Source organism: Cervus canadensis, chromosome 6, assembly GCF_019320065.1.
Source record: "Cervus canadensis isolate Bull #8, Minnesota chromosome 6, ASM1932006v1, whole genome shotgun sequence".
Lineage (NCBI taxonomy): Eukaryota > Metazoa > Chordata > Mammalia > Artiodactyla > Cervidae > Cervus > Cervus canadensis.
Genome location: NC_057391.1, coordinates 23,939,195 through 24,078,654, shown reverse-complemented (window position 1 = coordinate 24,078,654; position 139,460 = coordinate 23,939,195). Strand labels below are relative to the sequence as shown.

At 44.5% G+C, this 139,460-nt stretch overlaps 7 protein-coding genes, 1 long non-coding RNA gene and 1 other non-coding gene across 23 annotated transcripts in view; 4 read left to right on the top strand and 5 right to left on the bottom strand.

Moving 5' to 3' along the window:
- The window catches only part of PARP2 (poly(ADP-ribose) polymerase 2), a 14,281-nt gene extending 435 nt beyond the window's left edge, over positions 1–13,846 (top strand). The window contains exons 2-16 of the mRNA XM_043471359.1: positions 588–722; positions 1,054–1,124; positions 1,693–1,743; positions 8,351–8,447; positions 8,863–8,938; positions 9,737–9,839; positions 10,389–10,551; positions 10,819–10,957; positions 11,762–11,825; positions 11,907–12,041; positions 12,293–12,420; positions 12,582–12,681; positions 12,998–13,096; positions 13,327–13,451; positions 13,570–13,846. Of these exons, the coding sequence (XP_043327294.1) occupies positions 588–722; positions 1,054–1,124; positions 1,693–1,743; positions 8,351–8,447; positions 8,863–8,938; positions 9,737–9,839; positions 10,389–10,551; positions 10,819–10,957; positions 11,762–11,825; positions 11,907–12,041; positions 12,293–12,420; positions 12,582–12,681; positions 12,998–13,096; positions 13,327–13,451; positions 13,570–13,729 (1,646 nt within the window). The 3' untranslated portion in view covers positions 13,730–13,846. The remainder of the gene's footprint in view (positions 1–587; positions 723–1,053; positions 1,125–1,692; positions 1,744–8,350; positions 8,448–8,862; positions 8,939–9,736; positions 9,840–10,388; positions 10,552–10,818; positions 10,958–11,761; positions 11,826–11,906; positions 12,042–12,292; positions 12,421–12,581; positions 12,682–12,997; positions 13,097–13,326; positions 13,452–13,569) is intronic.
- Positions 13,847–18,950: 5,104 nt separating this feature from the next.
- TEP1 (telomerase associated protein 1) lies at positions 18,951–63,158 on the bottom strand. 7 transcript variants are annotated; one of them, XM_043471352.1, is made up of 55 exons: positions 62,961–63,158; positions 51,411–52,001; positions 50,101–50,283; positions 49,674–49,808; positions 48,576–48,737; positions 48,032–48,193; positions 47,643–47,717; positions 45,911–46,035; positions 45,573–45,730; positions 43,009–43,118; positions 42,568–42,658; positions 42,155–42,341; positions 40,218–40,386; positions 39,602–39,760; positions 39,353–39,430; positions 37,968–38,095; positions 37,578–37,637; positions 36,515–36,673; positions 35,374–35,550; positions 35,080–35,200; positions 34,410–34,534; positions 34,048–34,161; positions 33,834–33,951; positions 33,496–33,684; positions 33,191–33,366; positions 32,950–33,106; positions 32,661–32,840; positions 32,167–32,259; positions 31,766–31,898; positions 31,475–31,625; positions 31,091–31,224; positions 30,817–30,905; positions 30,447–30,561; positions 29,436–29,676; positions 29,134–29,257; positions 28,085–28,209; positions 27,869–27,968; positions 27,507–27,662; positions 27,150–27,362; positions 26,764–26,917; positions 26,434–26,646; positions 25,557–25,717; positions 25,178–25,291; positions 24,106–24,213; positions 23,592–23,724; positions 23,433–23,509; positions 23,196–23,328; positions 22,915–23,051; positions 22,376–22,500; positions 21,291–21,434; positions 21,045–21,141; positions 19,983–20,088; positions 19,671–19,876; positions 19,436–19,540; positions 18,951–19,183 (listed from the first exon to the last, which is right to left on the bottom strand). In XM_043471352.1, the coding sequence occupies exons 2-55, from the start codon at positions 51,975–51,977 to the stop codon at positions 19,061–19,063; spliced, it is 7,875 nt and encodes a 2,624-aa protein (XP_043327287.1). In that variant the 5' UTR covers positions 51,978–52,001; positions 62,961–63,158; the 3' UTR covers positions 18,951–19,060. The 7 variants fall into 7 exon arrangements, 4 of the variants coding, with proteins under 4 accessions (XP_043327287.1, XP_043327289.1, XP_043327288.1 ...); XM_043471354.1 differs by having other exon boundaries at positions 24,127–24,213; XM_043471353.1 differs by having other exon boundaries at positions 51,411–51,991.
- Positions 47,131–47,203, bottom strand: TRNAR-CCU. The gene has a single exon. It is a non-coding gene; the product is annotated as a tRNA-Arg (tRNA).
- A 5,811-nt stretch (positions 63,159–68,969) lies between the features above and the next one.
- Positions 68,970–77,769, bottom strand: KLHL33 (kelch like family member 33). Of its 2 annotated transcripts, none has more exons than XM_043471356.1 (5): positions 77,655–77,769; positions 76,603–77,379; positions 71,861–72,785; positions 71,575–71,742; positions 68,970–71,480 (listed from the first exon to the last, which is right to left on the bottom strand). In XM_043471356.1, the coding sequence occupies exons 1-5, from the start codon at positions 77,737–77,739 to the stop codon at positions 70,928–70,930; spliced, it is 2,508 nt and encodes an 835-aa protein (XP_043327291.1). In that variant the 5' UTR covers positions 77,740–77,769; the 3' UTR covers positions 68,970–70,927. The 2 variants fall into 2 exon arrangements, with proteins under 2 accessions (XP_043327291.1, XP_043327293.1); XM_043471358.1 differs by having other exon boundaries at positions 77,619–77,669.
- Positions 77,770–77,787: 18 nt separating this feature from the next.
- Positions 77,788–79,612, top strand: LOC122443321. 2 transcript variants are annotated; one of them, XR_006269978.1, is made up of 4 exons: positions 77,788–77,991; positions 78,727–78,827; positions 78,976–79,047; positions 79,336–79,612. It is a non-coding gene; the product is annotated as an uncharacterized LOC122443321 (long non-coding RNA). The 2 variants fall into 2 exon arrangements; XR_006269977.1 differs by having other exon boundaries at positions 78,727–79,047.
- Positions 79,613–90,607: 10,995 nt separating this feature from the next.
- LOC122443313 (O-sialoglycoprotein endopeptidase) lies at positions 90,608–97,147 on the bottom strand. Of its 2 annotated transcripts, none has more exons than XM_043471341.1 (11): positions 96,649–97,147; positions 95,387–95,506; positions 95,031–95,206; positions 92,687–92,782; positions 92,504–92,553; positions 92,280–92,358; positions 91,648–91,713; positions 91,445–91,535; positions 91,145–91,220; positions 90,951–91,049; positions 90,608–90,804 (listed from the first exon to the last, which is right to left on the bottom strand). In XM_043471341.1, exons 1-11 carry the CDS (start codon positions 96,761–96,763, stop codon positions 90,765–90,767), a joined length of 1,008 nt encoding a protein of 335 aa, XP_043327276.1. In that variant the 5' UTR covers positions 96,764–97,147; the 3' UTR covers positions 90,608–90,764. The 2 variants fall into 2 exon arrangements, with proteins under 2 accessions (XP_043327276.1, XP_043327277.1); XM_043471342.1 differs by having other exon boundaries at positions 95,031–95,107.
- A 115-nt stretch (positions 97,148–97,262) lies between these two features.
- Positions 97,263–99,847, top strand: APEX1 (apurinic/apyrimidinic endodeoxyribonuclease 1). 4 transcript variants are annotated; one of them, XM_043471345.1, is made up of 5 exons: positions 97,263–97,368; positions 97,669–97,794; positions 98,027–98,214; positions 98,710–98,902; positions 99,047–99,847. In XM_043471345.1, exons 2-5 carry the CDS (start codon positions 97,737–97,739, stop codon positions 99,562–99,564), a joined length of 957 nt encoding a protein of 318 aa, XP_043327280.1. In that variant the 5' UTR covers positions 97,263–97,368; positions 97,669–97,736; the 3' UTR covers positions 99,565–99,847. The 4 variants fall into 4 exon arrangements, with proteins under 4 accessions (XP_043327280.1, XP_043327278.1, XP_043327279.1 ...); XM_043471343.1 differs by having other exon boundaries at positions 97,279–97,380; XM_043471344.1 differs by having other exon boundaries at positions 97,354–97,492.
- An 87-nt stretch (positions 99,848–99,934) lies between these two features.
- Positions 99,935–103,788, bottom strand: PIP4P1 (phosphatidylinositol-4,5-bisphosphate 4-phosphatase 1). Of its 2 annotated transcripts, none has more exons than XM_043471351.1 (7): positions 103,382–103,788; positions 102,852–103,042; positions 102,380–102,486; positions 101,703–101,808; positions 101,444–101,496; positions 101,256–101,346; positions 99,935–100,778 (listed from the first exon to the last, which is right to left on the bottom strand). In XM_043471351.1, the coding sequence occupies exons 1-7, from the start codon at positions 103,521–103,523 to the stop codon at positions 100,635–100,637; spliced, it is 834 nt and encodes a 277-aa protein (XP_043327286.1). In that variant the 5' UTR covers positions 103,524–103,788; the 3' UTR covers positions 99,935–100,634. The 2 variants fall into 2 exon arrangements, with proteins under 2 accessions (XP_043327286.1, XP_043327285.1); XM_043471350.1 differs by having other exon boundaries at positions 103,361–103,666.
- Positions 103,789–103,948: 160 nt separating this feature from the next.
- LOC122443316 (purine nucleoside phosphorylase) lies at positions 103,949–127,462 on the top strand. Of its 2 annotated transcripts, none has more exons than XM_043471348.1 (6): positions 103,949–104,311; positions 122,890–123,059; positions 125,332–125,435; positions 125,639–125,814; positions 125,906–126,096; positions 126,827–127,462. In XM_043471348.1, the coding sequence occupies exons 1-6, from the start codon at positions 104,286–104,288 to the stop codon at positions 127,042–127,044; spliced, it is 885 nt and encodes a 294-aa protein (XP_043327283.1). In that variant the 5' UTR covers positions 103,949–104,285; the 3' UTR covers positions 127,045–127,462. The 2 variants fall into 2 exon arrangements, with proteins under 2 accessions (XP_043327283.1, XP_043327282.1); XM_043471347.1 differs by lacking the exon at positions 103,949–104,311 and adding an exon at positions 120,827–121,002.
- Positions 127,463–139,460: the final 11,998 nt, after the last annotated feature.

Sequence of the window (139,460 nt, the reverse complement as noted above, 5' to 3'; positions counted from 1 at the left end):
AACGCTTCCAGTTAAAACGTGATTCGCAGCTTATAAATCATCCCTTGTAAAATGCATCCCAGTTTCAGAGATTATAAAATGCAGCTCTTAAAATTGGCTTATGACATATCATACTCTGTGTATTGTGTTCTTAAATGTGTTGTCTTCCTCTGGATTTTTCAGTTAGGGCAACTGAAGTACAAAGAGATGAAATAACTTCTACACTGATTGTCCAGTTAGCAGAGACAGGGCACAGACTCCAGAGCACTCTATTAACTATTTCATACCACCTTTAGTAGTTTGAGGATAGGTATTTGGAGGGTATCGGGGCACAAGTAAGCAGAAAAGATAAGCAGTTTAAGACTGATGCCTGAGGCCATGAACTCACATGATCTGTGAGTTGTTTTGTTTTGTTTGGCTAGAATAGCAGTTCAGGAACTCAGACTGTTTCCTGAGTGGTATGGCAGTTATTATTCCTTTGTAAATTTACAAAACCATCTTAATCTATATTTTTAAAAATATGTTTTTGCATAGTAGCATCATATTCAGTCTGTACTCATTCTTTCTTTTGCTTCTTTGCCCGTTCTTCTTGCCTATTCTGAATGAAGCTGAAAGAGTTAATAATGGCAAAACAGTTGCAGAAGACCCTCCTCCTGCAAAGAAAATTCGAAAATGTCACAGGGTGAAAAAGGAGCCTGTGGCTGAAGGAAAGGCAGATAATGACCGGACTGAAGACAAGCAAGGTCAGCCCCCGACATACACCAAGGAGGAGGTGGACCAGCAGGAGGGTCCCTGGGAGGGCTGAGGGTGGGAGAGTTCTTTGTTTTTGTTCTTTCAACTCATTTCTTCTTTCCTTGAAGATATAATTAACTTTCTATCTTTTGGACATACCATAGGACTAACCTAGTTTCTCAAAAGCTTTAGTTTCACATATTTTATTATAATAAACTGAGACTTGAGCAGATCAAGTTTGCTTGGGAAGGGCAGCTTCCCAATGACAGGTTTCTATCTAACCATGACAGCTGTTTTTGCTTCCCATACAAGTAGATATAGTACTTATCTGTCTTCCCTCAGAGTCTGTGAAGACCTTGCTATTAAAGGGCAAAGCTCCCGTGGACCCAGAGTGCACAGCCAAGGTGGGGAAGGTAAGAGACTCCCACTAATTTCTCAAAGAATCATTGTTCTCATTGGGATTCTTGTCTGGAACATTGCTATTATGTATTTTAGGAATCCTCTCCCAAATTTTTCCAAGGCTAAGGGATGAACAGCATGGGGTTTGGGAGTACTAATCATGGTGTTTTCTAGCATAGTTAACTTAGGGAGTTGTCATCAGCTTTCCACACCTCTTTCTCAATTAGAAAATTGTATCATTATCAGTGTTCTAATGAGAAACTGTGCACTGGTATGTATGGCATGAGTTACTGATGAATGGGAAAAGGATTTGAAGAATACAGAAGAAAGGCTCCCTCTGGAACAGGTTGCCTTTACTGAGTTAGACTATTTGTGTTTCTGTAATTACATAAAGGCAACATGTTTTCATTATAGGATTGACAGGTTATGTTTAGAGAAACATACTTTTGCATTTCTTTCCTTGGAAGATGCATTTTGGTAATGTGGGAGAGTGATAGTTTGGGGCATAAAAAATTTAGAACCTCACTTATGATCTCATCAGGGCTGGGAATGTACAAATGTCAGTTTTTTCTTTCTCCCTAGGCCCATGTGTACTGTGAAGGAAATGATGTCTATGATGTCATGCTAAATCAGGTAAAGGAAGAAACTATAAGAATTTCTTCTTAATAATTATTGATGACAGTGTCTCAAAGCCCAGATCTTTAATTCTGAAGTCCCTTATATTAGCCCCATAATCCCAAATACTCAACTCGACTGCACTCTGCCTAATAGTGGAGTCTCTATAAGAAGCAGATCCCTTAGCAGATTTTATGTCTTTATTGAACCTATGAACCCACTGTTCATATGATTTTGCACATTTCCTGATAAGTTGTTGGTCTTTTTTCTTATGGGCTTTGAGGAACTTTAGGATAGTCCTTCATCTATCATTTAAATTGCTTATATATTTTCAAAATTTTTCATTTTCCTTTTGATTTTCTTTATAGTATACTTTTTACCCATATTGAAGTTTTAAATTTTTATGTAGTTAAATTTATTTTTTTCTTTTTTAAATTTATTTTTATTGAGGTAACATTGGTTTATTATATAAGTTTCACATGTACAACATTAGATTTCTACTGTGTAGAAATACCTACTACAGCATGCTCACCACCAAAACTTTAGTTCCCATCCATCATCATACAGTTCTCCATGCTCATCAGAGATTTGGGCCTCTAATTTCCTTTTTTTGTGTTCTCCTTGTCTGGTTGTGGTATCAGGATAATGTGGGCCTTGTAAAATGAGTTAGGAAGTATTCACTCCTCTTCAATTTTTTGGAAGACTTTGAGGAGAAGTATTGAATCCTCTTTGAATGCTTAATAGAATTCACCTGGGAAGCTGTCTTGCCCTGGGCTTTTGTTGGGGGGAGGTTTTTTATTACTGTTTCAATCTCTTTACTAGAGTTTGGTCTATTGACATTTTCTATTTCTTCATGATTTAGTCTTGGAACATTGATTCTAAGATTTGTCCATTTCTTCTAGGTTGTCCAGTTGTTAGAATATAGCTAATTATAATATTCTTTCATAATTCTTTGTATTTCTGTGGTACTCATTCTTATTTCTCCTCTTTCATCTCTGCCTTTATCAAAGTCTTACCTCTTTTTTTCTGAGGCTAGCTAAAAGTTTGTCAATTTTGTTTATCTTTTCAAACAGTCAGCTCTTAGTTTCATTGATCTTTACTATTATCTTTATAGTCTATTCCTACTCTGATCTTTGTTGTTTCCTACCTTTTACTGACTTTAGGCTGCATTTATTCTTTCCTGGTTCCTTTAGGTGTGAAGTTGGATTATTTATTTGAGATTTTTCTTGCTTCTTGAGGTAGGCCTGTATTGCTTTAAACTTCCCTCTTTGTGCCTCTTTTGCTGCATCCCATAGATTTTGGCATGTCATATTTTCATCTTCAGTATTCTTAATTTCTCCTTCAATTTCTTTGTTGACCTCCTAGTTATTCAGTCACGTATTGTTTAGTAGCACATTGTTCAGTTTCCACATATTTGTGATTTTTCCAGCTTTCTTCTTGTTGATTTCTACATCGTTGTAGAAGTTTCATGCCATGTTATCAGAAAAGACTTTTGATAAGATTTCAGTCTTCTTAAGTGTATTGAAAAGACCCTGATGCTGGGAAAGATTGAGGGCAGGAGGAGAAGGGGACAACAGAGGATGAGATGGTTGGATAGCATCACCAACTCGATGGACATGGGTTTGGGTAGACTCCAGGAGTTGGTGATGGACAGGGAGGTTTGGCATGCTGCAGTTCATGGGGTCACAAAGAGTTGGACACGACTGAGCAACTGAACTGAAGTGTATTGAGACTTGTTTTGTATCTCAACATATTTTTTAAGAAAGTTCCATATGCACTTGAGAAGAATGTTTATTCTGCCATACTTGGATGAGATGTTCTGTACAAATCTATGAAACATATAATCTAATGTTTCATTTAAGGCTGCTGTTTCCTTGCTGAGTTTCTATCCGAATGATCTATCCATTGATGTAATTTGGGTGTTAAAAGTCCCCAACTATTATTGTGTTGCTGTCAGTTTCATCCTTTATGTCTGGTAATAATTGTTTTATATATTTTGGTGCTCCAAAGTTGCATGTGCATATATTGAAAAATGTCTTCTTAATGAATTGTTCCTTTTATCATTATATAATGTCCATCTTTGTCTCTTGTTACCTTTGTTTTTCTTTTTTTTTTTTAAATTTATGTATTTGGCTGCACCAGGTCTTAGTTGCAGCACTTCCGTCTTCATTGCAGCACGTGGGCTCTTTAGTTGTGACATGCAGGATCTAGTTCCCTGACAAGGGATCAAACCCAAGCCTCCTGCATTGAGATCTCGGAGTCTTAGCCACTGGACCACCAGAAAAGTCGCACTGTTACCTTTTTTTCCTATCTGTATTTTGTCTGATAGATAAAACAGGCCTTTTAGGGCTTCCCTGATAGCTCAGTTGGTAAAGAATCCACCTGTAATTCAGGAGACCATGGTTCAATTCCTGGGTCAGGAAGATCCACTGGAGAAAGGATAAGCTACCCATTCCAGTATTCTTGGGCTTCCTTTGTGGCTCAGCTGTTAAAGAATCTGCCCGCAATGCGGGAGACCTGGCTTCAATCCCTGGGTTGGGAAGATCCCCTGAAGAAGGAAAAGGCTACCCACTCCAATATTCTGGCCTGGCAAATTCCATGGACCATGTAGTCTATGGAGTCGCAAAGAGTCGGACACAGCTGAGCGCCTTTCGCTTCACTTTGTCTGATAGGAGTGTTGATTACACTCACTTTCTGTTGGTAGCCATTTGCTTGGAGTGTCATCTTTCACCCTTCACTCTGAGCCTATGTTTTTCTTTAAAGCTGAGTAAGTCTCCTGGAGGCGGCATATAGTTAGATCTTATTTTTAATCCATCCAGCCACCAGTCTTTTGATTGGTGAACCAGTCTTTTGATTGGTGAACCATTTACATTTAGAATGATTATTGATAGATGAAGTCTTACTGTTGCCATTTCATCTTTTGTTTTCTGGTTGTTTGATATCGCCATTGTTTCTTTTTCCTTGTGTTTCTGTTTGCCAGTTTAGTTTGGTGGTTTTCTGTGATATTTTTCTGAGTTTCCTTTTTTTTTTTTTTTTTACTCTTTGGTATCTCTGCTCTAGATTTATGTTTTGTGGTTACCATGAGGTTTGTATAAACACCTCTTAGATAAAATAGTCCTTTTTCTGCTGATACCATCTTACCTTTATTTGACTCTACAGGTTCCATCCTCTTCCCCTTTTATGTTTTTGTTGTCTCAAATTACTCCTTTTTATGTTGTGTTTCCTTTTTTATAATTAATTTATTTTTTAAGTGAAGGATAATTGCTTTACAGAATTTTGTTTGTTTCTGCCAGACATCTTTATGTTGTGAGTTTCTTAGCAAATTGAAGTAGTTATAGTTGTTTTTTCTATTTTTTTCCCCCTTTAACCTTTATGCTGTAATACATTGTTCAAAATCTATTCCGATAGGGTTGCAGTTTTCTGATTCTGTTTATCACCTTACTCAAAGATTTGTGTACTTTTGCTTTTCTGTTACAGATAGAAGAGCTCCTTTCAACATTTCTTGTAAGGCAGGTGTAGTGGTGATGAACTCTCAACTTTTGTCTGGGAAAGCTTTTTTTCTCCTTCATCTCTGAATGATGGCCTTGGTGGATATAGTATTCTTGGCCGATAACTTTTATCTTTCAGTATTTTGAGTGTCATTCCAGTTGTTCTTGACCTGTAGAGTTTCTTCTGAGAAATCTGCATATAGCCTAATGAGGATTTCTTTGTAGGTGAGCATCCTTTTTTTCCCTGGCAGTCTTTTTTTTCTCCCCCCTGGCAATCTTTAAAATTCCTATTTTATCATTGACTTTTGACAGTTTTGATATAATGTGTCCTGGAGAAGATCTTTTTGTATTGAGGCAATTAGGTGTTCTCTTAGCTTCATAGAGTGGTACACCAATTTTCTTCTCTAGTTTTGGGAATTTCTCAGCTATTATTTCTTTATATAAACTCTCTGCCCCCTTCTCCCTCTCTTCTTCTTCTGAAATACCATTACCTAATGTTGCCCTTCCTAAAAGAGTCAGATAGTTCTTATAGAATTTCCTCCTTCTTTCCTTACATCTTAATTCTCTTTCCTAATCTACCTGTGTCTTTTCTAGATTTCTGTATTTGGGCTCACTTATTCTGTCTTTCATATGGTCTTCCCTAATTCCAATGTTTTCTGACACTTTATCTTGTTTATTGAGTTCTTCAGCTCCAACATTTCTGCTTGGTTTTTTATAGAGTTTTAATCTCTTCAGTAAAGTATTCCTTCTGGTCATTAATTTTATTCCTGAACTCACTAAACTGCCTTTCTGAGTTTTCTTGTAGCTCATTGAGTTTCTTCATGACAGCTATTTTGTATTCTCTATCAGTTAGATCACAATATTCCGTGACTTTGTTTCGTTTCTGGAAATTGTCATTTTATTTTCGCAATACATTGGTTATTCCTAATGTTTGATGAAGTGTTCTTCTGCCAGCACATTTGAAGTAGTGAACACCTTTCTTCTTTAGGTGAAGCTTTTTTTAAAATCCTGATTTTTAAGGATTCAATAGGTTAGAAATTAGAGGGCTTTCCTTTGCTTTCCAGTAGGTGGCGCTCTAGCACAAGTTGTGGTTGCTCTTATCTGATCTGCCCCTGGTTATATTTGAGCGCACTTTCCACCCTCTGCCACCTCTGTCAGAGGGCTCAGCTGGTGCCGCCCTATCACTGTTGTGCCTCCAAGGCTGTTGGGGTTTTGCTGCTGCTACTGCGACTGGCATCACCGCCTGGAGCACCAGGGTAGTAGGAGCTTCCATGCGTCTGGAATCTCCTAAGTCATAGGCTCCACCTCAGGAGGAAGGGGAGCGAGAAGCCAGGTCGCCTCAGCAGTGCCTCTGAGATCTCTGGTATTGTTGCTTTCAGCCAGGAGCTGCCGGTGAGGGTGAAGGAGCAGGAGCCAGTCATGGGCCCCCGTGGCTCCCGCCATTGCTGCCCCTGCAGCCACGAGGCCAGAGTCACGTGCACCGCAGCACCTTCCGCTGCCGGGTTCTCCGGCAGGACGGGACTGCGGGCAGCTCCTCCACCCCTCCCCTGGTTCCACTTCCTCTGTTCCAGGCCACCCACCTTTAGATGTACAGACGTGTGGAATTTTCTGGCATGCTGGTGTGTGGGCACCTTTGCTGAGCTTCGGATTTTTTACTTTCATAGACTGAAGGGGAGAGATGAAGGGAGCATTTTTTTCTCCATCATGCCACTGACCTCCAGTTTTTTTCTTTTCTAACTTTTCCTCTTTGCTTATTTTTGTCGTTTTGGATAGATACTGCTCATGCTTGGTATTTCCTGAATATGTCTTCATATTTGAATTTATTGATCTATCATATATACTTCTAACAGCTATGTAGAATTCCTCTGTTAACCAGTTTTTTCCTTGAAATATCATAAGCAGATATAAAAGGTCTTAAGGCCCCTTTTTGTTCTACCACTCAGCGAATTTATAATGTGAGCAGGCAAGAGGTAGAACAGGTAACATGCTTAGCAAAGAAGAGTGATGGCTAACCAGGGCTCGGCTTGCCAGCACAAGCCGCTGTTCCCTATCAGGAACTGCTCCCTCTCTCCACTGGAGTAGGTTACTCACAGGATACCTTGTTAGATACTGCTCACATTTTCTCTGAATGTCTCCTGGTCATGTTAGGTATGGGGTAGGTGTGGCAGTGGTTTCTGCCTATCCTTTTTCCCCTTCTAACATTGTCCTACTCTCAACTCATGGTCAAATTGTTGCAGATGAGAAGCCAAAATTGTAAATAGTACTGTTAAAGAATAAGTTGTCTAAACGAAGAAGCATAATGGTTACAGATCTTAGGGGCATCAAAATTGTTTTCATTTGGAAAATAATGACTGCAAATGGATTGGGAGCTGGAAAACACATGGCCTCGGTAATATCTATGGAGAGAGATGAGGCAGGAAGAAACAGAAGGAGCCAGTCAATATAGGATATTTGAGGTTGGGCAGAGGTTTTAAGAAGCTTCCAGCCTTTAATTCCTAGGAATTCAAAGTATAATATAGAAACCCTTTTCTTCCTTTATTATATCCTTACTCTTTTTTTTTTTTTTTTTTGAGTTTTAAAATGAATTTATTAAGGAATGGTCCTAGGAAGGCAACAATGTTTGATTTGTCATAAAAAAAAAAAAGTTCTGTTTTTTCATGCTGTATACTAAAGAGGGTACAGAGTTATCAGCTTCTTTCTATTGGAATTCTCTATAGCACAGAGTAGTCATTTCTGCAATGCTAGAATAAATTTTTTAAAAAAGTCTCTTCTATGCTTCTCTTCAAACAAGCGATGAACATTAACAGGATGGCATTTAAAAAGCCATTTATTTTTTCTATTCATTCTGTAGTACTGGAGCCAGTATTTTTACCATCACAGGCTACAATTTTCACTTTATCCACTTTGAATTCAACGTCATTCAATACAAAAGTCCACACGTTATCGCAGAATCTGTATGTATTTAGAGAGCCCCTGAAGTTGACTATATCCTTACTCTTAACTGAACCTGATTTTCTTGTTCCTTGCTGTCCTTTCCTCATGGCAATTATGGTAACCTTTGACCAAGAGTCACTGGTTTATGTGGCTTCCATTTGCAAACCTCTGTCCTTTTTATGTTCATATTTCTCTAATCATAGACCAATCTCCAGTTCAACAACAACAAGTATTATCTGATTCAGCTGTTAGAAGATGATGCCCAGAGAAACTTCAGTGTTTGGATGAGATGGGGCCGAGGTAATTGCTTTTATTGTGGATTTTGTGAGTTGTTATTTAGAAAGTGAGAAGCAGTTTAGTGAGTAGCCGAAGGATTCTCTGGGTTTCGGTTGGTGTAGTGGAGTTTCTGTAACCTGAGAGAGGCTTAGGAATCAAATTGTGCTGCTTGAAATTGGAGCATGGCAGGCATCCTCATTAGTACTGGAAAAACTAAGAGCAGCCTGTTAAGGCTGAGAACTCTACTGCGATTGGGCTGCAAGTGCTGCTCAGAGACAACACTAAGCCCTAAGCCCTTTCATCTTTTCCTTCTTTCCTTCCTGCCTGTTTGTCAGATGCTAAGTGGAGAGACCTTAGAGATCTGGCTTGTTACCATCAAAGAACTCTTCTTGGGTTGAGGGGGCAGGGAACCATCTTACATGTGGCATTTACTTTGCAGTTGGGAAGACAGGGCAGCACAGCTTGGTGGCTTGTTCCGGGGACCTCAACAAGGCCAAGGAAGTCTTTCAAAAGAAGTGAGTGCTAAGAAATGAGTACAAAATAATATCTTTCATCTTCTTGGATATATCTTCTTTAGGAATTTCATCATAGGTGTGAGCTGGCTTAAATGATAATGTCTTTCCACTGTGACACATGTGACTGGAACACCACTGGAACAACACTATCTTTAGATAGTGATTAGATCACTTGGAACCAGAAATTGACTAAAATCAGAAGAAGCTAACATATTCAGCACATGACCAACAAATTAGGAAATTTGGGGAGAATGAGATGAGACTGTTCAGCTATAGTTTAGAAAAGTATGGGCCTTCCTTGGTGGTCCAGTGGCTATGACTCCAAGCTCCCAGTGCAGGGGGCCCTTGTTTGATCCCTGGTCAGGGAACTAGATCCCACATGCCACAACTAAGAGTCCGCATGCCATAACTAAGGGTCCCACATGCAGCAACCCGGCACAGTCAAATAAATAAATAAACTTTTTTTAATTGTTTTACTATGATATGAAAAACTTTCTGGAGTCCCTGGGAATGTTTCTTTCAGAGAAAAGGATTGGATAGTAATCTTTTGTCTTAAATCTCAGTGACTTTAGTGATGTTTGAAGCCTTTGGGAAAACTTCAGTGACCTTTTTTACCATTTTTTGTTCCCTTTTTCTCTAGAGCTTTTCTGTCCATTCAGGGTCCTAATTTAGAATCCAGATTTATGGAATATCGATGGTGTAAGAAATAAAAAGTTTTAGAGATATTCTTAGGAAAAAGCACATCCCTAGTAGTAGACCCTTATTTGTAAGATTTTCTCATCAACTTGAACTCTACAGATTCCTTGACAAAACAAAAAATAATTGGGAGGATCGTGAGAAGTTTGAGAAGGTGCCTGGAAAATATGATATGCTACAAATGGACTATGCCAGTAATACACAGGTAAACTCTGACTGTATGTTTAGGGAAAAACTATTTCCTCTTAACCAGAGTGAAGTCTATAGAGTGACTTGGATGAGGTCTTAGTCTCTATTATTTATTAAAGTCCTTATAAAATCTTAGGTTCTTAAAAAAAAAAAAGTTTTGTTTAGTTTAATTTTGAATGCTGAGGTACAACCAAGATGCTTTCCTGAAAGGATCTTTCCTGAAAACTGTCACAAATTTTTCATATTTGAAAAATGGAAAAACCAGTCTTTTTAAGGTGAGAAGATCTGAGATACAATAGCTGTCTTTACAAACTTAATGACATCATATTAGGAGGGCCTTGTAGAACTTATTCTGAGTGTTTAACTGTGGGAGGCAGAAGTAAGACTAGAAGGTGGAAGTCACACTGAGTAATCTAACTAGGTTTATAATGGGATGGGCCTACTTTCAAGCAAAAGCTGGTATTCATCTGCCAGTGATATTGTACAGCCAGTCCTTGCAAGGAACATACAATAAATCTTTTCAGATTCCATTATTTTCCTTTTTTTTTTTTTTTTTGAGCTATAGAAGGAAGAGGAAACAAAGAAAAAGAAATCTCTTAAATCCACCTTGAAACTAGAGTCACAGCTAGATCTTCGTGTACAGGAGCTGATAAAGTTGATCTGTAATGTCCAGGCCATGGAAGAGATGATGGTAGAAATGAAATATGATACCAAGAAAGCTCCACTTGGTAGGACTTCAGATTCTATCCTACATGCTCACTTAATATTCTTAGTTCATTTAACAGGATGTTTTATCACCATCATGATTTAAAGCTTGCTGATATTACTGAGTAAAGGAAGAGAGAATTGGGGTGAGAAGTTGTATGGGGGTGGGGGGGCAGAGGAAGAGCAATTTTGAAAGTTGAAAGGTGAGAGTCTTTGTTGGGCAGGGTCATAAATACAGTTTCCAGGGTGGGCCTGTAGTTGTGGAGTCTGATCTCTGTCTGGGTCTGCAGGGAAGCTGACAGTGGCACAAATCAAGGCAGGTTACCAGTCTCTTAAGAAGATTGAGGATTGCATTCGGGCTGGCCAGCATGGACGAGCTCTCGTGGAAGCATGCAATGAATTCTACACCAGAATCCCACATGACTTTGGGTATGGCCTGTGCTGTTACTTCACTTTGGTATTCTGCCCAACAATATCCTCTACATCACTCAGCAGAAATTATCATCTTTTTAATTTTTCATTTCCAAGGAAATGACCATCTTGAGTAGATACACAGCCAACATGATTTATAAATAACCTATTTAATCAATTTACCAGTATGGGATACAATCTCCTGCCTTGATTTACAACCATGTTCTCTGACCAAGCGGAAGTTACCAGCTCTAGGCAGAGTGGGTCTAGCCATCCAGCCAGCATCTAAAACACCTTCAGGCATATCACCCAATTCTATAAGGTGACTAACACACCAACACTATTTCTGTGAACTCAAATGATGTTAGGTTTATAAAATATATTTTATTTTCATTGATTCTGCATTCTGTTGCTTACTTTATTTTTATTCCTCTATTGCTTTATAGAGGCCTGTGACCTAGAGATAACCCTGAGTGGTCAACAGGTGTATTTCTACCTGTGTATTTCCAGATAGGACTTCATCCAAACTATTCCTTATTGATGTCTGTACATCTTATTCTTTAAAAACTCTCATAAAAAAGAATTTTAACTCTATAGTCTCACAGGTCAAAGTCTATGTATTTTGTTTTATCCTACTCAGAATATATACATAATATCTCTCTGTATTTAAAAGTTAAAAATCTCATACAGATCTCTTTCAAATGGAAAACCACTGTTGTTATACCTATTTTCTAAAGGACCTATCTTTAGTCTGTGTTTTTGGTCATATGCCTTTTGACCACACATCAGAGAATTAATTATTGGCTATATCTCTGCCCTTAGACTCCGTACCCCTCCATTAATCCGGACAGAGAAAGAACTGTCAGATAAAGTACAACTACTGGAGGTGAGATACGTGTGGATTGGAAAGTATTAAATCCCTTGTCCCAGGTTTCTCCCACATTGATTATCTGTCTCATCTTGTCAGGCTTTGGGAGACATTGAAATTGCAATTAAACTGGTGAAGACAGAACTGCAAAACCCGGAACACCCATTGGACCAACATTACAGAAAACTACAGTGTGCCTTGCACCCTTTAGACCATGAGAGTTATGAGTTCAAAGTAAGAAAAATGATCATTTATTTTCACCATTAAGATCCACCTTCCCCATGCCACTGTTCTCTGACTGCATCTGGTTAAGAGAAAACTTTAGGGCAGAATTTCTATTTACTAAGAATTGGGAAGGTAAGGCTCTTTCTGGCTGCCCTTGTGAGACCACTTAGGCCAATTTATACAAGAAGCCCAAGGTTCTTCAGTTCAGCCTGGTCTCTTATCGAGTCCATGTCAGCTTTGTCTTTCATTCTTTTTCACAGGTGATTTCCCAGTACCTACAGTCTACCCATGCTCCCACACACAGTGACTATACCATGACCTTGCTGGATGTCTTTGAAGTTGAAAAGGAGGGTGAAAAAGAAGCCTTCAGAGAGGACCTTCATAACAGGTCTCCATTTAACTTTTGGTTTGGGAAGACAGTCCCTTGCCTGAAGTGCAGTTAGGGAACTCATAATGAAGGATACCTAGACAACTGTTGGCTTTTTGATGCTTATGGCCTGTGTTTGTAGGAGAGCAAGAGAGAGAACAAAAATACTGGCTTTTCCTTAGGATGCTACTCTGGCATGGCTCCCGGCTGAGTAACTGGGTGGGAATCCTGAGCCACGGGCTTCGAATCGCCCCGCCTGAGGCTCCCATCACAGGTTACATGGTGAGTGGAAATTGGAACCCTTTTTTTTTTCTAAATTAGGATTAAGTGGTGACATCCCTAAGAATTAAACCAGCTCACTCATAACCCTGGCATTTACTGTGACCCTCCTTTCTTAAATTCCTAAACATATCTTCACCTTTCCCCCCAGAAAGCAGAGATTCATCGATGCTTCTGCCTCCTCTTGGAACAGAATTGTGAGAGGAAATGGAAAAGGGTCTATATTGTGTTTAAGATAGTAGAACACAGGGTAGTGCTATGAGCCTTTCTTGTAACACACTGGGTTAGGCAGTTGACCTTGTTTATTTATATATTTCAGTTCGGAAAAGGAATCTACTTTGCTGACATGTCTTCCAAGAGTGCCAATTACTGCTTTGCCACTCGCCTAAAGGATACGGGGCTGCTGCTCTTATCAGAGGTAAGGCAGGAACACATCTATGATCTCTAGTTTATTATTAGTTCCTAATTTTCCAAAGAGAAAAGACTGGCCACAGAACCAAGAGGTTCACCTGGGAGAACTTGAGAGGGAAGCCGGACACATTTTCCATTGCATTCCGTTCTTCTGCTGGAATAGGAGAAGAAAATACTGATAGGGTTTTCTGTTTGGCTTTAGAGGATGTGGTCATTTAAAGATGTTTCACTTTGCAGGTAGCTCTGGGTCAGTGTAATGAGCTACTCGGGGCCAACCCAGAGGCAGAAGGATTACTTCAAGGCAAACACAGCACCAAGGGGCTGGGCAAGATGGCTCCCAGTCCTGCGTGCGCCATCACCTTGTAAGTACTCCCAGGCCGGAGGGCCAGACAACTCCTTTGGGCCAGATAAGACTCCACTTTCTCTATTCCAGCTTTTGAACCAGAGGCAAATGTTGACTCACTGCCTTCCATTTGGCAGGAATGGGAGCACAGTGCCATTAGGACCAGCAAGTGACACAGGAATTCTGAACCCGGAGGGCTATACCCTCAACTACAACGAATTTATCGTCTATAACCCCAACCAGGTCCGTATGCGATACCTTCTAAAGGTTCAATTTAATTTCCTGCAGCTGTGGTGACTGTTGACATTAAAGATATGATAAACCAGAGAAGATATGGCCTTCAAGCAAGAAAACAGGCAATGTTGTACTTTTGATTTTTCTCATATTTTCTGTAATAAAGATAGTACAAATCTATCACTGGCTTCTTGGGTATTTACTTCTGCAAACACATGTTTCTTCTGATGTTAGTAGACAGAAAGTAAAGCTTCTCTACATATCCCACAGCTAGCTGCAGGTTACTCAGGATTCTGTTCTTTCATAGAATAGCCTCCTCTGTGCAATGAGGGAGACTAATGGAGATTAAAGCTTTTCCTCATTTAACACAGTTTTTCTGCAAACTAGAGTTTGTTGGGTAATATTATAGGAAGGGTAGAGGCAGCAAATGAAATTGTTTCCCATGTAAATCTTCTCACTTGCCTTTTTCCCCTGTTTACCATCTACACACCCGGTCTCCCACCACTTAGCATCCTAGATCTCAGCAGATGTCCAACATTTGGGGAAGCACCTGGGGGACTGTCACTAAGCCTAAATAGATCTTAGGGAGCAAGAGTGAGAAGTAGAATGATTTTGATGTACCCCCCCCCCCCATCTAAGAAGTACCAAAGTCAAATCCAGAGGCTTCTTGACTCTTTGTAAACACATGCAACACAGATAAACACATATAACATACTTCTAGTACCAGTAAAGGTCATTTAAATGAAAACAGTAGCTTATAACTTTTTAGAGACCACATTACCAATATCTATCAAAAATTTTAAATATACATACCCTTTGACCTAAATTAGGATATACATGTTTACATAGATGATGTTACTGCAGAACTGTTATATACAAAAGCCATAAAAAAGGAACTGGTTAAATGTATTCTCTCTTTAAGAAAACACAGGTGGAAATCTTGTGACCTTGGATTAGGCAATAGTTTCTGAAGATTGGACATCAACAGCACACTTAACCAAAGAAAATAATAGTCTTCACCAAAATTTGAAACTTTTTCTCAAATAACAAGTATCATTTCTAGGAATATATGTCTCTTCTATGATTTATATTCTCATAGTTCCCTTGATTCTGACATACTTTTTCCCCCAAAAGTTGAAGCTTTTGTTAAACAAAGGACAGTGTCAAGAAAGTGAAACGACAATCTAAAATAGGAGAAAATATTGTCAAGTCATAATCCGATGAGGATCTAGTATCCAGAATATATAAAAAACTTAAAATTCAGCAATAAAAAGATAAATAACTCAGTTAAAAATCAGAATTTGAAGAGAAATTTCTCCAAAGAAGAAACAACAAATGCCCAATAAGAAACACATGAAAAGATGCTCAACATTATTAAACATTAAGGAAACAAAACCATGAGCTACCACTTGACAAACACTAGAAGGGCTACAATTAAAATGACCAACAATAACAAGTAGTGGTGAAGATGTGAACGAATTAGAGCCCTCACATGTTACTGGTGAGAATGTAAAATAGCACAGCTTCTTTGGAGAATAGTTTGGCAGTTCCTCAAATAGTTAAACATATAGTTACTATGTGATCTTCCAATTCTACCAATTATACCTGAGTATATAACTAAGAGAATTAAAAAGAAACGTTTATACAGAAACTTGCACATGACTGTTGATAGCAACATTGTAATAGCCAAAAAATGGAAATAACCAGAATGTCTATCCATTGATGAGTGGATGAACACCGTATGGTTTATCTATACAATGGAATATTATTGTGTTATTTGTTCTATTTTACTATTGTATTATTATAAAATGGAATAAAGTATTGATATATGCCACAAAATGGGTGAACCTTGAAAACATGCTAAGTGAAAGAAGCCACATAGAAGGCCACTGTATGATTCCATTTATATGAAATGTCTTGAATAGACAAATCCATAAAGATAAAAAGTAGATGAGCAATTGCCACTAGCTGAAAGAACCAGTGAAAGGGGAGTGATTGCTAATGGGTACAATGTTTCTTTTGGGGGGGGGGGGTGATGAAAATGTTCTGGAATTAGTGGTGATAGTTGCAGTGTTGGAATATACTAGAAAACATTGAATTGCACACTTTAAAGGGGTAAAAATGAATTATCTCAAAAATGCTGTGCTGAATTTCTGTGATATATATTTTTCTTTTATAAATAGTGGCCAGAAAAAGTTGCACTGATATATACATACTATGATGTTTGAGTAATAAAATACAGCAGGCTCCCCTAGATATTCAGGAGTCCATACTGATATGTGAATGACTCAACCAACATATAAATAAGTGGGGAAGAAGGGATAAATATTTCTTTCAGAAGAATTTCAATTAATATAGAAGGGGGAAATAGAAAATCATCACTAGAAAATCACAGTAATAATTGCTCATGGATGAATATTAAAAAATCAATGAAACAGCATATTTGCATAGTCTAAAAAAAACTTACCTCAAAATGTATTGATTTTGTGGCAATTATCAGATTCTCTGATATATCTCCCCCTTAGTGGTTTAGTCCCCTTCCCCTTGAGTGTGAGCTAAACTTAATGACTTGCTTCTAACAAACAGATGAAAATGGTACCGTAAGAGAAATATCTGGCAAATATCACCTCAGCTTTAAAAATGATCAAGGTTAACATCACTAGTAATAAGTCATGTTGATATGATTGCTTTTGATATGATATAACAAGAAGGGCACATCATCTCTTGTATTCTTCCCTTAAATTCATAATTTTAATCTATTCATGAGAAAAAAACAGCAAAGCCAAACAGAGATTCTACAAAACCCCTGACCAGAACTCTCCAAAAATGTGAAGACTGGGAAGTCTGAGAAAGTGGCACAGCTGCAGGATTAGACTAAGCAGCCATGATGACTAAATGCAATGTGGTATTCTGGATTGGACCCCGGAACAAAATAATGACATTAGTGGAAAAATCCAAATCCGTATCCAAATTAATAATATTATATCAACATTAATTTCTTGGTTATGTAAGATGTTAACAGAGGAAGCCGAGTGAAGAAGGGTATGTGAGAAGATTCTCTGTAAATCTTAAATGATCTTTTTTTTTAAGGACTAAAAGTCATTCTACTGGAAAAAGCATCAACACAGGTTCTTTGGGGGATGACTGTGTCTGGTTCCCAGTTCTCCACCCAGGTACATGGTAGGATGATACTTCCCTCCCCTTTGACACTCGTAGAACTATGTGACTTGCTTTGCTCACATATATAAAATATGAGTGGAAGCCATGTTTCATTTCCAGGTAGAAGATTTAGCAGCGACAAGTGGTTTTTTCCTTTTTTAATAAAATGCTATCAGTTCCTCATATTTATTATTTTTAACTGAAGAACAGAGTCCAGGTTTCATCTGACATTAAATATATTCCAATAATCTTGCCTGGGAAATCCCATGGACAGAGGAGCCTGGCAGGCTACAGTCCATGGGGTCAGACATGACTGAATTGACTTAGCACACGTGCAGGAGAAGAGACTGTTCCAGTGTGCGACGATCCTACAATCCAGTGACTGTCATTGTGGAACTCATCACAATCCTGAAATTCTCTTCTCTAGGAACTCAGAAAATATTTAAGGCAGGGACTTCCCTGGTGGTCCAGTGGTTAAGGCTCTGGCCTTTCACTGCAGGGAGCCCATGTTCAATCCCTGGTCCGGAAACTAAGGTCCCACAAGGCCAAAAAATAAAATATAATAATAATTTTTAATGTCCTCTTTATTTAAAATAATACTTTAAAAATATTCAGTGTAAAACCCAAGCTGATTGTCCTTTCAACTCCCTTGGGTGCATATTTACTGTTACCTAGAGTCTGTTCTTGTCTTCACTAACAGCAATTATACTTTGGCCTCACTGTATATCTTCAAGAAAGAACACGCCCTTCATGTGGACCTGGCCAATAAGACCGAGTCTTAACTGAGCAAGTAGACTTTACTTTCTCCAGCCCCATACCTCCAGATTCAGCTGGGGAACTTTGATAGAATTTTTAGAACTTGGAAGACAGACATCTAGGGCTTCCTCCTGTCCTTGGCCCATGCTTTCAGGGGAACAAAAGGCAAAGATTGAAACCATCGACTTTCTGGATGATGCTGTGTCATGGTTCTCTGTAGCATTTCTGGGTAGTATTATGAATCATAGGTTTCAAATTACCTTAACTTGGACTTCCAGTCACAAGGTACAGTGGAACAGGTGGTCTAGAAGGCATATTTAGAGCCCTTGCATGAGGCACATGAGAAATGATAGAAGCATGACCTATAATTAAGACATCAGCTGTTGGCACTCCTCATGTCTTTATCCTTAGGATGAGGAAGAATATGAGGCTTTGGTAAAAATAAGATAAAATTCTTCAGGTGATTTCAGAGCAAAGTAAGAACAAAACTGGGTACCCCTCGACTCCCTAAATCCTGAAAACTCTACATCAGAGTGCAGTGGTATTTCTCTGAAAGAACCCTACAAACCCAGGATAAAATCCTGTAATAGCACTAGCTTATCATATACAAGTCCTCAAATTCTTGGACAGAAGATCCTAAACCCTTCCATAACCCTTAGAAAGAAAGGGACTCAGGTAACTTCCTCTCCCATAAAACAGATGATAAGAATACAAGGTTGGAGAACTTTTACCTAAGAGGGTCACAGTTCACAGCTAGTCTGTGTGTATGCACTGTTTCACCTTTCAACTCATTTTAATCTTTGTGACCTGCAATTTGAAAGATGACCATTTTGTGATCTCTTCCAAGAAGGCAAATTACTATACTGACTAATGCTTGCAAGTCAAGTGGCTGCCGCGGGTCCATTAGTGTCTATGAAAGCCAGGAGACTCACTCTGCTCTCGGTATCCTGGCTTCTCACCTTCCACCTGGGCTGTTGGCTCTGAGTAGACGGGCTGTTTCTGTGAGAGGAAACTAGTGGTGTCCTGGTTCAATCCTAGTTCTTTCCCAGTGCCCTAGACAGGAGACAGCTGACTCATTCTTCCTTCTCTTCCTCTTTGAACAAGTGAGAGGTCTTCAGATATCTGTTCAGCCTAAGTGCTCGTCAACATCACTTTCATACCTCCTCCTGGGAGGAGTCATCCCTTAGGGTCCTGGGGCCAGCAAATGACACAAGAATTCTAAAGCCTAATTTCAAAGAATATCTATCAAAGATCTGCTTCACTTTCTTACAGTTCTAGTAAGGATTAATGTAAATTCAGAAAAGATACATAAGAACATCCATATTCTTCCCTCTTGGTCCAAATCCACATGAGAACACAGGCAGGACTCTGAGATTTTCTGTCCCTTTATTTATATAATTGTATCAAGAAAGTAGCCACTGGGGTCTTCAGGCTTTGCCTCTCTAGCACAAGCAGCCTCCGCACCCTGAGTAGTGATCTTCATTCCCAGGAGAGAAAGTAGACATTGCCCTGTGTGTCTCCCACTGCGAGTTGCAGGGTAGAGTCAGGACCCAGCCAAGGTTCCAGGCAGCTCACTGCCCCTTCACATCGGAACAGGCCCAGCTACAATGGAACAAAAACGGGAGATGAGGGCTACAAGCCTAGGGCCTTCTTACTGACTTATTTGTCTCCCACAACAATGACTTTTGTTTAGAAACAAGTTAGTTACACAATATTGCAAGAAGGAGAGAAGAAAACAATTTTGATCTTCTGTCTTTCCTTACCCCAGGTTTGCTCTCTGACATCCCTTTTGTCCTCCATACACACACAAACACACACACACACACACACACACACACACACACACACACTTACCAGCTGCATACTGGGTCTCTCCCACAGTTTAACATCTCTGTCCTTTGAAGCTGTTACCAGCAACTCAGGCAGCACATGGAGAGCTGTGACAGGGCCTGAGTGGATCTTAGAGAGGAAGAGGAAGAGGTGTGGTGAGTTCTAGAAGGACCCTTCTCAGTCAAGGGAGCAGAGAAATTTGCTGGGTCAGACCTACAGCCTCCTCCCCAATATCTTGTGACCTTTCCCTCAAACCCACCTTTCTACGTTGCTGTGTCTTTAGCTCTGTGACTGTTGACCAGCTATAGGTGTCAGTAGATATACATGACTCTGTCTCTGAAGTTTGAGTTGCAGGCATTTCTGCTTTTTTCTGCCAGATATTACCTGTGATCCATTCTCCTTCATTGGTGCATCTGGCTAGGTTCCACAGCATCCCATCAGAGCTGGCACACAAAAATGAGGACTCTGCCATTTCAAGGGCAGAATTTGAGTCAGGTCTTAGACTTTGAAGAATCCACTATCCTCCCTAAGGCCATCTCTGGATTCCTTGGGCCCTCCGAACACCACTCACCAGATCCAGGTTTGGCCTGAGTTACTGATATGAGGGTATTACTGGGATTCTCTAAATTCAGATCAAATTCCAGGCACTCTTCAAACTCTCCTAATTCCTTTTGCCCCTGTGAAAGGACAGAGCATTTTGTTTAGACTACTTGTATCATTTACTGCTTCCCAGACAAAGTAACTCTTTTCTGCTCTGGGCTGGTCAAGAATTTTCAAAATTGTATCCATGATACAGTAAAGTATACAAATCTTAAATGGACATCTTGATAAAATTTTACACATGTATCCATCCATGTAATTACTGCCCAAATCAAGCCATAGTACATTCCACCACCCTGGAAAGTTGCCTCCATGTCCCTTACCCTATCACCACCCCCAGAGTCAACAATATTCTGACTTCTGTCACTATAAATGAGTTTTGCTTGTTCTTGAACTTCATTTAAGTGAAATTATATATGTACTCTTTTGTGTCTGGCTTCTTTCACCTGGTATAATGTCTATGAGATATGTCTGTATTGTTCCAGACTACTACACATAGTGACAAGACAAGAGACATGAAGATAATGCAATTAAGAAAATGCCTAGGTTGATCACTTCTCAGCCTTTCGGCTAAGATGAAGGGTAGTATAGGGACTTCACAGGTGGCAGAATGGTAAAGAATCCACCTGCCAATGCAGGTTTCATCCCTGGGTCAGGAAGATCCTCTGGAGGAAGAAATAGCAACCAGCTCCAGTATTCTTGCCAGAAAAATTCCATGGACAGAGGAGCTTGGTGGACTACAGTCCATGGAGTCTCAAAAGAGTCAGAATGGCTAAGCTACTGAGCACCCACCTAGGTTTATGGTTTCCCACAATTCTTTTAAATACTAGAATCTTCTTTTGTATCAGTGAAATCTTACAAGGAAACCCAATATAAAACACTCTTCAGTACAGTTCCAGTTGAAGGAAGAGAAGGAGATTTGAAACCAACTGCTTTTCCCTTCCTTCCTCTTTTACTCAGTCATGCCCTCAAGACTTTAAAATAGTAGTCCCGAACAAATGGTTCTTTTAACACACGCCCAAACAGAACTTACTGAAAAAGGAAGAACTTGAAGTTTCCTTGACTGCAGGACAAACACCCCATAGTCCTGGTGGGTGGACAACATCATAGGATCTTCCGAATAACTTTCCCTGGTTCATAAGAAAGGAAGAGGCTAAGTCCGGGAACACCCCTGCATAAGACCCCAATGTTTGTTTTAGTTAGACCCAACCTCAGGGTCACCACTAACCCACTTTTCCTTTTTCTCCAGCCTAAGAGAAAACAGCACTTAGGGTCTTACCAGATTACAGAGGGCTCATCACCTGGCTTCATGTGCAACACCCGCAAATCCGCTTTGGCCAAGATGAGGGAGTGACCATCAGGGGCCAGGCCTACACTTGTCAGGAAACCTAAGTCCTCCTGAAGAACTCGGTTCAGGCGAAGACTGAAGTTCAAACAGGGCACATGGACAAGAAAGAGTCTACTTTAGTTCACGTCTCTCGGGCTCCTCAGTTCCCCATGAATTCCTCAGGAGTATAGTACAAAACAAAATGTATCACCATCCCTACAAATTGCCTTCTTTCTGTTTCTCTCATATTAGTATTTATCATACTATCACCTTAATCGCTCAAACTAGGAATCTCTAACATTTTTGTCCTTTCCTTCCCTCCTGACCTGCAACTAATCGATAAGCACTGCAGAGTCAACTTTCAACGCATGCCTCAATCTTTCCCTCTCCGTCTCATCCCCATTGCCCAGATTAGGGCCTATGTTATGTCTTCCTGGAACTATAGCATCACCTGTAAATGTGGTCCCCCTACCTTTAGTATCTCCCTACTACTATCCATCCTCCACATGGCCACTAGAGTTCTCTTTCTAAAATTCAGATAATTATTCTGCTCAAAATTCTGAGCTATACTCAGAATACACCATGCACTCTCACACCCCTGTGCCTTTTATTAATGCTATCTCCTCTTCCTAAAACACCATTCCCTGCCCTTACTTTGAGCCCAATCTCAAACAGCCACTCTTGTAAACAGTAAATTTCTTAAACTCTGCAGCCCCAGGAATTTTACATAATTTATTACAGCAGTGATCATTCCACATGTTGTCAGCAGTTTACTTATATTCATACTCTACTACTGTGAGCTCCCTTAAATAAAAATTCATTTCAATCTGGTTCATGCTGCCTGGCCCAGAACTTAGCATACAGTAAAAACTTGATAATTATTATTTTAATTGACTTAATGAGGAACAGAAAACAATTTCCCAGGGACCTTTCCCCTGCTTACTAATATTCTGTTGACCGAGTTCAGAAAGAGAGGGGAGAGATTTAAGAAAATCCCAGGTTTTACCATATCCATTAACCCAGCTGCCTCATTTCACCTGACATTTCTGGGTGTTGAACCCATCTGCAGTTCCACTTGCCACTCGCTGACTTTTTCATTAGCACTGACAACAATCAAGGTGTGTGCTGAGTACCAAAGCAGAGCACTGATGCAGCCCGGAGCCTAGTGAACACAGTTCAGTTCCGTTCAGTTCAGTTGCTCTTTGCGACCCCATGAATCGCAGCACGCCAGGCCTCCCTGTCCATCACCAACTCCCGGAGTTTATTCAAACCCATGTCCATCAAGTCGGTGATGCCATCCAACCATCTCATCCTGTTGTCCCCTTCTCCTCCCGCCCTCAATCTTTCCCAGCATCAGGGTCTTTTCAAATGAGTCAACTCTTCGCATCAGGTGACCAAAGTATTGGAGTTTCAGCTTCAACATCAGTCCTTCCAATGAACACCCTTCTGAGGAACCAGGATTAACCTGTCCACACCCACCACCCCCAGGCTTCTACACAACCTCTGACCCTAGCACATGCCACCAGATACACAGCCAGGGCAGAATTCACATAAAACTGAAGTTCACTCCACTCACCTGTACTGTGACCACAGCCTTAGCTTCCTGCCACAAGGTCAGTTCCCCAGCTTGATTCCCAGACACTGCTGCAGAACCGTCTGGGGCCCAGGCCACAGCAGTGATCGCTGCAGGACTCCTAGGTCTATATGTGTCATCTGGAGAAGAAAGGAAGTGATTCATTAGGAGCTGGACCACTGTTGGGGTACAAGAGGAGAGAGCAGGCTACCCTTGATGTTCTTGGTCCCATTTACACACACCACCCCCCTTTCACACCTTGCCTCTCTCCACACCTCACTCACCTGCCTCCTCGGGCACCTGCCAGAGCCGTAGGGAGCCATCCTCTGAGGCGGTCAGCAGGAGGCCTGAGGTCTCTGAAACAGCAGCTGCGCTGACTGGGCCACTGTGACCCAGGAGAGTGTGTGTTTGAAACACCTGGAAGGGAAGGATGGAGACAGAAGAGTGAAGAGCTGACACAACAGGGGCTGTCCCACTACCCCCTCCCACGGCCCCCAGCCCGGTCCTTTCAGGGAACTCACCAAGAGTGGATGCCACAACCGTGTGGCCCCATCCAATCCAACAGTCACCACCAGAAGCTCTGACCCCAGCTGACCGGCTGGTAAGATGCAGAGGCTGAGTCAGAAGAAGGGGAGGAGGGAAGAGGCAGCGGGGACCCAAAAAGGCTGATACCCCGTTACCTGCGTGGGGCTCCAGAGCAGCCACACAGTGGCTGATGGGTCCTGAGTGAGCGGGGATGCTGGTCATCTCCACACCCTGATGGTCCCATACTCTCAAGGTCCCATCTCGGCCCACGGATACCACGTGCTCCTCCTGCCCCAGGAAACAGGATCAGAGAAGAGTCACGCTGAGCAGGACATGGGAATTATGGTTCCCATCACAAAGGGGCGGGCTGAGCATTAAGGGCCGAGAAGCTGTTGTCAAAAAAAGAGGACACCCCGGCAGTGGGACCAGGGGGCTCAGGGCTGCCGTCCTGCCACAAGGTCATGACACTAGGATACTGTGTCTTCATGCTGTCCCTCCCCTCACACCAAGCCTCAGCCTCAACACCCCAACCCTGGTCTAATTCGGGCCCAAGCATCTCACTCTTGGTACTTCTTCTGACCTTAGGATTAGAGACCCAGTGCATCCAGCCTCCCAAAGTCCCCTTAACCTTCCCAGGGACCCCCAGTGAGCTCTCCACCGCCTTCTCACCACGGCCACCACGGCGCTCACAGCATGCTGATGACCCAGGAAGTGACCAAGCTGCTGTCTCGACTCTGGGTCCCACAGGGCCACAGAACCATCGCTGGAGCAGGAGATCTGCAGAGCCAGAGGGCAGAGGAGTAGACTTAACCATCACCCCTCCAGCATCTCTCTGGGCTTATAACGTAGGATGCAGGGCAGTAAGCCTTGTGATTAAGAGCAATGGTCGTCCTGCGGTCTAATCCTAGTTCCACCATTCATTACTTGGTACCATTTCATCTCTCTGGGCCTCAGATTTCTCATCTATTCAACCAGGATAAGGACAGGGTACCTACTGATATGGGGCTGAAGCATCTATATATAGGACTTAATACACTGCCTGGTACATAGTGAGCACTGAATAAATAGTAGCTACTGTCCTTGTTATTAACGTAATGTCAGTCAACAACTCTGTCTCACCCTGACAAAGGTGAGAAGTCTGCATCACCCAGGAGAGATCTATGCCTAGAAGGCAAGACAGACTATGGCAAATCTATTCAATTGTTACTCATTTCTCTTTGAGAACAACAGTGATTCTACGTTGGGAAACTAGGCTTTACCAACCCTGAGTGCATAACTTGAGACTGATTTTTCACTTAAGACCAAAGAAATCATAGCAATACACGTCTCCTGCAGGAACAGGGCATCCTAAGTCCTTAGAGAGACAGCTCTGTGTTCCTGTAAGAGCATGGGTTTTCTTATCATAAAGTTTACCGGCTCAGCTTCTTCATTTACATGAGCTTGGAAATGGTCTTTAATCTATCTGAGCTCAATATCCTTGTCTATGAAATAGAAAGAATAGCAGTAACTTCTTTACAGTGTGTTGTAAAGACTATATGAGGCGATACATGCTAAGGGCTTAGTCAAATGTCTGGCACATACTAAGTGCTCAATAAGTGCTCTATTATATTGGGTGTTAGAAAACTATATTAATACTATATTATTATAAATGAGTGTTAGGAATAGGACGAGGTAGAGAGTGTTGACTTCCCTCTCCCAGGAACCCTGCTGAGGCCTGTACCATCCCAACACCTTCACTCACCAGGAGGCTGTCTTTGGTCCAGGCACAGCCAGTGACCCAGTCTCGGTGACAGGCAGAGAAGGAGCAAATCAGAACAGGGGCTTTGGGTGTCCTCACATCCCAGCAGAGCAGGCTCTGGATACAGGTACCAAGAGAGGGGGTCGTCAGGATAGTAGGAAAGAGGTAGGAATAGCAGGGCCATCTCAGGTAAGAAGTTTCAAGGAAAGAGGGCATAACAAAGGAGGGCAGGTGGGCAGATCCATACCAGGAGATTTAGGAAGCAAAAAGCCAGAGGAAGCAGTGGGAAGTGAGCTGCTAGGGAATCCAGGGGCTGTGGGCCTCCAAGGGGCTGGAGATCCAGGGGGAGGAGGGCCCAGGGGTGCATCCTCCTGAGACTCACCCGATCCCTGCCCGCGGTGGCCAGCCTGCATCCATCAGTGCTGAAGCTGCAGCAGCTTACAGGGCCCTCATGTCCCCGGAGCTCAGTGCTACGAGGAAAGTCTTCTGTCTTTTGTGGCAGCATCAGCAACTGCCTTGGCCACAGGCGCACTGTGAAGTCCTCTGCATTGGAAATGGGGAGAGAGGAAGATTTCTTGAAAAGAGGAAGTGAGACAGGCCTGGAAAGACAAAGACAAAGGCAATCCTGGGGGCTGAGGATGATGTCTGAAGGCACAGCTCCAAGGGAGGGACTCCGTGAGTCACACTGAGGCCTGGGACACAGGTCTGTCCCATGCGAGATCACAGGACAGGAATGTCAGGACACCCAGCTCCGGCCCTGCAGTTCTCTCTCTCTAACTGCACCTCCACACCCACCTCTGCTAAAGTGCTCAGTGTCACTCTGACCAAGTCTCCTACCTATAAAGGACTAAGGCCATCCTGCATTTTCACCTCGACATCTCCCTCTCTTCTCCTATGGGAAACCCGTCCCTTCACACAGCAAAATCCCCACAGGGCAGAAACTCACAGGGTTATAGGGATTACAAAGGCATCCCAGAATCAGCGTTAGGGAACAAGAAGAAAACAGTCTAGGCTGATTATGCAAGCTAAATGCATTTTAAAACACTCTGAATACAGTCGAATATGGTTGAAATGGTATGTTTTATGTGATTTTTACCATATTAAAAATAAAGTTTAAAAACAGTAAATAAAACCACTTTGAAAGTTGTAAAGAAACAAAAAGTTATACAGGTGTATTTTCACACACATATACACATGAACTGAAGAAATGTGTTCATATATTTAAAAGGAACAGTGACTTACAAGCCTGCCCACTGTACCTGAGGCAACGGCCAAGAGTTCCTGGGAGGTGGCCAGTCCCAGCACAGGCTTCCGGTGTCTGGACAAGAGCCAGAGGGACTGAAGGGAGCCCCCCTGGAGCAGCCAGCCCTGCAGGGCCCCGTCTTCGGCACCACTCACCAACACCTTAGAGCTGAGCCAGGTCAGAGCGGACACTGCCACATCGAGCGCTTGACCCTGCGCCCCCTGGGAAGCTAGAGAATAAGACACAAGAGAGTAAGCCGCTTGCACAGGGGGCCAGAGGAGGGCAGGGACAGAGGTGGGGGGGTTCTTTCCAGGCTCAAAGACTCCAGCCCTCCTCCCTTCGGTACCTGAAGAAATTCTGTAGATCCGAATGCCATCCGCTCGGTACCCAACAGCTACCTGATCGCCATCTGGGCTGAGAGCCACAGAGAGAGCAGGAGAGAGGTGGGGGCAACCAAGGCACCCACGGGGCCGACCCAGAGACCCGGACCACACCTGAACCTGCGGGCCGAGAAAGGGGCTTAAAGATAACCCACCCTCTTCTCCGCCCCATAAGTCCTCCCTCCAGAAATTCGTCTGGAGAGCTTCTGTGCACACAGCCACAGCTCTCTCCCTGTAGCTCTCCAGCCAAGCCCCTCTAGACTCCTTGACAAAGGCCCCACCCTCACACAAATATTTCCAGGCCTTTGCCGCCCCCGCCTCATAGCCCACCACCAGCTCTGGGTAACCTGACCTTGCCATCCTCTCCGGCCGTCAGTAACTGGCACCCAGCTCGCAGGAAGAGGGTGGCAGCAACGAAGCCTTGGTGGGCAGGGAAGGCAGCCAGCCGTGCCCCCTCCTGCCAGGCCCACAGCTCCACCATCCTGTCCAGACGGCCCACGGCCACAACCCGCCCGGAGACGCCGAAGGCCAAGGTACGGACAGAGGCTCCCGGGGCCCCCAGTTCCTACACGAAGAGGTAGAGACTGGAACGGCAGGGCCTGCTCTCAACGCAAACCCAGGGTGAGCCAGGATGCAAGTGCCTGCCATTCCCCACCTTCCACTCCACTCTCCCGTGCTTCCCGCCACAGGGCCACCCAGCTCCTCTCACCTTGGTGACTCTGAGCCCATCCATGTGGAAAATGCTGAAACTGCCAGCCCAGCTGCCAACGGCTATCATCTGTCCTTCTGGGTGGAAAGCAATGCAGTTCAGGGGCTTGGGACAGGTGTGCTGGGAGGCCAGCTGCCCTCGGACTGTGTCCCACAGCTGGAGGAGAGAGAAGGGGAAGAGGGCACGAGATGCTGAATAGATGCCTGAGCTGCTGGGTCCCAGAGCTCCAGGGGCCACCTCGTCCACTCCCCAGCCCCCAGCAGGCCAAGCAGTCAGAGCCTCTGCCCCACTGAGAGAGCCACCTCATGGGGCTGATGCCACATTTAGGGCCCTTTTCACCACCACAGGCCCCTGGTTGTTACCTTCAGGCCTCCGCCCAGGCACACGGTGGCCAGCAGCCGACGGTCTGGGCTCAGGCAGCAGCCGGTGATCTGGTACTGGTGAGCTTGGATCTGGAGCACCCTACCCCAGGGAGATAAGGTCAGGGTCCCCTGGCCACAGCCTCCCTTCTCATTCCCCTCCCCCTGGGCTTCAAACAAACAGGGAGGGCCCTCACGCCAAGCATGGGGGCCCCTTACCGACAACCATGTTGAAGGTCCCAGAGCTCCAGGAGCCCATCAAAGGCAGTTAGAAAGAGGGTGTTGTCCGAGAGGAATGAACAAGAGGAAACCCCATCACCGCCACTCACCATCGACCTCTCCTCCTGTGACAGCAAGCGGAGAAGTCACTCAGGGCACTCCCTTGACCACCCCATGTCCAGCTCCCCCAAGCCCCAACCAGGAATGAGGTGATGGCTAGAAGGGCTGAAGCTCTTGGCTCTCTACAGTCCCTGCTAAGTCTCAAATTACGGCCCTCTGGCCCCACAGCAGGGATACTTGTGAAAAGTGCAAAGTTCTGGGCCCCTCTCCAGACCCAGGCCAAGCTTGAACAGGTTCAAGTGGGACCTCATGATCCAAGTGAGGTCACATCGTCTCCCCCATTTCAAACCCCATAAGCATCCCCAAGTAACAGAAGATTCTGATTGGTTTGAGTTGGGAACGACGCTATACACATACATATATATGGGGGAGGGGGGTTGACATGGGTGGAAGAGGAGAGAGTGACTGTGGCTGGGGGGCCCACCTCTCCAGCCTCATCTCCTAGGACCCTCCCTTACCTACACGCCACTACAATCATTGCCAGCAGCTTAAGGAAATGTTCCCCCCGATGTTTGTGCCCAGGCTCCACACTCAACCCGGAACACCTGCCCTTCTCATCCTATGTCCTCTAGAACCTGCACAGTTCACTTAGTTCTTATCTATGTCACATGGCCACATTCTGGTTCCCTTTTTAACCTTCTGTGCCTTAAATTTCAACAAAACTAACCACCTGGTAGGCAAAGACACACTCAGGACAATGTCCTAAGTCCTGTGTTTCTTGCAGTGCTTAGCACACTGCCGTCAAAGGAAAGTACAGAGTAAGCATTTGCTGCAGGATTGATTTTTTGACCAAGCCCTTGGGATCTGATGTGAAAGTAAAGTTGCTGAATCTAACAGGGTGATAACAGGTAGATTTGGCTTGTCTTGGGCTTCGGGGCAGGCTGGGAGGTATTCTGAAGATAAACTCTGCCCCTCCTTGAGTGTCATACCTGCCAGGTTCTCAGGTCCAAAAGGTAAACCGTCCCATTGGCAGTGCCCACGGCTGCTCTTTGCCCATTAGGGGAGAAGGCCACAGCTGTGGGGGAGGAGGAAACTGCCAGGGACAGGCTGGAGCTACAGAAAAAATAGCAAGAAAAGGTGGAAATGAGGGATCAGGGGAAGGATGTGCACTTCTGTGCCTGAAGTCCCCTCTCACTGGTGACTCCAGTCTGTTCTTTATTCTCTAGTTTCAGAGAGGGCTGCAGCTCGCTCTCTGGCAGGGCCTGTCAGCATCTGGGGTCAAGGGTTTTACCTTTGCTGGTGCCCCAGGGTCTGAGGTTTATTAAGCCAACGCAGCATGCGCCGGAGGTGCTGTCGCTGGGAGAGCCGGGGGGCCTGGCGGCAAAGAGGCGAGTCCAGAGGCTGGTTGGCTACCTGCTGGTGCAGGAGCAGTGGATACCGGCTGAGGATGGGAGCCTGCTGCCTCAGGAAGGTGTGAAATGCAGCAACATCAGCCTCAGGAAGCTTCTGTTCCCCATCAGGGACTGAAGAAGCTAGAAAAGAGATGCAGAGTATCACTGTGGAGACAGCCTTGACCCCCATGAACCCCGGCACCAAGTCAATCATATGATGTGTCCAAAATGCTAAGTCTCGAAGTGTGGCCCTCTGGTCCCAGATCAGGCACATCTGTTAAAACTACAAAGCTGGGCTTCCCGGGTGGCTCAGTAGTAAAGAATCCACCCGCCAATGCAGGAGACACGGGTTCGATCCCTGATCTGGGAAGATCCCACATGCCACAGAGCAACCAAGCCCGTGTGCCCCAACTACTGAGCCTGTGCTTTAGAGCCTAGGAGCCACAACTACTGAAGCCTACGTGCCCTAGAGCCTGTGCTCTGCAACAAAAGAAGCCACCGCAGTGAAAAGCCCACGCACAGCAACTAGAGAGTAGCCCCCACTCACTGCAACTAGAGAAAAGCCCACACAGCAATGAAGACCCAGCACAGTCAAAAATAAATAAATAAATAAAATTATTTTTTTTTAAAAAGTACAAAGCTTTCGGTCCCACTCTAGACCTAGGAAGCCAAATCTGAGGACCCAGGCATCAGCGATTTGAACAAGTTTCCAAAGTAATTTTACGCCCGCTAAAATTTAAGAGAGCTGAGTAAAAGGTCTCCTAAGAATCATTTGCTTACCCTGGTGGCATTTTTCACCTAGGAATAGAAATCAACTGCTCCTTCCATTACACCTCCCTCTGAGCAGGACCCCATGAACACACCCAGGACCCCACAGCTTGGAGAAGACTCCACCCCGTAACTCATCTCACCGTAGAGGGCGTGGGCCTCCAGGAGCTGAGAGGTCAGACCCAGTTCCACGTGTGCGGCCACCACGTGGAGACTGGTGAGGAACTTGGCAAGAAGGCCACGGTTCCCGCTCTGGAGCTGGAAAGTCAGATGGGATTCATTAGGGATGTGACAAGGCTGGTGAGGAGGGATAGTCTAGTCTTGGACCCTGCCTGTGCAGCTGACACTTAAGACTTAGGAGCTGGGACAGAGGATCTGAAGGAGGAGGGCTGGAAAACTGAAAGAAGAAACGTACAGAGTGTGGGGACGATGGTGGCAGTTGGGGGAAGTGGGGGCTCAGAACGGCCAAAGCAGCTCCTTGGGAGAAGGTGCCGATGGGATCTGGGGACTAACCAGGTGGTAAGGCAGGTCTGCCAGGGCTTCTGGAGGGCACCTTCGGAAGGTACCTGAGGCATCAGGGTCACACGTCTTCCAGAGCTGAGCTGCAAGTGTGGGTCACAGGAAGAGACACTGAGATGAGCTCGGCCCTGAAGCATCTCCAAAGATCACATTCCTCAGGCTACAGCGAGAACCATCCCCTCACTGGGGCGGCAGGTGAGGAGGCCAGACGATGGGGAGCGCCAGGCCCCACGCTCAATGCCCCGGGGGTTAACCGGGCCGCAGTCACCTGCAGTGAGGAGGTGTGCTGTCTTCTCCAGCTCCGGTCTCTTCCCGTAACGACACCTGGCGGCCGTTCTCAGGGGCCCATCCTGGAGGCAGAGCCGGGTGCCGGGACGCTCCAGGGGTCCCTCCCCTAGCAAACTGACCCCGTGTGAGGGAGAGAAGGCAAGAGAAGAGGGAGAAGGCCTGTCAGTGAGCAGCCTGGCACAGAGGTGGGCTCCCAGTCCCACCTCAAACAGTGGTAGCTTGAGTGACGGCCATCCAGGGTCTGGAGACCAGTGTCAGGGGCTACACCAAGCGAGGAAGAGGATGAAGAGAGAGGGTCACATGGGGCCCTGCCTCAAAGATGGGGAGGCACAGGTCAGTGGGAGCTCAGTGGGGGCACTTGTACCTGCGCAGACTCTGGACGAGGTAGGCAAATGGGCCCATGGGGTAGGGGTCCCCGCTGTTACCAGCAGCCACTGCTTCTTCCCAGGTCTTGCTCCCCCTGGGAAGGATCCGCCAGGCACTCAACACTCCATGCAACTGGTCCACGGTCAGACCTGAAAACCCAAGCTCGCTGAGGCCCTAAACCGGGCAGCATACCCATCCCCACCTAATCCCTCATCACTCCCTGCATGGCTTGCTGAGATCCCAACAGAACCAAGGTCATCCAACCCCTGAGCCCACTCCAAGCGCTGACCACTGCGTGTGGCCTCAAGAGTGGCCAAGGCTTGGGGAAGGACGTCGGGGCCATGCTCCTGCTCCAGAGTGCCCAGGATGTGCTGCAGCAGCAGAGGGACGGTGGCCGGCAGCGTCCGGAGCCTCTCGGAAACCTGGGGGAGAAGCGCGAGGGGCCTCCGTCGGTGCAGGGAAGGGGAGAGGCAGCAGGTTGTGGGTAGGAGATGGGGCAGCAGGGAAAAGCGTGGGAAGGGATAAAAGGAAACACTGGTGGGAGGGAAGCAGGCTGGGGGCGTGGGTGAGGACTGGCGAAGGAGGAGGGTGGGAAGGGGTGAGGGATGGGGATGAAGAGCTTGAATGGAGAATGGGAAATGGGGTTAGGATACAGAAGATGAGGAGGGAGGGTTCACATCCTCCACCGACCTGCTCGTAGAGCGTGAAGAGCCTCAGGTGATCGGTGACCAAGCGCAAGTAGAGCGGCAGGACTGAGCCCCGCTTCACCAGCAGCAGCCGCATCTGATGAGACTCAGAGGACTCAGCACTGGACCAGAGAGCCGGCCCGCGCCACCCCCCAAGCCCCATGCGGGGCAGCTTCTCCTCTGAGAGCCCCCACAGGGGAGAGACCCACGGTGTCACTCAGGACACAGCTATCTCTGCCCTGCACTGCTCTGCCCAGCTCACCCCACTCTCCCCGCCGCACCCGCTGGTTCAGCCCACCCAGATAGATAACCACAGCCATTCAGCAGGGGAAAGGGACCAGGTAATATTATCAGCAATCACAGTCCTCTTCCCCCGCACAGACTTCCTGAGAAAATGAAGGAGCTGGTCTGTGCGGGGCCGCTGGTAGCTTCAGCACTCAGATCCTCCCAGCTCCCAGATTCACCCCTCACATCTACCAGCGCCGGCCTAGACCCAACCTGGTTGTTAAACGGTGACTCCTCCAGCCGCTTCCCGTACAGGGCCAGTTCTTCTCGCACCAGCCGGGCCCGGGCAGGCGGCTCCAGAGGCCCCAGGACCACCACGTGGGCACCTTGACTCTGCTGAAGGGTCTCCCCCAGGCCAGAATCACTGGACACGCTCAGCACCAGGTGCACCCACTGTGGGATTTGGGCAAAAGGGAAGCGATGGAGAAGGAAAGCGGGGAGAATATTGTTGGAGAAGCCCCTCCCCCTGCCTCATCCCACCTCGCCTCCTTCTCACACTCACCCGGGGAAGGGTCTTTGGGATCCAGTCCGAGATCAGCTGCCCATGCTGGTCCACCAACCTGTCAGCCCCATCGACGATCAGCACCAGAGGCCGGCCAGTTTTCAGGGACTGAGCAGACTTGGGCAGCAGCCTCTGCTGCAGCTCCCACACCAGGCCCCTGTGTACAGACCGGAGGACCAGCGTCAGCGGGGGTGGTGTCAGGGGCTGTCAACAGGCCGGTCTAGGCGGGGGAGAAACACACCGGTAGGTGCTGGGGAGGGCACTTGGCTCCTCCAGTCGGCTATGCAGATAGGCACAGAGGCGTCTGATCAGGGTGAGGGCAAGACTGTGGTCAGGGCGGGCCCCTGAAAAGTGGAAGAAGACTAAGGGGGCCGCCGCGGCCCCATCCGGAGCCTGCAGGGCTGACACGAGGGATGCCTGAGGGGAAAGAGAACAGAAAACACGGTCACATTTCACACACACCAGCTTCCTGTGCCCCACCTCCTTAGCCCTCCTGAGCACACACAGCCCTCCCTCCCTCCCGCCCAGGCCTCTGGGACCCCGTACCAGGAAGGCGGTCTTGCCCTGTCCCGACTGCCCGGTCACCAGGCTCAGCCTCCCCTGGTGCTGTGTGAGCTGCCGCGCTGTGTCCTGAAGAAGGCGTGGTCGGGCAGGACTCGGCGGCTTCTTTAGCTGCTGAAAGTTGGCCTGGACCAAGTCGTCATCTGGCACTGGCTCCTCCGGCTGGGCCCCGGGCTGAGGGCACATGGAGCAGTGACTGTGTATGTTTCCACGCTCCTCAGGACCCCAGGCCTAAAACTTACAGCCCCCACCAAGTCACTTCCCACCCAGGACCACCCTCCCCTCCCCGCTCCACTCCCCTGGCCACCATCCCGTCTGCTGACCTGGAGGTAAAGCTTCTGGATCATACTCCACACATCCTGCAGAACCAGCTGCCCAAACTCCTCCAGGCCCCCGACATAGGGCCGGCCAGCCGCCACACCGCCCCACTCACAGCGGTATCTGTGGGCACAGCGAGCACCAGCAGGGTCAGAGCAGGCCTGGCCCACTCCTCATCGCACCTCTCCAGGCAGGTGCCCCCTACCTCTCCCAGCTCACCTGCGACAGGTGATCCCTTCCTGTCTGCTCAGGTAGCTCTTCAGTTCTGAGATCCGATGGGCAGCCTCTTCAGACTCAGAAATAAAGTCCGATTTCCAGGCATCTGGCACAGAGCTGACCACCAAGACACCCCAAGAGTGGGACTGGATTCAGACCAAAGCATCTCTCCACCCCCAGCCACCAGACCTGGCTGTGGTTCCCTGAAACTCCTCAAGAAACTGCTCCAGTGGAGATCTCCTGCCTTCAGCTGCAAGGCAAGCTCTCTGATTCCTGCTTCTCCATCCTAGGCCCCCCTCTTGTACTCTGAACGTTAGGGAGAGAAGACACGCCCACTGAGCCTATTTGGCCTTCTGTGGTGGTACCTGAGAAAGCTTGAATCCCGGAAGTAGAGGAGAGGCTGGGCAGAAGGCTGCAGGCGGAGACCCCGATTCAGGAACTGCATCACCTCCATCTCTGTCACAGAGCGACCTGCAGGGTACTGCTGGGCCTGCAGGGAGCAGGTGGGTTCCGTCCTGGTCACACTATACCCTCCCGTGAGACCTGCCATGACCCCGGGGCCCTTCACCTCGGTAATATTCCCCTCTCTCTCCAGACACTAGCCAGTAAAAATAGAGCTAATAGCTAACATTTATTGAATGCCTCTCACAGGTTGAACATTTTTTGAGCATTCTTGATTTCTGACTCTCATAATAACCTTTCAATGTAGACGTCACTGTTTCTCTTTAATACAGGAAGAAGTTGAGGCTAGATTAGTATAAACCATTTTCCATTAAGCCTCACAATGACAGAAGAGAGATCAGAACCCAGCTCTGTCGGATGGCAAAGCCTCATCAGACCTACCGCCTACCTCTCACATCCTGTGGCCAACCCAGAGGTATTTCCCAAAGGAATTCCCTCATCTAGGACTTGGTCACTCACAGAACCTTCTGCCTGTGTTTCACTTCAAGTCTCAAGGATCTGCCTGTGCAGAGTCCCGGGGTTCGAGACACACCGTGGCTTCTCCCACCCCTGCCCCAAGCGTGTCTGTCTTACCCAGCGGAAGTGAGGATGGTCAGGGAGGCTGTAGTTGGGGGGAACATAGCCATAGCGGGAGCCCAGGATCCCCACAAACAGCTGCGAGTTCTCCACCTCCCCAAGGCACACTTCCAGCTGTCTGCAGGAAGGTTATGGGAGCACTGTGTCAGGGAGAGGGGGCCCGGCTCACATCCCATAGCATCCAAAAAGAACCTCTGGCCCACAGTCCTCAGCCACCCTTGCAGCCCCAGCCCTGCTGCCACTCAAGCCCCTCATCTCCAACCCAGCCCCTCTGCTCAGCGGCCGCCACACCTGTTCCGACGGGTCTCCTCCTCTGTGATGCCCCAGCGCAGGTCGATGGCATGAAGGCTGATGCGGTAGGGGGCCGCTCTGGCCTGCAGTGCCGGCAGCAGGGACCTCAGCAGCAGGTCCCGCTCCCCATGCATGTCCCGGAAAGTGGAGGAAATGAAAAGCCGGATGCTTCGCCATCTGCCGGTAAACCAGGGGTCAGCCTCACAAGCCCATAGACAGGGCTGTGACCACCCCTCACTCTGCTGAGCCAAGTACAACAGATGGCAGGGGGTATCCAACCGGCCTCCAGTGAATAACAGGCTTGTAACCTCAAATGCAGAGCCTGGAAATTAAATCCCACTGGCTATTCCTCATGTACCTCTCCTGTGTCAGCAATGATTATTATGCATCTACTATCCTGCCCATGAAATGGACCCAAGTTGCACTGAGGGGTAAACACAATCATTCTCTCCATTTTACTGATCAAGAAACTACAGCTTGAACTTCCCTGGTGCCCTGGTGGTTAAAAATCTGCCTGCAGGGGACACAGGTTCAATCTCTGGTCCGGGATGATTCCACATGTCATGGGGCAACTAAGCTTGTGAGGCGCAACTACTGAGCCCATGCTCCAGAGCCCATAAGCCGCAGCTACCGAGCCCACACACCACAACTACTAAAGCATGTGGGCCTCGAGTCCATGCTCCACAACAAGAGAAGCCACCACAATGAGAAGCCTGTATACAGCCACTAGAGAATGACCCCACCAGCTGCAACTAGAGAAAGCCCACACCCAGCAAGGAAAAAACCCAGTGCAACCAAAAAGAAATAAATGAAAGAAACTACAGCTTAAGACATCAAGCAACTAGCCCAAACTTCAGCTACTATTTGGCAAAGCTAGGATGAGAAAGCCATGGCCCGGGCCTCTAAGCCCTCTGTCTGAGCCCTGGTGCCTGCTTCCCGCCTCACCTTCTAACCCCCATTCCCTAGTGCAGTAAGGGGCATGCTCACCATCTGTGTTAGACAAACCCCTGCCTGGGAAGAGGAAATGTTCCTCAGCAAAAAGAACAAGCAGCATCTCAACAGCCAGAATTTGTCACTTGAGTTTATCTAGGTTTCAACTAAAGCCCCTCCCAGTTCACAAAGGCATAAAAAACAGACTGACCCAAGCTGGGAAACAGGGGCCAAGGGGCTTGGAGTATTCTCTTCCAGTGGCCGGAGAGACTGGACCCCTGTCTTCCCTGGGGGTGGTGGAATCTTGAATATTTTGTCCATTTGGCCTACATGTTCTAGAAGCCGGGAGGCCCCACGTTCTGCAATGAACCTTAAATAAAGGGTGACAAAATAAATGAGAACAAAATAGCAGAGTGAGAGGGAATCAGGAAGGTCTTCCAAGGGGGCAAGGGACAAAGATATGGCTAAATTAGGTCAACCAGTTAAACAGAGTATTTTAGGAAGATTACCATAAAAAGTAAACATAGATTTAAAATAAGGAAGGAAGCAGAACCAGAGGAATAAGGGAACAGAGAAGAAACCAGATATAGTCCCTTCTGTGTGCATGGTTAACACGGGCTTTCTGGTGGACCAGAGGCAACTGGGTTGAATGAAGGTGTAACGATTAAAGCTGATCAGCTCTGGGCTTGATTAGCTCTGTACCAGCCATGAAAGCTCCCTGGGGAGGGAGGAGCATGAGGCTTCCTAACATGCGGCAATGGGTGGCATCCAAAGGAATTGGCAGAGGAGAAAACAAATAAATGGGAAGCCTAATAGTGCAGAGAAAAACAAAGAACAAAGATTTCTGTAGATCAGGCATAAATAAATAAAGTTAACATGGTATTTCCTCTGAAATGGAATGGAACGAGGCTTCAGAGAATGAATGGAAATGATAGGATCAACTCCTGAGTGGTACCCTTAAAAGCAAACAGTATAATCTCATATATTCCCTTTTCTCCTTTCCTATTCGATTAACACAAAAATGATGGTTGGAGCTGTAGCAGCCATCTTGAACTATGAAACAGAAGAAGAGTATTTTAAAATGGTAGAGCAACAGATAGAAGATGACCAGGTACCTGTAACATTCTGTTGCTGCCATGCCTCGGCAGCTGTAAAAGCAGAATAATCTTTTATCTTGCTTAAAAATAGAAGTGGTTAGAGCAGAAGCCACAGATAATCTCTAAAAGATATTCTAACAAAGCCCCCAACCTCTCCAATGTCCATGCTATACTTACTTCAGTATCCCATCAGTACAGCCTGAGAGTGTCACATCATTGGGATTCAAATCAGTACTTCTGGCAAAGAAAGAAGTCACTAGCAGTCAGAAACAGTGCCAAGAACCCAGAGTCACTGCCCTCTAACACCCTAGGACGGGCCACCACCCCCACCTCTGCACCTTTAATAGGGTTCTGTGCTAGGCTAGAACTGGGGCGGACCATCACAAAGAGGTGCAGAGCCAGGCTGAAGACTTCAGAGAAGGTTCTAGCACTAGGTGTGCAACAGAGTTAAGAGGCAGAAATGGGGAGGGACCAGGCGAGTGGGAGTATCCCAAGCTTTAGTAGGGACAGACAGGAAATATGGATCACTATCTGCTGGCACTGAGCAAGGAACACGAGCGCCCTTACAGGTAACTTGCCCTTAGGAGAACACCAACAAAGAGGCACTTGGGATTCACATGTTGCCAGAAAAGCTGTTTGGCTGCATTTATCAGTTTCTCATTTGTAGTTCGGCCAAAGACAATGACCCTGTCCACCTGTAAGATGAAAGGGGAAGGGCTGAGACCAGGGAGGTGCCAAACAGCTCAGGATATCAACAGACAAGATCTCTGAGGGCAGAGGAACTAGGAGAACTCTGAGGTGGGTGTAAATGGCCTTTCTGGAGAGTACTTAGTGTGGGAAAAGTCATTTCACCCTGACTTGAAGAGCATCAAAGTGGAGTTAGGGGTTGCCAAGATATGAAAGCAACCTAAGTGTCCATCAACAGATGAATGGATAAAGAAGATGTGATACACACACACACACACACACACACACAGAGGAATACTACTCAGCCATAAAAAAGAAGGAAAACTGGCCATTTGCAGCAACATGGGTAGAGTTGGAGGGCATTGTGCTAAATGAAATAAGTCAGACAGAACAAAGACAAATACTATATGGTATCACTTATGTGTGGAATCTGAAAAATACAACAAATCTGAGAATAAAACAAAAAAGAAGCAAACTCACACATATGAAGAACAAACTAGTGGTTACCAGTGCTGGGCAATATGGGGGTGGGGGGTGGGAGATAGAAAGTACTGGGTGTAAGGAAGGCTCAAGGATGTATTGTACAACATGGGGACTATAGTCAATATTTTATAACAACTGTACTTGGATTGTAACCTTTAAAAATTACATTAAATTTTTAACAAAAATAAAGTGGAGTTTGGGATAAGGGCAGTGTGTAGCTGGCACATTTAGGCTCACAAGAGCTGACTGTCAAACTTATAGGAATTCTGTGAGCCAGCTGTTAAATATGGCCACCATCAAATATTAAATTGTATAAGCTCACAATCAAATAAATTACATTAAAAACAAAGTAATAAATACTAAAACATCATCACTTCCTAATTATTTTACCACATTTTATCATTAAATACTCTTGACCTTATTTACATCCATGCTATATATATTACAGAATTACTAAATAAAGGTATATGCTACTGAGCAACTCTTTCTAACTCTGTGGTCAATGAAAAATGTTGGTAGTTTGAAATCAGTCGTGGAAGGAGTATTTACACCATGGAAATTAGCAAAAGCTATTAACCAAGACTGATTTTTTTCTAGATTGCTATTGGAGGCAAATATCTACCAGCATAAAAAAAATATTTACCAGCATACCACTGAGTAGCGGGTTGCAGTCAGCAGTGTATTGTGCATAGGTTGCAAAGAAGCTTTGAAAAACGAGATACATCCGTGTGGAGGAAAACGTGGAGGAAGGGAGGGTTTCTCAGGGAAGGGGCAGTACTCACAGGGACGCTTTGGGTAGCCAGAGACAGCAAGTGCTTCCCCAAAGTAGTCAGGGACTGTTCACAGTTTTCATCTGACTTCTGAAGGAAGAAACTCATGTCATGAAGTTGCACGGGAGATGGTCAGTAAACAACAAGTACTGTAGTCTGCTAATCTTCAGAACTGAGTAGATCCGAGCCTTTCCTGAAGTTAGCTGCTCCCAGGCCTCTGTCTGGTTATGCAGTTTTGCAAGGTGGGGGTGAGTGTCTGACCTGGACTTGAGCTTGGAGTTCAGTGGCAGTTTTCAGGATGCCTTCCTCTGCCTTAATCACAGCAGTCTTCACAATGCCCCCTCCACACAGCAAAAGCTCCACCTGCTCCGTCCGTGCCATCATCATCGCAATCAACAGCAGCACATAGTTCAGAGGGGGCTGATTGGACAAGCATCAGGGTGAAATAGGCTCCCTTATTTTAGAATCCACTTTGCCCACGCAAATCTGGAGGCCGAATGTCTCCACTGGTTAGGGAAAAGTGGACAAAGTCCCCCAACTGAGATAGTTTCAAGAACTTCTCTGGTGGTCCAGTGGCGGACTCCACCCTCCCAATTCAGGGGATCCGGGTTTGATCCCTGGTCAGGGAATCAGATCCCACATACCGCAACTAAAGATCCTGCATGCCACAACCAAGGCCTGGCACAGCCACATAAGTAAACAGGGGATCTTCCCAACTCAGGGATCAAGCCGGGGTCTCCCGCATTCCAGGAAGATGCTTTAACCTCTGAGCCACCAGGGAAGCCCACAAATATATGAATACTCCCCCCATAAAAATAGAAGGGCTTTGCAGGTGACTCGGGGTAAAGAATCCACCTACCAAGCAGGAGTGTCTTACCCCTTGTGGGTTACTCTTGGGAAGGATTCTGTCTGCACTGGCATCTGTCAGATAGACCAGGAGGGTGCGGCCTGGCAGCGGGGGCAGGCTGTGTTTGACGGAGAGGTTCACAGCTGTCTCCAGGGCCTGTCGATACCGAGCCAGCATCTCTCGGTCACATTTCCACTGTCTGCAGGCAGGAAAGAAACAGACGGAGGGGTCAGGGGTTTCTCTATTTGCCACTTGGAGGCAGACGGGAAGATGAGAACTTGCCACTCAAGTGTAAGTCTCCACCTGTCCACAGCCTGTCTCCAGTGTCAGTAGAAAAAAAAAGGGGACAGAACTTCTCTCAGCCCCATTCTACAGGACTCTGCTAATCCATCCCATGGAGTAGACCCACTCTCGGACACTGCTTGCCATGCTTACCACATCAATCCATATTTGCTTCATGAGGCAAGATTTAACCACAACTTTTTTGAGGGGTGGGGCTGTGCAGGGCAGCTTTGGATACATGAGTTGCCTAACCAGGGATAAAACTGGCCCCAGTAGTCAGAGTACCAGGGAATTTCCAACGGCTGCTTATTTTTAAATTGCAATTTGAAGAACAAACACTAGCTTCTTACTCTGAAAAATGGCAATTAAAGGAAAAAGAGACATTCATCCCACCTTTCCAAGACAACCTCTATTTCAAAGTAACTAAATAGCTTTAGTTCATGAGGGTGGTTCTTTTTAGAGCTCCAGCTAGTAAATATGGGAAATGATAGAAAATGTAGCATATTATTTGGTATTTGTTTTTTAAAACATCTTCAAAAAAAAGAAGAGAGGGATCATGAAATGAAGGCTGGTAAAATCTTGATTTTTCACTGAACGGGAGTCCATTATGTTATTCTCATTACTTGTGTACAGGTTTAAATTTTTTCATCATTTTTTTAACCTAGAGAAGCCAGCAATCTCTACCACTGCCTATCCAGTAGAAATAAATTACAATTAATGAAATGAAATTGAAATTATACATGTAAGGTTTTCTAGTAGCCACATTTTAAAAAGTAAAAAGAAACAGGAAAGATTAATATCACATTTAATTTAGTCTAATGTATATATATACATATATTATGTATTTTTCACTTCAACATGTTAATACAAAAATTAAAAATGAGATATTTTGCACCCTTCTTCACACTGCCCTCAAAATCCAGCACATCTCAGTTCCCACTAGTCACATTTCAAGTGCTCAAGAGCCACACATGGCTGGTGGCTACCAAACTGACCAGCAAAGACATACTGTTAGAACTGCACCCTCAGCTTAATTCTTTAATGGCCCTGTGTTCAGCCACTGATCCACTGATTCAGGTGAGTCCTGGCCACTGAGTCCTATTAGAAGGTTAGATGAGCCCAGCATTTGTCTTGAATGAAAATGAATGAAGAAGTATCTAAAAGGACAAAATACTGGGAATTCATCAAGCTTACAGAACCGATTTTATACCTATCTTTGAGTCTGCTTGAGGATAACAATCTTTATATGTATCAAAAGAGAAAGGAAAGTGAATGGGTCAGAAAATACACAGAGGAAAGAAAAAAAAAGAAAAAGAAACAGATAAGACAGAGAAGAAAAAGAAAAGGATGAACCAGAGCATAGGTAGAGAGGCACTATTGTGGACAAAGAGGAAGGGAAAGCTACATAGGCTGACAGAGTTCACAGAAACCAATAAGGCAACAACAGACAATACAGTGGAGGCCAAACACTGATTTTGTTTCACAATCTCTCTACAGAACAAAGTTAAAGACAAGGTTTTCTATGCCAAAGACGATTGGAAACAGTCAAGTCACAGCCACTGGGATGACTGACAAACATGTTTCCACAGAATAAAAGTTGGGGTTTCCAGATGACTTCCAAGCCCTTTTAGGATGCCTCTGATGCCCACCCTTTGCTCCCAGATAGCACATACTCAGGCACACACCTGGCCTTGTGTATTTCCAGCTTCTTCCGCTTGAGCTGCTCATATATCACAGGGATCATCATTGCTGTACGAAGTTCCCGACGGCTTGGTTGGCGAAACTGCCAGGAATAGGCATGCTTCTTGCCATATTTTGTGTTTTTAATTATTATCTGCTTTATCAGTTGTGTGTTGGAAGGAAATGGCAACTCTGGGTGGCAACAGGTAAGTATCTCAGTTAGGCAGCTTCTATTCCCTCCTCTTATCTTCCCATCAATGCTGTTTCAAGTCCTGACCCCTGGGGCTGGCCAGTGGCTGACTTCTGCCCACCCCACACACTGAGAGTGGAAAGTAAGAGGCTGAAAATACCAGTGCTGCTAGCTCATCTGTTCTCAGACATGAGAGAGAAACAGGAGTTGGGAGGAGAGAGATATTACCTTTCTTTTCAAGTTGAGCCTCAAGGTCATTGATGGAATCATGAGCATTAAGGAATCTGAATGGAAACTGCCGACTGTGAATCACCGTCTTCTGCAAAGCAAGAGAAGGGTCATGAGCAGAGGACCAAGAGGGATGGGGAGCATCAGAGGCTTCAGGGGCCAGGAAGATGAGATAACCCCTCTATTAGATCTGTAGGAAGGTGGGAAAAGACAAAATAGATATTAAACAAAGGTAGAAAAGAGTAGATGTCCTGAGAGACTGTGAGGAAAGAAAAGAGAGGAAGTAACAGAAGGTTCCCTGTTTCTCTTATATCAGACTCCCTCCAAAGTGAGTTAAATCACAGAAATGATCTCAGAAAATAAAAAGGGAAGTTCTCAAACAGCAGAGTGGCTATGACCTTCCCTAGCCACTCAGAGAAGCCTGGCTCCCCTCACACGTACAGCATGCTGGAGTCTCTGGAGCACAAGCTCATGGTGACGGGCGCTGATTCCAGCCCGCAGCAGGTTGCACAGGTTCCGAAGCATGGCCATGAAGGGAAGTTTCCCACTGTCTGCCGAAGGTGAGCCATAGGGTGACAAAAGCAAACAGAGGATGAATAAGAAGGTCAGAGACCAGAGCAAGATGATCAGAGGCCAGGTAGAATATTCACGTTAGAGGAAATGAGGTACTAATACGTGATCTATTGTCCACAAAAAGTTTTAAAGGCCTGGAAAGATAAAAATTGGGTTGCCGGATCTTGGAGCAAAATCTGTACGTTTATGGAATTAGCTATTTCAACAAACAACTTAGGTCATCACTTTGTTGGCTCCAGTCCTAAGACTGGGCTCAACTGGCAAAATACATTCTCTACAATAATGATTTCCAAACTTTTTAGATGGCTAAAAGAGAAATTTTGAAGTGTAATCTTATAAATTATATACATGGAGTACTATCAACCATGTAACATGGACTAAGTGATTACAGAGGTTCAATCTGTATAGTAAATATTGGAAACACTCTTTAGATAAAGGTAGACATAAACAGGAGGTATGATATTTTCCCTGGGGACCCCCCCAAAACACACTCAGACCACATTACAGCCTTGGCCTATGAGGCCCCAACCCACATCCCAGTCACTAGCCCTACCATCAACAGCTTTCATTAGGAAAGTGGTGGTAACTTTTTAAAGGTTATCTAAGTCTCATTTGAATTATAGCTAGAAAGCTTTCAGCCTTCTGGAAGTCCTGGGGTTCTCCAGTCATAAGTCTTCTTCTGAGTTAGATTGTGTAAAACAATTAAGTTGTATACACAGTATAAATGATATGTGACAAGTCAGGAACTATTGCATCCTTTGTCAACTCATAAGTTTTGCTCAAATGTTGCTATATATGAAAGATATACTAGATCAATTTGATAAGAAATTAAATTCAATATCATATTCTTTGATACACTAGAAAATAAAATGAATACTCATTCTACAGATGAAGTAGTTCACTGATTTCATTCTAAAAAATTCGTTAATGAGTTACTAATGAGCCTCTGAGGGCCAAAGAGGGATCTGTATATCTAATTATATTTTATCTTATATTTTATACTTTATTTCTTACATTTATCTTCATATCTATATTTATATAATTATAAATTATGTAGTTCCTAAAGTATACAATTTATTGGTACATGTATAAAATTTAAAAAAATACATGTACATATATTCTGGTGTATCCTAAAAGTTATTTTTGCAATATATGATCCAGTGGGCTGGGGACCACTGGATTAGATTATGGGTATTTGTCTCAACCAAGATAAATGGCACAGTTTTAATTTTCAGGGGCAGAGGGAGGAAGTGGAGATGATGCATACTAGAATCACCAACACATATAAGCTGCCATCCAGGTCTCTTTATCCCACTCTACCCAAAGTTGTATCAAATGTTGGGGAAAAGATTGTCAAGCATGTGTGTATGTCTTTTTGTGTTTTAATTCGCATGTGATTCTGATATATACACCGCCAATAACAATCACAAAGTGAGAGGAACGATAAGTGGCTGAGCTATTTGGTCTGCCCTGAGTACAATCTATAAATGACAGCTCACAGAAAAAGAAGAGCCAGCTTGGGTTTCTGAAGCTCCAAAATATGAAGTCCATAAAACTCAAACAGCCAGGACTTTTCTGGTGGTCCTTTCTACTGGTCCAGTGGATAAGAGTCCAGCTTGCAATGCAGGGGACTCAGGTTCAATCCCTGGTCAGGGAACTAAGATCTCACATGCCGTGGAGCTACCAAGCCTGCATACAACTAGAGAGTCGGTGCAACACAATGAAAGATTCTTCAGGTGCGAGGAAGATCCCATATACCGTAACTAATACCTGACACAGTCAAATAAAAAACAAACAAATAAAAACAAACCAAAAAAACCTCTCAAGCAGTCAAAAAGTCTACAATCAGATATTTTTTAGCAGAAAGAAGCTGATTTTAAACTTTCAAAGATGAAGGAGGAAATAAAAGAAAACATGGATTAGAAAGGGCCTTCTATAGTTAAAAATAAAACTAGCAAAAAAACAAATTGAGAGTGACTTGGTCCTCTCCACCTGAATTCTTTTTATTCATGTGGGCAAATGACCTAGAACATCCGTGTCCTAAAAATGGGCTTTGGTGGAGATTTCAGTGTGCCACGTCCCAGTCCAAACTTTGTGTGGATGAGTGACACAGGTATTGACACAGTGATATCAGAGAGAAGGTAATGCTTTTGTCATGTATTGATAAAGGCTTGTATTATATCACCTAATATATCACCTAATCACATCTGAAATTATGACCTACCTATGATGTCAGTGCTATTCAAAGCAGAGGCCACTGGCCACTTTGGTGTGGTCAATGGCAGACCTGTTAAATCCAGTCATTTCCAGTGATGGAAATACCAAGTGAAAATAACTGCATCCTGCCATGGAAACTTCTATTTCAGGGGCTAAAATGTAGAGGCATGAGTGAGGAAGACAGGAAGGGAGTGTGATAGTCAAGGTTACTCTACCGATGAGTTCCTCCCAGACGGTGGCCTTGTTTCCCCGTAAGCTCAGCTCCCTCTCCCAGGTCTCTGGTCGAGCGAGCTTCATTCGCTTCCCGGCTCTGCTAGAATCCCAGGGGCCTGGGAGATGGCTTCGATAAAAGGCCTGTAGGTTGGAGGGGTATCTGGAACAAACAAGGGAAAACATCATTTCAAAGGCATCTGAAAATAACTCGGAAAGGAACAGTGAGTCAGTCAAAGCCAGTAAGTCCCAGTTAAGGCCAGGTCTGCTCAAACTATAAGGAATGGGGCTATGGGTGTTGAAGAGTCAGAAGGTTATCCAGATGGAGTGTGTATTTTCTCACCTGCAGCCCAGCAGGGCCTGGACAAGCTGTGCAGGCTCATGGATGTGCAGTCTCTGTACCAACTTCTTCAGGGTGAACCTTTGCTCACTCTTTTTCTCTGACACTGAACTGTAGGTTGTCTCAAACTGTGGAAATATTCCCACGTCCCACAGGGGTCATTCAATCTAAGACCATGGTCATTTTCTTCAGAAAACAAAAAACAAGACCACCCTATACCTAGATTTGGCAAAGAATAGGACTAAAGAGTAAAACTCTTCAGCAGCACGAGCTTCTGAGTAGGTGTGTGGGGTCGTGTGTTTCATCTACACAAGGTTGGACTATCAACGGTTAACAATGGATGAATGGCTTGTGAAAAGCAAGATAAGGATTGAAAAAACAGGGAATAGCTGGTTCTTAGAGGGAGAGAGAGGGAAAGTAGCTCTTCTTTAAATCACTGATGGGCTTCCCTGATGGTCCAGTGGTTAAGACTCCGTGCTTCCACTGCAGGAGGCATGGGTTCAATCCCTGGTTGGGGAACAATGTCTGAGACTTGGATCATGCAACTGGAGCACAATGTAAGCTGTGAGAAGTTAAAAAATGAAAGAAGCTGGCTTTCAGAATCTTCCATGGTAGAAGAGCTAAGTTTGGGATATATTAATAGGATGAAAAGACCAGTGGACCAACTGAGGATGTGTTTTCCTGTAATACTAATATATTTTCCCAATAATCTTATTTAAATGATGATGATATCATTGTTCAGATTGAGGTATTGTTAGAAATCCTTTAAATATAGTAACTGATTTAGTTAGTCCTCACAAAAAACCCAAAGAAGTAGGTCCTGCTATTATCCGATCCATTTTATATGTGAGGAAAATGAGGCAAAAGAAGGTGAGTCATTTGACCAAGGTTGCATAGCCAGCAGGTAGGGAGTGGGGGTGGGGTGGGATTCAAAACTAGGTGGTCTGGATACAGATTCTATGCTCTTAATCACTAAGTGTGTGTGTGTGTGTGCATGCTAAGTCACTTCAGTCATGTCCGACCCTTTGTGACCCTATGGCGACCGTAGCCCACCAGGCTCCTCTGTCCATGGGATTCTCCAAGCAAAAGTACTGGAGTGGGTTGCCATGCCCTCCTCCAAGAGATCTTCCCAACCCCAGGATTGAACCTGCATCTCTTTTTTTGTTGTTGTTATTTATTTTATTTGGCTGCACTGGGTCTTAGTTATGGCATGTGGGATCTAGTTCCTTGACCAGGGATTGAACCCGGGCCCCCTGCATTAGGAGTGCAGATTCTTAGCCACTGGACCACCAAGGAAGTCCCGAACCTGCATCTCTTAGGTCTCCTGCGTTGGCAGGTGGTTTTTTTACTACTAGCGCCACCTGGGAAGCCCTAACCACTAAGACTAGTGCCTAATTTGTTATTAAAGTAAACAAGAAAATAAAAATTTTTTATTTGGCTTATTTTTTTTAATTCCTATGGAAGGTGGAGATTTCATAATGTTTTTAACTCATTTATCCAGCTGGACATGACATCTGTCGGTAAAGAATGATGCCAAGGAGAGCAAAATGGAAAAAAAGGAGCCTTTCCCAGTGTTCTCAAAGCCCCAGAATCACAGCTGAGAATTCCAAGGACACGGGCATGTGCCTACTACACCCACTACTAGTATTTCTAGACCAAATGGAATTCCATTTCTAAATATTAGTTGAGAAAAGATGGTACGTGTACATGTAGAAGCCCAGAAAAAGGCACTCACCATCCTCTGTTCATCTCGAATAGGCCAAGTGAACCTTGGCAAATAGGTCTGTGTCTCAGAAAATGTATGTTCCTTCTGTAAGGACAGAAGAAACCATTCCAAAAAGGGAAGGGATGGTTGTCCCTAGAGAGACCCATTTCAATAGCCCATCTCTATCATAAAGGAAACGGCTGGGAAAGAGGCTGGCCCTGCTCTCTGCTGCCTGAGCTCCACTCAGCTCCTCTGCATTTCTCTGCCTCCCTCTGTTCCTGGTGGTAAAAGCACTTCAGCTGTTTAAAGGAGGTGGGGGCGGGGGGTGGAATCAGTGTGTTCCCTCCCCCAACCCCTGCCAACTTTCTGGGGAAAAGGGGGCCAGGCTATGAATGACCAGGGTTGAGGCAGAGACTGACTGGAGGGCGGGGTGGTCGTCGGGGGCGCCGCTTGGCCCGGTGCTTCCGAGGGTTGTACTTAGCCAGCTGGTACTCATCAAACTGGGAAAATTTGTCCCTCATCGCAGCACGCAGGCAGGCAGGCAGGGGCGCGAGACAGTCCTCCCGTTCTCGACACAGGAGCTGTCAGAGAGATGAAAAACCATCAGGGGTGAGACCACCTCATGGGGTTCAGTGATAGCACAGGATACAAAGTCCCCAGCCTCAGCTGGACAACAACAATTTCTGTGGTCCTGGACCTGTCAGCAGACTTCTCAGAGTCTCCTTCTCTTCACTGTAAACACGAGGTCCAGAATAACACCAATGTTTCTCAAACTCTGTCCAGCCCTTCTCAATCACACCCTCCCTGTTGGGCAACCCAGCCTGGTACTGCAAGAAACTGTCCTGTCTGGGCACCAGGCTTGAGACGGCAGGTCAAAGTGTCTGAGAGTTTTCTCCAGGGATGCAGTGAGCAAAGGAAAGGGAACCAAGTGGGAATCCAAGCTCAGGAAACTGAACGCCATACCTGGTAGAACCTGGCCACCTGGATCCAATCGGAAGGCAACTGGACGATGGCACAGAAGTACCGTCGCAGGTAGGGGCGGCAGAGTGGCAGGAAGGCAGCAATGGCCAAGACTTTGTTGGCCACATCCCGGACATTCAGCTGCTGCCTGGCGTACAGAGATGCCTAGGGAACAGGGTAGGTAGCACTGGCCTCTCAGCCACCTCTTCATAGCATCGTGCCATAAACTAACTTCCTTATCTAACCTGCCTGCATAAAACCTTTCCTGAGCCCTCCATATTGCCTATAAAGTCCAAGCTTCTTGGCTTGGCATTCTACATGCTCCATAATCTAGCCCTTATTCACCAGTCTTCTCCTAAGTCTACATACCCCGACTTAAGGGCCTTTAACCCTTTCCCTCTTTGGAGGGCTTCTCTGGTGGTCAAGACGGTAAAGAAACTGCCTGCAATGCAGGAGACCCAGGTTTGATCCCTGGGTCGGGAAGATCCCCCTGGAGCAGGGAATGGCAACCTACTCCAGTATTCTTGCCTGGAGAATTCCATGGGCAGAGGAGCCTGGAGGGCTACAGTCCATGGGGTCGCAAAGACTGGACATGACTGAGTGACTAATACTTTCACTTTCACTTCCCCTCTTTGGAAGACCTCTCACTTTTCAAACTGCTGATTTATCCTTCCATTTCCAAAGTCTAATAGGAAATATGTTCCCCCTCTTCTCTGCTTCTGAGACATTTGCTATCTACTACTCCATTTGTATTTACATAATATCTGGGATTGCTTTTACTTCCCTAACAATACCACACATGCCCTAAGAGCCAGATACAAGTTTCATTATCTTTTGGTATAGCCCTCAAGACATTGTGTATTTAGCCTGTGTACTTAATAAATAAACAAACCCTAGTATACTCTCTCAATCCTCTCTTCCCCTCCTCCTCAGAGAACCCTAGGGACTGGGCCTCAGGCTCACCCTGAGATCCTACTGTCTTCCTAAGTAACGCTCCTCCTGCCCCTAATACAAAGCTGCCCACCATCCCTCTCATACACAATAACCAAATTCCCTTCCTCCTAGCTTCCCACTCCCATCCCTTCCTTCACGTCACAATACCTTGAGGATAAACTCAGGCTCAAATTGGGCAACTTCGCTGCAGACTTTGAGGAGGAAAGCCTGGGTAGAGTATGCTGCATCATCTGTGTTTACATTTGCCACCAGCGAGGAACACAGAAAGCTCATGAGAACCATCTGGGAATCAAGAAAGAGAGGGAAGAAAGGGAGGAAAGGGGTCAGAAGGACCAACTTAAGCATCCACTCAGGCCAACTTACAAAGTCAAAGACAGAGAGAAAGAACCCAGATTCAGGAAGATGTTTGTCTGGCTAAGAGGTCTGAAAAGAGGATTAGCAAGTGAAACACCAGAGCTCCTGCCCCTTCTTTCCATGGAGGGGATCTGGATCAGCCTTTGGTGACCATTTGTCTCACCTTCCCCATGCCCTCCCCTCCACCACCACCAACCTCTCCCAGCTCCAGAACTTTTACCTTCACTTCCTGAAAGACCTGTTCAGTAGGCTCAGGTTGAGATTCAGAGGCCCCAGGGGAGAGCTTCAGGGCCAGCTCCTCCTCCTCCTCCTCCTCTCCCAAGCTTAGGCTATAAAAAGGCATTTGAACCTCTGCCCATTCCTTCTCTTCTGGCTTTTTCTCTCCTGAAGATGACCGTCGACCCTGGGGATAGTGGCAGTTATTAATCCCAGCACACACCCACAGCCCCTCAAACAGACAGATAGCTGAAAGCAACACCCAGGGCTAGGAAGAGTCCACATCTATCTTCTAGCACCTAAACTCTCTCCCTTCACGCCCCAGCGTGGATCTGTCCTGTCTGATGGAGTGAGACACACTGGCACACACACACACACCCCCTTTCCCAAATCAACATTCTGAGTGTTTGCTCAGATGATTCATGATCTGCTTTCATCTTCTTATTGATGTCATAGCCTAGAAGCCTGGGGCCCCTCACAACACATCTTCTAATTGCTATTAAGGTATTATGGAGTTAGAAGAAAAAAAACACCAAGTCCCAGATTAATCCCCCAGCAACCGTGCCCTTACTCTCTGAGCCTCAGTTTCCTCATCCTCTGCCACCTACCTGATGGGGCTGTTAGAAGATTAAATGGGATGTATATATGAATCTTTGCAAATTGCAAAGTCCTAAATAAATATAAGGTAGCAGTAGCTGTAATCCTGACAATGACCCTATGAGGTGGACTTTCACTGACTTCATCTCAAAGGTGAAGAAATGAAAGCTTCAAAGGGCTAATAGTCTTGCCCAAAGCTGAGTGGCTTGTAATAACAGGCAGAGATGGGGGAAGGCTCAGATTCACCTTTCCCTCAGTCCAAATCTCAAGTCTCCATAGAAGGAATGTGTGTCTGTCTATCGATCCTGACCTGCATACCAAACGTGCTTATACAGATGTATAAGTGGACGTGTGTTTGCACATGCACACACAGTGAAGTGGCCCAGGGTACTATAGCTATATCTCATGCCTTGTAAGATCTCAAAAGCCCCTGACTGACTCTGCTACTGCAATATCATGCCAGCTCTCCTCCCAAGCAGAGGCTTTCCAAGAACAAAATCTATTTTTGCTCTATTGTCCAGTATCTCTGAACTATATATGCAGTAAGAGTAATGATGCTGATGAAGACGGCCTTTGGGTAAAAGGCACCTCAGGAAGAGAGTCTGAGGAGAGAGGGTTCACAGACGCAGAACAGAGAGACACTGTGGCGCTGAAAGCTAATGACTAGAGCATCTAACACAGATGGCTGCAGTGAAGACGACTGCCTGGAGCGATTACCAGAACTGCTTCCTGAACTCTCTCTGGGGCAGAGACGGTTTTCGAGACCCTGGGGCAGGTCAGAAGGCCGAGTCCCTCAGAGAGGCACTGAGCCCCTGAGGCTTGAGGCTCAGACAGCAGGTGGTTGCTGCTCTTCAGGTTGCACAGATCAGCTTGTGCCAGGTGAGATATCTGGAGATTCGGGAGCAAGGGGCTGATGGACACAGGGCTCTTTAAAATGGTGAGTGTGGCCAGGCACCGGTTCTCCAAGGAGAGGATGTCTGAGTGGGCAGACACATGCCCAGGTGGTTTCTCCAAGGTCTTCAGGTCAGGAAGGGTGGCCAGGCACCGATTCTCCAAGGAGAGGATGTCTGAGTGGGCAGACACATGTCCAGGTGGTTTCTCTAAGGTCTTCAGGTCAGGAAGTGTGGCCAGGCACCGGTTCTCCAAAGAGAGGATGTCTGAGTGAGTAGACACATGCCCAAGTGGTTTCTCCAACATCTTCAGGTCAGGAAGTGTGGCCAGGCACCGGTTCTTTGAGGAAAGGATGTCCATGTGGGTAGACACACACCCATGGAATTTCTCCATGACTGGGGCCCAACCTGTATATACCTAGAAGGAGAGAAAGACAGATGATGAGCAGCTGGCTGTAGTGGGAATGCATGTGTACTGGGACTAAATCTTTCCCATAGCTGGTAATGCCAGTGACCTGAAGGCAGAGAATGACCAATATTTGTTTTTCTAGGACTTGGTTCATTCCAAGGATGTGTTCAGGGAGTATTCAATCCAGAGTATACAGGGAGTATTCTAAGGAGGAGGAGTAGGGAAAAGATAAGGCAGAAGTTTAAGAGTAAGGAAGGCTTAAAAAAAAAAAAAGAAAAAGCAAGGGCTTGAGAGGAAAGGAACATGTCTTCACATGAAGGGGTAAGGAAAACTCTAGAGCTATCGGTATGAACCCAGCTTAGCACAGGAGCCAAACTGGTCATCTGGACTGGATTCTTGGTGAAAGAAAAACAAACATCTTTATCAGGTATCAATACTCACCACCTCTATTGCTTTTTTTTTTCCAAAACTCCAGATGTGTTTTTAATGAGCAGCCATGTTTAAAAACCAGACTATATGATGATCTTTTACATTCATCTAGTTTTGCTTTTTCTATTTCATATTCAGTGCTCCCATTTCATCTAGTTTATGTTTTCCAATTTCTCTGTCTCTTCATTTTTTTTTTAAATGTTCTTGCTCAAGTTTTTATCAAGCATAGTAGAAAAGCCTTTGTATACATATATATATATATATAGTATGTATAATATATATTTAAGAGAACATGAATTTTTTACCTATATATTTTGGTATATATATACCAAAAAAATTATAACATTTTGATTCTACTTGTTTGACTCAGTATGAATACAGTGCTAGGATTCTAATTTTAAAAAAAAAATAGATACAAACAAGCAAAGGTTTACTGTATAGCACAGGGAACTATAGTTAATATCTTGTAATAACCTATAATGGAAAATAATCTGAAAAACAATATATGTATATATGTATAACTAATCACCTTGCTGAGCACCTGAAACATTGTAAGTCAACTATACTTCAATAAAATATATAAAGAAAAAATAAAGCAATTTTAAGCAGAAAAAAAAAGAAAATACCACATCAACTTTTTGCCTCTTACTCACTCTTTAACCAACTAAATAGAATTCTATCCCCACTAGTTCTCCAAGGCTATCCTCTTAGGTAACTAATGAAATTCTGGTTACCACAAGAATAGACATACCTTGGCCCTTACTTACCTTACCTCTCAAGCAGACTATGACACTGTGGTCACTCTCTCACTGAAACTCTCCCTTCGGCTTCCATGGTGCCATCCTGGTTTTCCTCTTAAAACCCTGACCGCATCTCTTGGGGGTTCTTCCTCTGCAATTCCTTCAATATTCATATTCCTTAGAATTCTTTTCTAACCCTTCTATATACTACTTTCTCAAGATGGTCTCACCTACTCTGTTGCTCCAAATAACACTGCTACGTTGGCAACTCACATATTTATTCCATGACCCAGGTCTCATCTGAGTTTCATACTCATTTATCCATTCCGTTGTTGGACATCACCACTTGGATGACCCAAAGGTATCCAATACTCCATAGATCCCAAAGGCATCATTTTTCTACCTCTTCCCCAAATCCACTTCCCCTCATTGCCCCCTCTGCTTGCAGGGGTTTGAATAAAATAGGCTTGAGTTTGAATCCTGACGAGACCTTGGACTGGTTCCTTAAACTCTGTGCCACAGTTTCCTCATTGACAAAACTGAAATAAATGCCTACCTCATATAGTTGTACAGGAATAAGTAAAAAAAAATAAATGAAGCACTTAAGAGTAGTGCCTGGAGCTTAAATGCAAGTTATTGTTATTTATTATTATTATCATCCAATAAACTACCAAATCCTATTGATTCTACTCCTTCAATATCTCCCAAATCTAATTCTCTGTTCTGCCTGTCACCATCTTTGCTGAAATGCTCCAATCCACACGGCACACAGTGCTGGGAACCAACACACGAGATCCCACCCATGACAAGGCCATGAGGGAGAAAACCTGACGGGCAAGGCAGATCAGGTTTTCAGGGGTTTCAAAAAGGCCAGCTCACGAGATCCCACCCATGACAAGGTCATGAGGAGAAAACCTGACAGGCAAGGCGGATCAGGTTTTCAGGGATTCCGAAAAGCTGCCCCTGGCGCTCACCTTAAAGATAACATCTGTCTTTCTGATGCTTGCTTCAATAGACTACTCCCTAATTTCTCTGACACAGGCAGAAGGCCTTCCCCGATCTCTTTCCAAATAAAAATCAATTTAGAACTTTAATCAATAAGTTTCCCAGATGGTGGTATTTTATGAGATCATCCAGGGTGAAAGGAATGTTTTAATTTAAACTCCTTTGCTGGTATTTTAGTTTGTTTGGCAAATGCGTTTATGCCCTTGGTACTAATATGCATGATTGCTTATAATACCCTAATCATAAAATAACATAAAGAACCTGATCATATAAAGGCCCTAATAGACATAGAGCCCTTCGGGGGGTGAGGAAGCCCTATTAGAAAACACAAGAAAAATTATTCTAAAAGCAGCCATTGGGTTAACATTTGCTTGCTGTGTTTTTGCTCTTAATGTGCTAAGGTTGTTATAGAAACCATTGTTAATATAGTTATAGATCTAGAAAAATAAGAGCTTAGCCCTAGTGTGGTAACAATGCGATGGTTGTTAATTGTCAGCCAGGAGTGCTAGGCAGAGGCTGTCTCACTGAAGCCACAGAGTCTGTATAGGGTAAAATTCAACTGACAACTTCTGCAGAAGGATTTATTTTTGTGTTAACAAGGTTATACTTCTACTCTGTACTGTTGCCCTAGGAGACTGCTACCGTTCAGTTAAGGTCACCATAGAAACAGAAAATAGGTTTACATTCACCTGACTTGCATAAAATGTTAATAGGCCCCAAGGCCAGAAGATAATGTACAAGACCCTCATAAACAAAGAAGTATGCAGAAAACACCCTGGTTTCGTGAAGAACAAGCTGATGTAATGTTAAACTATCTTCCCCTTAGAAATGTACTAACTTAGGGTATAAAAGCTACGGTAAAAAATAAAGCATTGCCAGACCCTGCCAGACTCAGCTGCGCCCCCCGTCTGGTCATTCTCTCTCTCTCTCTCTCTCTTTCTCTCTCTCTCCCTCGCAGACTTGGCCCTATCAAGGCTGGTCTCACGTGTCTTCTCTCGCCGACGCCGTTCATCCTGAGGGTACCCCCTGGATCCTGCCGAGGCTGGACCCCGGCAAGTGGCGCCACGAACAGGGAACCCAAGGGTAAGTCTCTCATTGTCCAGTTTTCGGAACAGCTAGGACCCCACTAGGGCGTTGCGGGCCCCCCTGCATAAGACAGGTAGGGTAAGGAAAGTGGGTAGGCTTCAGGTTTTAGAACCCCACTCGGGTGCTACAGGCCCCCCTACATAAGAAAGGTAGGGTAAGAAAGGTGGGCACGTTTCAGGTTCTTTCTTTCTTAAAATGAAGCCTCTTCCTTTTTTTTCCTCTTTTTTTCTTCTTCTAATTAGTAACAAAAATGGGTAACAGTGGGTCAAAAGAAAGACAGCTTTTTATTGGAATCATAATGCAACTCCTTAACCACAGAGGAATTAAAGTTAAAAAGACCAGTGTTCAGTCCTTTTCTACATTTGTCCAAGAGCAATGTCCTTGTTTTCCAGAAGAGGGCAGTTCTCCTGAGTTCCCTTACCCTCCTGCCCTCCACCCGGGTGCCCTTTCCAATGAGATCTCTTGATTTGTCAGCACATGTGTCTCCTCGGACAGTTCATTTATAAAAGCCCAGTTACAGGCCCTGGAAGGGGTCCCCCTTCCTGCAACTGGTGGGGACTCTTCTTCGCTGAGACTGACATCCTGACCACTCGGGGTACTCAGAGGCCAGCTTGCCTGCCAATGGACCAGACCCAGCGGCCGCAACTGGGACCCTTTTGTCCCTGGTCTCCTCCTGATGCAGACAACTGGCCAGAGTGCCCCGACTAGTGAGGAACAAGAGACTTTATTGACCTCTCTCCCCTTCCCTCTCTCTGTCCTCTCCTTAGCCCTTCCTATCCTTCCCGTTTTCCTAATCCCCCAGTCCTGGACACAGGAATCTGGTCGAAGGGGCTCAGCTTGAGCTGAGGATTGGAGACTGATCACCTCCTCTTGGCAGAGAACTCGAATTCCGGTAGGGCCGAGTTCCAGTCCTCCCTTCTCTGGAAGCCCAGGGAACAGTCCCGTAACGCCTGGGTGTCTGCAGGTGGCAGGAGACGTCTGTAAAGCCACCCCTTTTGCCCCTCTTTCCCGCCTCCTCCTCCTTCTTCTTTTCCTTTCCTCCTCTTAAAATCTTTGAAGACATCTGAAGTTCTGTGTCTCTATAGAAGGTTTTCTGAGAGACTGTATTCTTGTATTTAAGGGAGTGTCTGATGAGGACTGCCAGGTTTATATGTGTGTGTTTTAACTCTGTGTTCTGTGTTGTGATTTTTGATGGCCAATTTGCTTTTTGTTAGAACTTGATTTTCTTTCCCTGTGCCTTGAGACCAGGGCTCTCAGGAACACTTATCTAGACCATCTCTAAATCCTGAGACTGAGGGAAAAAGGGAAAAAGCCTTTAAAATTTTTTATTTATTTCAACTTTTTTATAAACTAGTAAATTTTATATTGTAATATCTAATTCATGACCAAACTTAGAAAATGAAGCTAGATCTTGCACTGTGTCTGTCTAAATATGTCTTGGTATGTCTTTGTCTCTGGGTAATATTTTTTAGGTTAATTTGTAAATGAGCTCTATTTAATTGGCTTAAAAAAAAAGGTAAGCGCTTACAAATCAAATAATTATAAATTAAACAATAAATTCCAGGTTCAGGTAAACTGGAAAATATTCAGTATTAAATACCTGATATTAATGTTTGTTTGTTGACCTATCTAATATAGACATGTCTTAGAGTAATTAACATCAAGTAAAATATTTTCATTATGCCTAGGTTTATTATAAGTTAAATCTTGTTATATTGTAATATCTGTTACAAGTCTGTCAGCAAGGAAAGTACCTCAAGTAAAGAAACTTCAAAAAAAATGTAAATGAGATAGGAGTTTTTAGATAAACTATTAAAAAATCATCATACTTTAGAAATGTCTCTCTAAAACAGTCCCTTTAGATTTTGGTAACCTGAATTTCTAGGGTTGTGCTAAATTAAGTGACTGATTTATTGAATAGCTAGATCATTTAAAAAAATAATAATAAGATTCTGAAACATTCATTACTGAACACTAATTTCCTCTTTCAGAGAAACTAAAGATTTTAGACTATTAATAAATAATATTTGATGCTATCCTGAGATGTTCGCTAGAATTTTTTTTTAGAAATTATCACTGGTATTTATGTTCACCAATCTATAGAATGCTAATATAAAAGTAAATTCTTGGTTGCTTAAAGAAAGTAGGATGTGTATGTTCAGTAAAGAAGGTATGAAAAATGAAGTTACATTTTATAAAAAAAAAAAAAAAAGGGGGGGAAGTAAGTCTGACTTACAGGTGGCTGTTTCAGAATGGGAGAACGAAGTAATAGGTACAGAAAGTGTTAAGAAGGTTTGATGGAAAGTGCACTCCAAGGGAAGAGTTTTGTGCATAAATACAAGTTTTCTTGAGACGTTGAACTGCCTTTGATAATGGATTTTAAGTTTCTTTACCTCTGAAGTGATCTGTTCTATGTTTACCTTTGAAATCTTCTTTTTTACTTTGGCTAAGTAAATATATTATTTCACAGTGATCTATATGATTCTACCTGACAGAGTACTATAAACCCTTTTGATATTTATTGACAAAACTGCCTAAATGGCTTGACTTCTAGCTGACTTTGGGATGCTTCAGAGGGCCCCTGAGACATCCCAAAGAGCTATTAAACTACCTGAGTTCATTTGACTTGTTAAATTGCATGGGAATTATTGTTGGAGGAGTGATAAATCTTCTCAGGTTATATTGTATGGTTGATGTTACTTATATAGATATCCTAGAAATTATGTGAAATTCATGAAAATCTGATATGTCCTGGTAAAATGTTGTCAGTTATAATTTTAGTTATCACATTAAAGTGTTACAAATCACAGCAATGACCAGGCTACTTTGTCAATTACAATTTAATTAGATTTTAAACATGCCTTGTATGGTTTCACTCTTATGCTTTTAAAAAAAATACTGCTAGTTCTTTAAGATTTATAAAAAGACTTTTCTAAGATTAACTGAAAGATTTTGTTTGTTTGCTATCTGGTAAATTGGTAACAGACTGGAATTTAGTCTCCTCTCTATGTTAAGAGAACAAAGTTTTCTTAGAATGAATCTTTCAATAACAGATTATGAATTTCTTTGCCTTTAAGTGATTTATATTTGTTTTTAAAATCTTTTGTTACTTTAGTAAAGTAAATAAGTGTTATTTAAGATTATGGTACATATAAAAGCTCATTCTGTTTCTACCAAAAATAACCCCTCACTGTTAGACTTGAGCTATCCTAATGTCTTAAAACTGACAACACCCCTGCTTACACTTCTAAATCTTTTCAAGACTTTTGTACAAGGTTTCATATAAAATATAGCATAGGTATCCCTTATAACCCACAGGGACAAGCCATCGTAGAAAGAGCACATCAGACCCTAAAAACTCAAATTTTAAAACTACAGGAAGGTGAATTTAAGTATAGTTCCCCTCACCAGATTCTACAACACGCTCTTTTTGTGATAAACAATCTAGACACTGATTCATTTAGGGTTACTGCAATGCTCCAACATTGGAGTCCAGAGCAGCAGAGTACAAAACCTCTGGTTAAATGGAAAAACCTTCTTTCAGGACAATAGAGGGGTCCTGACCCATTGCTAACCAGCGGCCGAGGGTGTGCTTGTATTTTCCCCCAGGGTGCGGAGTAGCCAATTTGGATCCCGGCAACACAGTACATAGCTCTACCTAAAGGAGCTCCCAATACATACCCCAGCCACCATTTACTGCATCACTTTATTTCATCAAGATAAAAATTTATCTTGTTAGGTTATCTGCCTAATTGTTCACCATTTCTCCTTAATAAAATAAAACTCCCTGAGGATCAGGGCTCCTTTGTCTTGTATGCCCAGCATCACACACATAACCTAGCTTCTAATCTCCCAGTCTCATTTTTTCCTGCTACTCCCATCCAACTTTACGCTTGAACCATACAAACTCTTTTCAGCTTAAGAATTGCCAAGGTATCTCTTGATTCTGGATCTTTGCACAGGCAAAGGCCTGGAACACTCATCCTTCTTCCAAGACCACCCCTCTTCCCCAACCCCTTCTTTACTAGGCCAAATTCTACTTTCTTCTCACTCTGAAGGCCTCAATTTAATAGTCAGTGCCTCCAAGGAGCCTCAGGTGAAACCCAGCCCTCAGCCTGGTATAGGTGGTCCTTCTTTGTTCCCACACTGTACTTCCTCAAGCAGAGAACACATCTTTGCACTGTAATTGTCTGTTCATTTGTCTTTCATTCCCCTGGACTATAAGTTCCTGAGGACAAAGACCCTTCAGCCTTGTTCACCATTGTTGGAACAGTGCCTAGTTCATGGGATTCAGAAGTTTTTGAAAATCTGGTAAAAGCTATGGAGCTTTTTCACATGAGTATATACTATTTTGCATTCAGTTTTCAGGAAGTCCACCATGGATCTCCTAGAATCTCCATTAACTGCAAATTAAGAACTTCCATCTGACAGAATGCTTGAATTAATATTATTAGGAATGTATATACTCTCTTATTTGGAGAAATGCTTACCTCCTATTTACATTTTTTAGGAAAAAGTATGTTGTTAGGATTGAGTCAGTCACTTAATCCTTAACATGTAAGACTTTACGGACCGAAATGTAGAATACTTCCAAGAAGGTTCGAATGGACTGACAATCCAGAACCAGAAAGGACAATGGATATCTCACTGGTTATCAGTGTGGGCAAATGGAATGAAGAATGATGGCCTGGATGTCCCTGGTGGCTCAGTGGTAAAGAATCTGCCTGCCAACGCAGGAAACACAGGTTCAATCCCTGGTCAGGGAAGATCCCACATGCCATGAGCAGCTAAGCGTGTGAGCCACAACAATTGAGCCTGTGCTCTAGAGTCTAGGAGCCACAATGACTAAGGCCACATGCCACAACTACTGAAGGCCGTGAGCCCTAGATCCCATGCTCCACAACAAGAGAAACTACCGTAATGAGAAGCCCCCACTTACCACATATAGAGAAAAGCCCTCACAAAGTAATGAAGACCCAGCACAGCCAAAAATTAATTAATTAAAAAAAAAAATGATGGCCTGACTTGCAGCAACAGGGATGTAACTAAAGATCATCATACTAAGTGAAGTAAGTCAGAAAGAGAAAGGCAAATACCATATATCACTAATACATGGAATCTAAGATATGGCACAAATGAACCCATTTACAAAACAGGAACTGACTCATAGACATAAAGAACAGATTTGTGGTTGCCAAGGGGAAGGAAGGGAGGCAGAGGGATGGACTGGGATTGGTACATACAAGCTATTGGGGTTGGTAGATGCAAACTATTACATTTAAAATGGATAAACAAGGTCCTAATATATAGAACGGGGAACTGTATTCAATATCCTGTGAAAAACCATAATCGAAAAGAATATTTTAAAATAATGTATGTATGTACATAACTGAGTCACTTTTGTTGTAAAGCAGAGATTGGCACAACACTGTAAATCAACTATACTTCAATTAAAAAAAAATTTAACAACAACAACAACAAAAAGAATGCTTTGTACATTTCCCTCATGTCTTTGTGCTATATAAGCCCCCAACAAAAGGTGTGGGCAATCTCAGAATTGACTCAAGATTTTAAAAAGAAGTCCCATTATAAAGGTAGAAAAAACTACAGTTACATGTTTTTCTCTCCCTGGTGTTTGTGAAGGAGATTCAACTGACCTACAAATGAAAAGTAAAAATCCCCATCTCGAGTTCCATTCTCCAGGGACAACCACTGCTAAGTTTTATATGAAGAGTTTCGGAAACTTTCTATGCATATACAAGTACATGTATAGGTCTATACTTCTCCTTCCCCCATATCCACCACCCCCTCCTTCTTTCTTTTGTTTTACACAAAGAGGATCCTTCTTTGATGGTTTGATGTCAGCACTTTCTATCATTGTGAAGCAGAATTCATCAAGCCATTGGATTGTAATTTGGGAGTTCCCAGTTGGCTCAGCAGTAAGGAATTCACCTGACAATGCTGGAGACAAAGGTTTGATCCCAGGGTCGGGAAGATCCCCTCGAGAAGGAAATGGCAACCCAATCCAGTCTTCTTGCCTAGGAAATCTCATGGACAGAGGAGCCTGGCAGGCTATAGAGCATGGGGTCGCAAAGAGAGATTCAGTTCAGTTCAGTTCAGTCGTTCAGTCGTGTCCAACTCTTTGCAACTCTATGGATCACAGCATGCCAGGCCTCCCTGTCCATCACCAACTCCTGGAGCTTACTCAAACTCATATCCCTCTTGTCAGTGACGCCATCCAACCATCTCATCCTCTGTCGTTCTCTTCTCCTCCTGCCTCCAATCTTTCCCAGCATCAGGGTCTTTTCAAATGAGTCAGTTCTTCACATCAGGTGGCCAGAGTACTGGAGTTTCAACTTCAACATCAGTCTTTCCAATGAATATTCAGGACTGATTTCCTTTGGGATGGACTGGTTGGATCTCCTTGCAGTCCAAGGGACTCTCAAGAGTCTTCTCCAACACCACAGTTCAACAGCATCAATTATTCGGCGCTCAGCTTTCTTTATAGTTCAACTCTCACATCCACATATGACTACTGTAAAAACCGTAGCTTTGACTAGATGGACCTTTGTTGACAAAGTAATGTCTCTGCTTTTTAATATGCTGTCTAGGTTGGTCATGACTTTCCTTCCAAGGAGTAAGTGTCTTTTAATTTCATGGCTGCAGTCACCATCTGCAGTGATTTTGGGGTCCCCCAAAATAAAGTCTCTAACTGTTTCCATTGTTTCCCCATCTATTTGCATGAAGTGATGGGACCGGATGCCATGATCTTAGTTTTCTGCATGTTGCGCTTTAAGGCAACTTTTTCACTCTCCTCTTTCACTTTCATCAAGAGGCTCTTTAGTTCTTCTTCACTTTCTGCCATAAGGGTGGTGTCATCTGCATATCTGAGGTTATTGATATTTCTCCTGGCAACCTTGATTCCACTTGTGCTTCACCCAGCCCAGTGTTTCTCATGACATACTCTGCATATAAGTTAAATAAGCAGGGTGACAATATACAGCCTTGAAGTACTCCTTTTGCTATTTGGAACCAGTCTGTTGTTCCATATCCAGTTCTAACTGTTGCTTCCTGACCTACATACAGATTTCTCAAGAGGCAGGTCAGGTGGTCTGGTATTCCCATCTCTTTCAGAATTTTCCAGTTTATTGTGATCCACACAGTCAAAGGCTTTGGCATAAACAACAATAAAGAGAATCATACTTTAGACGCTGCATGCTGTTTCAGTCCTTTCGGATTCTTTGCGACCCTATGGACTGTAGCTCGCCAAGCTCCTTTGTCCCTGGGATTCTCCAAGCAAGAAAACCGGAGTGGGTTGCCATGCCCTCCTCCAAGGGATCGTCCCAACCCAGGGATGGAACTGGCATCTCTTACATCCCCTGCATAGGCAAGCGGGTTCTTTACTACTGGCGCCACCTGGGAAGCACGTTAGTAGCCACCACACTTTTAAGTTGACTGTGTGACTCTCCACCCTGCTTTAACACAGCCCGGGTTCCCTTCCAAGAACACACAGAACAAGGAAGAGGACCCATTCTCATCTGGCCTCTTCCTCCCTCCTTCAGGGTCCTTTCCACCCCTGGGCCCTCCCGTTCCTTCAGCCTTCTCGCTCCCTCTTTCACACTCCACCTCCGCTCCCAGAGCTGTCCGAGGAGCCCGGCCGAGGCACCCCAGTCGGCGCCCGCCCTGCCGCGTCCGGGGAGGTCACTACCTGGCCGCGCTACGCCCTTCCCGCTGGCCCCGGGGGCCAAGCCCACGCCGAGACACAGGCCGGGGCCAGCGCTGCAGGTTCTCGATCCTCCAGGGAGACACCCGGGCCTGGAGCAGCGAGCTGCCACGCGAGACGTTCGGTTCCGAGCAGCAGGAATAGGATCCGGCTCTGGGTTCTGATGGTAGGAAGAGGGGAAACCGGAGGCGGAGCCGGGCGGGGAGAGGGGCGGAGACTGTGCGGGACTAGGCGCGGCCCGCGGGGCGGAGAGAACGGCGGCTGACGACGGGGATAGACCGAGCACTTTGCAGCTTTTTCTGGGGCCCGCGGTTAGTGCCACTCTCAAGCCGCACCTTCTTTCCCCTTTCCTCACCCTCTCTTCTCCTGTCCCTCAGGTTTCCCCTGCTACCAAATTCTCTTCTTTTGAGAAATTTCCTCTTTTGTTATGTCTTCCAACACCATTTCTTGGAAAAGATTTTGGTATGTTCTCTGCCGATCTGGCCACATTTTGTTCTGGTATCAAATATAATGGGACTGTTAATTCAGGTGCAAGTTACTTGGTAAAAATAGAAGTAAAAGGAAAGGGAAGATCTAAAGCAATGGCCTGTAACTGGGTGTAAATGTCAGATGATCAAAGCTGAGTGAACGAAGAGCATGCCTATGTCCATCTGGGAGAGGTCCCTGGATTACAAAGAATTTTTTGGAGCCATTCTGAATGGCTAATGCAGAACTGTTTCCCAAAAGGTGGGACCAGGCTCAGCAAAGGAACAAGTGACCTTTACGATGGTAATGCTAGTGCTATTTCATAAAGAGCAGGGCCCAACAGATTCCAGCAGGAGAAACATGCTTACCTCGTGTTAAACAGATTATCACTGTCTGTCTCCAATAAAATATCCCTTTCCTAAGGGTAAGCTTCCCTGGTGGCTCAGTCAGTAAAGAGTCTGCCTGCAATGCGGGTGACCTGGGTTTAATCCCTGGGTTGGGAAGATCCGGTGGAGAAGGAAATGGCAACCCACTCCAGAATTCTTGCCTGGAGAATTCCATGGACAGAGGAGCTTGGTGAACTACAATCCATGGGGTCACAAAGAGTTGGACACAACTGAGTGACTAACTTTCACTTTTCCTAAGGGTGGGGAGTGGGCGTCCCAGGTTGCTCGGTAGTAAAGAGTCCACCTGCCAAGCAGGAGAGAGGGATTCAATTCCCAGGTGGGGAATATCCCTTGGAGGAGAAAGTAGCAACCTGCTCCAGTATTCTTTCCTAGGACATTCCATGGACAGAGGAGCCTGATGGGCTACAGTTTATGGTCTTGAAAGAGTCGGACACAGCTGAGCACGCATACAAGCCTGGGAGGGCACTTGCATTCTCAGGGGACAACTGAGCTTCGTCTCAGAATCGAGGGCACCCAGATCCCACCTAACTTCCTTAGTTGCCTCTCTTACCACCTATCCCATTAGTCCCAACACTCTTTTTATAAGAAATATTTTTATATTCCCTGTTTGATCCTGAGCTACAAATTATAAATAGTGTATATATTTTGTATATAATTTGTATATAAAATTGCGACCCCATGAATCGCAGCATGCCAGGCCTCCCTGTCCATCACCAACTCCTGGACTTTACTCAGACTCATGTCCATCTAGTCGGTGATGCCATCCAGCCATCTCATCCTCTGTCATCCCCTTCTCTTCCTGCCCCCAATCCCTCCCAGCATCAGGGTCTTTTCCAATGAGTCAACTCTTCGAATGAGGTGTCCAAAGTATTGGCGTTTCAGCTTCAGCATCAGTCCTTCCAACAAACACCCAGGACTGATCTCCTTTAGGATGGACTGGTTGGATCTCTTTGCAGAGAGAAGGTAATTTATTATAAAATACTATGTGTTTATATACGTAAGTAGTTGGACACGACAAGAAGACACAATGAGGTACTTTGATGTATACATCTCTCTATAGAATCACCTTGAATTTAACAGTTACAGATGCAGCATGATACAGGGATGTTCAATGGTGATTCAGATATCAAGAACAGAATTGCTGATTCTATGATTTTCCAAAATAATTTTTAGCAAATTTTTGAATGAAGCAAGGTATAGTCATCCCACGATGTTTATGGTAGTGACATTCCTAGAAATTTTAGTGTATATTAAACTATGCATAAAATGCCTTATGTTTATATTGAAAATAACGTTAGAGCCTAATTGTGTGTGTGTATGCTCAGTCGCTCAGTTGTGTCTAACTCTTTTGGATCCCACTGACTATAGTCTGCCAGGCTCCTCTGTACATGGGACTTCCCAGGCAAGAATACTGGGGTGGGTTGCTTTTCCTTCTCCAGGGGATCTTCCACACCCAGGGATAGAAGCTGCTTGTCCTGCATTGTGGGTGGATTCTTTATGGCTAGCCACCAGGGAAGCCTTTATTCAATCTAACCATTGCCTGCTTCAGAGAATTGCCCTGGACAAGTGATTTATGAACAAGCACCTATTTGGGAGCACTTGATATCAACCAAGGATTGAACCTAGGCCACAGCAGCAAAGCACTGAGTCCTAACCACTGGACTGCCAGGATATTTTGCCAGATTCTTTTCCATTATAGATTGCTAGAAGATATTGATAACCTTTAATTACTTCCACTTTTAGAGTCCAAGTAAGAGTTTCATCGATAAGTTTCATCCATGGAGGTGAATCTACACTGGAGATGTGGTATAATAAAGAAAGCAGTCTCAAAAGTCCTTCTACTTGTGTTTAAATAATGCTCAGCATTTATAAACCCTATTACCTTGGGTGCATAAATTCATTCCTCTGAGTTCCAGTTTCCCTATCTGTAAAATAAGGGTAATAATAGCATCAACTTTCTATGGGTTTTATTGGCATTTAAATGAGATAATGCATGTGAAGCACTTAACGCACTGCCTGGCACATAGCAAACACTTAAACTAGTTATTTCTCTGTTATGAGAGTTGACTTTCATCAGTAAGTTGTTTGAAAAGTATGTAATGCATTGGAGCTCAGATTACCTGTCTGCTGATGAATCAAACTGACATATAACTAGAAGACCTCTAGCCCCCTAAGTGCCTTACCCTCAGCTGGAGTCCAGATGAATCCATATCCCTATCTCAGGAGCAATGTTAGTCTGCATTAGCTGAGAATAAACCTGTAACCCTCTGTATGGCACTCATGGTCTCAGGGGTGCTGCAACACCCTGGCCCCTTTTTTGGCATCATCTAGCTCACTAATCTAAAAGGATTTAGCCTGGAAACTTAATTTACAAACTGTCAGCTAAATTCTTTTCAAAATGTGCATAGAGGTCCTTAGGACTATTCCAAGTTCCATGGCTCATGACTATAATAACCTTATGATGTTCATATATAGGTGTTATCCCCATTTTATGGATTAACATAGTGGTATTCAAAGTGATTAAGGGATCTACTCATGATTACCAAAACGGCAATTGATCTGGAGCTTGAGCTCAAGTTACTACTTCTAATTCAGTTCACTCTCAAGCTGTACTTTTTTCACTGTTCTGATTAGAAATACAGATGGTTGTATTTTGAATCATCTATAAATGTCTATATCTCAGAGGAAATAAAGACTATAAAAGACAATAATCTCACCATTAATGACATATACATGTATTCATGCATGTATATATGCATATGTATATATATATATATATATGTAATGTATGTATTTTTTTTGTAGTTGTATTAGCAGGAGTTGTGATAAATTCACACTTTTCCACCTATGATCCTTTGATACCAAGAGTTAGCTCAGATTTGGAATGTAGTCTGTGGCCCTAACAGAGTAATTATGACTGTCCTGCATATAAACCTAACCTGTGATGCTTGTCCCAGCCAGTCTCCGGGTCCCAATATTATAGGTATGTCACTTGGAGATTGCTCTCATTGAAAATGTTCCTCTTCATTATCCAGACTGTGCCACCTGCCTTGGCTTCTTACACTGTTAAAGAAGGGTTTGAATTATACTCTCTCCAAAATCTCTTCATTCCCTGTTCTACTGAACAATCTTTCTGTGTAGCTTTTCACTCTTTGGAGTTTGACATTGTTGCTTCTATATCCTGGACTGTCAGTCTAGATAAATAACGGCACTTAGTTTTGCAGTAGGATATTTTTTTTTGGATGCACCGAAGGGCTTGTGGGATCTTAGTTCCTCAACCAGGGATTGAACCCTGACCCACAGCAGTGAAAGGGCCAAGTCTTAACCACTGAACTGCCAGGGAGTTCCCTGAAGTAGGATTTTTATGTGATTTTTACTCTTTAGTATGTATTTTTCATTTGTTTTTTAAACTTCTCTCGGTTTTAAACTTCTCTCAGTTGCTATCAGATTTCCAGATGTCCAGGACATAAACTATGTAGTATATTTGACAGGGAAAATATTGGGAGAAGGAATCAGTAAAGTTTCTGTTTCAGTAGTACAGAATTCCATGATGAGTCGAGTGAAAAATAAGATAAGAGGAGAACAAGCTCAAGGTGATGACAAAGCTTTGTGTCTAGGAAAAAGGAAAAATGATAGCGCCAACAAAGCATGATGAGTCTGAACTGAGGATAGTGGTAAATCCAAGTGGAGGTGAGGGCTGCTAAAAAACAAAAAGATTCAACTAGAACCCAAGTGAGTCATTAAGGCCTCGGGTAGAGGGGAAGTGAGCTTCCTGAAGAGTAGCATGGAGCACGGTAAGAGAGGAGCATGGACAACCCAGAATTAGGGGTGTGTGTGTGTGTGTGTGTGTGTGTTAGTCACTCAGTCAAGTCCAACTTGTTGCAACCCCATGGACTGTAGCCCACCAGGCTCCTCTGTCCATGAATTAGGCATAGGAGACTCTTATAGTCTAATAGATTACCAGTACTGAAACTGCACACCTCCTAGTCCTATCCAGTTTCTGAGTCAGCCTGGAAAAGAAGAGAGCAAGTGTGCAAATTCCACCCTCATCCACAAAGGAGGTTGAAGGAAGACTGTGGAGGTAGCTAGTAGGAGAAGATATACAATGCTTTGGTTCATTATCTGATTTACCAAAATAAGAATCTTGCACCTCTAGGAATTCACCAAACTGTCGCCTAATTCCTGGATTGCCATGATTGCCCACTCTATAAGAATGATTTCTGTCCTAATTCCTGATTCTCACTCCACTTCCCTTCTGGGGGCAAAATACTGCCCTGAATCTCAGTGCACTTGCCCAAGACCCCAACTTGTTACCTGGCTTAATTTTCAGGGAAATGGATTCAAAAAACTCACTGAAGAGTGGACCATTGGCCAGGGTCCCACTTCACATCAGAAACCTCTTCCTCTATTATTACTCCAACCACAGTTTTAAGGCTAACGGACTTCCCTGGTGGTGCAGAAGATAAGAATCTGCCTGCCAAGGCAGAGAGCATGGGTTCAATCCCTGGTGCGGGAAGATTCAGCTGTCCAGGAGCAACTAGTCCCCGCATCACAACTACTGAGTCTAAGTGCTGCAACTACTGAGGCCCGTGCATCCAGAGCCTGTGCTCCGCAATAAGAGAAGTTACTGCAATGAGAAGCCTGCATACCGCAACTAGAGAAAGCCTTTGCAAGGCAACGAAGACCCAACACAGCCAGAAATAAAATAAATTAATTAAAAATTTTAAAAGCCCAAAGATAGAGCCTTCTGCAACCACCTCCCCCCATCTACATACTTTTGGACTCTTGGCTGTCGGCTCCACCTCAGATGGCACCATACCCTCTTGGACACCATGATTTGACTTTCTGCAGCCTCTTTGGATTGGAAAAATAAGAATAGGAGAGTGCACCATCTCTGGAGACAGGGAGGGAGAAATTTTTAGGGCAAAAGCCAGTTTTCAAGCCAGCCAGTTCCTGCAGAAAGATGAAAGAGAATGAGGATGGCCTTAGGTTGTTTAATTTGGTGAGAAATAGGTCACAGTGACATGAGGGAGGATGGTTTCAGTAGTGCAGTGGAGACAAAAACCAAATTGCAAGGGATATGGAATGTTTTCTTAAAATGGAAAAACACAGACAAGAATGATTCAGTCATGGTGAAACCTTTATTTAAGTCTGTCTTTGCATACAAATCACCAAGAACTTGATCACAGAAGTTCACCCTAAAGACTCAATCCTTGTAGTTTCTCAGTGCTTCCAATTTCCTTCTTCCCTGTCCTCTTCAGTCTTTCTTCTCTGTTCTCTTATATATCCTACTTACCCCTCCTCATTTTCAACTATGTTCCTAAACAGAGATATAGAAAAAACCCTTAGCAAAGTAATGAAATCTCAAAACAAACAAAATATGTCAGGATGAAGAAAGAAGCAAGGGAGGCTCCCTCATCTTGACCTTAGCAGAGTGAGAATCTTAATAAGCGGTGGTAAGAGAAAATTGACCTGTACAAAGAACTGGCCCTCCTTTGCCCTAAGCTGCTCAGGGGTCAGAAGTGGAAACACCAGACAGGAAAGATGTAGGGGAGTTGTGGAGGAAGGAACACACAATTGTTAACTGAAAGCCCCTGTCTTCAGGAAGCTTTCAGGGAAGAGAGTAGGCTGGAAGAGCAGCAGAATTCCCTGAAGAACCCCTGGAATACGGATTTCCCCTTTGCTGTGGAGACATAGGGCACCATACATCCCATCTGCTTCTTTCTTCTGACTGGAATGCCTCCCTCCTTCTCAGACTGGTGAGTTTCTAGGGAACCTTCAAGATCCAGTTCAGTCTATACCCATCAAATGATGCCTTCCCTCAAGTCTTCCCTGGACAGAGTTCCCTCTCTGTCCTCTGGGCTTTCATACCTTCAACTGTGAGGCATGTGAGGTGCGAGGCTCTTGTGAGAGCTGTAAGGCAAGTGTCCATACCTCTAAGCCCACTGTAAAACTTGTATTTGTTCACAAGTCTGTGTTCGGTCAAAATCCCTGACCTTGGGGTCCTTAGTGCCTCAAAGTGTACCGAGCACACAGTAGATAATTTCTAACTGTGAGGGAGAAAGGAGAAAAGATAGAAGAGAAGGGGGAAGGGGATGGAAAAGCAGGGTGGAGGAAAAGAGAGAGGAAACATCTGACTCAGCTTTCCCTGGCCAGGAAAAAGGGAAATGGATTCAAAAAACTCTAGAAGAAAGGACCAGAGAAAGAAACCACTCTCCTGCGTCTTCTCTGCCTCTCTCCTCTCTGCCGCTTCCTCTCACAACTTAGGACCTCACACCACAACTGTACCGCTTTCCCTCCTGATCCCTCAATTCATCCCAAAGGGAAGGAAAGAAGCCAATCAGCTCCTGACTTCTCCCACCCCATGCCCTCAAATCCTTCCTCCCTTTCCACATGGACGCCTCCCTCTTTCTCCTCATCTTCCCCACCTGCAGCCTTCCTGCCTGGTCGCCCTGGCATCATGGGCCCCTGTGCTATACCCGGTCCAGAAGGGAACTTTGTCCTCAGATTGAAATCCAAGAGGCTCTTAGAGGCGGCCTGCGGTGTGTGGCTGAGGAAACGCTAGACTGGGTCTACCAGCTACCTGAGAAAGAACATCATCAAGAGGGTTTGGGTGTCCCAGGAATTGGAGACTAAAAATAAGCAGCAGTTACAATCCTCCCGACACACTCCTCAACTCTTTTCACAGGTGACCTTTCCTCATTTTTCTCCTTCATCCATTGGTCAGAATCATAATTTTCCTGACTGTTCTCTCATGGCCCCTACACCTTTGCTACTGATGCTTCATGACTGTCTTCCTAGTTAGATGCACTTTCTCCACCAAGAATCGAGCCAGAGTCCCTAAACCTTGTAGAGTTGCCCCTGGGTCTCTTCTCCTTACCTCGATATTCAACTGCCTCTCCTTCCCCCATACTCTCCCTAGGAATTCCAGAACCACCTTTTTACAAAAGCGATTTATGAGTTGTAAAGCACTGCGCTAGAATGAAATGCTGTGATGAACAAAGCCTTCTCTTTCTCCCTGCATTCATCTTCTCTATCCTCTCTTATCCCTTCCTCCCTCCATCCACCACTGCTTCCCTCTCACCCAGCAGGTTTAGTTTGATGCCGTGTGGGAACCAAAGCCACGTGCTGCACAGCGGGCAGGGTCAGGATGCAGGCAGGCATCTCAGCCCGAGGCCTCGGCAGAGTTCCCAGGCACAGCCATCGGCCCAGGCCAGGACAATAGGCATGGATAAGGTGGGAGGGGGCATAAGTACGGTGGCTGTAGCCCCCCAGCACCAGCAACTCCCCCTGCAGCACGGCACCTGCAGCCCCGACATGGGGGGAGGGCAGGGGGGTCAGGTGAGTCCAGCTACCAGTACTTGGATCGTAGGCCTCGAAGCTCAGCAGGTCCCCAGTCTGACCTAGCCCGCCTGCTACATACAGCCGCCCACCCAGAGCAGCCATGACGTGGCCAGCCCGAGGCACCCCCATAGGGCTCAGAAGTGTCGCCGGCTTCTCAAGTTTGGGGTCGTAGTGCAGCAACGAGGCCTGGTACTGGCCAGTCTCGCTGCAGCCACCGCTCACGTAGAGCCGGCCCTCCAAAACAGCAGCTGCGTGGGCAAAGCGTGGCGCGGGAAGAGGAGGTGCCAGCCTGTGGAGAACAGAGCACGTGGTCAGGCATCAGTCATCTTCAGCTTTCCTCTGCCAAGACCCCTGATGCCTGAAACACCCCCTTCCCTGCTCACCTCCAGACGTTGAGCTCAGGATTATAAGTCTCCACAGACCTGAGGGCAATACCACTGTCTCGTCCACCCAGGGCATAAAGCAGTCCATCCAGCGCCACCAGGGGGAAAAGGCTCCGAGGCTGGCACAAAGGTGCCATCTCTTCCCAGTCCTCTTGACTGGGGTCCCACCTGGAGACAGTGGGACAAGAGATGGGAAGTGTGACCCTGGGCGTCTGCTGTTGGCTGGCCCGCAAACTCCCTCAGCTGCCCACCTGGGGGCCTGCCACTCTCTGGAGCCCATCCGTACCTGAGAGTCGAAGCCAGGGTATTAGCGTGGCTGTAGAAATCCTGTCCCCCACACACGTAGAGCACACTTCCTGCGAGGCTCGCAGCCCCGTGCCGGAAGCGCCCGGGGGCAGGCAGGGCAGGCAGCCGCCCCCACTCCACAGTTCGAACCAGTCCCATGCCGCAGCGAAAGGCCCGGGCCCACCACACTCCTCGGGACGGCTCTCTGGCGGCCATGTCTGATCTGAGCCCATCCCCGCCAATCACCACCAGGGCCTGGTCAGGCTCCCTCCGTCTCTCTTGTCCTGGAACCTCAGCCTCCACCATCACCTGATGCAGCAAGTCGGGGCTCAAGGGTGGAGGCAGCCCGGCCGCCCTTACCCTCCGCAGCTCCCTGGTGGACATACGGCCAAAGCGGACGCATCGAAGCAGGGCCTTGGCATCTGACTCCTGGGTGTCAGGGTTGGCAGCTAGCCAACGCCGTGCAGCCACAAAGGCCTCGAACTCCTCCTGCAAGTGTAGCTCATCACTGTCCAGGAGCTCAGCCAGGCAGGCTGCCGGTAAAGTAGGGAAAGTGGAGCACAAAGCCACAGCGGGCAGGTGGCTGAGGAGGTAGTGACGGGCTTTGCTCCAGAGCCTCTCCAGCCCTGGGGCTTCTGCCATGGGGATCAGGGCCAGGCAACGGGCAGGGCTGAGGCCTCGTGCCAAGGCTTTCTGGCACAGAGCCAGGCAGGAGGAGCTCTGGTACTGCAGGGCAGCCTGGGCAGCTCTCAGTAGTCCTGGCCACTTGGCCCGCACAACCCCAGAGTAGGCAAAAGAGACGAGGAGTCGCAGGTCCTGGGCAGAGATGGTGTGCAGAGACACCTCTGTGCCCTGGGATTCCCTCATCCCACTCAGGAGCATGGCCCCAAAGAACTCACTGCCACAGGCGAGGGCTGCTCGGTGCACTGCAAGAGGGAGAAGCAGAGGGGAATCCAGAGTGTTGCAAACCGCTTGGCACTCTCTCAATTTCACAACCCCAACTTTGGGCCAACCACCCAAGACCACAGGCTAAACTGTGATATGCACACCAGAACACCACTAGGTGCTTGTTAAAATGAAATTTTCATAGGCCCACCCCCAGAGATTTTGACCCAGTAGCTCCAGAGGGAGACCCTAGGGATTTGTGTTTTAACATTTTCAAGCACCCTGCATGATTCTCATGTTAGTGACCTGAAGACACTTTGAAAAACATTGTGTGCATGTGCTCTGTCGTGTCCAACTCTTTGCAGTCCCATGGACCGTAGTCTGCCAGGCTCCTCTGTCTATGAGATTTTTCATGCAAGAAATCTGGATCGGGTTACCATTTCTTCCTCCAGGGGATCTTCTCCACCCAGGTTCAATTGTGTGTTTCCTTGTCTCCTGCATTGGCAGGCAGATTCTTTACCACTGAGCCACCTGGGAAGCCCCTTGAAAAACATTGCTTTAGTTTTTTTGATGCAGGCCAATTAGAAAAAGGGTCCTGACTGATTAAGTGGAGAAGAGGCTATAAGGAACATTTGCTAAAAGGGAGTAAAAAATAAACTGCAAAGACCAATGTGCAACTTATATAGGTCTTCCCATACTGTGCACAGAATAAAGTTATTTCCTCTACAATTAGAAGAGTCACTGACATCAGCCATTCTGTTAGTCAGATTTTACTTAGAAAATGGCACCACACTCAGGAATGGCTATGATTCAACCTCATCTGTCATCTTCTCTTACCCAAGATTTAGTGCTTCATACTTCCCACGTGTTATAGTTTTTCTTTGCATACCCACCTCCTTAATAGAGTTATGGAATCACAACACTATAAACTGGAGACCCTCAAAACCATCTGGTTCAATCACTCATTTTAAGATAAGGAAACTGAGTCCTAGTGAAAGGGAGTGATTTATTTTTTATCTCCATGTAGTAGCTGTCTGGGCAGAGTGTCATGCCTTGTGACTGCTGCCAGGCTGCATTAAGCATACTTGTGTATCAGTTCCCTGCTTATATGCATGGCACTCATGACACTGAAAATGTCCTATTAAAAACTAAAAATAAATAAATTATTTAAAATGTTGTTAGGGGATTTTCTTAGTGGTCCAGTGGCTAAGAATCCATCTTCTAGTGCAGGGGACGTGGGTTTGATCCCTGGTCAGGAAACTAACATCCCATGTACCACAGGGTAACTAAGCCCATGTTCTTTCAAGCCTGCATGCCACAACTAGAAAGCCCTTGTGTAGCAGCAAAGACCTAACACAGCCAAATAAATATTTTTTTAAATGTTGTTAAATAACTAGAACTCATATGCTTGAAGGCAAAAGGAGAAGGGGACAGTAGAGGATGAGATGGTTAGATAGCATCACCGGAAATGAATCTGAACTCCAGGAGTTAATGAAGGACAGGGGAGCCTTGCATACAGCAGTCCATGGGGTGGCAAAGAGTCAGACACAACTTAGCAAACAACAACAACATATGCTTCCTAATGTAACTCAATCTGAGGCAGTTGGCATCAAGTATGAAGTATTCTGATCAAAATATTTAACTTAAATCTAATCAAACCTTTAGATTAAATTCAAGTTTATAGGAAATTGAGAGGCTAAAAGACCAAGTTTAAAATAAAAACACAGAAGGAAAATGCATACAAATCTAGAAACTGGAGATTTCTATGGGAAAACTAATCTTGTTTCTTCAATAAGTCAAGTCATAAAAAAAGGGAGAAAAAAAAAGGGGAGAGGATTGCACAAGAGTAAAGGCAGCTTCAGAGACATCTGAGTTCAGTGTAAACCTTGATTGGCTCCTGGATTGAGCAGAATAGCTCTAACAGACATTATTTTGGACAAGTGAGAAAATTTCAGTGTGGATGAGGTGATATTGAGAGAAGGGCTTCCCTGGTGGCTCAGAGAGCAAAGAGTCTGCCTGCAATGGAGCAGACCCGGGTTCAATCACTGGGTCAGGAAAGATCTCCTGGAGAAGGGAATAGCAACCCACTCCAGTATTCTTGTCTGGAGAATTCCATGGACAGAGGAGCCTGGTGGGCAACAGTCCATGTGGTTGCATATGCAGAGATGGACATGATCGAGTGACTAACATTAATTTTGTTAGATAGTGTGATTATATGAGAAAATGTCCTCTTTTAGAGAGACACACACCCAAGTATTTATGAGTGAAATACTTTAAACTTCAACAAAAAATAAAGAGATGAAACAAATATGGTGGTTTAGTTGCTAAGTTGTGTCCGACTCTAGCAACTTCATGGACTATAGCCCGCCACGCTCCTCTGTCCATGGGATTCTCCAGACAAGAATACTGGAGTGGGTTGCCATTTCCTTTTCCAGAAACAAATGTATGGGATTAGTACTCTTATAAGAGGAGACATGAGATAATCCATCTTTCTGTGTTCCTCTCTGCCATGTGACGATATAGTGAGAACATCGCCATCTATAAACTGGAAAGGAGGCCCTAACCAGAACCTGACCATGCTGGCATCCTGATCCAGTCTCCAGAACCAAGAGAAATAAACTTCCGTTGTTAAAACACCCAGTCTATGGTATTTTTGTCACAGCAACTCAAGCTGACTAAGAAAGGATGCTTTTCCTTCTGGGAATCCCAGAAGCACTTTGGGTCCCAGTCATTTTTCTAATGAGTAGTAGCTATGTGACTTTGGACATGTCTTAAAGTCTGATTTTCTTATCAATAAGGTGTAAGCACTGAACTAGATAATATCTAAACTAATCCCTTTTAATTTTAAACTTTTATATGTCTACACTCTGGCTCCATTTTCCAGGTGCTGTGTGCCTTTGGTTTGACTGCATAAGAAGCAATGTATGGACTAGTGAGAGCAGACTGGGCTAATGGATGTGGGCTTATATCCTGATTTTCACCAGTTAACATCTCTGAGTTTAATATTCTTTATCTGCAGCTAGAAATACCTGAGATTAAAAGAGATGGCATGTGTAAAAAAAAAAATTTCTGGTACCCAGTACCTCACTAAATGTTAGCAGAATTTGAATAATTCTCAACTTATTCAATCCTCTTTAGCTTTCCTTGGGGCTTACCTTGTAAAGAATCTGCCTGCAATGTGGGAGACCTGGGTTCGATCCCTGGGATGGGAAGATCCCCTGGAGAAGGGAAAGGCTACCCACTCCAGTATTCTCGCCTGGAGAATTCCACAAACACGATTGAGCGACTTTCACTTTAGCTTTCCTAGTGACGAGCAGAATTAACTTCAAAATGCCACAACCTGGCAGCCGTAGATTCTGGGGAAACAGTACCAGACCTTGCTTATGAGCTGTAGGGCCCTTGTCTGCCATGGTGTCAAGCTCACTTAGGCAAAAGGACACACGATAAATTTTTCCACCATGTTCCTCTAGCTTTTCCTATGTCTTAAATAGAAGATGCCAAGAAGAGCCTTTGGTTAATCTCTGTTTGAGTCAATCACCTTCTGCTTGTTCTACTGGCATGGACTATACCTTAGCGCCTGCCAGCTGACTGGAAGTTTCTTGTTTCTGGGCATAGGAAAAGCCACTGCATAAATCAGTCAGTGCGCCCAGGAAAACAACTCAACTGCGCATGCCCCATTCTCAGTGGGTCAGGAGAGGCGCCAAAGGCCACCCCCTGGGAAATTCTGATTTCAGCAGGGATCAAAAGCACTGTGCTAGGGATCGAATCAGCTGCTGCTTGCACACACCATTCCAGGTGGCATATGCACCTGCCTCAGTGCAATGCCCGCCCCACCCCTCCACCCGCCCAGGCCCTCACCCCGCAGCCGGCAGCCGCCTGCCTCCAGCTCCAGGTCGCACCCGATTCCTTCTTGGTACAGAAGCTCAATGCTGCGCAGGTTTTCTCTCAGTTCCTCTGCCTGACTGGGCTGCTTTTCATCTTCCCGTCCACTTCCAGCCCCCTGGCGTCCCCACTGGGCCGCAGCCTTTACCCGGGGGGCTCCCAGGGTTTCCGCTGCGACCAGCACATCCTCCCGTGGGGTGGGTCCCAGCACCCCCTCGTAAGCAAAGGTCAGCACGGCCTCCCAGGCCGCCGGGGTTACGTCCAGGCTGAGGGGGGATTGCGGACCTCTGCCGCCCAGCAGCCTGCCTCTGAAGAGGCTGCTAACTGCGGCCAAGATCACCCGATGCACCCCATATGCTCTCCCCCCGACTGACACCTCTTCGTCCAGCAGCAACCTCTGCTCCCGCAGCCGCTGTGCCTCCGCGAAAAACTGGCTGGGATGCTCCTCGCTGCACAGCCCCTCGGGCTCCGCGGAGTCTTCTCCATCCTCCTCATCCTCCTCCTCCTCTTCTTCCTCCAGGGACAGGGCTGGAGAAGGAAGGCTCCCTGGGGTCATGGGCCTGGGGCCAGGCTCTTCCAGAGGAAAGGGGGGCAAACCAGGATCCTCATCTGGAGACGGAGGCCAGGAGGGGGTTCTCCGGGTGGGCAAAGGGAGGTCAAGGTCGTCCTTCTGGACCAGAAGAGAGACTTGCTCTGCCGCCGAGGGATGACCTGTGGAGTCCGAGAGGCTCATGGCCCAAGTTCGCTGGATCGCTACAGGTAGGAAGAGGAAAGAGAAGAGAGGGTAAGAGCTGGACCCCAGGGGCCAGAGGAAGCCCTGCCTCCAGCCTCATTTCCTACTTCAACCGTCTCCCCCTATCCCAGGGCTCCAGCATCTAGGCTACACCAGGCAACTATGAAGTGCACTGGGGGCCGCAAAGGCCAGAACAATGAGTAAAGATCCAGTACCTGAAACTGTACCCCGCCCATCTCGCCCCCATCCCAGTAGTCACCCTCCTAAGACACCAGCGTCCCACTTATCCTCTCACTTGGGCCTGCTCTACTTCTGAAGGAGTGGCAGAGGGAATGCAACCCTCTCCCTGTTAGTGGTGGCGCCCGGCTAATTATAGCCATCGCTGGCAGGCCAGGGGCCGGTCTCCTGGTGCCCAGACTCCAACACCCAATCCCCTGGGCCTGACCCGAGATCACCTTCTCCCCTCTTCCACTTGGAGGTCACGTCCTGGTGCTGAGCAAAGCAAACTCGGAAGCCAAGGAGGATGAGGGGATGTGGTGGAGTGAGCCAGCCCAGTGTCCACTGGGCTGGGCTGGAGAGGCAGGTGAAAAAAGTCTGGACTGATACGGGGAAAAGTTGGGAGAGAGTGAAGGGTGAGTTTGGGGGTTAGTCCTGGACTTTGTTGATTTGTCTGTGCATGCTAAAGCTGAGACTCTGGAGTGAACAGTACTGGGGTGAATCTCAAATATAACCCATCTGGTCCAAGAAGGGCAGAGGGATGGGGGAGGTGAAGGGGTATGGGTCAGGGCTACCAACTGTGACCTACCCTTAATGAGGGGTTTCCTTGTCCTGAGGTGGAGTCTGTGGTAAGAGGGCCAAACCCAACCCAGGGGCTGCTGTCCACCAGATGGGTCAACCTCTGGTTGTTCGGGGCTGTGAAATGGGTGATAGTGACCAACCTCCGCATGGATCCTCTTATGGCCTCCCCTTCACAAGACAAGGTGGCCAACACCTTGAGCCCCTACCAGGAAGAGGAGGAAGTGCTACCTAGCAGAGACAAACCCCAGGTCAGCCTCTTCCCTCGCTTGCCAACAAGGACAAGGACACTGGACCCTGAGTTCTCTGCCAACCCCATGGTCCTGGGACAGCCCCACCACAGCCACATGTTTCAGGAAGCTCTGCTCAGCTCTGCCATGGTGAGACCCATAGCTCACAGCAAATCCAGAAAGGTTGGATGAAATCCGCTCTTCTGGGCAATCATCCATCCTCCATTAAACTCCTTGGGACTGGCCTCCCTCCATAGCACCTCCAGGTCTTGTTGCTGACATGCTGGCTGGGGAGGGGTCTTGGCATCTCATTCAAGGGACACTTTTTCCACCTCTGCTCAGGAGCCCCATGTGGAACCATGCTTCTAAGAAGATCATCTGGAGAATTCGGGGGCCAGACCTGGCAAGTCCCAGTGTGTGTTAGCTGGACCATGGAAGTCATGGTAACAGACTGGTGCTCAGGATTCTCAAAGGTTGGGGATGAAAGCATGAAAAGAGGGTTTTGCTCCAGAGGAGAGTCTCAAGGGTACCTCTGAGGGTGAGAGGGCTGAGGGTGACCTTGACTCCTCCCTCCCTACCCTGCTTCCCCAGATCTATTGCATGCTGGACATCCAGGGCATTATCCTCTACCTGCTGCTGCCTTGACTCACTGCTCAGGCACAGGTATGGGCTCATCACTCTGTGGGACAGGAGGAAGGGCTTCAGGACTCGGCCTGAGTGAATTAAAGGAGCCCCAGTCCTATCCCACTCCAGGGCTCAGATGGTTCATTATAATACTGCTCTCAGCTTCAGCCACTAATATCACCAGCCTGTGTATCTCAGTCACCTGCACCAGGGCTAAGTCTCTTGTGACTCCATGATCTCTTAGGGCCCCCAGTCCTGTCGAGAGTTGCTGAGGCTGACGGACTCTCCTCTCCTCTCCAGTGGTACCTACTTCCCTGTCTTGCACAGCTTGGGTCCTAGGTTTGGCAGTTCCATGGAATCATCTGCTTTCTTCAACGCAGTAGCCGTGGCTGTGCCCACGGTAGGCTACACGAAGACCCTTCTGGACCTGTTCTGGATAAAGCCAATCCCCTTCCTCGGTGCGCCCTTTTCTCAAGTCCACTCACCATCCAGCTTATACTTTTGTGGCTCCAGCCTGGGCAAGTCAATTTTTTTTTTTAAATTGGGGAATAATTGCTTTACAACGTTGTGTCGATTTCTGCCATACAATGATGTGAATCGGTATATATATATTCCCTCCCTTTGGAGACTCCCTCCTACCCACTCCTTATCCCACCCAGGTCATCACAGTGTCCTGGGCACTTCATTTTAAGAATTAGATGAAGGCATCAAATCAGCCAATAAAGTCTCTGTGACCCCCAGCCTCTGTGTTCTGCCCTTCCAGGAGCATGAAGCACAGCTACTAAACATGGACCCTGTAAATGAGTTTTGGGTGGTGGGCCTGGTGACTGTGACTATCCTTCTGGGTGTTGCACTGGCAGGCACGGAGTGGGAGTCCAAGGCAGGTGAAGGGGAATTGAGTTGGGGGTGAAAAGACTAAGGGGATGGCAATGAGAGCTAGACAGATCAGGAATGGACTGAATGTGGGGAGATGTGTATTTGTGAGTAGTTGACAGAATTGATTTCCAGGGACACAAACCTGAAACTAGCCAGTTCTGCTAGGAGAGACTCCACATGCCAGTTCTTGAAGGGGAAAGTAAAGAGGACTCCTTCTGAGGATCTGTTGGGATGAGCACTAGACATGATTACCAGGTGAGAGATGCCCTGTTTCATGCTCCCAGATATTTACAATCTTGAGATTCACCTCTAGAATGGGAAGGGATGCTTTGCAGTTTGAGTCAAGAAGGAAAAGGACAACCATTTAGCCACAATCCGTTATGGAAAGAGGCTGGCAGGAAAGGGAACAAGAGGATTGGAGAGAACAGTGAAAATGAGACACAGAGAGGGAGGAGGAAAAGTTATTCCTTCTCTTTCATCGCCTCCCTTTCTCTGTCTCTCTTTCTCTCTCTCCCTGGGGGAGTGGGGCGTGGGGGATGTCACCTGTTGAGTTCCAGGTCCAGACTATCTTCTTCCTCATCTTCCTCTCCTTTATTAACTAGCTGCTGGGGACACTTCTCCCCACAAACCCCAGCCAACAAGTCACTGGCTTCTTTGGATGGCAAGGTAAGACAGTGGGAAATTGACTGAGAAATGTGTACCCTCAGAAAATACCCCTTGACTTCTGATTCTCTATGTCATTCATAAGTTGTCCATCAGACCATTCAGAGTCCTTGTTAAGTCCCTGGGTCAAAATTCCCTTATGCTTCCCAGCCTAATTTAAGTCACCAACACGAAACTGAGTAGAAGGGTAATACTTTGGGCTGAATGAAGGAAGCCAGGAGGAGCTCCTCAAAACCTCATCTCTTCTCTTTATACCTTTATATAGGAAGCATTTTCTTGGAAAATATGGTTACACAATGGTGAGTGTGGTCCAGAGGGCAGTGTCCTTGGTGTGTTTTCCATCTTCTTCTCAGCCACTGGGGTACTCACCAGGACCAAAACCTCTGGGGATCTCAAGGTGAGAAGGATGTCCAGGCCTGGAGCACACTCTATTGCCCCTCTTCTCTCCACTAATGGGTAAACTTTTGTTCCTATGGCCATACTACAGGTATCCCCACATGAACTGTCCTTGCCATCTCTTGGACCACACTTTCCTACCTAAGCATCTCTGCCACAATTGGTAGGGTCCTCCGCTTCTGCCTTCAGTGTACAATGACCTAGAACCCTGGTTTCTGCTTCTCTGAAGGGCTAGGTGATGAAATGAGCAAGAGGCATTCATCAATTATATTAAAAGTAGTTTGTATGCTGGTAGGCCCCCAGTACTTGGATGCAATCTCAAAAACAACAGAATGATCTCTGTTCATTTCCAAGGCAAACTATCAATATCACAGTAATGCAAGTTTATGCCCCGACCCATAATGCTGAAGAAGCTGAAGTCGAATGGTTCTGTGAGGACCTACAAGACCTTCTAGAACTAACACCAAAAAAGATGTCCTTTTCATTACAGAGGACTGGAATGCAAAAGTAGCAAGTCAAGAGATACCTGGAGTAACAGGCAGATTTGGCCTTGGAGTACAAAACAAAGCAGGTCAAAGGCTAACAGAGTTTTGCCAAGAGAACGCACTGGTCCAACTAATAAAAATAAATGAAAAAAAAAATGAGAAAGTAAAACACACTGAATGTTCCTCCAACTAATAAAAATAAATGAAAAAAAAATGAGAAAGTAAAACACACTGAATGTTTCTCCAACTAATAAAAATAAATGAAAAAAAATGAGAAAGTAAAACACACTGAATGTTCCTCCAACTAATAAAAATAAATGAAAAAAAATGAGAAAGTAAAACACACTGAATGTTCCTCCAACTAATAAAAATAAATGGAAAAAAAAAAAATGAGAAAGAGAACGCATAGGTCATAGCAAACACCCTCTTCCAACAACAAAAGAGAAGACTCTACACATGGACATCTCCAGATGGTCAATCCCGAAATCAGACTGATTATATTCTTTTCAGCCAAAGATGGAAAAGCTCTGCACAGTCAGCAAAAACAAGACTGGGAGCTGATTCAGATCAGCTGGCTCAGATCATGAACTCCTTATTGCCAAATTCAGATTTAAATAGAAGAAAGCAGGGAAAACCACTAGACCATTCAGGTATGACCTAAATCAAATCCCTTACAATTATACAGTGGAAGTAACAAATAGATTCAAGGGATTAGATCTGATAGACAGAGTGCCTGAAGAACTATGGACGGAGGTTCATGACATTGTACAGGAGGCAGTGATCAAGACCATCCCCAAGAAAAAGGAATGCAAAAAGACAAAATGGTTGTGTGAAAAGGCCTTATAAATAGCTGAGAAAAGAAGAGAAGCTAAAGGCAAAGAAGAAAAGGAAAGATACACCTATATGAATGCACAGTTCCAAAGAATAGCAAGGAGAGATAAGAAAGTCTTCCTTGACCAATGCAAATAAACAGAGGAAAACAACAGAATGGGAAAGACTAGAGATCTCTTCAAGAAAAGTAGAGTTACCAAGGGATCATTCCATGCAAAGATGGGTATAATAAAAGGACAGGAATGGTATGGACCTAACAGAAGCAGAAGATATTAAGAAAAGGTGGCAAGAATACATAGAAGAACTGTACAAAAAATCTTCATGACCCAGATAACCACGATAGTGTGATCGATCACTCACCTAGAGCCAGATATCTTGGAATGCAAAGTCAAGTGGGCCTTAGGAAGCATCACTATGAACAAAGCAAGTGGAGGTGATGGAATTCCAGTTGAGGTATTTCAAATCCTAAAAGATGATGCTGTGAAAGTGCTGAGCTCAATATGTCAGCAAATTTGGAAAACTCAGCAGTGGCCACAGGACTGGAAAAGATCAGTTTTCATTCCAATCCCAAAGAAAGACAATGCCAAAGAATGTTCAAACTACCACATGATTGTGCTCATCTCACACGCTAGTAAAGTAATGCTCAAAATCCTCCAAGCCAGTCTTCAACAGTACGTGAACTGTGAACTCTTAGATGTTCAAGCTGGATTTAGAAAAGGCAGAGAAACCAGAGATTAAATTGCCAACATTCATTGAATCATCAAAAAAGCAAGAGAGTTCCAGAAAAACATCTACTATTGACTATGCGAAAGCCTTTGACGGTGTGGATTACAACAAACTGCGGAAAATTCTTAAAGAGATGAGAATACCAGACCACCTGACCTGACTCCCGAGAAATCTGTATGCAGGTCAGGAAGCAACAGTTAGAACTGGACATGGAACAAAACTGGTTCCAAATCAGGAAAGGAGTACTTCAAGGCTATATATTGTCACCCTGCTTATTTAACTTATATGCAGAGTACATCATGAGAAATGCCGGGCTGGATGAAGCACAAGCTGGAACCAAGATTGCCAGGAGAAATATCAATAACCTCAGATATGCAGATGACACCACCCTTATGGCAGAAAGCCATAGTTCTTCTTTAGAACTAAAGAGCCTCTTGATAAAAGTGAAAGCAGAGAGTGAAAAAGTTGGTTTAAAACTCAACATGCAGAAAACTAAGATCATGGCATCTAGTCCCATCACTTCATGGCATATAGATGGGGAAACAATGGAAACAGTGACAGACTTTATTTTTGGGGACTCCAGAATCACTGCAGATGGTTACTGCAACATGAAATTAAAAGATGCTTACTCCTTAGAAGAAAAACTATGACCAACCTATCAAGCATATTAATAAGCAGAGACATACTTTGCCATCAAAGGTCCATGTAGTTAAAGCTATGGTCTTTCCAGTAGTCATGCATGGATGTCAGAGTTGGACTATAAGGAAATCTGAGTGCTGAAGAATTGATGCTTTTGAACTGTGGTGTTTGAGAAGACTCTTGAGAGTCCCTTGGACTGCAAGGAGATCCAAGCAGTCCATCCTAAAGGAGATCAGTCCTGAGTGTTCCTTGGAAGGACTGATGTTGAAGCTAAAACTCTAATACTTTGGCCACCTGATGCAAAGAACTGACTCATTGGAGAAGACCCTGATGCTGGGAAAGATTGAAGGTGGGAGAAGGGGACGACAGAGGATGAGATGGTTGGATGGCATCACCAACTTGATGGACATGAGTTTGAGCAAGCTCCAGGATTTGGTGATGGACAGGGAGTCCTAGCATGCTGCAGTCTATGGGGTCGCAAAGAGTTGGACTTGACTGAGTGACTAAACTGAACTGAACTGAAGGCCCCTATCCCCTTCTTCACCAGTTCTCTCCAGCGTTCATTTCATTGATGAATTGTATGGTGTTCTTTGATTACTGAATTTGGTCCTCCCCCAACTCCATGCACACACACTTCCATTCCTCTCTTTGGCACTGGTGGTACCCCGACAGTCCTACTGCTTTGGGTTGGGGTTCTCTCCCCATGAAGGAATGTGTGTCCTAAATCTCATTTCCGGCTTCCTGCATGATTTGAGATGTTGGGTCTTTTTTTTTTTCCTTTGGCTACACCAGGTCTTAGTTGTGGCATCTGAGATTTTTTTAGTTACAGCATGTGGGATATAGTTCCCTGACCAAGGGTTGAACTCATGCCCCCTAAAGTGGGAACATGGAATCTTAGCCACTGGACCACCAGGGAAGTCCCTGAGATGTTTTAGGAAATAGGACCGACATGGGTGTACAGAGTGGGTGCTGCCTAATGTCAGCCTGCCAGTATGGCTGGTGTTCCGGCAGATATTGAGAGTCACAGTCTTGCCTCTGTGGGCTCTCTGATTACAACCAGGTGAGTGAACCAGAGGGGAAGTTTAGAGAGAGAAGTCTTACCTAACCCATTGCCCAGCATACAGCAGATGCCCAAAAATCAGTAATGACTTAAGTGGATTCAGGGAGGAGGAGCCAAAATCTGACGGAAGAGGAATTTCTGTGATGGCGGGTACTGGCCATGGGGAGAGTGGCTAGAGTCTCCAGCTAAATACATCTGAACAGGCTTATGGTTACCAGTTTGGAAGAAATGCCAACAAAACAGAAAAAACTGAAGACTAAAGAAGCCCTTTATACCTAAATTCCCAAGGACAGAAATTTCAGGGAACACACTCTCTGTTCCCTGTTCAATCTGGGATTTCCTTTCTCTGTAGCCAAAAGGCCTTTGAAGACTTGGTGGCCTTCTATGGAGTGCAGAAGCCACACCAAAGCGGGACCTGACATCTACTGTCTCAACACTCGTGTTCCTTCAGGCTATACCTGTGAGCAGGACCTGTGGACAAACCAAAAGCAGGTGGGTATACAGGAACTGCCCCATTAAAGTGGGGCACTTGTCCCAGAGTACAGACTGACAATGCTGCTTACCCTGGTCCTGCTCGCTTTTCCTAACCATGCAGAGCGGCACATATGCCTTCATGAAGTCCTGTGGCTGCTCTCACAGTCATGAGTCTGGGAAGATGCCAAGGTACAGAGGCACAGATCTCAGGGGTTAGACTAGTTCACGGGTAGAGAAGCTGAGCAACAGGTTCTCTTTCTCACAAAAGCTTCCATAACAGAAACCTCCCTGTGATCCCATCAGCCTGCCCTGAGACCCTAGACCTGAGCTGGCTGGAGATGCTGTCCAGGGGCCCGATGTTCCTATTGCCTTCATCTGTGAAAATCAGCAAGACACACTTAAACTTTACCGTTAGTAAGAGGCTCAGGAAGCAAGACAGCTAGGAGGAGCCCATGATTTAGGACTCAAGGAGCCATTTTAATCTCCCAGCTCCACAAACTTCGGGTCTACTCTTGTGTAGCCCAAAGCTTTAGACATACAAGGGTTTTGTTATTTTTGGCTGTGCTGGGTCTTCATTGCTACACACTAGCTTTCTCTAGTTGCTGCAAGTGGGAGCTACTCTCTAGCTGCAGTGCACAGCCTTCTCCTTGCAGTGGCTTCTCTTGTTACCAATCATGAGCTCTAGAGCATGTGAGCTTCAGTAGCTGTGGAACATGGGCCTAAGTTGCCCCATGGCATGTGGGATCTTCCCAGACCAGGGATTGATCCCATGTCCCTGCACTGGCAGGTAGATTCCTAACCACTGGACCACCAGGGGAGGCCCATACAAGGGTTTTTTGTTTTTTTTTTTTTCCATACAAGGGTTTTACAACAGCCCAAAGTTTTCTGGTGGCTCAGATGGTAAAGCATCTGTCTACAATGCGGGAGACCCAGGTTTGATCCCTGGGTCGGGAAGATCCCCTGGAGAAGGAAATGGCAACCCACATCAATATTCTTGCCTGGAAAATCCCATGGATGGAGGAGCCTGGTAGGCTACAGTCCATAGGGTTGCAAAGAGTCGGACACAACTGAGCGACCTCACTTTCACTTTAAAGTTTCCTAAGGAGAGAACCCCCCCACCCCAGCTCCACTGAACAACACAAACTGCAGCTACAGTGCCAAAGATAGCCCTTCTCCAAAATCCATTCTACCTCGTGATATTAATAAAAATTTATAAATAAATACCTGAGGCTAATGTGTAATAACACACTTCAAAACTCCCTGAGCCTAGAGAAACAGATCATTCCTGTTCTCAAATACAGACAAGAATTTATCTTCTATCTTCCATCTCAAAGTTTCCACTTTAGACCTCTACCCCTAAATGCATTTCAACCCATTTATGTCTATCCTTTGTAAAAAACAGAAGAATATCTATCATCATTTCCTACTTAATAAGTAGTCAGAAACTGTCCCAAGCCCATGTGATCTCAATTTTTAAAATCTTTTTGGCCAAGTCATGTTTATAGTCCTTTATTTCTTTGGTTTAGTTTCCCACAGATTTATTCATTTATTCAGCAAATACTAATTGCAATCAAATGCTCCACCACTGAGCTACGCGTGAGTGCATGCTAAGTCGCTTCAGTCATGTCCGACTCTTTGCAACCCCATGGACTGTAGCCCGCCAGGCTCCTCTGTCCATGAGATTCTCCAGGCAAGAATACTGGAGTGGACTGCCATGACTGAACCTGTCTCTTACGTCTCCTGCATTGGCAGGTGGGTTCTTTACCACTAGCACCACCTGGGAAGCCCACCATGGAGCTGTGAAAGTGAAAGTGAAGTCACTCAAACGTGTCCGACTCTTTGTGACCCCATGGACTGTAGCCTGCCAGGCTCCTCTGTCTTTGGGATCCTCTAGGCAAGAATACTGGAGTGGGTTGCCATTTCCTTCTCCAGGGGATCTTCCTGACCCAGGGATTGAACTCGGGTCTCCCTCATTGCAGGCAGATACTTTAACCTCTGAGCCAACCAGCAAATACTAATTCAATGTCCACTTCTGTGCCAGACCCTATTTTAAGTACTGTGAGATGATATGTTAATGAGTAAAACAAGATACTCCTCCTCTCAGGGAGTTTATATTCCAACAAGAGGACAAAGAACATAATAAAACAGGAGAGTGGGCTAGAAAGCGCAAAAGGAGTACAATTTTAAGTAGGGTTGTCAGGAAGACCTTACTAAACTAAGCTGAGCCAAGACCTCAGGGAAGAGCCTCCCAGGCAGAGGGGGCAACAAGACCTTAGGGGTGGCAAACCTGCCATGTTTAAGGAAGAAAAGACAGATATGACCAGAGCAGAGTGAATGACAAGATAAGTGGCAGGTAATAAGGTCAAAGCAGTAACGGGGGAAGGGTGTGGCAGATCATAGAGGTTCTCACAGGCCTTGAAAGGACTCTGCATTTTATTCTGAGGTAGGAAAACATGGAGGATTTTGAGAAGAGTGACATAATCTGGCTTCCACATTAACACTATTCACTCTGAATGACTGCTGTTGAGAACTGACTGTAAGAGGGAAATGGTGGAAACATGTAGACCAGCTCCTGCAATCATCTTGGAGATAGGTAATTCTCGCTTGGGCTAGGATGGCAGCAGTGAAGTCCAGCAGTGGATTCTGGATATATTGTGAAGGTAAAGTCAATGTGATCTGATGAACTGGAAGAGATGAAAGAGGTATCAAAGGTAATGCCAATACTTTGACATGAACAACTATAAGGATGGAGTTGTCATTGACTGAAATAGCAAAGACTGCAGCAGTAAGCTGGGACAAGTTCAATTTTGTATATGTTAAATTTGAGATGCCTATTAAGCATCCAAGTAGAAATGCTGAAGGCAACTAGATATTTGGGATGTAAGTCCAGACTGGAGCTAAAAAATGGGGAGCCCACCACAATGAAATGGCTTTAATGTGTAAGACTGGATGACATCACTCAAAAGTATGTATGTAAATAGGAAACAGTCCAAGGACTGAACTCTCAAGAGCTATGGAGATTAGGAGAAACCAGCAAACACAACTGAGGCAAACCAGAGATTATGTCCTAAAGCCAAGTAAAGACAATGTTTCTAAGAGGGTGTGCCAAATCCTGCTGCCAGCCTGCGTAAGATGAAGCAGAAGATGCCATTAGATCTTGGTTCACACACATCCTTGTGATCATGGTAACAGTTGGGTGCAGTCAACTTAATAGGAAACTGGTAGAGGAAGGGCAGATGGCTCTCTTAAGATGTTCTGCTCTAAAATAGAGCAGAATGAATAAATCATAAAGATATATTAGTACACCACAGGAAATACAGTGTTTTACAATAACTTTAAGTGGAGTATAATCTATAAAAATGTTGAATCACTATGTTATACCTCTGAAACATAATACTGTAAATCAACTATACTTGAATTTAAAAAATAACTACGTTTTTAAATAACTGAACAGGAAAATTGGAAGCAATTGGAAGGGGAAATGGGGTCAAGAGACTTGCAGCTCTGTTAAGAAGAGAAAAATGACAGCGTATTTGCATGCTGATAGGATGCTCCATGAGAGAAAGGAAAATGCTGACCCTACAGGAAAGGAGATGAGCGATGTCCTTGAAAAAGCATGGGACCAGCTGTCCAAGGATTTGGAGGGGAGCCTGGGCAGTTTGTTTGGAGCAACACTTTTCAACCTTGACACTAACGACATTTAACCCAATAATTCTGTTGTGGGGAGCTGTTCTGTGTACTGTAAGCTATATTGCAGCATCCTTGGCCTCTACCTAGTAGCACCACTTCTCGGTTGTGACAACCGAATGCCCTCTGGGAGCAAACTCAGTCTCAGCTGAGAACCACTGGTATGCAGTAACAGTAGAGAAAAATATAAACAACAAAAAAAATAATAAGAGGGGAAAAAAAAGATACAGTAACAGGAGAGAAAGCACAGCGTATGGGTATAAATGCTGGAAGTTATGATAAGTGTAGTGGTAGGAGCTTGTGAACCTTTTCACTGTCTCTATTTTCTACCAAAAAGTGACAATGAAGGGGATGTTGGAGATCTGAGGGGTCAGAAGGAATAAAACAGGGATCAGAAAAGAGGTAAGTGATGAATTCCCAACTTTGATGCCACAAGCAACAGAGGCCCCCGCCCCCCCCAAAAAAAGGAGGGCAAGTGAAAAGACTAGCAAATACTACTTCCAGCATAAAGGACCCACTGAAGTTTCACGGTAATGAATTTAAAGTCAACTTGGCTGTTTTTCCCTAGCCCTTTCAGCTGCATGGGTGTAGGCATAAAGTCAGTGAAGAGTTGAGTGTGACAAAAGCAAGAGAAGCAAAAGAGATTAGTTACTTGCAATGAGGTGCTCACAACTGGCACTTAGTTGGAGGAGGGAAGTGAAGACACATGGAGTCAACTGGAAAAATAGGAAGTAATAGTGGGAGAGTGGGATGTTTGAGATTTGAGATATGGAGTAGCAGCAGGGCTGGAATATGACCATAGCCTGAAGTGGGACTACAGGACAGGATCAGTGGAGGTGCAAAGAACTGACACCAGAATGTTAGAAAGATTATCTATATGGATGTTTAAAGCACCAAGATTTATGACAGATACTGTTTTAAAGCTGAGGTATGTTAGAGATGAGAGTAGTCTAAAAATATTATGAGGAAAAATGAGGACTCCCACACTGCCTCCAGGCTGGCCTAGAGCTACAATGGGTGTGAGAGAAACCACCACCACTACAGGTGGTAGGAGAAGCAGAGTCCTCAGGAGAAACCAGGGCTCAGAGCACAGCCATGTAAAGGGAACATTCAGAGAGGATGTTGAGGATACCTGGGATTCTTGCTAATGACTGGCTGTTAATGTCAGAGATCACAAAAAGAATTTCAAGAGTTAAAAGAAGTGGGTAGACAGGGACAAAAAGGGAGTGGAGAGTAATGGTTATTAGAGTTTAAAAGATGAGAGGTGACCTGATAGTCACCACTTCTTACGGTGACTGGTATAAATAAAAGTGCATGATGAGGTTAATTCTGGTGGTTGTGGCAGGAGGACATGTACCCAGGGCTTCCCTCTGGTCTGCCAATGAAAATGTCTGTAGGCTTAAGTGTATGGAGGAGGGACAGTTTTACTTCTGAGTTATCAATTAGTATGAAATTATATCGGGCTTCAGGCTGTTTTCAGGGAAATCCTGAGTACCTACACTTCAGAGAATTTAAACAAGGTGATGAATGTAAAGCAATTAACACAAGACCTGATGCTAAAACAGAACCAATGATAATAGCATTCCTAAGGGAAGGCTAGAATATCTCAGAAATTCTCCTCAATTTTAGCTCGAGAGCAGCAGCTCCCAAGGCTACCTGCAGTCCGCCAAGGTGCTGCTCTGACCCCTGCCCTCCTTATCCATCGACCCATCGAAAGGATTTAACCATTGCCAAATGTGTATTCTTCCTGAACACAAGTCAATTGCCATATAAAACCAAAAATATTTTAATGCTGAGTCAATTCTTGAGGTTCAAATGATGAGACAAGGGAGCCCACAGCCTTGTCAGGATAGAGGTTAAGGCCTCGGGTCCCTTGGGCTCCACTCAGGGCATGAAATACTTCAATCCTGTTAGCTTTGTTAGTCCCTCCAGGTTACTTCTACTTCATCTGTCCGATACCTGTTTAAAAAAAAAGGAAAAACTTGGTGGACAGTCATCCCTTATTCCATTCTTCTCTGCCCTCATGATTCTGGGTCCTCTTCCTGCTGATGATTTTTGCCTACCTCCCATATAATGCTGTCTGTCTCCTCCCAACGGCCACTTACCTCTGTGTGATCCCAGATTCACTGAGAGGGGTCCTGTGTCCAGCCTGAAACATCTCCCACCCGGCCTGGGCTATCATGGCTCCATTGTCAATGCAGAACCTGGGAAAGAAAAGAGGTATGAAATTCATGATCTAAGGACAGAAAATCACAGCAACTGGGGGAAAAAACGTGTGTGTGGGTGGGCGGGCCTTTACCTTTCATCTGTGGCAAAAAGCCGGGCTCCACGTTCCTGGCACATGGTCTCCATCATTTCCTGTAACCTCACATTACCTACAGAGGTAGGGGTACGATTAGCTCATCTTTAGTCATTTCTCCAGTCTAGCCATACACCTCATGTGCACTGACTTCGGAAAATGAAGTAGGTGCAAGGACTGAGAAGCACAGGACAGAAACAAAATAAGTAATTTCCCCAAACCCTTAGAGATTTAGAGTATCAGGAGCAAGATGCACATGCCCCAAAATACGAAAGAGAAGCACAGTTCAATGATACATACACCCGACACCTCCCACAATGAGGGCCTCCTGGGAGCCACAATGTGCCATGGCCCGCTCTGTGATCTCGACCAGCATTGCAAACACAGTTTCCTGTGGGCGGCAGACAAGTTGAAAACATCAGAGGCGATCCCAGTTTAGTTCTGTCTACTATATAAAAGCTCCCCCAGCTCCACCTGTCTATCCCAGTTCTTCACTTCATTACCTGCAGGGAGAAGCACAGATCCTCGGGAGTACACTCTCCAGTGGCCAGCATCCGCTGGGCTACATCCTGTAGTTACAGGGGCAAACAGATAAAACAGTGAACTGTGGTCTGGGGATGACATGTGAGCAAAAAACTAGCACACTTAGAGGATCACTGCGCTTTACCACAATTCACCCTTACCAGTATATATTGCTCTTCACTGGCACTGAGCTTTATATATATATATAAAACCAGCAACCTTCTTTCAAGATTCAATAATCATGAATACTTGCTCTCTCACCTTCGGTCCCCTACCCTGGTTAATTTTTCTCCAGACTTGTCCCCATCTGACCCTTTTTATTTTTTTTCCCATTTCTTTGTCTGTTTCTTTTTCTGTCTCCCTCCCTCCTCCCATGCCCCATGAAATGCAAGCTCCAAGGAGGCAGATTTTTGTTTGCTCCATCTTGTATCACTATTGCCTTGAACAGCACTTGGTACACAAAAGATGTTCAAGTAAGTATTTGCTAGATGAATTTATTCAGTATCTAACATAGGCCAGTACTATACTATATGCAGAAAATACTACACTGAGCAAAACTCGCACACTTCTCTAAAAAGCATGAAAGTGCCCATCTCACCTCCCCCACACTCACCTCAATAAAAGACAAGATCCCAGAGAATGAGACGTCCATCCCCTTTACAGTGTATGGCAGCTCAACTAGCTTCTTGCCTCTATGTGGGAGTGAGTATATGAGGCACTAAGCCTGTAGTCTGCTGGCTGCTCACCCTCCAAAGCCCTCCCAAAGCTCATTAATACATACACAGGGAAATCCTTGGCACCCCACCAGTCAGCCTCCTTCCGCCTTATTCCCCTTACCGCTTTGCCATTTGCTCAATGTTGTAGCCTGGACTTGGGTCATTGGAAATCTAGCAGAAGGAAAAACAGGATGAAGTCAGGCATCTACGAAGCAAAAGAGGCTAATTTATCTTCCCTTTCCTTTTCCATGGCTCTCCCAAAATTCATTCACAACTTATATTCTCTGTAGCCTCAATGGCTTACCTTCAGCACTCGAGCAAAACGATCCAGACAATTACCCACAGCAATATCGATGGTTTCCCCAAAGATGCGGTAACGATGTTCTGAATACGCAATCACCTAAGGGTGATGAGGATGTCCATGAAACCTCAAGTCTGTAAAGAGGAGCATTTGGCTTGGGGAAGAACATAGCAGAGGATCAACATGGTCACTAGAACTTCAATAAGCAATGGAAATAAAGTACTTTCCCAAACCCTCAACAGGTACTTTTAAATAGCGCTTATCTGAGAAGTCTATATACACCCTAAGGATTCCCAGAGTAGATTCCTAGTCTAAAGAAGGTAACCTAGGTCAGAGAAGAGGTACATTATCATTTTGGATACATTTTTCTAGCTTGGCAGTTGCTGACACCCCTTTAAAAGCAATCAAGACAGTGTGGGCTAAGGAAAGCGTTCCTTCTTGGAGGCAGGGAACCAGAGTTCTTCAAGATTATCCTATGAGGGTGGTAGTATGTGGAAACCACTAAGGTAGAGTTAAAAAAGAAAAAAAACTAAAAAATCCCAGGGGATTCCCTGTTCCTCGTTGCAGATGCATTCAGTCCCTGGCAGGGGAACTATGATCCCACAAGCCACTCGGTGCGGCAACAACAAAAACAAAACCCAAAAATCCCATACTGGGTCAGGCTAATTGCTCATCCAGCTCAGCACTAGCAACCAACTTCTGCCCACTCTTCATATGTGACCAACTTCTAGCACAGAGAGTATTTATCACCCATTGATACATAAGCTCCAGACTTCTGACAGTACTTCCAAAGGATCGTTAAGTCCCTTTCCCTTTCTGGTGCTGCTAGGGATTTTCTTCCATCCTGATGTAGCCCTTACTCTACTGATAAAAGGCTGGAGACAAAAGCATAAAGAAAAATTTTGCCTTTCTACTTTGGTCATCCACTCTTCCCTAGTGAATCATCTTGTTTTTCACACCTAAGCAGGCTTCAAAGGAAAAGAGAAAAAGAGAAAATCCCATCACTGCTCATTTCAAGTAAATCTTGTAAGCTTCCACTGTTACTTTCCACACCCCAAGTTCCTAACCTTGTATAATAAACATCCTTCAGGCCTCAACCAATTACTTGTTCTCTACCCATTAAAGTTCCCACGTCATTTCATAGCAATGTGTGCTTCATCTTTAATAACTATTTCACAAAATAAACTTTTAGAATGTAATCCTTTCATAAACTGGAGAGAGGAATCAGTCTGGACAATAATCCCATCAGGTGTTAGGTGGAAAACAAAGGCTAGAGTTCTCCAATCTCCACTTAAAAAGATCTTGTAAGGTATCCCAAACAACTCTGGCTTCATCTATAAATTTAAAACATCTTCCACCATTCATAAAATGTTTTTTAAAATTACTTAACGTTTTCACTCTTAAAAAAACCCCTATATATTTACCCCCAGTAACTAAAACAAAACAAATGTTGTAAAGAAACAAATGAGATAGTACCCCTTAGTTTTTTCTTTTTTAAAAAACATTTTTCTGGCTGCACCTTGAGACGTATGGGATCTTAGTTCCCCGACAAGGGATAGAACCTGTGCCTCTGGCATTGAAAGCAAAGTCTTAACCACTGGACTGCCAAGTGTCCCTTAGTTTTAATTGCTAACATTCATAGGAAAAATAAACTTCAAAATAATGAAAATAAAAATCTTTATTTTGAATACTTCAATCCTTACTATTCTTTCCTTCTCTAAGTTGGAAATTCCTCATCTCTATAGCCACATATAAAGGTCATCCAGTGTTCTAGTGTATCACATTTTAGCTTCAGATGAGCCCAGTTTTCCTACCACTCAGGCAGAAAGTGAAAGTTGCTAATACAGTGCCTCAGAAATTAAGAAGGAATGGTGGAGCTTTTCTGCTGTAGTCCTGAATGGCTTCTGTCAAAATGGGCAAGTTCATGAAACCTGGGAAGGTGGTGATGCCCCTGGTCAGTCATCATGAAGAACACCTATGATCTTAGTACCTTGCTAGCAGCAAGGTACAAAGTGAAAGCTACCACGGGCAAGAAGAAAATCGCCAGGAGGTCAGTCTTTCGTGAAAGTTTATAACTTGAAGTATATCACTTCAAGCCCACAAGGTACTCTGTAGGTATCCCCTTAGAAAAAACTGTTGCCAACAAGAATGTCTTCAGAGACCCTGCTCTTAAATGTGTGGCCCAACAAGAGGTCAAGGTCAAGTTTGAGGAAAGATACAAAACCAGCAAAAATAAATGGTTCTTCCAGAAGCTGTGGTTTTAGATCTGTTTTGTTTCGGTCATTAAAAATACCCAAAAATCTCTGAGGAGGGAAAAAAAGAAAGAATGGTGAAGAATTCTAAATACCTGTGTATTTCCTCCACTGACATACAGCACAGTTGGGTTGGTGGCTCCCGTGATGAGGCGGCCCATCTCAATGTGACCTATACAGTGGTTAACACCCAGCAATGGCTTATTCCATAACTGGGCCACAGTACGGGCCACAACAGCCACAGAAACCAGTGGGGCACCCATGCCAGGACCTATGGGGACAGAATGGGGCTTAGAATCCTATAGAGATTGGGAAAAGCAGAGTTGAGGAAAGCGGGGGATGTGAAGGTACAGCGGATGTAGTGGTGGTATCAGAGGTGAGCTGCAGGCTATTTTGACCTAGCTGGGTTCCAGGTGTATTCTTCCACTGTTGCCCACTCTTCTAGCTATACCTTTGGTGTATGCGATGCAGTCAATATCCTCAGAGGTTAATCCAGCCTCTGTTAGTGCCTCCTGCAGCAGGTCCAAGATAACAGCTCGGTGGTGCCTGGCAGTATCACCTGGAAGGAATCCTAGGAGATGGACACAAGTCAGAGATCCTAAGAATTTTCCTATAGAAAGGCACCTAGAAGTCAAAACAGATATTTGAGTAGGGTAGAAAGAGTCCCTTCCCTTTTCCTCAAACATCCTGTCTTCAGATAATAGTCTTTTCAGCCTGTTCAACTAAGCTAAACAGCTCTCAGAAATGCCCTTCTACACACCCAACTCCTACTCAGGACTCAATTATCTATTTCATACTTTTTGGTGATGCCGTGTGACTCTACAAACACTGCACATAATAACATCATTTAAGTTAACACACTATATGTAACATGTAACAATTACAGCATTATAGTTAATCGGTACTTTTCCCAGCTTAACCATGAGCATCTCAAAGCACTGCCTATTTTATCTTCATATTCTTGGTGCCAAATGCCAAGAAGCTTGAGTGCTAAACATATACATCCATTTCTAACGAGTAACCTGTTACAACATCACCTCTTCAGGGTCGCTTTTCAGGTATATACAAGACTGCTGCCCTCTCCTATGGAAGGAGGTGTTTGGGGGAAAGGTAGGAAAGACACAATGTAACTAGAAATAACATTTACGGAGAGTGGTCAATGTGTCCGGTGCTTTAACCCTCAAGACCGAATGATGCAGATATTATCATTCCCATTTTAAGAACAAGGTACAGAAGTCCAAAAACAACTACCGAATATTGCAAGGGCAGCCGATAATTAGCACATAAAAGGTGCTCAGTATAGGCTGAACAAACTCAGAAGATCCAGTTCCAAGTGCCTGTAACTCTTCTACCCATCAGCCTCGGGATAATGTGTGCTCGTGCTTAGTCTTGTCCAACTCTTTGCGACCCCATGGACTGTAGTCCACTAGGCTCCTCCGGCCATAGGATTCTCCAGGCAAGAATCCTGGAGTGGGTTGCCATTCCGTTCCTCAGAGGATCTTCTCGACCCACGGATCGAACTCAAGTCTCCCGCACTGCAGGCAGATTCTTTACCACTGAGCCACCTGGGAAGCCCTTTTACCGTCACATAATCTCAGAGACTAGGATCAAAAATTATGAGACACAACGCGCACTCTTCACCAACGTTTGGCAAGATGGCAGGGGATGCTGTGCGGAAAGTGCGCCACGAGTTACAAATCCCCAAGTCCTCACCTGTGCCGGGAGGCGTGACGTAAGTCCGCCTCGGGTTCGCCAGTACTTTGCCATCCCGTACCACTCCCACGCCAATCTTGTTGGCGCTGCCTTCAAAACCCAGCACCGCCGGCATGGCTCGGAGCTAGCACTGGAGCCACGGAGCCCTCACCAGTCCGCGCTGGGACTCAAACTCCGCGTCGCAGAGTAGGAGGATGAGCCAGTGGCTGGTAAGCAGCCGCGCCAACCAAAACAACAGCTACCAAAAAATTCCCGTAGATAGCGCGCGAGCGCCAGTCCCAACCTCTGTCGTTACGACGACCCATCAAGACCCCTTCGAGGGCCTGTCCTCCTAACTGCCGGGAACGCTGATCCGGCGTCTACTCCTTAAATTCCTATCCGTTCCTCTGCTTCTGTCACATGGTCCAGCCCAGCCTTTTCCATTGATTTCGTTCTCTCTTACACAGCTTTGGGATCTCTAGTCAGGGTGGCAGAAAGAGTTGTGAATCTGGCATATTGATAAACAGTCCAAGAATGGAGGGTGGGGCCTTCAGTGTCCCCGAGTCCAGGAGAAGGGCGGGAAGCTTTCAGTCACGTGGTACAACTAGACCAATGACCCGTATTCCTCCGCCCCTGGAAGAGCATCTCAGATCACGTGACCACTCCAGTTACCCACGTGGGGCACAGCGTGCTCCATTCTTTGTGCTGGGTTAAGGAGGAGCCAGACAGGGACCGAAGCAGGTCAGCTAAAGGGTTTGTGTTGTTTTGCCTATCTTAGCCGCTTCTCTGGACGTCTGATCCGCAAGGCCAGGTCCGGACTCTCAATTAAGTCCCTCGGCCTGAGGGCGGATCTCGCGAGAAGTGTGTAAGACACGATGAAAATGATCTAGTCTTGGGGGTGAGGGGCTGAAAGGCTGATGGTGCACGGAGGCGGGGAAAGAATTCAGAGATAATACAGTTTGAAAGGCGGTTCTTGGTACGTGGGCGTTGAGGGTGGAGTCTTCTGCTCTAGCTGGTTTCACGACTTCTTTGCACTTGTAGGCAACGCGATCAAAATACTGCTTCAGTGGGCCAAGTGGAACTGGTGCAAAAGGGCGTACCTTACAGTGATGCCGAAACGTGGGAAAAAGGGAGCGGTGGTCGAAGACGCGGAAGAGCCCAAGGCTGGTAAGAGAATGGACTAGGCCCCTCTCCCTAGAGGCAGCGATGGGGATGTCTAATATTACCTAGCTGAACGGAAGTACGGACCGTTGAACGGAAAGTCCAGACCGACACTGACAGTATTCTCATTTGTGAAGAAGTCGCGGCAGCTGCAGGCTCTTAGTGGGTTTGTAGTTAACTCTGGATCAAAGTTGGATGCCGCCAACTTATATCCCATTATGTATTACTTATTTTATAGAGCCAGAGGCGAAGAAGAGTAAGGCAGGAGCGAAAAAGAACGAAAAAGAGACCGTAGGAGAGGGCGCAGTTCTGTATGAAGACCCCCCAGATCAGAAAACCTCACCCAGTGGCAAATCAGCCACACTCAAGATCTGCTCGTGGAATGTGGATGGGCTTCGAGCCTGGATTAAGAAGAAAGGTTTAGATGTGAGTGGAATTAAGGGAGTGCAGAGGCTGAGCTTGGGGTTTAATCATCTTTTTCCATCTTAGTCCCTAGCACGATAGTTTTCTTGTGGGAAAGGTACTAGGTTTTCACCAAAAAACCTTGTTTTTCAAATGCCATTTCAACAGTTCCACTGCCATTTTGTTATTTATAATGTCCTCATCTCTCCCCTGGCATGTTGGGAAAACCTCCTTACTGGACTTGCTCCATTTTATTCCCTGCATAGCCAACATTTAAATAACTACTGCTTAAAAATTTTAGCTGGCTTATGGGGAAAAAAACAAGAATTTCTCAGTGTTGCACGTAACACTCTTCTTGCCTCTCTGCCCTTCATTTATAAGTTTTAATATTATGCTGCTAGACGTTATTTCTGCAGAGACTGTGTCTCATCTGTATATTTCTAGTACTTAGCATATAGATTTTTCAGTAAATGGCTGCTGAATTGATGATACTTTTTCTACATTTAATTTCACTTACAGTGGGTAAAGGAAGAAGCCCCAGACATCCTGTGCCTCCAAGAGACCAAATGTTCAGAGAACAAACTACCAGTTGAACTTCAAGAACTGTCTGGATTATCCCATCAGTACTGGTCAGCTCCTTCAGACAAGGAAGGGTACAGTGGTGTGGGCCTCCTCTCCCGCCAGTGCCCACTCAAAGTCTCTTATGGCATTGGTGAGACCCTATTGATTTTCTAAAGCCCAGCGCTTCCAAACTAATTGCTGGTATCCCAGTCCAACCCCAGTTCTTGATTCTTTTATTCTCTCCTTTCCCTTTTCTTAAAACTTCTTTTTGCTAATTGTTCCATCATTTCTATAGGTGAGGAAGAACATGATCAGGAAGGCCGAGTGATTGTGGCTGAATATGATGCATTTGTGCTGGTGACAGCCTATGTGCCTAATGCAGGCCGAGGTCTGGTGCGCCTGGAGTATCGCCAGCGCTGGGATGAAGCCTTTCGCAAATTCCTGAAGGGTCTGGCATCCCGCAAGCCCCTTGTGCTATGTGGGGACCTCAACGTGGCTCATGAAGAAATTGACCTTCGCAACCCAAAGGGAAATAAAAAGAATGCTGGCTTCACTCCACAAGAGCGGCAGGGCTTCGGGGAATTGCTGCAGGCTGTGCCACTCACTGACAGTTTCCGGCACCTCTACCCCAACACGGCCTATGCCTACACTTTTTGGACCTATATGATGAATGCGCGATCCAAAAACGTTGGTTGGCGCCTTGATTATTTTTTGTTATCTCAGTCTCTCTTGCCTGCATTGTGTGACAGTAAAATCCGTTCCAAGGCTCTGGGCAGTGACCACTGTCCCATTACCCTATACCTAGCTCTGTGACACCTCTTCCAAATCACGTTGAGCCTAGGAAATAAGCCCACCAAGCTAGCTTTAAAATTCTTATCCCCAAACTTCTTTAATAACTGCTATCTAGAGAAATCTGCATTGTATTTCCCCTCTAAGCTGTGAATCCTTTAACCAGGCTTCTAATAACAGATGTAAGTTCTCAAGGAGGGTGTTTGTGTAGGGGTTGTGCTTTTTTCTTTTTCTTTTTTTACATTAAACAAAAGCTACTGATATTTCCTTTGAACTGTCCCTGTGAAAATAAAGAGCCATAGTTTCAGCTTTGGTGGTGGTGTATTCTATGCCTTCATGGGGTTACAAATTCCCCTCATCCTTTCATACACACAGATTAACAACGGGAAAAGAATAGAGTCATGACCTTATTTATTTACAAGCACAGAATGACTCCCTAACCTCTCCCATGACAGAGCAACCCTATCCAGCCCAGTTAAATAACTGCAACTGGGGTGTAAGGTTGAAAAGGAGGAATTATGGGAAATACAGGACTAGGGGACCATACCCCACATTAAATAGTTATATACATCAGTTCCTGTGGTTCTGTACAGAGCAGCGGCTGACCCCACCCCCACAGGACACAGAATGGGGGGAGAGGAGACTGAGGGTGCTGAGACCAGAGCCAGCCCCTGGTGAAGTGCAATAGCAGCAGCAAGGTCCAAATGGTGCACAAGAGGGAGGGAGACCCCCCAGGGCTACCCACCCCAACCCTGCCCTGGAATGTGTAAGGGACAGGAATGGCTCTCAGGGAGCATATAGGAAGGACAAGGCTAGAACTGTCTTTTAGGACCCAGGTTTAGGGGCAACTTCTCGCCTACTTCACCCTAAACACAGCAACTGTTGGAGGAAAGCAGATGGCCAGCGGTGGTCTTACCTATCCCTCCAAACCTAGGTGAGGGCCTGGTTCCTTCCTACCTCTCCCCAGGGAAAAGGAAGGCAGCTGCTTGGCTCCCCTTAGAGAAGCCCAGGGAGCCTTTTACCACGGCTCCCTTTATAGTGTCACTGTCCCCACCAGGGAGGGGCCAGGCACAGTCTGTGGGTCGTCGTGGGGCTCAGGAGAAGTTCTGGACAGGGTGGCTGACCTTCATACAGGCCCAATAGAGAGCCCGGCCCAAACACAGCACTGCCAACAGGATGACAAAGGCCCAGGCTGCATAGATGCCTCCATATCGCCGTGCATGCTTCCATGTGCCAAACTGAAGAAGATAAAGAGAACAACAATGGGGTTACTGTTGATCTCTCACCACTTTCCAGGAAACCTAGTAACAGTAACAAGCAACTCAAGCCTCAGTTTCTGTCCCCTATCCACATGTGGCCACCTTCAGGGACCTTTTAAAAGGCCCAGTTGTCCAACTCCCATCTGCTAGGCAGGAAGACACTCAAACAATCCCAGACACCTGTCAGTTTTTCTTCATGTCTGACAACTTCCTAATAGCAACTGAATCTAAGTCACTTCTCTGTTCTATCTTCCGCATAAAGAAGATAGCTGTTTTTAACTCTGATAACATTGAAGACTTTATCAGTCTCCTTCAAATGTAGGTCATCTTGTTTGTTAAAACAAGACAAACAAAACCCCCCTCAGTTTCACTTCTTTTTAGGATAGCTATTTCCCCCATCTTAGCCTTAGGAGACGAGGCTGCAGAATGAAAGGGGCTGGATCAAGGTCTACTCACAGCAAGGCCAGTGGCAGTGACTGCCAAGAGTAAGCCAAGCAAGAAGCAGCAGATACATCTCTTTCGTGGATATCTGCGCCCAATAGATGACCTGTGGGGAGGCAAACAGAAATGGATACTTGGAATGGCCTTGTAGATTTTACCCTATTCATTACCCAGCTCAAGGATGCTGCTCCCTAATCACTCACACTTTCCTGCAGTGAGGGCAACGGGCCAAGGTTCGGTCTGTGAACTCTGTCCACTATGGAGAAAGGAAAAGGGAGACACCAATTAATAGTAGAAGCAGGGTCATTTTCAATGAGAGCCCTGGGGCAGTGGGAGGTGGGGAAATGGTTCTTCATAGAACAGACCTTTACAGGATTCATTATCATAACTCAGAAATACATTCATGACTACATTTCCACTCCCGCCCCTCCCTACCCTCAGCCTCCTAATACTTCCCCTCACCAGAAAAGTATTCTTGCAATGTCCACAGATGACCCTGACACCCACAGGTTGTGGTTCTGGACTCAAAGGTCCTGGATGCACAGGCCCCAGGTTGATGATTCTTTTGCTGTATAGGAGAAAATGACTATGTTTAGAAAGTTTTTAATCCTAAGGATCCCTACATTATTCCTCCCTCACATCCCCCCTCCCTGCCGTTAGAAGTCCCTCTGCTTCTCTGCATTGGAGAAGGAAATGGCAACCCACTCCAGCATTCTTGCCTGGAGAATCCCAGGGATGGCAGAGCCTGGTGGGCTGCCGTCTGTGGGGTTGCACAGAGTCGGACACGACTGAAGCGACTTGGCAGCAGCTGCTTCTCTGCACTGCCAGCCCTACCCCAGAGAATACGTGTGGGAAAAGCAGTGCTTAAATGTAAGGTCTCTAATGTCCCTTTTACCTCAGGATAATTCACCCAGTCTCGGAGACTTTCCATCTTCATAAAGATGGAGTAGTCTTTTATCCTAACCTGTTTACTGAGATAAGAAAGATAGCTATAATGTTCTAGAGACACAGCAGCCCTTAGCTTTTTCTCCTAAGTAAACACCAGGCTCTCTCATCTTTACATTCTCTGTAAACATTCATCCTTCTTAGGCTTTCCAATTTTCCCCACTAATGCCCTTCCCCAAATTATTCCTCCTCACCAGTAGGGCCGAGGGCAGGCAATCCGCTGGGAAGTCACTTTGCAGATAAGGAGACAGTTGCAGGGACATCGAACATATTTTTTCCCTGGGGGTGCATTCTTGATTGGCTAGAGAATAATGGGGACATCAGTAAGCAAATCTCTAATCCCAATCCCTGTTCTCCCAAAAACACCTTCTGAGAAGAGATCAGAGAGATAAAATCTTAGCCAGGACGGAGAAATGAAAGGCATATATAACATGACATTTACAAGCTAAAACTAAGCTTAAGTATAAAGACATGTATGAAGATGAGGGATGGTAAATATTAGCCTGGTGAGTGGCTTCTGGGGAAATGGTGTGTGAGACTCCTGGAACTGAAACCTGGGTTTCATGAAAGGTCCTTGGCCAATGACTGAAGGTCTGGGTCTAGAATCAAGGGATCAGAAAGAGGATCCAGAAAACAGGGCCCGTTTCATAGATTTGTGTAACTCACAGTGGCTTCATTGCAGACGCCACATTTGACTACATGCTGATGCATCTTGCCTTCCACGTTGATGAGAGACTGGCAGACTCGGCAGGTGATCATGGGAGCACTCCCACTGTCCGGGCTGGTCAAGGGTGAATAGGGGGGTGGGTCTTCCCCAGGCAACACGGCTGGGTGTCCCTCGGGGAACGGGGGAAATGCTGGACAGGAAGGTAAAAAGAAGGACTGGCATTACTTGAAGACACCCACTGATGCTACACGCAGTAGGCAACTGTTTCTGGTCCTCAACCCTTCTGACAAGCTCAGCGTGATTGTTATGATCAGTGCTTCCATCAGACTCCTCAGAGCTCCCTTCTGCTCCCAAGCTGCGGTCTCGATTGCAGAGAGAAGGAAGCCTCACCCAGTCACAGGTGCAACAGTCCCGCACCTGGCGCTTGGGCCCCGCCTCCGCCCTCGGCCCCGCCCCCTCCGCCTGTCAGAGTACCCCCGGGAACACCTCGGACCCCGCCCCGGCTTACCCTGGGGCGGGGCATGTTTACCGGCTCCGTACGGTGGTGCGGAGGGGGTCAGGCCTCCCCCGGGCCCAGCCCCACTCCCGCCCGGCCCCACTAATCCGTTTCCACCGGCGCCACCGTCGATGGGCTCGGAGAGCAGGGGGGATCGCTCTCCATCTGCCGCCATGGCCGCCACCGCCGCCTCCCGCTTCGGCCAAAGATACGGCTCTTTTCGCCTCCGCCGTCACCGCAGCCACCGCCGCCACCGCCGCCGCCGCTACCGGGTCCCCAGGGCGCCTGCGCGCCGCGCGCCCAGCTCGCCCGCAACCAGTGGCCTGCCCCGCCCCGTTCCGCCCCGCAGCACGTGATAGGCTATCCCCGCCCCGCCGTGCTATTATTGGCGGAGACATAGCGATTTCTGGTGCTGTGAAGGCAGCTCTTGTTTTCCATTGGGAAGCTTGGCGCCAACGTCAACTGTCACATGACTTTCAGGACGCCGCTGGGCCTGCAAAAACTGCACGTGACGAGAAGTTCTTCGAACCATTGGAAGCGTGGCCCATCGCGCTACCTCCAGACCAGGAGGTGGGGCAGGGCTGCTTCAGCTCACTGGTCACGTGTTTCAGGAAGCCGCCTGTGATCTGTTGGTACCCCCAGAACCGGCGCACAATCATTGCTCTTCATTGGTCCGAAGACACCACTAAAAGACTTTTATACTCTTTGCGGTTATGGTTGGCCTCTCATTGGCTGGAGGCTTCCCTTCCTGGGCCTGCGATCTTGGGGCGCAACTTTATTGGCCCGAACTTAGCCCCAGAACCTGGGGGCGTGGCTCAAAGAGCGGCAGTAAACGCCTGAGGAAGTGAGCGCTGTTGTGGGCACCGAGAGTAGAAAGGATAGGCAACAGTTAGCCGCTCTACTCAAAGGAATACCTCTGAAAAGTCAGAGTGAAGATATGCCAGGAAGAAATGGATTAAAACGGTAAGATGTTTACCCTAGTCTTCCTCGCTGAAGTCACCTCGAACCGGACACAAGACCGGCTTCTCCAGAAAGCTGCCTTGCAGAATCCACCCTCCTAGCGTCTCCGGTTAAATTATGAAATTTTCTCTACATGAATCTGTTTCTGTCACTACAGGGGTGTCTCATCGTTTTACTCGGTTTTCTGGCCCCCAGTTGTAAACATATATGCGTGATAAGAGTGTTTTGACTGAGTTACCAATCAAGTCCAAGGATATTTTTGTTCGTGTTTGGCGTAGAGACAGTCTTTAGACTTGTCTCAACTTCACCACCAGCCACGAGACTGCTAACAGAGTTTATTCTAACAAGCGTAGGAAAAGATCTTAAGCAGCTCCTGTGTTTAAACATACAGCCAATCCACCTAGCCATTCTCCTGTTTTTCCATAGTCATCCTACCTCTACTTGCATAGCAAATAAGACTACTTTTCAAATCTATCAAGGTCATCCATTTCTGTCTGGGTAGCCAGGCAGAAATGAAATGTGTAGAGTTCCCTCCTGTGGCTTAAAGGAACTTTTTGTTTCAACTTTGTTGAGGATTCAAGGTTCTTTCTGTTGTGGGTAGAGCAGGTACAGATGGACAAAGTTATTATGCAATTATTTAGAAGAATTTCCTTAATCATATGAATGCAGGGTGAGTAGACTGTTACTCTGGAATTGATGGTGGATGATAGAGTAAAAGTGAGTCACCTTAAAGAGATCTTTGTTTCACAGTGTAACTCATTTCCTTTAGTTAACCAAGTGCGGAATGGAAAGACCTCATTGTTGTAGAAGGGAGTACCCAGAGATCAAAGGAAGTTGGTTCAGCTCATACTCTTGGGAAATACCTGACTGCTTTGAATAGGAACATTTTAGCAGGTCTGTTAACCATAGGGGCTCCTTGACTGAGAATAATTCTCAATGGCTTCCTTTCCCTGAAGAAACCCTTAGGTGAGGGTTTTACCTTATCCTTTCCAAGAAACCAAAGCAGAACCCTAAGGGTCTCTCAGTAACCTCTAAACCCAACCTTTGGGGACCAGCTTTCTTCTCCAACCCCGTGTGATTGTTACAACACATAAATTACAACATTTTACAACACATGAACCACACTGCAATTTCCCCCATTTCATAACCCAAAGTGTGACTGTCTTAAATGGATGAAGCAACAAGAAATTGAAAAACTCAACTCTGAGGACGATGACTGGTTTAGCTAGAAGCCTGTCTATTGAGCCTAACATTGAGGAAAGTGAAGCCTGCCCCAGATACTTAATCATAAAAAGAACTGCTGCTTTTCTAGCACTTGTAGCTGCTAAAGGAGCTGGAGGCTTCACCTGAATTCTGATTGTTAGACACAGCTTTCCCAGGCCAGGTAGGGCCCCCAGACAATTCAGAACTAAGGAACCTCTGAATACAAAATGGAGAGGGGGTTGTAGCTCCCCGGGGAACAGGCGAGTCTGCTGTTCTTTCTGTTGTTTCTGGGCATACACATGCTCAAGTGTTTGCTCTAGAGTGTGGTAGGGTTCACTACTTGCACCTTGGTTACACATCATTCCACAACCTGTTCTTTTGTGACTCTTCTCACCCTCACCAAAGCCATATTTGATGTTCGTTTTATCTAGTTTTATAAAAATGTGGGAGAGTTGGAGAATTGGATACAGTACCAAGAATCCTAGAGGATGGCTGAGTAGAATGGCTTTTTTTTTTTTTTTTTCAGTAGTCTGGCCTCTTGGTGATGTTTTCGTCATGGGTTAAATATAGAAATATGTGCTAGAGAAGTAAATGAAGAGGTGAGTGTTAACCACTAAGAAGAATATTCTTTCTGACTGATATGTGAGTCACTGAAGGAGAGGTATGATGCAATAATCCTTGTATGTTTCATGTTACAGATCTCTTTTAATGCTAGACTAGCCTCTACCCATATAGGTGTGAGAGAGGGTTAAGGGAAGTACAGTAGCTCTCTAAGTGCTCTCATTTGAAAGTGCCTTGTAATAAATTCCTTTGGGACCTGATTTCCAAGACTTCCTTGGAAGGAGCTGTTACGTACTTGGCAAATGGACTCATTACTGACTACATACAGTTCCAGGCATAGTACTTTAGAAGAAATCTAAGATCAGTAAATTGTCTCACCCTGAGTGACATTACAACCTGGCAGTGGTCAGAAGAGCCATATCCAGAAAGCAAGGTAATTTTTGAGAAGGGCCCTAAAAGAAGTAGGAAAAATTCCTATCAGTGTGCAGGTGAGGAATCCCTCTTCTGGTCTTCCATTAGCTCTTGCTGCATAATAAGTGGCACCCAAACAAAATGATATGTGCTGAACAGTTCTTTCACTGGTCTCACCTGGGCTCATTCATGAAAAGAACTGAATGGTCCAAGATGACTCTTCACATGTCTGGCAATTGTATATACTAGTTCAGCTAGCTTCCTTATGGCAGGTGGAACTTAGGGCGACGGTCCAAGAGGGTGAGAGGAGAAGATGCAAGACATTTTTAGGCCTAGGCTGAAGCACTGGTATAACTTCATTCCTACCTCATTCTAAGTCATAGCAAGTCATCAGGGCTGCCCAGATTTAAGGTGTGGGGGAAAAGACTTCAATTCTTTTTTTTATTCTTTAGGACTTCAGTTCTTGATGGGAGGAGCTGCAAAATTTTATGGCCATGTTTTTCAACCTACTATAAATGGTAGAATTTCAGCAAGCAATACATCTATACACATTTGTTATGCATCTACTCTTTATGAAAGACACTCCTTAAGAAACTTCAACTCTGGGTAGGGAGGAATAACAATGTGAAAATTCACAGTATAAAATATCAACACTAGGGAATCTCCTAGTAGTCTAGTGGTTAGGACTCCATGCTTTCAGTGCCAAGGGACTGGGTTCAGTCCCTTGTGGGGGAACTAAGATCACATAAGCCACGTGATGCAACCAAAAGAAGAAGAGAGAGAATAAAATAAAATGTCAACAAGGTAATGTTTTATTACATGGGAAAAAATACCAATTCTAGATATCTAGAATTTCTAAATATCTAGAAATTCATGGTGCAACACATGCTTCATAGGATATGAATTAAACAGTCTACAAATTCAAGGAAAGAGGAAATCACTTCTATCCAGAGCAGCCAAAGAAAACTATATAAAAAAATATAAAAACAAATATAAAAGCCAATATAAAAACATAAAGGATTATTATATTATTGTGCATGGATAACTTGGATTTGAGCTCTGCCTTGAGTGGGTCAGTAGGCAGAGTGATGCAAAAAGTAGTGATAATATTTGGTCACAGTTAATAAAGCAGTTTTATATCCATATTCATTTGATTTCCAAACCCACTGTGAATTGGGCAGGGAAGGCAAGATTGTTTTTATTTTGCAGTCTGAAAACTGAGGCTTTGTAAGCTAGAATCACTTAAGCCAAGGCAAAGATTGAAATGGGATTAAAAGTCCAGGTCTCCTTAAAAACGAGACCACTCCACAGTCAGGTCTGAACACAGTCAAAACATGAACATTCTCCTAGCCAAAAAAATCCCCAGTAGCCCCTCCTCCAGAGAATATGAATGACTGCTACTTCTTTACTTATTAGAGCCTTAGCCTCTGTGTAGTCTTCTCTGCTTCTAGATAAAATGGATTAGATACCCAATTATAGAATTGCCCTAATTCCTGACAGCACCCAATCCAGAGCAAAATCTCATTTCTTTAAATCCTTTCAAAATTTCTTAACAAAAGCCAAATTTTATAACAAGTCCTTTCTAGCACTCTCTTACTGACAACACCTCAGTTCTTCATGGTTTGTGCTTTCTCTCACTGCATGGAGTAGTAAAACAATTTTTTAAAAAAAATCCAGGTCTTCTGATTTATGGTTGAATGCTTTTGCACTCACATCATCTACTAGGCAGATGGAAAAGGGCAAAAATTCAGGGGTAGCAGAGTGCATGGTATCTGGGATGGGCCCCTTTTTATGCTCAATGCCTAGCCCATAAAAGTTGTTTAATAAATGACAAGTAAATGATTTAATTACCTTGAGCTGTATCTTGAAGGTAAATTTCTATACTGAGCAATATTGTCAGCTGTAGTTCCAAGCAGGGTGGATATTCAGTTAAGACACTACAGTGTGACTAGCATAAGTATTTTATGGCTGGCATTGGTTCTGATTGGTTGGTTTCTGTACTATACAAGTAAATAGTTTCAGTATTAGCCCCGGTACCAGCTATTTTACTTATAGGATGGGAGTTTCTCACTTAGATTGAGAAAAATCAGGCTATGAAATTATATTAGTTTGCTGGGACTGTCATAATAAAATATCCCAGACTGGGTGGCTTAAACAATGAAAGTGAAAGTCACTCAGTCTTGTCTGACTCTTTGTGACCCCATGGACTGTCCATGGAATTCTCCAGGCCAGAATACTGGAGTGGGTAGCCTTTCCCTTCTCCAGGGGATCTTCCTGACCCGGGAATCGAACTGGGGTCTCCTGCATTGCAGGCGGATTCTTTACTAACTGAGCTATCACAATAGAAATTTATTTTCTCACAGTTCTGGAGCCTTGAAGCCCAAGATCAATGTGTCAGCACAGGCCTCTGCTCTTGGTTTGCAGATAGCCACTTCCTCCACTGTGTCCTCAAGTGGACTTTTCTCTGTGCACAGATATTCCTGCTGTCTTTTCCTCTTCTTATAAGGAGTTAGGGCTCCTTATGATCTCATTTAACTTAGTTATCTCTTTAAAGGCCCTGTCTCCAAATATGGTCAGTTGGGCTTGGGGCTTCAGCATATGAATTTTGAAATAATCCATAAGACTTCATAGCAGGAGGATATAAAAAAAGAAACTGCAAAGATTTGGAAGCATTTTTTTTCTTCAGGCTTCCAACCAAATGGCAACTACTATCACACTGGGTAGATGACTGAGAATGAGGCTGGAGATATCCACCTGGCTTTTGCCACCTGGTTTCTCAATTTGATGTCTCTTTTCCGCAAACCCTGTTTCTTCTTTACCCTTTACTGAGGTGGTAGTTTATCACCCATGTGAAACCAACACAGTCCCTTACTCCATTTCCAGGGCAAAGAATGTTTTTGATAATATGCAGGGTGAGTTAACCAAGATAAGGGGTAGTGTCAGGGTTGGATGGAGTGGGGTACGATGTGGTCTAATTTTAAGAGATTATTTATCTTTATCACTCTGAACCTTTGTTCCCTTCTGTTCCAGGTCCTTTCCATGCCCCAGGTCTTTGTCCCTTCCTTAGGGTGTAGTCAGCTTCCCTATCTGGGAATGAGGGTGTTAAAGTCACGGTACTCCTACTGTGCCTACTGACTGAGGCACAGGTAGGGATCTCACACAGAAATGAAAGTGATCCTTTTGCCACCAGGATAAAAACTAAACTAAAATAATATTTTAAATTCAGGAACTGTAGGAAATGGAAGGTAAAAGATTGTTGGTGATGGTGGGACAGGTATTTAACTAGGCAAACATCTGTCTTGTGATATAGAGAGAATAAGAAATTTCAGGCAAGAGGCAGGAATAAACACGTTTCCTGCCTTAGTTCAGTTCAGTCGCTCAGTCGTGTCCGACTCTTTGTGACCCCCATGGACCACAACATGCCAGGCCTCCCTGTCCATCACCAACTCCCGGAGTGCACCCAAACCCATGTCCATCGAGTCAGTGATGCCATCCAACCATCTCATCCTCTGTCATCCCCTTCTCCTCCTGCCCTCAATCTTTCCCAGCATCAGGGTCTTTTCAAATGAGTCAGCTCTTCACATCAGGTGGCCAGAGTATTGGAGTTTCAGCTTCAACATCAGTCCTTCCAATGAACACCCAGGACTGATCTCCTTTAGAATGGACTGGTTGGATCTCCTTGTAGTCCAAGGGACTCTCAAGAGCCTTCTCCAACACCACAGTTCAAAAGCATCAATTCTTCAGCTTTCTTTATGGTCCAACTCTCACATCCATACATGACCACTGGAAAAACCATAGCCTTGACTAGATGGACCTTTGTTGGCAAAGTAATGTCTCTGCTTTTTAATATGCTGTCTAGGTTGGTCATGACTTTCCTTCCAAGGAGTAAGCGTCTTTTAATTTCATGGCTGCAAGTCACCATCTGCAGTGATTTTGGAACCCAGAAAAATAAAGTCTGACACTGTTTCCACTGTTTCCCCATCTATCTGCCATGAAGTGATGGGACTGGATGCCATGATCTTAGTTTTCTGAATGTTGAGCTTTAAGCCAACTTTTTCACTCTCCTCTTTCACTTTCATCAAGAGGCTCTTTAGTCTTTTTCACTTTCTGCCATAAGGGTGGTGTCATCTGCATATCTGAGGTTATTGATATTTCTCCCGGCAATCTTGATTCCAGCTTGTGCTTCATCCAGCCCAGCATTTCTCATGATGTACTCTGCATATAAGTTAAATAAGCAGGGTGACAATATACAGCCTTGACGTACTCCTTTTCCTATTTGGAACCAGTCTGTTGTTCCATGTCCAGTTCTAACTGCTTGTCGTGACCTGCATACAGATTTCTCAAAAGGAGCAGGTCAGGTGGTCTGGTATTCCCATCTTGAGAATTTTTCCACAGTTTATTGTGATCCACACAATCAAAGGCTTTTGGCATAGTCAATAAGCAGAAATAGATGTTTTTATGGAACTCTCTTGCTTTTTTTTTTTTTTTGTGGATGTTGGCAATTTGATCTCTGGTTCCTCTGCCTTTTCTAAAACCAGCTTGAACATCTGGAAATTCACGGTTCACGTATTGCTGAAGCCTGGCTTGGAGAATTTTGAGCATTACTTTACTAGCATGTGAGATGAGTGCAATTGTGTGGTAGTTTGAGCATTCTTTGGCATTGCCTTTCTTTGGGATTGGGAATAAAAACTGACCTTTTCCAGTCCTGTGGCCACTGCTGAGTTTTCCAAATTTGCTGGCATATTGAATGCAGCACTTTCACAGCATCATCGTTCAGGATTTGAAAGAGCTCAACTGGTATTCCATCACCTCCACTAGCTTTGTTTGTAGTGATGCTTCCTAAGGCCCACTTGACTTCACATTCCAGGATGTCTGGCTCTAGGTGACTGATCACACCACTGTGATTATCTGGGTCGTGAAGATCTTTTTGGTACAATTCTATGTATTCTTGCCACCTCTTCTTAATATCGTCTGCTTCTGTTAGGTCCCTAACATTTCTGTCCTTTATTGTGCCCATCTTTGCATGAAATGTTCCCTTGGTATCTCTAATTTTCTTGAAGAAACCTCTAGTCTTTCCCATTCTATTGTTTTCCTCTATTTCTTTGCATGATCTCTGAGGAAGGCTTTCTTATCTCTCCTTGCTATTCTTTGGAACTCTGCATTCAAATGGGAATATCTTTCCTTTTCTCCTTTGCTTTTCACTTCTTTTCACAGCTATTTGTAAGGCCTCCTCAGACAGCCATTTTGCTTTTTTTCATTTCTTTTTCTTGGGGATGGTCTTGATCCGTGTCTCCAGTACAAAGTCACGAACCTCCATCCATAGTTCATCAGGCACTCTGTCTGTCAGATCTAGTCCCTTAAGTCTGTTTCTCACAACATCCTAAGATGTTGAGCCTGCTTCTATAAATGTTGCCACTGGGAGTCACTAACTTGAGACATCTTTCCTCTCCATAAGCCAATATTTGGTGATTTAGAGCCCGCCACTTCCATTCCCCAGTTTCCTTGATATTGAGCATCGAAGCTGGATGTGTTACTGCATGGGTGCCTGGCCATGGGAGTCCCTCAGAAGTAGAAGGAGGCATGAGAAGAAGATAGAAAAGGGGTAATAAGGGAGTAATGAGCCAAAATCACCCTAAAGTTGATGACTGTTTGGTTCCTGACTACAGGAACCTTACAAATACAGAATAAAACATAGTTCTAGGTTTTTAAAATGTGGATACAGGGTAGCAGTAACTAGAAAAGATAAGAAAAGTCTTATGCAATAGAATTTTCTGTAATGATTGAAATATTTCTATGCTATGCAGTGTGGTAGACACTAGCCACTTGTGGCTTTGGAGCAGTTGGGATATGCTTAGTATAACTCAGAACTAATTTTTATCTTCTTAATTTTGCCCTTCAATTTTATTAAATTTAAATAGTCACATTTGGCTAGTGGCTTCTGTTTTAAACAATGCAGGGTTAGAGTTGCTGCTAATGGGCTGGGCATACCTCTAGTTTTTGTTCTGATCCAATTCATGTTTAGATGGCCTAGAGAAATAAAAAATAATAATCAATATTTTCTGTGTGCTTACTGTAAGTCCAGGCACTTATCTGAACATTTAACTGGCATTTTATTTAATCCTTGCAATGAGAATAAATACCATTATTATCACCATTTAACAGGTGAGAAAACTGAGGCATAACAAGATTTATTTTACTTGTTTTGGATCACACAACTGGTAGGTAAGGAGTGGAGATGGAATTTATCCCATGGAATTCACAAGTAGTTTGATTAGAGTTCATTCATTTACAGGACACGTTTAGGAACAAGGTGGCAAGGAGTGCCCTGGGGCCATAGTTCTCAGACTCTGTGCCAAGGGGCAAATCCACAGGGGTACCATGGGATATTTAAAAAATTTAAGGGAAACACAGCAATATCTGACATATCTCTCGTGTGCTATGCAAACTGCTAGGTCAAGGCAGTTCACAATTTGAACATTGGACTGTGCTACATTTCTTTTGATAATAAAATATCTTTGCAAAGTCAGACTTTAGGAGGTCCCTTTGATAAAAAAAATAACTGTGTGAAAATCAGCATGAAACAGGAAATGAGGGTAAAAGTGCTGGATTCCAAGGTTTTTGAAGTTGGGCAGGGCCCAACAGGCACACACAGTCCATTAGTAACTATTTGTGCTTATTTAAGAAAAAAAAATATTTTCTTTTAACTTATGTGTGTGTTTTTTTTTTCAAATGGTTCCTAAGTTGTCAGGCTCCAAGCAAAACTCTTAGGTGTTTCTTTTATCTAGAGGGGCTGTGAAAAAATTGCTGAGATCCTAAGTGCCCTATTAACTGAGGAACTGGAAACCTCTGGACTGGGATATTGAAAACAGATCAAAATGGAGTGTGGAGACTTGGCTTGTGATGGCCTGAAGAGAAATAAGAGACATTTAATAGATATTTCACATATGGGACCATTACGTATTAGCTGTATACCAGTGTTCTTAGCACCCCAAATACACACACAGACAGAATGTCTAAATCTGTTCCCTTTAAAGGTAAAAATCCTGTGAGGAAAAAAAAATCCTGTGGAAAGTAGTGAGAGATGTTAACCAACCAAGTTTTGGGGTAGGAAGGGAACTGAGGTAGGGTTTGAGGCGATCTGGGGCCTGGGACCTTCTGGTGGATAGACCACTAAAATGTGTTCTGAAGAGGCCTGCTGGGCCTCATAGGGAAGACTTCTCACTAGGCCATTGGTGAATTTGAGATTAAAAAGGTTAGGGTTCAAATGATTGTGTATAGAAGTTTGGTTTCTATACTTGAATTCAGAATAAAGTATGTTGTGTGGTTCTGAAGGTTATGTGACCCTGGCCAAGGTGCAATCTGATAAATTGTCCTTGCCTTTTATATAATCACACATTTCTTTGGTGCCCAGAATGTTTATATATACTGCCGACTCTTCCTTGAATGACACTGGAAAAACACTACAGAAGATTGAGTCTTGTTCCCCAGTTTTCCTTTTATAGATATATTGCAGATCATCTTCACTTACTTTAGACAGAGACCATTAAAATTAATTGATTAAGGAACTTTCCCAGTTGCCAGTGGCTAAGACTCTGTACTTCCAATGCTGTGGGCCTGGGCTCAATCCCTGGTCAGGGAACAAATCCCATACACCACAACTGAAGATCCTACATGCCGCAACAAAGCTCAAAGGTCCCAAGTACCGCTACTAAGACTGGGTGCAGCCAAATAAAAAAGTATTAAAGTAAAACAAAACAAAAAACAAACTTAATTAAGGGAATTCCCAGGCAGTCCAGTGGTTAGGACTTGGTGCTTTCACTGCCAAGGGCCTGGTTCAATTTACGGTCAGGAGCTAGGATCCCACAAGCTGAGTGGTACAGCAAAAATAATAATAATTGATTAAGTTTGTGTTTTTAGATATAATTATGTTCTGTTCTTGTCTTTTGAGTAAACTGAATTGGATTCGGGGTGTTTAACAAGAATGTTGTTTTACTTTCCTGATGGTCTAGTGGTTAAGAATCTGCCTGCCAATGCAAGGGACACAGGTTTGATCCCTTACCCGGGAAGATCCCACATGCCACGGAGCAACTAAGTCTGTGTGCTCTGCGATAAGAGAAGCCACTGCAACAAGAGGCCAGAGCTTCAAAAGGAAGAGTAGTCCCTGCTCAAAAGTAGAGAAAGCCTGCGTGCACCGACGAAAACCCAGAGCAGCCAAAAGTAAATTAATAAATAAAATTTTAAAAAATAAATTAAAAAAACCTTTCATAGACTTCCCTGGTGGTCCACTGGTTAGGACTCCATGCTTCCAACGTAAGGGATATGAGTTGGTGAACTAAGATCACATATGACATGTGGCACAACCAAGAAAATTAAAAGAAAAAAAAAAACCCCACAAAAACCCTTCAGCAATTGAATATTGATAGATATTATCCCTGGGCTGATTTTTTTCTTATGATTGAACTTATCCATCATTCAAAATCATGCTTTCCATGTCTCAATTGTACACACATTTCTAAGGTGAAACATTACTTTTAGACCACCCATTTGTTACCTTTGCTAAAATTACTGGATGAATAAGGAAAATAATAATAATAATAGTGATATCAATAATAGTGATAGAATAAATCAGTCATTTGACACTGCACTCAGTTCTTTATATATGTTATTTTTGTTTTTATATATATTGGAAAATTCCATGAACAGAAGATCTTGGCTGGCTGCAGTCCATGGGGTTGCAAAGAGTCATCCACAACTGAATATGCACCCATATTGTCATTATTCTTATGTTCCTAACACAAGAACAGTTCTAGTACATAGTTGATGCTCAGTAAGTATTTGTTACATGAATGAGATAGAAATGGGGCTGGGAAACATTGGTTTGGGCCATGGTGTTGGGTAAAAAGGCCAGAAGGAAAGGTTTGCGTTCAGGAGGGTGGAAATAGGTGGAGGATTCCAATAACTAAGCAAGGACCATTGATTTGTGATTTGATGTGAATTTGGTTAAACTTATAAAAGTAGGGGCAGAAAATAGCTGAATTCTTACAAAGATGTTATATTTAGTAGTTCTGTTACAAAAATTTTCATTTGGGGGAAGAGTTCTTCTCTAATCTGAATTCCTTGCATCAATTATTGTGTAAATCAAGAAACTGTCAGTCATTTTCTCATCTGATCCCCACCCTGTCCCGATCCTTTGTCTGTGTCAAGGATCCAGAAATTGTGTGTGATTGTGTGTGTGTGTGTGTTCCAATAAACCTTATTTACCAAAATAGACTGAGAGCTGTATTTTGCTTGCTATTAGAATACCACCCAATAATGTTCACTGACAGTTTACAGCATTGACTATCTGTTACAGACTACTATTCTTTGTAAATACTATTATTTATTTTGTATTCAAAAACTTTTAAAAAATATATCCATAATAATGAGTAAAGAATGTATGGAAATATTTTATAAATGACATAATTTGGGGAACAAGGGGGAAATTCCTATTTCTCATTCAGTTCAGTTCAGTTCAGTTGCTCAGTCATGTCCAACTCTTTACGACCCCATGGACTGCAGCATGCCAGGCTTCCCTATCCATCAACAACTCCTGGAGTTTACTCAAACTCATGTCCATTGAGTCAGTGATGCCATCCAACCATCTCATCCTCTGTCATCCCCTTCTCCTGTCTTTAATCTTTCCCAGTATCAGGGTCTTTTCCAATGAGTCAGTTCTTCGCATCAGGTGGCCAAAATATTGGAGTTTCAGCTTCAGCATCAGTCCTTCCAATGAGTATTCAGGACTGATTTCCTTTAAGATTGACTGGTTTGATCTCCTTGCAGTCCAAGGGACTCTCAAGAATCTTCTCCAACAACACAGTTCAAAAGCATCAACTCTTTGGCACTCAGCTTTCTTTATGATCCAACTGTCACATCCATACACAATTATCGGAATATTTCTCATTACTGAATCCCAAAGCTTAATACCCATAAGGAATTTGGTTGAAAACACCTGGAGAAGGGGATTTGCTGCATGCTCCTGTGAGGATCTGGGAATTCTTGCCGCTAGAACCTTTTCTTCTCCTCTGGGCCTAGATTTAGACCCCTGATTGTTGTTGTTCAGTTGCTCAGATGTGTCCAACTCTTTGCGACACCATGGACTGCAGCATGCCAGGCTTCCCTGTTCTTCACTATCTCCCTGAGTTTCCTCAAACTCATGTCCATTAAGCTGAAGACACAATCCAACTATCTCATTCTCTGTTGCCCCCTTCTCTTTCCACCCTCAATCTTACCCAGAATCAGGGTTTTTTCCAATGAGTCGGCTCTTCCCATCAGGTGGCTGAGCATTGGAGCTTTAGCTTCAGCGTCAGTCCTTCCAATAAATATTCAGGGGTGATTTCCTTTAGATTTGACTGGTTTGATCTCCTTGTTGTCCAAGGGACTCTCAAGAGTCTTCTCCAACACCACAGTTCAAAAGCATCAATTCTTTGGAGCTCAGCCTTCTTTATGGTCCAACTCTTACACCCATACATGACTACTGGAAAAACCAGTAGTCTTTGACTATACGGAGCTTTGACTAACTTTGACTAGACAGACCTTTTGTCAGTAAAGTGATGTCTCTGCTTTTTAATATGCTGTCTAGGTTTGTCATAGTTTTTCTTCCAAAGAGCAAGCATCTTTTAATTTCATGGTTGCACTCACTGGCTGCAGGGATTTTGGAGCCCAAGAAAATAGTCTGTCACTGTTTCCATTGTTTCCCCATCTAATGATGGGGAAGTGATGAGACATCTGCATATCTGAAGTTATTGATATTTCTTCAGGCAATCTTGATTCCAGCTTGCATTTCATCCAGCCCAGTATTTCATATGATGTACTCTGCATAGAACTTAAATAAGCAGGGTGGAAATATACAGCCTTGACATACACCTTTCCCAAGTTTGAACCAGTCTGTTGTTTCATGTCTGGTTCTAACTGTTGCTTCTTCATCCACATACAGGTTTCTGGTAAGGTGGTCTGGCATTCCCATCTCTTCAAGAATATTCCTCAATTTACTGTGATCCACACAGTCAAAGGCTTTAGCGTAGTCAATGAAGCAGAAGTAGATGTTTTTCTGGAATTCTCTTGCTTTTTCTACAAGCCAATGGATGTTGGCAATTTGATCTCTGGTTCCTCTGCCTTTACTAAATCCAGTTTGTACATCTGGAAGTTCTCAGTTCACGTATTGTTGAAGTCTGGCTTGAAGGATTTTGAGAATTACCTTGCTAACATGTGAAATGAGTGCAATTGTGGGGTAGTTTAAACATTCTTTGGCATTGCCCTTCTTTGGGATTAAAATGAAAACTGACCTTTTTCAGTCCTGTGGCCACTACTGAGTTTTCCAAATTTGCTGGCATATTGAGTGCAGCACTTTCACAGCATCATCTTATAGGATTTGAAATAGCTCAGCTAGAATTTCATCACCTCTACTAACTTTGTTAATAGTGATGCTTCCTGAGGCCCACTTGACTTCGGAGTCCACCATATCTGGCTCTAGGTGAGTGACCACACCATCATGGTTATCTGGGTCATTAAGATCTTTTTTGTATAGTTTTTCTGTGTATTCTTACCATCTCTTCTTATCTTCTGCTTCTTTTAGGTCCATACTGTTTCTGTCATTTATTGTGACCATCTTTGCATGAAATGTTCCCCTGGTATCTCTAGTCTTTCCTATTCTATTGTTTTCCTCTGTTTCTTTGCATCATTCACTTAAGACGGCTTTCTTATCTCTCCTTGCTATTCTTTGGAACTCTGCATTCAGATAAGTATATCTTTCCTTTTCTCCTTTGCCTTTCACTTCTCTTCTCTTCTCAGCTATTTGTAAGGCCTCCTCAGACAACCATTTTGCCTTGTTGTATTTCTTTTTTGGGTATGGTTTTGATCACTGCCTCCTGTACAATGTTACCCTCTGTCCATAGTTCTTCAGGTACTCTTTCTATCAGATCTAATCCCTTGAATCTGTTTGTCACTTCCACTGTATAATCGTAAGGGATTTGATTTAGGTGAGACCTGAATGGCCTAGTGGTTTTCCCTACTGTCTTCGATTTAAGCCTGGATTTTCCAACAGGGAGCTGATGATCTGAGCCACAGACAGCTCCAGGTCTTATTTTTGCTCGCTGTTTAGAGCTTTTCCAACTTCAGCTGCAAATAAAATCAGATTTTGATATTGACCATCTGGTGATGTCCATGTGTAGAGTCATTTCCTTGTGTTGTTGGAAGACAGTGTTTGCTATGGCCAGGGCGTTCTCTTGTCAAAACTCCGTTAGCCTTTGGCCTGCTTCATTTTGTACTTGCCAGACTTGCCCATTACTCCAGGTATCTTTTGACTTCCTACTTGTGCATTCTAATCCCCTATGATGAAAAGGACATCTTTTTTTTTGGTGTTCTAAAAGGTCTTGTAGGTCTTCATAGAACTAGTCAACATCAGCTTCTTCAACATTAGTGTTTGGGGCATAGACTTGGATTACTGTGATATTGAATGGTTTGCCTTGGAAACGAACTGAGACCATTCTGGTCATGTTTGAGATTGCACCCAAATATTGCATTTCAGACTCTTTTTTTGACTATGAGGACTGCTTCATTTCTTCTAAGAGAGTCTTGCCCACAGTAGTGGATATATTGGTCTTCTGAGTTAAATTCATCCATTCTCATTCATTTTAGTTCACTGATTCCTAAAAGATTAATGTTCACTCTTGCCATCTCCTATTTGACCACTTCCAATTTACCTTGATTCATGTACCTAACATTCCAGGTTCCTATGCAATGTTGTTCTTGACAGCATTGAATTTTATTTTCACCACCAGACACATCCACAACTAGGCATCATTTCTGCTTTGGCTCAGCCTCTTCATTCTATCTGGAGCTATTTCTCCTCTCTCCTCCAGCAGCGTATTGTACATCTACCAATCTGGGGGGGCTTCATCTTTCAGTGTCTTGTCTTTTTGTCTTTTCATACTATTCATGGGGTTCTCAAGGCAAGAATGCTGAAGTGGTTTGCCATTGCCTTCTCCAATGGACCACATTTTGTCAGACATGACTCATCTGTCTTGGGTGGACCTACACTGCCTGGCTTATAGTTTCAATGAGTTACAGAAGGCTGTGATCCATGTGATCATTTTGGTTAGTTTTCTGTGACTGTGGTTTTCATTCTGTCTGCCTTCTGATGGATGAGGATAAAAGACTTGTGCAAGCTTCCTGATGGGAGGGACTGGCTGTGGGGAAAACTGAGTCTTGCTCTGAAGGGCAGGGCCTTGTTTAATAAATTTTGAATCCAATATTCTGCTGATGGATGGGGCTGTGCTCCCTCCTTGTAATTTGGCCTGAGGCAGCCTATAGTCTCTATGGTAGGGCTATATGTTTTTTCCAAATCCTATAACCTCCACATCAGTCTAATCGCTAGTGAAATTTGTTGTCTTGTTCTACTCTTTGTGACCTCATGGACTATATATGGGCTTTCCTGGTGGCTCAGAGGTTAAAGTGCCTGCTACAATGTGGGAGACCTGGGTTTGATCCCTGGGTCTGGAAGATTCCCTGGAGAAGGAAATGGCAACCCACTCCAGTATTCTTGCCTGCAGAGTCCCATGGATGGAGGAACCTGGTGGGCTACAGTCCATGGCGGCGCAAAGACTATATATAGGGTAGGTCCCCTGTATATTGGGCACCTACCTAGCTGGGGAGTTCATCTTTCAGTGTCACATTTCATGGGGTTCTCAAGCCAAGAATACTGAAGTGGTTTGCCATTCCCTTCTCCAGTGCATGGGCTTAGAGTCCACGGAATTCTCCAGACCAGAATACTGGAGTGGGTAGCTGTTCCCGTCTCCAGGGGCTCTTCCCACCCAGGGGGTGCACCCAGGTCTCTCGCACTGCAGGCGGATTCTTTACCATCTGAGTCACCAGGGAAGTAAAATCGACCCTTTTTCCTTTGTTCAGGAAGGAATTCAGACAGAGGCTACTTAATTTTATTCTGAGTTTGCAGGATCTAAGGTTTACATTTTCCTCTTTTCAAGTCTCTCATGATTTGCTGTAGACACCGTCAGGAATGGGGTTGCAGACAGATGGTTAGAGGCTCTGCTCCCGGACTTTCAGCCCTCTTCCCGCACAGGCTTCCGTGCTGTAAACTCCCGACATGCTGTAAGGACTGGGTGCAGAGGCACAACGCGGGATGCTCCCACCTCCCTCCGCCCCGCCTCCCCTCCCCCCTCCGCCTAAGGTAAAGTACTGCTAGAGGAAGATACTGCGTCTGGAAAGAACTCAGATTAGATTTACAGCCTTGCTCGGGGCTATTGAGTTGGGCAGGTCACCATGGAGACGAAGCCGGCTGCGTACTCGCTTGCCATTGGCTGGGGACTCCGGCGCTGGGGATATAATGAGCCAGCGCGGTGCAAACAGTGCGCTAACTGTGTGGGTAACACTCGGTGACCGAAGCCAGCTCAGCTCCACGGAGCAGATATGAACGGAGAAGGGCACACTCATCGAGAGGGCGTCTGCGGGACCATGGAGAACGGGTAAGGCGGGGACCAGGCCCAGGGAACCCAGGAAGCCCCTGGGGAGAGGAAATAGCTATCTTCGAGCCCTGAAAACACAGCACTCTGGGTCTCGAGAGGGCCAAGAGAGGGAAAGAGTGCCCCAGAGATGCAGAGAGGCCTGGCTGGGAGCCCGGTATCAGGCGCAAGGCAGCCGAGCGGTGGTGAGGCCGGCCCTGGCAGGGGCGCGCGCGGGAATCGAGCAGGGTGGCGCCACCAGAGCAGGAAGGGAACAGGTTAGTAAACTGTGGTCTGCTTCCCAAAAGAGCCGGTGTGTGTGTGCGTGCGCTGGCTCACGCACTTACTGAGACGTGAGTATAGAGAGAGCGTGCTCCTCCACCCACACATGGGGAAGAGGTCTTCTCAACCCATGTGCTCGTCACAGATTCCGATTCGAGAGTGTAGGGAAAGCCGCGAGGCACTTTTGGTGCCGGTATCTAGAGTTCGTCCTTCAGAGGAGAGAGTGTACTCCTCGTCCCTCGGGAACACCTCTTCCCTCCAAGTTGGAGGTCCAATTAAGTTGCGGATGGCTTCTCCAAGAAAAGGAAATTCTTACTCATGAAACAGCAACAGATCCTTCCCATTCCCTGCCACCCCTCCCCCACCCTTACCCCCCCCCCCCCCACTACCCCGCACTCCCTCGCGCCCTTGCTTTTAAAAACCTTTATTTCGGCTTTGGTCCTTGAAATCCCTACCCAGCATTAGGGATCACAGTGGCTTTAGGGTGCCCAGGGATTCGGGGCATTCTTGGGATATTGAGGCTAAGGAGGAAGTCCTGTAAGCTGTGGCTCCGACGTGCTTGATGGGCCAAGGCTTCAGTTATTTACTTTACTTTGCACCTTTTGGGATGATATTTAATTTTTACCATCTCACTGCTTCTCTCATCTCCATCATCCTTTGACCCCATTTCTATTGCCCCCACCCTGTCCCTTGTCCAGGTACTTGCCTGAGGGTAGCCCAGTGTATGTCATCTGGTTTCCAAGGCAGTACTTTTGAGAAAAAAAAAAAAAGGTTTCCTCTGGAGGTTTGGTTAGTTAGTTGTGTTCAGCTCTGTCACACCTCAGTCTCCCCACCTCCCTTCTTGTTTTTTCCAGATAGGTATGAGAGAACTGGACTAGAATTGTAGAAAAATTCCCAGTTGATTCTTGGGGATGTCTGGTTATGTCTATTTAGGTCTCTGAAAGGCAAAGGACCTTGGATCTTGATGAAGAAAAGGAAAGATGGGAGAAGGCAGGGAGGAAAAATACAGGCAGGGGGAAGAGTTGTTTAAAAAAAGGGGGGGGAGGTTTCAAGTTCTGTGGACCTGTACCATGATTTTATGGACTCAAAGGTCTTTGGAGCTTGTAGGCAAGTTTTTAATTCATTTTCAAACAGAGCCTAATACAATAGGTGAGGCCAGTCACATTTCCTTGCTTTATTTACCCTAGAGGAAAGAATTTGAAGCACAAGTTACTTGCTTAAAAAGATAAAATTGGGACTATAATCCAGATAGAGTTCTGCTTCCCTCTAGGCCAGAATTATGAAACCTGGTTTTCGGATGAAAATTACCTGAGGCACTTTGGTAAGAAACAGAGATTCTGGGGCCTCTCCCCAGAATGATCCATCTGTAAAGGTGGGCTCCAGAGCCTGTAGTGTTCACAAGCTGCTGCTGAGAAACTTAAACAGTCAGCTATCCCCCAGCTCTTGACAACCAGAATTGTGGTCTGGATTTGCTTCTTTGTGCAGTAGCTTGGTCTAGCTCCTTGGCCAACTTCTGTATCGCCTGTCACCTTGGTACCCCTGCCAGCCTTTCTACACTGAAGGTTATTATTTTATGATACCCTTGGGTTGGGAGTAATCTCACCTTGGTTTTCCATTTTTTCCACCTAGATATACATATGAAGATTATCAAGACACTGCAAAATGGCTCTTGTCTCGCACTGAACACCGACCTCAAGTGGCATTGATCTGTGGTTCTGGGTTAGGAGGTCTGATTAAAAGATTAACTCAAGCCCAGACCTTTGACTACAGTGAAATACCAAACTTTCCCAAAAGTACAGGTACTGGCAAAGGGAAGGAGGGATGGGACTGAGGGGTGCTGATGGAACTGTGATGGGAGGGCTTCTACCCATGGTCCTGGGTTTCCTCTATAGCATTTGACTAGCAACAACTGTTGTGAAAGAGGGAAAAAACCCATCAAGAATCAGAATGACTTTAGAAAGAAATTCCTCCAGTAGAAACATTCTAACAGACAGGGCGTGTGTGTGTGTGTCACTGTTCCTGTGTGATGACGTGTTTCCTACGCCTTAATGACTCAGCTCCTCAAAGCTTTACAACACATCCCCTAGACATCCTTCCCCCCACACACCGTGGTCACCACGTCCTCATACACCTCGCTCGTTTCTTTCAGTCTGTATCCTAAGTGGAAAAAGATGTGCCTGTAACCTCCCGGGACAAAGTCAGCCCCCACTCCCACGCTCACCCTGTCCTGTGTGTTCCTGCTGATCTCAATCTCCCCAGCTCTAGCTACAGCCTAGAATAAGGCTGTAGAATAAGCCTAGAATAAGGCACGCACTGGTACATGCCAACAAATGAACACACCGACTGCCATGTTCTTGCAGACAAATACCCAGGTAATATATGAATACACAAGACTTGGTTCACACTGACCTTTGTCGGGGGCAGGGAAGGGCCCCCTCTGCATAGTGGAGCTCTGAGGGATTTGAGGAGAGTATATCTAGCATCTCAGTAGCAGCCAGAGGCTCCAAGGCCAGACTTCCCTGGAGGTCCAGTGGCTAATACTCCACACTTCACTGCAGGGCCTGGGTTCCATCCCTGATTGAGGAGGTTCCTCATGCCAAGGGTGAGGCTTAGAAGAGGGTCAGGTGAGAAACAGCCAAGTTTACTTGGCCAAGGACAAGGGTAGTTTATTTGGTTTATTTATTAATTTCTCAGGACCAACTTTTGTTGGTTTATTATTAATTTTTCAGATTGTACTTTCCTTCCTCTTTTCCCTGGAGAGTTAAGACTTAACAGATATTTTTCATTCCCTTTGGAACAAGACTAGGAGACCAGAGCGGGGAGTGGCAATAGGGTTGGAGAAGGAAATAATAGAGAGAAGGGAGTGCAAAGTTTTCTAAGGGAGATGGAAATGACTTTGGCTCCATCTGCCACTCTACCCCCAATGACAAGGGCACGGCACTCAGTGAAAAGTGGATTAAGCTTTTTAAACTTTGTCAACTTATTTTTTTTTTCAACTTGTTTTTTATACTCTATTTGGGCTTTCCTAACTGTATCACCTCTGCTCTATTACAGGTAACTTTTTTATATGCTCCTCAATCTCTGAGTACCCCTGAACTCTCCCTCTATTTTGACTCTTCTCCCAGACCATTCATTCCCTAAGGGATAGGTTGGCCATGTCCCTTAAAGGAGAAATGTTAGATGAGAGAAATAGTAATAATTGTTACTATGTCTGTATGAGGAGTTATCTTTGCAGTCCCACACCCCTACGTGTCACATACAGGGCATGTATTCCCACAGGATTATTTTGGGAGTCACAAAAAAGACTTGTATGGGTTCAATGTCGGCCCCTTTCCTTGTTCATAGCCTTTTTAGGAAGCTAGACTATACCATGAGCTTCCTTTCAAGAGTGAGGAAGCATATAGCTTAGTTATGGTCATAAGAATATGCATTTTGAGAGTTTTGAAAATTTTGGAAAAGAGGTCTATGATTACAACACTCACTGCATTCATTATTACCCACTTACTCAATTTTTACCCACTATTCTATTACCCACTTATTCTTTTATTCTCTTGCATTATGACTTTCTCATTCTTTTAAAGTTTCTTTAAAAAGTAACTGGTGTATATTCACATTGAACATCTTTATCCCCATCGCTCTAATCTCAGAGTGTACTTGTGTCTAAGTTTACGATTAATTTCTGTCTCCCCCACCAGTGGCTTCCCCAGTGGTTCAGTAGTAAAGAATCCACCTGCAGTACAGGAGACCTGGTTCAGTCCTTAAGTTGGGAAGATCCCCTGGGGAAGGGAATAGCAACCTACTCCAGCATTATTCTCGCCTAGAGAGTCCCATGGACAGAGGAGCCTGGTGGGCTACAGTCCATGGGGTCACAAAGAGCTGGACATGACTGAGGCAACTGAACACACCCCCACCAGACTTAAACTTTCTGAAAGTGGAGAGGATGATGTTTTCTATTGGTTAATTATACCCTCACATGTTGAACACAGTGAGTTGGGCCAGTGTAGGTGCTCAGTGGATATATGTTGTATGAAAGCATCATTCCATGCATTTCCTTCTCTTTTCTGTATACAGTGCCAGGTCATGTTGGTCGACTGGTGTTTGGGATCTTGAATGGCAGAGCCTGTGTGGTGATGCAGGGCAGGTTCCACATGTATGAAGGCTACCCGCTCTGGAAGGTAAAACAGGGGCACAAGCCGATTGGGTCTGGAAGAAGGGAGATGGAGCTCTCTATCCTATTTTACTACCTAGCTGCTTAAGCAAGGTAGATTTTTGGTCCCCTCCTTTCTCTTCTTTCATGATGTATGTCATGTTTATCTGCATGGGTGTATTGGTAAAATTTTAAAGAAAACTCTCTGATCTTTTATCTTTCCCTTCTAAGGTGACATTCCCAGTGAGGGTTTTCCGGCTAATGGGTGTGGAGACCCTGGTGGTCACCAACGCAGCTGGAGGGCTCAACCCCAAATTTGAGGTTGGCGATATCATGCTGATCCGTGATCACATCAACCTACCTGGTTTCAGTGGTGAGAACCCTCTCAGAGGGCCCAATGATGAAAGGTATCTATCCTGCTTCTTTCTGTTAAGATGGGTCAGCTTGGGAGAGCTCGCTGTATTCCATTAATCTGAGATAATCCAACCTGTACTCTAGGTTTGGAGTTCGTTTCCCTGCCATGTCTGACGCCTACGACCGGGATATGAGGCAGAAAGCTCACAGTACCTGGAAACAAATGGGGCAGCAGAGAGAGTTACAGGAAGGCACCTACGTGATGGTGGCGGGCCCCAGCTATGAGACTGTGGCCGAGTGTCACCTGCTGCAGAAGCTAGGGGCGGATGCTGTTGGTGAGGAGGGGAACTTGGCTGGTGGCTTCGTAATTTTGGGGGACTTTTTTGTTTTGTCTTTTTGTTTTTGGCTGCTCTGCATGGCATGTGGGATCTTAGTTCCCCAATCGGGGACTGAGTCTGCAGTCCCTGCATTGGAAGTGCAGAGTCTTAACCACTGGATTGCCAGGGAGCTCCCTTGACTTGGAGGCTTGAAGAGAGGATCCTGGTAAAATAGGTTGGAAAAGAGTAAAAGACTGTAGATTTAGATGATACACTGAAGGAGGGGTCTGTTTTAAGGGAAGATTGAATTAACTGACTTTAAAGGTGATTGGGAGGTTTGCACTGTAGCCTCAACCCACCACCCAGCACCAAGGACTTTAACCAGTGTAATGCTAATGTGATAACTGTCCATTATGTGATAACTGTTTTTGATTATTTTAACAAATATCATAGGCACCTTCTATACCTCTGGCTGGAAGATAGAATTGGGACATTAGAACTGACTTTAAAATGATCACAAGCAGAGATAGAAATAAAGTATTGTAATGGTGATATTTATAAGAAATGTGTAAAGCCCCCTGAAGCCCAACTCTTTTAGGTAATACAGAACAACCTAAGCTTGACACTAATTTAGCTGCTTCTTTGGATGTTTTCTTAGTGTCGAACTGTCAACGAGGTGATGAATGGAGCTGAGGCTAGGGGCCATTTGGGGATTCTGACTGTTGGTTTCCCTCTTTGTCTACATCAGGCATGAGCACAGTACCAGAAGTTATAGTCGCAAGACACTGTGGACTTCGAGTCTTTGGCTTCTCACTCATCACAAACAAGGCCATCTTGGATTATGAAAGCCAGGGGAAGGCCAATCACGAGGAAGTACTAGAGGCCGGGAAGCAAGCTGCGAAGAAATTGGAACAGTTTGTCTTCATTCTCATGGCTAGCATTCCACTGTCCGAGCACACCGATTAACCAGCCCCGGAGTGGGTTGGCCTCTCCGTTATGGGGTCCGAGGAGCTGCTGCCTATTTCAGCCCTTGCTGGCGTCACGTGCCTCTGCCTTAGGTGGTGGCAGAAAGGAGGGTCACCTTCCCTGCTTCTCCCACCAGACCTTACTGGTGCTGAGCCCTCTTCTGGCCAGTTTGTCATCTCAAAATGATTTCCACTCCTATTCCTCTTCAAGAACTCGAGCCCAAGCCCTTCCACGCATCCAAGGATTTGGTTTGGGGCCCTAGAACTCAGCACAGTAACCATTACTGGCTCAAGATGGTCCTCTCACATTCCTCGGGGCTCAGTTCTGCCTCCTCAGAGCACTGGAGACCATACAGGGAACAGCCTATTCCTTTTGGATTTTTATATTATTATATTTTGAGAATAAAGAGAAAGATGAAATAATTTATTCATTTTTATGTAATTTGGGATAAGGTTGGGAGTATGGGCCGAGAGTGACATGAAACCAATCATGAGACCACATTTTGTTTGACTCTGTGCTTCTCAGACAGCGAAGAAGAGAGATGAGGTGGTATGTGAATTCAGGGTAGGATGAAGCAAAGGCAAAGAGGTGAAAGTGAGAGAAAGTGCTAGAAGATAAGGAAAGGCTAACTTCTGGCACCTGATGGCTACTTCCCTCTGATCAGTCTTCCTCTGTCCCTTTGCTTTCTGGTAGTTTCTGTCTGCTCGTGAATATCTGAATTAGTTTACTGATCTCAGCTTGTGTTCCATAGTTGCCACTTCCTTGTTAAGCCCTAGTTGTATTTCCTATTGATTTCGTTCAGTTCCCTCACCCAAACATCTGCCATAATTCACAGCAGCCATACACTCCTTCACTCCATTCTCACAGTGCAATGGCAAATACCCTGCCGCCTGCCACGCCACTGCTGATGAGAGTGCTGCCAGCCCTTGCGAGGCTGACTTATACCCTGGCCTCTTCTCTTGGAGCACCCCCTTTCCTCCTATTGCTTTCTTCCTGGGCATTAGCCTTTCTTTTCACTCTGCTTGATCAGAACCTCCCTGTGACATGAGCCCAGGCAGGACTCAGTGAACTCTTTGTGCTTATCAGCTTGCATTCAGCTGGCTGGCATTTTTGAAAAACATACTACTCCCACCCTCTCAGGCCTGTTTGCCTTTTGATGGAGGGCAGAGCTGGGTGAGCCTCCAATAGTGGTAACATTTCAATTAGTATAATGTGGAAGAGAAATTCTGGCAGAAAAGCTTTCCAGAACTCTTATAAATAATCCTTTGTTTGGTAACTGACCTACTTAGCTGAACCCAACACAAAAAGCATCCTGGCAGGGCACTATACTCTTCCTTTCATCCATTCTTCTTTTCGTCAAGTTATTGAATATTGTTTAACACTGTTAGCTAAGGGAATGTTAAGTTCAGAATGTAAAAATGGTCTTTTCCTCTCAAGGACCTTACAGTGCCCTACAGAAATTTTGTTGTTCAGTCTCCAAGTGGTGTCTGACTCTGCAACCCCATGGACTGCAGCACACCAGGCTTCTCTGTCCTTCACTGTCTCCTGGAGTTTGCTCAAACTCATGTCCGTTGAGGCAGTGATGCCATCCAACCAACTCATTCTCTGCCGCCCCCTTCTTTTGCCTTCCATCTTTCCCAGCATCAGGGTCTTTTCTACTGAATCAGCTTTTCACATCAGGTGGCCAAAATATTGGAGCTGCAGCTTCAGTATCAGTCCTTCCAATGAATATTCAGGATCAGTTTCCTTTGGGATTGACTGGTTTGATCTTGCTGTCCAATGGACTCTCAAGAGTCTTCTTCAGCAACACAATTCGAAAGCATCAATTCTTTGGTGCTCAGTCTTCCTTATGATCCAACTCTCACATCCTTACGTGACTGCTGCTAAACCATAGCTTTGACTAGATGAACTTTTGTTGGCAAAGTGATGTCTCTGCTTTTTAATACAGTGTCTAGGTTTTTCATAGCTTTCCTTCCAGCGAACAAGTGTCTTTTAATTTCATGACTGCAATCACTGTCTGCAGTGATTTTGGAGCCCAAGAAAGTAAAATCTGTCACTACTTCCACATTTCCCCCTTCTATTTGCCATGAAGTGTGGGGACTGGATGCCATGATCTTAGTTTTTTTAATGTTGAGTTTGAAGCCAGCTTCTTCATTCTCCTCTTTCACCCTGATCAAGAGGCTCTTTGGTTCCTCTTCACTTCCTGCCAGTAGAAATACACATTTGCAAAGCTATTACCTGTCCACATAAGGTGGTATAAAATAGGTACAAGTCACATGTTATGGGAGCCTAAAGGACAAAATGATTTTATACACTGGATTGTGAGAATTGGTTTAACTTTGAGCTTAGTCTTCAAGGTTGAAAGGGAAGAAAAGTATTTCACATGAGGGTGAGCCAAAGTACAGAGCAATGAAAAGCACTAGGCATGTTCATGGGTCATTTTCACAACAGGTGTGACTAGAACAGAAGACATGGAGACATAGCAGATGGGCATTTGGAGGTTAGAGGAGGGCTGCATTTTTGGCGCTGGGCTTTCATACCCCAGATCTGCAGTGCGGTGGGTCAGGAGCTAGAAGAGTACCTTCTGAAAAATATGTCCCAGAGAGACTTGGAATATTTAAGGGCATTTCCAGAGTTTTTAAAGGACATCTAGACTGTGTGTGTGTGTGTGTGTGTGTGTGTGGCCACTGTGCAGCCTGCAGGATCTTCGTTCCCTAACCAGGGGTAGAATCTATGCCTCCTGCAGTGGAAGTGTGGAGTCTTAACCATTGGACCACCAGGGAAGTCCCTCTATCCTTTTAGATTTAGAAGGTGTTATGTATTTCATAATAAAATACTAGATGAATAAGGAAGATTATGCATTTGATGTCCTAATTCCAAAGCCTAATTACTTAGATCTAAGTACAAAGGTATCCAAGTTAAGAGAAACCCAAGTAAGACGGTAGGTGTTGTGAGAGGGCATCAGAGGGCAGACACACTGGAACCATAATCACAGAAAACTAGCTGATCTGATCACAGGGACCACAGCCTTGTCTACCTCAAGAAACTAAGCCATGCCATATGGGGCCTCCCAAGATGGACGGGTCATGGTGAAGAGGTCTGACAGAATGCAGTCCACTGGAGAAGGGAATGGCAGACCACTTCAGTATTCTTGCCTTGAGAACCCCATGAACAGTATGAAAAGGCAAAATGATCAACACTCAGAAAACTAAGATCATGGTGTCCGGTTCCATCACTTCATGGGAAATAGATGGGGAAACAGTGGAAGCAGTGTCAGTCCTTAAGTCTGACTCTTTGCGACCCCATGAACTGCTGCACACCAGGCTTACCTGTCCTTCACTATCTCCCTGAGTTTATTCAAACTCATGTCCATTGATGCCATCCAACCATCTCATCCTCTGTCAACCCTCCTCCTCTTGCCCTCAGTCTTTCCCAGCCTCAGGGTCTTTTCCAGTGAGCTGGTTTTTCACATCAGGTGGCCAAGTATTGGAGCTTCAGCTTTGGCATCAGTCTTTCCAATGAATATTCATGGTTGATTTCCTTTAGGATTAACTGGTTTGATCTCTTTGCTGTCCAAGGGACTCTCAAGAGTCTTCTCCAGCACCAGTTTGAAAGCATCAATTCTTTGACACTCAACCTTCTTTATGGTCCAACTATAACTCAGCTGGTAAAGACTCTGCCTGAAATGCAGGAGACCCCAGTTTGATTCCTGGGTCAGGAAGATCTACTGGAGAAGGGATAGGCTACCCAACCCAGTATTCTTGGGCTTCCTCAGTGGCTCAACTGGTAAAGAATCTGCCTGTGATGCAGGAGACCTGGGTTTGATCCCTGGGTTAGGAAGATCCCTTGGAGAAGGGAACACTCTACTTCAGTATTCTGGCATGGAGAATTCCATGGACTGTATATCCACGGGGTCTCAAAGAGACAGACATGACTGAGTGACTTTCACTTTCACTCATATCCATACATGACTACTGTAAAAACCAGTAGTCTTTGACTATACAGACCTTTGCCGGCAAAGTGATGTCCCTGCTTCTTAATACATTGTCTAGGTTTGTCATAGCTTTTCTTCCAAGAAGCAAGAGTCTTTTAATTTCATGCCTGCAGTCACCATCTGCAGTGATTTTGGAGCCCAAGAAAATTAAATCTGACACTGTTTCCACTTTTTCCCCATCTATTTGCTATGATGTTGTTGAAATGAAAATATCTCCTGCCATATTAATCAACAAGAAACGTTACAGCCTTCAGCGACTTCTGGCCTCCAAATATGAATCAAGGCTTCCAAAACTTAGATCCAGAGGATGCTGCCCCACCCCCACAGTGATTGCTGAGGAGCTGGTGGAATGCAAGAAACAGGATTGGCCCCAGATAGCTGGTGAGAATGAAAGGAATGAATTCAGTGAACCCAGAGGCTTGTATCTTCCCATACATAAAATGCTACATTTCTTAACTTGATACCTGATCTTTGATGTTCAGACTGCCTGCTCCATTTGTTGCAAACTTGTATGTAGCTCGACTTTTCCCTTGTCTCCTTGGAGCAGTTTTCTCAGAGCTACTGAGATGTTGTCTCCCAGGCTTGGAGTTCTAAACATTCCCACCAAATAAAATAACTCTCTACTTTCAGGTTGTAACTATATTATTTTTGTTAACAAAATGATGGGACCAGATGCCATGATCTTTGTTTTTTGAATATTGAATTTTAAGCCAGCTTTTTCACTCTCCTTTTTCACCCTTATCAAGAAGCTCTTTAGTTCCTCTTCACTTTCTGCCATTAAAGTGATATCATCTGAGGTTGTTGATATTTCTCCCTACAACCTTGATTCCAGCTTGTGAGTCATCCAGCCCAGCACTTCACATTGTACTCTGCATATAAGTTAAATAGCAGGGTGACAATATACAGCCTTGATGTACTCCTTTCCCAATTTGAAACCAGTCCATTGTTCTATGTGCAGTTCTAACAGTTGCTTGTTGTTCTGCATACAGGTTTCTCAGGAGGCAGGTAAGGTGGTCTGGTATTTACATCTCTTCAAGAATATTTCACAGCGTGTTGTGATCCACATAGTCAAAGGCTTTAGCATAGTCAATGAAGCAGATTTTTTTTGGAATTCTCTTGCTTTTTCCATGATCCAGTGGATGTTGGCAATTTGATATCTGGTTCCTTTTCCTTTTCTAAATCCAGCTTGTACATCTGAAAGTTCTCTGTTCATGTATTTTTGAAGTCTAACTTGAAGGATTTTGAGCTTAATCTTGATAGTGATTGAGTTTAATTGTACAGCAACTTAAACATTCTTTGGCATTGCCCTTCTTTGGGATTGGAATGAAAACTGACTTTTTCCAGTTCTGTGGCCACAGCTGAGTTTACCAAATTTGCTGGCATATTGAGTGCAGCAATTTAACAGCATCATCTTTTAGGATTTGAAGTAGCTCAGCTGGAATTCCATCACCTCCATTAGCTTTGTTTGTAGCAATGCTTCCTCAGGCCTACTTGACTCCACACTCCAGGATGTCTGGCTCTAGGTGAGTGACCACACCACTGTGGTTATCTGGGTCATTAAGAGCTTTTTTGTATAGTTCTTCTGTGTATTCTTGTCACCTCTTCTTAATATCTTCTGCTTCTGTTATGTCCTTGCCGTTTTGTCCTTTATTGTGCCCATCTTTGTGTGAAATGTTCCCCTGGTATCTCTAGTCTTTCCCATTCTATTGTTTTCCCTTATTTCTTTGCACTGTTCACTTAGGAAGGCATTCTTGTCTCTCCTTGCTATTCTCTGGAACTCTGCATTCAGTTGGGTTTATCTTTCCCTTTCTGCTTTGTCTTTTGCTTCTCTTCATTTCTCAGCTTGTGAGTCATCCAGCCCAGCCTATTTGTAAGATTTCCCCAGAAAACCACTTGGCCTTCTTGCATTTCTTTTTCTTGGGAATGAATTCGGTCACCACCTCCTGTACAATGTTATGAACATCCATCCATAGTTCTTCAGGCACTTTTTGTATCAGATCTAGTCCCTTGAATCTCTTTGTCACTTCCAATATATTAACTGTAAGGGATTTGATTTAGGTCATACCTGAATTGTCTGGTGGTTTTCCCTACTTTCTTCAATTTGAGCCTGAATTTTGCAATAAGGAGTTGATGATCTGAGTCACAGTCAGCTCCAGGTTTTATTTTTGCTGACTGTATAGAGCGTCTCCATTTTTAGCTGCAAAAAATATAAACAATATGATTTCAGTATTGACCATCTGGTTATATCATGTGTAGAATCATTTCTTGTGTTGTTGGAAGATGGTATTTGCTATGGCCAATGCATTCTCTTGGCAAAACTCCTTTGCCCTGCTTCATTTTGTACTCCAAGGCCAAATTTGCCCATTACTCCAAGTATCTCTTCACCTCCTACTTTTGCATTCCAGTACCCTGTCATGAAAAGGACATCTTTTTTGGTGTTAGTTTTTGGAGATGTTGTAGGTCTTCATAGAATTGTTCAACTTCATCTTCTTCGGCATTAGTGGTTAAGACATTAGTCTGTTATTTTCTCGGTCAGTCAGCTCTCCAAAAAAAGCCAGATTCCTTGCCTCAAAACCTTTTTTCTCAGATTTATTGGCCTGTTGTGCGGCGAGCAGAGTGAGCTTGGACTTAGTAATGATTGTTTAGAAAAATTGTTTTTGAAAGAGCAATATAATAATGTGAAAAGTAGCATATGCTAAGTGCCAATGATCATATGTGCTACTGAGGATGTGGAGTGGGGAACGGATTGGTAGGACTTGAGGTAGGCTTTATAGGAGAGATAGATGAGGAAGATATAACTGAAGGCGATATACACAGTCAAATTCAGGCGTTTCTAATCATTTAACAAATTGGAATGGTAAAATTGAAGAAATCATGAGAAGGAGCAGTTGGAGATAAGGTGGGGAGAGGTTAAATTGTTTAGGGCTCTGATTTCAGCCTGAGCAGTAACAATCTTATTTTCTAGGCAAATGGCCAGCCATTGAAGGCTTTTTAACTGACTGCTAGTTGAAAATCACACTATAGTAAATATTTTCAAGGACTAAAGCCTAAGTAGAACTAGGGAGGCTTTTTTGATGGTAGAATTAATTTCACCTCAAATTAGCTGGGTGGTGTGAAGTAGTTAATTTTTAATCTGGTTGAGGTCTTTTGTAGTGTTTGAAAGAAAATGTTGTGATGAAATGAAACATAAAGGCAAGAAGTAAGAAATTTAGAAATGAAAATATACACTTAATTCAGATTAGTTTTCTCTTTCTTTTAGAATAAAATTTGAGTATGTTATATAATCACATAGCTAAAAAACTAAGCAAAAAAAAAAAAAAAATGTATACAGTAAAAATATTCATCTCAGTTCTGTCCTTCATCTGCCCTTCCTTCCCTATCCCACTAGGAGTCACTTTTATCAGCTTCTTGTATATTCTTTCAGCATTTATAAAAAATACAAAGAAATACAAATACAATTTTTTTCTCCTATTATTATAATACACTGAAGCTAGCATGTTATTTGTATTGGTCTGCATCAATACTATTTTATTTTATCTTAATATAGCTTGGAGATCTTTGCCCTTTTGTAAATTAGTGTGCTTACTCCATGAATTAGGTCAAGCTGTCAAGAACACATGTCTGTCATCTCACATTTTTTAGAACCTAAGGAAGAATATGCTTGGATTTTGTTTTTAGCTATTTGCCAGCCTGCTTGTTGATTAGTATTAGGAGTACATATGAAGAGATAATGCCACCTGCTGTCCCTTTAAAACAAGGAAGTGAAAGAGAATGAAACTGTTTCTTCCTTGCTGTGCCTTGCATCTAAATTTGATCTGGATTAGATTTGCATTGCTCTTTTCCTTGTAAATAGGTCTCTGCTTTTCATAATCACATTTTGTTTCTAAGGGACACCTTTTGAATAAACACTGGCTATCTGCCTTGCTTTTCAGTTATTGTAAATTTGGATTTTAATAAAAATGGAAAATTTCCTGTCTTCAATCTTTCTCTCAGAGTTGTATCTTGGGCCTAAAATAGATGTGATATTGTTTGGGATTAATCTGTCTTTGTTCTCCTGTTTTGGGGTCAGAGAGACCTTCTCTTCCACTCCCACTGGTTTTCATTTTCACTTCCATCCTAAGTATGTTCATTCAGGAGGTTTACTTTAGCTCCCTTGCAAATCTCTTTTTTCTCTTGTTCTCTTGCCCTTCTCTCTTTTATTCATTTTTTAAAATGAATGTCAGCCAGCTGTTTGATGTTAGTCTTAGTCTTTCCTTTTCCTATTTTATTTTGAGCTATTTCTACTTGAACTTTAGTTATAATTTCATAATAAGAGATTAGTTGGAATTTAGTACAACTTTATGTGTAGCCTGACATGTTCTAGGTCTATCCAGTGTTCTTTTTAACCCTTCAAAAACTGTCTCGGGTTAATTCCAATTCACAGTTTTAATCTCCACTGCTCCCTCTAAATAATAATGTAGAGCTTCTACCACTGTTAGTATCCCACCCACTCTATCAAACAAAGTATGGAAATAATTTAATAGCCATCAAGGAATAAACTTGATGTTTGGTGCAGTGGTTGTTTTTGATATGCTTGTTTTGGAGGTGGGAAGGTTCTCACTCTGGACATCCACTGACAGACCTGCAAGATTTTGAATCTGGGGAGACAGAAGAAATTCATTGGGTTTCCTTGAATGCATGCTCCCCCAAATTGCCTCTATCCTTCCCAAATGGATAGGAATCACCAGTGTTTAAAAAACAAACATGGAAATATGTGAAGGGTAACTCTGAATATCTTCTGCCATTCTGCCATTCTTTATGGATGTCCAGCATCTAAAATATTTCTTACCTACCAGTTCATTACTTTAGCATAGCTCCATGGTTGATCTAAAGGCTTGTTAGCAGGACTCCCAAAGATCTAGAAAACTGATCCCTGGTATGGTTATACAATACTGGGTTCAGGAATGTTCTCAGACCAGAATGTACTAGCCTGAGGAGTCTGAGAGAGGTACCTTAGAGAGCCAAACTGAACCCTGCAATAGGATTGTACATTGAATAAACCAGACACATGAGGTGCTTCTACCTGAAGGGTTTGGGGCATATCCTTACTGCTTATGAGTACATAGAGTTCCATAGGCCCTAATATGACTCTCGCTTACTTAGCATTTTCAGTAATAATACACCCTCTGGTGAAGATATTGGAATTAAGATGTTTGTACTTCTTTTTTTTAAAAAAAAAAAAAAACTTTTTATTAGAGTACAATCTATTTACAGTGTTGTGTTGTTTCAGCGGTACAGCAAAATGAATCAGATATACGTATACGTATATCCACTCTGTTTTAGATTCTTTTCCCACATAGGTTATTATAGAGTCCTGAGCAGAGTTCCCTGTGTGATACACTAGATCTTTATTAGTTAGTTATCTGTTTTATATATAGCAGTGTTTTTATTGTTGTTGTTTAGTCACTAAGGCGTATCCGACTCTTTTGTCACCCCATGGATGGTAGCCTGCCAGGTTCCTCTGTCCCTGGGATTTCCTAGGCAAGGCAAGAATACTGGAGAGGGTTGCCATTTCCTTCTCCAGGGAATCTTCCCAACCCAGGAATCAAACCCATGTCTCCTGCTTGGCAGGTGGATTCTTTACCACTGAGTCACCGAGGGAGCTCTAAGTGTGTATATGTCAATCCCAATAAGTTTGTTTTCTAAGATGTTTGTACTTAAGTCTGAACTGAAAGATTTTGTCGTCTCTCTAATTGAGCTGAATTTATTCTGTACCCTTTGGATAAGTAGTGTGTTTGATTTATTCAAGTGATGCTTGCGTCAGGTCTTGTTATCAGTCATTACCCTGTATTGATGTTTTTCAACATGTTGGCCACTCAGATAACCACAATATTTACTTGACAACGCTGTATTGCATTGATGTTTGTCCATTTTTTCCACATTTATTTTGAACTGTGTCCCTTTGATAATCAGATGTATTAAGACATATAGAAATGCTGAGGTATATGTGTGTGTTTGTGCATACGTACGTATGCATATACACACACGTTTGTGTGCTAATCCCCAAATTATCAACTTATAAACTGTTGTCTGCCCATGAAACCTTGGGGAAGCTAGAAGCTTTTCAATGTCTCGGCAAGGTACTCGCTGAGTGTACCTTTGTAGGCTGTCATGCAGAGAGAAAAATAAACACGTGAGGAGGGTGTGTTTATCCATTCATTTCCTCAACAAATATCTCAGGGTTTAAGGAAACAGAGAACAAGATGGTGTTCTTGCCTTCTAAGAGTTTATATTTAATTGAGGAGTTAGACTACAAATAAATGCAAATATTAAAAAAAAATCTCAGGTAATGGTAAGTGCTAGGGAAAAATAATCAAAGTAAGGGGATGGAAAGTAATAGAGGAAGGAAAGACAAGTTAAAGCTACAGTGAGATACCATTTCATGCTCACTATTATGTCTATAGTAGATAAGAGACATTAACAAGTATTAGCAGGATGCAGATAGACAAAAACCCTCATACATTGCTGCTGGAGGTAGTACTTTGGATAAAATGGTGTAGCCACTTTGGATAAACAGTTTGGCAGTATCGCAAAAAGCTAGGTATAAAACTATTTGTTGTTGTTATTTAGTCACTAAGTCATGTCCAACTCTTTTCTGACCCCAGGGACTGTAGCCCACCAGTCTCCTCTGTCCATGGAATTTTGCAGGCAAGAATACCGGAGTGGGTTGCCATTTCCTTTTCCAGGAGACCTTCCCAACCCGGGATCATACCTTGGTCTCCTCTATGCAGGTGGATTCTTTACCGCTGAGACACCAGAGAAGCCCAGCAAAACAATAAAACTATTCTTTTGTATTTCACCCAAAATTCTGTCTCTGAGATTTCCTTCAGTGTCAGGGTACAGAGGCTAGATTCGACTTCAACACCCTAATTGAACTATACACCAGAAACAATAAGAGATGAGGAAGTAGAGACAGCATGTACAAACAACTCATTTGAGAAATTTTGCTACATAGGAGAGAAGTGGCTAAAGAAACATGTGAGGTCAAGGAAAGAGGAATAATTTTTTTTTTTAATTTGTACCAATGGTAGACACCTTGAACTAGAGACAATATGAAGGAGGAGACTAGAGGGTTTCTACTGTTGACCGGGAGTTAAATGGGACCTTTACTAGATCGCTGATGCAGTATGCTACGACTTGGTTATAGTACAGGGACTCTTGATAATGAAATAAGCCCACACTGATAGCTTTGACTTTGACTTGATAGCTATCCACAAGAGGGCAGAAGAGAAACAGCTTGGCAAGGTGGTCCCTGCAGGGTAATGTTACATACTCTTCAAAAATATTAGGGAACTGCACCCTTCCTTGGACTTCCTTGGTGGCTCAGTGATAAAGAATCCATTTACCAATGTAGGAGACGTGGGTTTGATCCCTGAGTCAGGAAGATCCCCTGGAGAAGGAAATGGCCATCCACTCCAGTACTCTTGCCTGGGAAATCCCATGGACAGAAGGAGCCTGGCATGCTGCAGTCCATGAGGTCACAAAAAGAGTCAGATAATGACTTAGTGACTAACCACCACCAACAAAACCCTTCCTTCCCAGAATCTCATCGCGAAAATTCAGCTTGGAGACCCAAACCCTCCAGATTTGGGGACATTCTCAGATAATGTGACTGGGCTTTGGGATCTGTTGGTAAGGGAGCAATTATAAAGTTCACTGAATGTAGTGGAATGGCCAGTACTAAAGGAAGTTCAGTTATTTTGTGGAAGCATCTTAAAAAGGATGAGACTAGACCATTGTTATCATAAATAAACTGATTCCATGGGAGCAATCACTGCCACAATCTTTCCTAAGAACCCATTGATGCTGAATGTGAAAACGTGTGGCCAAAGTTTATTTAAAAAGCCAAAAAAGTCAAGTAGAGAAGGAATCAAGATTGCCAGGAGAAATTTCAATAACCTCAGATATGCAGATAACACCACCCTTATGGCAGAAAGTGAAGAGGAACCAAAGAGCCTCTTGATGAAAGTGAAAGAGGAGAGTGAAAAAGCTGGCTTAAAACTCAACACTCAAAAAACAAAGATCATGGCATCTGGTCCCATCACTTCATGGCAAATAGACAAGGAAACAATGGAAACAGTGACAGGCCTTACTTTCTTGGGCTCCAAAATCACTGCAGATGGTGACTGCAGCCATGAAATTAAAAGACACTTGCTCCTTGGAAGAAAAGCTATGACAAACCTACCTAGACAACATATTAAAAAGCTAAGACATCATTTTGTCAACAAAGGTCTGTCTAGTCAAAGCTGCAGTTTTTCCAGTAGTCATGCATGGATGTGAGGGCTGAATCTTAAAAGAAATCTGTGTACCGAAGAATTGATATTTTTGAACTGTGGTGTTGGGGAAGACTCTTGAGAGTCCCTTGGACTGCAAGGAGATCAAA

Excerpts from the sequence above, each read along its gene's own strand:
- TEP1 (XM_043471352.1), bottom strand. The coding sequence starts at position 51,977 with ATGGAGAAATTCCATGGGTGTGTGTCTACCCACATGGACATCCTTTCC. Across the intron at positions 42,342-42,567 it reads GGCTCAACTTGAAAAGAAAG|AGTTGCCATTTCCTTCCAAC; the intron begins GTAATATCTCTC and ends GTTGCCACCCAG. Across the intron at positions 27,363-27,506 it reads ATGGGCTCAGAGTCACCAAG|GAACTGGGGGCCCCGGGAGC; the intron begins GTGAGAGGAGCT and ends CTCTTCGTGTAG.
- KLHL33 (XM_043471356.1), bottom strand. The coding sequence starts at position 77,739 with ATGGCTATAATTAGCCGGGCGCCACCACTAACAGGGAGAGGGTTGCAT. Across the intron at positions 77,380-77,654 it reads CAGAAGTAGAGCAGGCCCAA|CGATCCAGCGAACTTGGGCC; the intron begins GTGAGAGGATAA and ends TCCTACCTGTAG. Across the intron at positions 72,786-76,602 it reads AGGCGGCTGCCGGCTGCGGG|TGCACCGAGCAGCCCTCGCC; the intron begins GTGAGGGCCTGG and ends TCCCTCTTGCAG.
- LOC122443313 (XM_043471341.1), bottom strand. The coding sequence starts at position 96,763 with ATGCCGGCGGTGCTGGGTTTTGAAGGCAGCGCCAACAAGATTGGCGTG. Across the intron at positions 95,507-96,648 it reads CGTCACGCCTCCCGGCACAG|GATTCCTTCCAGGTGATACT; the intron begins GTGAGGACTTGG and ends TCCATCTCCTAG. Across the intron at positions 92,783-95,030 it reads TCAGTGGAGGAAATACACAG|GTGATTGCGTATTCAGAACA; the intron begins GTATTTAGAATT and ends CATCACCCTTAG.
- APEX1 (XM_043471345.1), top strand. The coding sequence starts at position 97,737 with ATGCCGAAACGTGGGAAAAAGGGAGCGGTGGTCGAAGACGCGGAAGAG. Across the intron at positions 97,795-98,026 it reads CGCGGAAGAGCCCAAGGCTG|AGCCAGAGGCGAAGAAGAGT; the intron begins GTAAGAGAATGG and ends CTTATTTTATAG. Across the intron at positions 98,903-99,046 it reads CAAAGTCTCTTATGGCATTG|GTGAGGAAGAACATGATCAG; the intron begins GTGAGACCCTAT and ends TCATTTCTATAG.
- PIP4P1 (XM_043471350.1), bottom strand. The coding sequence starts at position 103,523 with ATGGCGGCAGATGGAGAGCGATCCCCCCTGCTCTCCGAGCCCATCGAC. Across the intron at positions 103,043-103,360 it reads TAAACATGCCCCGCCCCAGG|CATTTCCCCCGTTCCCCGAG; the intron begins GTAAGCCGGGGC and ends CTTCCTGTCCAG. Across the intron at positions 101,809-102,379 it reads GCCTGCCCTCGGCCCTACTG|CAAAAGAATCATCAACCTGG; the intron begins GTGAGGAGGAAT and ends TCTCCTATACAG.
- LOC122443316 (XM_043471347.1), top strand. The coding sequence starts at position 120,947 with ATGAACGGAGAAGGGCACACTCATCGAGAGGGCGTCTGCGGGACCATG. Across the intron at positions 123,060-125,331 it reads AAACTTTCCCAAAAGTACAG|TGCCAGGTCATGTTGGTCGA; the intron begins GTACTGGCAAAG and ends TTCTGTATACAG. Across the intron at positions 125,815-125,905 it reads AGAGGGCCCAATGATGAAAG|GTTTGGAGTTCGTTTCCCTG; the intron begins GTATCTATCCTG and ends CCTGTACTCTAG.